Here is a 144,179-nt window from a genome sequence, read left to right on the forward strand (position 1 = left end):
TGGCCGGAAGCATGTGGTATCTCCGGATGTTGTGAGTGTGTGAGCGCGTATGTGCGATATCGTCAATGTGTGTGTGCGTGTATGCGATCGTGTGTGCGCGTGTATGCGATCGGATGTGCGCGTGTCTGCGATCGGGTGTGCGCGTGTATGCGATCGGGTGTGCGCGTGTATGCGATCGGGTGTGCGCGTGTATGCGATCGGATGTGCGCGTGTATGCGATCAGATGTGCGCGTGTATGCGATCGGATGTGCGCGTGTATGCGATCGGATGTGCGCGTGTATGCGATCGGATGTGCGCGTGTATGCGATCGGATGTGTGCGTGTATGCGATCGGTTGTGTGCGTGTCGGCAGAGGAGCACGGCGTGCCGCACAGCTGCTGGGACCGCCCACCGGAGGGCACAGGCAGAAGTGGGGTGTGAGTGTATGCGATCAGATGTGTGCGTGTATACTGTCTGATGTGTGACTGTGGCGCACGATGGGGAGTACGTAGCATGGGGGATGGAGCACGATGGGGAGTGTGCAGCATGGGGGATGGAGCATGATGGGGAGTGCGCAGCAGGAGATGGAGCATGATGGGGGGTGCGCAGCATGGTGGATGAAGCATGATGGGGAGTGCGCAGCATGGGGGATGGAGCACAATGGGGAGTGCGCAGCATGGGGGATGGAGCACGATGGGGAGTGCGCAGCATGGGGGATGGAGCACGATGGGGAGTGCGCAGCATGGGGGATGGAGCGCGATGGGGGGTGCGCAGCATGGGGGATGGAGCACGATGGGGGGTGCGCAGCATGGGGGATGGAGCACGATGGGGAGTGCGCAGCATGGGGGATGGAGCACGATGGGGAGTGCGCAGCATGGGGGATGAAGCACGATGGGGCGTGCGCAGCATGGGGGATGAAGCACGATGGGGAGTGCGTAGCATGGGGGATGGAGCACGATGGGGGGTGTGCAGAATGGGGGATGGAGCACGATGGGAGGTGCGCAGCATGAGGGATGGAGCACGATGTGGATGCGCAGCATGGGGGATGGAGCACGATGGGGGGTGCGCAACATGGGGGATTGAGCACGATGGGGGTGCACACCTCCCCCCAAAACACACACCCACTGCCACACGTGCACCGCACAACACACCACACACACACTGGGAACCACAAACACCGCCCTACACAGACACCCACACACACAGACAACGCCGCACACACACAACACCCAACACACAAACACTGCAACATACACAAATATACGCACATACCGTGTAACACACACACATTGCACAAAACATACCTCCCCCCAAAACACACACACGCACCCCACACCCACACAAACCGCGCAACACACAGCACCACACACAGACAACACTGCAGACACACAGCACTCCACAAACAATGCAACACACGCACAGCACTCCACAGAAACAACACCGCTCTCACACACCCCCACCCAGACAACACCCAGAACATTTACAGCGCCCTACACAAACACTTGGCAACTACACACAATAACATCTATATATATATAACAAAAATCATACATTAACTACACAATAAATTCTAGAATACCCGATGCGTTAGAATCGGGCCACCTTCTAGTAAATATATAAGAGCACTTTCATATCATCATTCAATATTCTACTAATGTGTATATATGTGTTTTTATATATATATATATATATATATATATATATATATATATATATATACATACACAGAGCTGGCCAAAAGTATTGGCACCCCTGCAATTCTGTCAGATAATACTCAGTTTCTTCTTGAAAATGATTGCAATCACAAATTCTTTGGTATTATTATCTTCATTTAATTTGTCTTCAATGAAAAAAAAAAAAAATCAAATTGGATATAATTCCACACCAAACATAAAAAAGGGGGTGGACAAAAGGATTGGCACTCTTTGAAAAATCATGTGATGCTTCTCTAATTTGTGTAATTAACAGCACCTGTAACTTACCTGTGGCACCTAACAGGTGTTGGCAATAACTAAATCACACTTGCAGCTAGTTGACATGGATTAAAGTTGACTCAACCTCTGTCCTGTGTCCTTGTGTGTACCACATTGAGCATGGAGAAAAGAAAGAAGACCAAAGAACTGTCTGAGGACTTGAGAATCCAAATTGTGAGGAAGCATGAGCAATCTCAAGGCTACAAGTCCATCTCCAAAGACCTGAAAGTTCCTGTGTCTACGGTGCGCAGTGCCATCAAGAAGTTTAAAGACCATGGCACTGTCGCTAACCTCCCTAGATGTGGAAGAAAAAGAAAAATTGACGAGAGATTTCAACACAAGATTGTGTGGATGGTGGATAAAGAACCTCGACTAACATACAAACAAGTTCAAGCTGCCCTGAAAAGGGACTGTATGGTAGGATACCCAGGAAGACCCCACTTCTTACCCCGAGACATAAAAAAGCCAGGCTGGAGTTTACCAAAACTTACCTGAGAAAGCCTAAAACGTTTTGGAAGAATGTTCTCTGGTCAGATGAGACAAAAGTAGAGCTTTTTGGGAAAAGCCATCAACATAGAGTTTACAGGAAAAAAAAAAGAGGCATTCAAAGAAAAGAACACGGTCCCTACAGTCAAACATGGCGGAGGTTCCCTGATGTTTTGGGGTTGCTTTGCTGCCTCTGGCACTGGACTATTTGACCGTGTGCATGGCATTATGAAGTTTGAAGACTACCAACAAATTTTACAGCATAATGTAGGGCCCAGTGTGAGAAAGCTGGGTCTCCCTCAGAGGTCATGGGTCTTCCAGCAGGACAATGACCTAAAACACACTGTAAAAAGCACTAGAGACTGGTTTGATTGAAAGCACTGGAGACTACTTAAGTGGCCAGCAATATGAGTCCAGACCTGAATCCCATAGAACACCTGTGGAGAGATCTCAAAATGGCAGTTTGGAGAAGGCACCCTTCAAATCTCAGGAAACTGGAGCAGTTTGCCAAAGAAGAATGGTCTAAAATTCCAGCAGAGCATTGTAAGAAACTCATTGATGGTTACCGGAAGCGGTTGTTCGCAGTTATTTTGGCTAAAGGTTGTGCAACCAAGTATTAAGGGGGCTTTACACGCTACGATATCGTTAATGTTTTATCGTCGGGGTTACGTTGTTAGTGACGCACATCCGACGTCATTAACGATATCGCAGCGTGTGATACTTACCAGCGACCTTAAGCGACCTCAAACATGGTGAAAATCGTTCACGATGGAGAGGTCGTCCCAAAACCAAAAATCGGTAATGGTTGATTATCGATGTGGTTCGTCGTTCCTGTGGCAGCACACATCGCTATGTGTGACACCGCAGGAGTGAGAAACGTCTCCTTACCTGCCGCCGGATGCAATGCGGAAGGAAGGAGGTGGGCGGGATGTTACGTCCCGCTCATCTCCGCTCCTCCACTTTGATTGGCCGGCCGCTTAGTGACGTCGCTGTGATGCCGAACGTCCCTCCCCCTTGAGGGAGAGATTGTTCGGCAGTCACAGCGACGACGCCGACCAGGTAAGTGCGTGTGACGCTGCCGTAGCGATAATGTTCGCTACGGCAGCGAACACACGATATCGCACACACGACGGGGGCAGGTGCTTACACACTCGATATCGCTAGCAATTGCTAGCGATGTCGAAGCATGTAAAGCCCGCTTTAGGCTAAGGGTGCCAATACTTTTGTCTGTCCCATTTTTGAAGTTTTGTGTGAAATGATCAATGATTTTATTTTTGTTTCATTCTCTTTTGTGTTTTTTCATTGCAAGCAAAATAAATGAAGATAATAATACCAAAGAATTTGTGATTGCAATCATTTTCAAGAAGAAACTGAGTATTATCTGACAGAATTGCAGGGGTGCCAATATTTTGTCCAGCACTGTATATAGTTTGATGGGCTATTGAGGGCCCTTATACAGTTTGCAGAGCTATGTTGTGGCATTATGAAGTTTTCAGGGGAATGTAGTGGCTATTATACTGTTTGGAGGGCCATGTGTGGGCTGCAAGGCTATGTGTGGGTCATTACACAGTTTGCAGGGCTAGGTGGAGACAACTTTACTATTCACAAGGCTTTGTTGGGTCCGTTAAAGAGTTTGCAGGGCTATGTGAGGTTCATTATACTGTTTGGAGGACAAGTGGGAGTCATTATACTGTTTGGAAGGTTGTATATGGACATCATAGTGTGTGTGAAAGCCACTATATTGTGGAAGGCTGTGTCAGAGCCATCAAACTTTTCTGGGGTCACTGTAAATTTATCATGCTTTTGGAAGGGGTAGTGTAGGGTCATCAAACCGCGTGTGAGGTTAATGTATACGAATCCACTGTGGGGCGCTATGGCCCTGTGTTTGGAAGGCACTTTTGTTGGCATCATACTGTAAGTTGGCCATAAAATGGTTATTATCTTAATGCATGGAAAAACTAGGGAGCTTCAATAGAATGATTACTTAGTAAAGGCTGCAAAGTTGTGAGAAATGATGTTCTATGACCCAACCAAATATATATATATGAAGAAAATAGAAATGGATCCAGCAATCACTCGCGAAGTCTAGATAGTAAAGATTTTTGGCAAATTTTTTGAAAAAAAGTTAAAAATGTACAGAGCTGGAGACATATAATATACGCAGGACACACAACCACAGACTACGCGTTTCGATGGTGTAAACCTCCTTCCTCAGGTCCAAACCAAATATATATATATATATATATTTTATAGGGGCCAATTATGGCTGCTGCTATAGGGCCCCATGAGTTCTATGTACACCCCTTGTTTAAGAGGTGTGGATATTGAACCAAATAATGAAGCATGAGGAATGCTAGAATTAGTGGTGCTGACTGCTGATGTAAACAGACATTCATGTGAATGAGAGAAATGTAGGATGAGATGGTGAGGTTGTGATGATAGGATGGGAGAATATAGTTTATGACATATTTCAAAACATGAATTGCCTTTTCTTAGAATGGACCATTTAAATCTGATCTGTGGGAGACTAACTTTAAATAACCCTTCCTTTGAGCTGATTAAGACGGTGTTGAACACCTCTTAAACTAATTGCAAGAAAAATTCTCAATCCTAATACAGCTGTATATCTGCTTTTAACTTTTGCTTAAAAAGAAAACAGTATGCCTTCAGAAAATCATGTGGAGCACATCATTATTATTTTGATATAGACAGGAAACATCAAGTTACTCAACCTTGATTGTCTAAGCAAATCTAATTTTCCCAGGTCTATGATTAGTTTGATTGAAGGTTCAATTTTTGTAGTCACCTTCCTTTTTTCCTAAGTGACATGTTTAGATCTCATGAAAAACTTTTCTAACGTTGAGTATTTTTATCTTTTTTACTGGGGGTATGTTCACGCTATCCAAATTAACTTCACCTTGCACTTTGCACATAATATGTGGCTGAAACTTGGACCACGAATTGACTAGTGGGTCCGCGCCATAAAATATCCTATTTGCATGCATTTCTTGTGGAATGGTAGGAAGCTGGGTTCCCAACCGTCCAGAAATTCTAGGACAGTCTATAAAAGTAGGACACTTTTTTGGCCTGCCCTGGTAGGTAGCAGATGTTCTGTCAAGATATAATAGTTTATGTGCACCTTTGGGGCAGGGTTGCCAACTTGACTTTTTTTCTGGACAGCTTACCAAAACAGCCTATAATTCTGATATCAAGCCATTAAGTACAATTACTGTAAAATGATAATTACTTTTAAAATTATCTATATATATTTTATCAGCAGATCATGTACGTCTTAAAACATATTTACGGACAGGCCAAAAAAGGGTTCTATTTTTACGGACTGCCCTAGAATTTCTGCATAGTTGGCTACTCTGTTTTGAGGACAATTTATTTTTTACCTAAATGAATGTGTTTTGGACTAATAATGTTTGCATTTGGGTTTCATTAAAAATGTTGCATTATTTTACTTTTACAGGCTATTTGCTTCTTTGCCTGAATAAAGTAACTTACAATCCATTGGTGAGATATGATGAGAAAATTTGTAATTCTTTATTTTTTTTCTTAGATACTCTCACCTGATTTCTGACCACAATGTTCAGCGTAAAGAGGTTGTCCTCTACTTTTACATGGATGGTCATCAATATCTGATCTGTGAGGGTGCGACACCCAGCATCCCCGCCGATCAACTGTTCTCGGCAGCTGCAAATGCTCAGTTCAGGAGCTGCCAAAGCTGATAGCAGCCGCACATCCATCTCCCATTCAAATCAATAGGAAGGGGAAGTGTAGTACCCCAGAACTGCCACTGTCAGAAGACGGGGCAGCTCCAGATGTGAGTATTTCCAGTGAAATGCTGCCACTGAAAATAACTGATTGTGGGAGTGCTGGGTGTCAGACCCCAGCCAATCAGACATTAATGACCTATCCTAAGCATAGGCTATCAATGTAAAAGTAGAGGACAACCTCTTTAACTTTGTGCAAACTCCAGTTAGAATGAGCTCACTAATGGATTCTTAGGTAACTATTCTAAAGTGAGCAAAAGACAATGCAACACAGAGGCTATAGAAAGCAAGCAGTGCAGAATTTGTAATGGAACCCAGTTGCATAAATAATTTTTAGTAAAAAAAAAAACCAATACATTTAAGTAACAAAAAAAATCTATCTATTATCTATCTATCTATCTATCTATCTATCTCCAAGCACATAAATCCTGATAGAATCTTTTATTTGTGATCATGACCTTATAGCCACAAAGCCAACAGAAAGTAGACCTAGAGTAGAGCAGTGCCAACAATGGAACTTCTACAACACATCAAGTCACAGTGCTTCATGAAATAGCAGAAGTATATCACCATTGTTTCAGGCACATTACACAGCCATATACTGAGCTAGCATTATAGCCTCATAACAGAACCAGACACAGTGCCCTTAGGGAAAAGTTCCAGGCTTAATGTTGCCCCTGGAAGACTAAAGCTGGGTTCACACATAGCGACAGCGACAACGACATCGCTGTTACGTCACCATTTTCTGTGACGTAACAGCGACCTTGTAAGTCGCTGTAATGATTGCTGCTTAGCTGTCAAACACAGCGACGCAGCAGCGATCATAACGTCGCTACATGTGCAGAGAGCAGGGAGCCGCGCACACTGCTTAGCGCTGGCTCCTTGCTCTCCTAGCTACAGTACACATAGGGTTAATTACCCGATGCGTACTGCAGCTACATGTGCACAGAGCAGGAGCCGGCACTAGCAGCAAGAGCGGCGGAGGCTGGTAACGAAGGTAAATATCGGGTAACCAGGGAAAGGTCTTCCCTTGGTTACCCGATGTTTACAGTGGTTACAGCTTTCCGCAGCTGCCAGACGCCGGCTCATGTTCCCTGCTCGCTTCATTTCGTCGCTCTCTCGCTGTCACACACAGCGATGTGTGCTTCACAGCGGGAGAGCAATGACGAAAAAATGAAGCAGGACATTCAGCAACGAGCAACGACCTCACAGCAGGGGCCAGCTCGTTGCTGGATGTCACACACAGCGACGGGACGTCGCTGCAACGTCACAGAAAATGGTGACGTAGCAGCGACGTCGTTGTCGTCGTCGCTGTGTGTGACACCACCTTAACAGCCATCAACAATGCAACCATAATGTAGTCAGAAACCTTAACCCCATACCATCCTGTTAGGCACAAAGGGTGATGCTACCCCTGCTAGTTGTACTCTATCTACTGTGAAATGAATAGACCCACAGTCTCATACTTCTCTAATTCCTTTTCTTTTGCACTAGTGAGCTGAAGTGAGCAGCTATAACCCAGACAATCTGCCTGACAGTTGAGAGGTATATCGTTGATTTTTGGATCTCAGTTTGCTGGTGCCTTCATTACTTCCTGTACCACTTTATTTTTACAATATTTAATAAAAACAGCGTAGAATTTTTGTATGCAGACATATAGAAAAGGAGAAAAAGTTTATCTTCAGCTCACCTGCTGCCCGGACTGCTCAGCCTTGCGGGTGCCTGGGATCCACCGGTAAGCTCTCATGATTTAAACTCTCATGATTGAAATATATACTCGGTCTTCACGATCCTTTTAAATTATTCTAATAAAGCTTATGATGTTTTTACTCTAAGAAGAATCTGTGCCAGATTCCCTCTTTTTCCTTGCTGTTAGACATATAGAAAACTATGGGCAATCTAACACCGGAATAATGGTATTATTCATACACTTGCAACTTTTCATACACAAATTCTTAGAGAAGGAAAATCAATGATAAAAATGAAGCTCTGAGCAATCTTCCAATAATTGGAAGATAAAACTGATGATGATTGTTTTGCTTCTTTCCTAAAGTTGATTACTCTGTTAAGAATTTAATGTTACTGTACATAATGCCATAAAAGTATATGCAAGTATATATTTTCCATTAAAGCTTTAAAAAGATTTTATTTAGCCACATACAGTATATATTAACAATGTCTTTGTGAAAACACGTTGGGGGTGCATCACCATGTTCCATCTACAAAAATAGTTGTGAGTGTTATCAAGAATAGCACCTAAGCATTCTACAAACACAAAAAGAAAGTGACATACAGTGGTGTAAAAAAAAGTGCTTGTCCCCTTCCTGGTTTCTTATTCTTTTGCATGTTTATCACACTTAAATGTTTCAGATCACCAAACAAGTTTAAATATTATACAAAAATAACACAAGTAAATACCAAATGCAGTTTATAAATAAAGGTCTTTATTATTAAGGGAAAAAGAAATCCAAATCTTCAGGGCCCTGTGTGAAAAAGTGATTGCCCCTAAACCTAATAACTGGTTGGGCCAACCTTAGCAGCAACAACTGCAATCAAGCATTTGTGATAACTGGCACTTTTGCCACACTCTTAAGAAATTTTGTCCCACTCATCTTTGCAGAATTGTTGTAATTCAGCCATAATAGAGAGTTTCCGAGCATGAACCACCTTTTTAAGGTCATGCCACAGCATCTCAATCGGATGAAGGCCAAGACTTTGACTAGACCACTCCAGAGTCTTAATTTTTTTTTCGTAAGCTATTAAGAGGTAGACTTGCTGGTGTGTTTTGGATCATTGTCTTGCTGCATAACTCAAATGTGATTCAGCTAGACAGCAAAAGTCATGGTTCCATTTACCACAGCAAGTCTTCAGGTCTTGAAGCAACAAAACAGCACCAGACCATTACATTATCGCCACCACATTTTACTGTTAGTATGATGTTCCTTTTCTGAAATGCTGTGTTACTTCTATGCCAGATGTAATGGAATATACACGTTCCAAAACCTTCTGGCAAAACTGAGACAATCCTTTATGTTCTTTTTGCTCAGCAGTGGTTTTTGTCTTTGAAATCCGCCAGGCAGGCATTTTTTGCCCAGTCTCTTTCTCGTGATGGAGTCATAAACACTGACCTTAACTAGGGCAAGTGAGGCCTTCAGTTCTTTGGATATTGTTGTGGGGTCTTTTGTGACCTCTTTGATGAGTTGTGCTGCTCTCTTGGAGTCATTTTGGTCTGCCGGCCCCTCCTGGTAAGGTTCACCACTGCTCCGTGTGTTCACAATTTGTGAAAAATGGCTCTCACTGTGGTACACTGGAGCCCCAAAGCTTTAGAAATAACTTTATAACCTTTTCTAGACTGATAAATCTTTGTTTCTCAGTTGTTCCTGAATTTCTTTTTATCACTGCATGTTGTCTAGCTTTTGAGGATCTTTTGGTCTACTTCACTTTGTTAGGCAGGTCTTCTTTAAGTGATTTCTTGATTGAGAACAGGTGAAGCAGTATTCAGGCCTGAGTGTGGCTGGTTCAGTTGTTGATATTTAGATAAAGCTCGGTTTGGGACCCAGACTTGAGCTGAACCCTAATGAGTTTGAATGGCTCGCACTGGGGGTAACAACAGCATGAGCGGATGTAGTGTGCACCAAACAAAAAGAATGGCAAAATCCAACCCACCCTCCCTTGATCGTTTAGTGTTTATGGCTGGCTGCATGTAGGTGGAGACCCAAACTGCACAATTAGTGACTTCCATTGGGGTTCAGGTCGAGTCCGGGTTCTAAACAGAACTTCATCTAAAGTCCCTCTGAATCTGCCGAATTGAACGTCCACAGGTTCGCTCATCACGAGACGTAATGTAATATATGCAAGGAATAAATGAATACTCTAAATATTTTAGTATTGTTGTATGATTAATGATAGGTGTATTTGCATCATGTGAAGAAACAATATAACTATAAGAAAAAGTTTAGAGCACCGGCGAAACCCTGTCTGCTCATAGATAGATCAGTAAGCGATAACTCACTATGGAGAAATGTAAAAAATAGTTCAGCCAAGTTCTGTCTTCAAACATATAACATGGAAATTCTTTAGCTCTCACGAGCTGCGCCTATGCTCTGGCACACACTACCAAGAGAAATCCGATTAATTCCCAACATCCACACCTTTAAGCGGGGTCTAAAAACGCATTTCTTTAGACTAGCCTATCACCTCACTGCCCTGATCTAATCTACTCCCTTTCTGCTCTTCAAAAAATTTACTTCCAGTCCCCTGTACCTGTATAAATTCTCACCGACGGGTTCATGCAGCTGCTTTTGAATACCCTATTAAATCGATGGCTGGACCATATATGACAAGCTTTTCTCCCCCCCCATTCACCTTTTATGTCTCCCCTATTTCCTCATAGACTGTAGGCTTACGAGCAGGGCCCTCACTCCTCCTGGTATCTTAATTTTGTTATTTTGTATTGTCTCATATTGTCTGTACATGTCCCCTCTTAATTATAAAGCGCTGTGGAATATGTTGGCGCTATAGAAATAAAACTTATTATTATTATTATTATTTAGAGTCCAAAGGATTTGTATATTTTTGTAAGACAGTAATCTATTCTGTACAGAGGCAAGAAAACTCTGACCTTGACAGCAAGAAATAAAGCTTGTTAATGTAGAGAAGCATTTGATCTGCTTTACTTTTGTCATCTTAGTGTGTTACATGGCATTTTGAAGAACCTATCATCTGTATAGTAATTTGAGTTTTACTTCCCACTAGACCAGTGAGAAAAAAAGGTATTTGGGACCCAAAGCAAATCTTCCATTGACATCCCAATACAATTTGACCAGGTATGCCAATTGTCAAGACATATGCTTAGGAGACGTATCAGCAGTAAAAACAACGGAGTTAGGCTATGTTCACACACTGCGTTTTTTACCTGCGTTTTGGGTCCGTTTTTGCTGCAGAAATTTCTTGAGAAATTCTTGTAACCTTTCTGCAGACATTCCCCAGCAAAACCTATGGCAAAAAAATTAGCTGTGCACACACTGCGTTTTTTTCTTAAGAAAATTCTTTCAGTAGATTTTCTTAAGAAAAAGAATGAGCATGTCACTTCTTTTCTGCAGCTAACTGCGTTTTTTGCCATAGATAATTGGCACAATAACGCAGGGAGCAACCAGCGGTAAAAACGCACCAAAAACGGACCGAAAACGCACCAAAAACGCACCGAAAACGCGGCAAAAACGCAGGTGCGTTTTTGGTGCGTTTTTTAACACAGGTGCACTCTTAAGAAATTTCTTAAGAAATTTCTTAAGAAAAATCATTTTTCTAGTGTGAACATAGCCTTAGAGGTTGATGGCCAGAGGACCTTTTTATTTATGTCTATCATCAAATTAGTTAAGGTTTCTTTTTTTAGCAGGATTCTCTTGAAAGTCTCTATCTATTGTGCTGGAGTGTATGGAGCCTTGCTCTCTTCTTGCCCAGCAAGCATTTTCTTTGTCCTCTCCCAAGTAGTTTGCATGGGCTAAGACTGCTTTTAAATCACTCTGTATTGTGTCTATGGATCACATAAAGTTTTCTTAAGGACACATTTACAGGATCCACATTTCTTTATTTAACTCCCATACCTCTGTAAGCGTACTCGGGGCAGCATTCGTGGGCGAGGGGCACTGTGTCCTCACCACAGCATGCAACAGACATTGATTGAGTATGTATGGAAGTTATATCTTGTCTCACCGATAACTTCCACACTAATTCGAACCTCCCACTCCCGGATCCAAAACTTCTTCTGAGCTGCACTAACCCTCTGGAACGCTCTATCCCAAGAAGTTAGGACAAATCACAACTTACTCAGCTTCAGGCGCACCCTAAAGACGCATTTATTTAGGGCGGCCTATGACACTCCCTAATCAGATTCATTTCACATAGTACCTCTACAACTTCTCACAACATAACTCCACATCAAACTCCATGGCACCCAAATGCATCTCAAGGCTCTGGCCAACTGGTCCAGGAAACCATCCCCCATTTCCGTGAGATGGCTGGATTGTCATTGTAAATAAGCACTTGTGTAATACTATTGTATGTTTTGAGGATTTCGATAGCGTTAGGGCAATGACAGCCAGAGACGAGTTTGTGGTACAAGATGTTTATGATATGTATTCACGGTAGATACACAACGGAAATACACAGTATAACAAACACATAAAAATACCTTTCCGAAACGGAGCGAAGGGGATTCCCGGGGCCACGCACCGGACTCCCCCAGGGAGACCACCAGAGCGAACCCCTATACAGGGACTGTCCGGCAATCAACCCCGGAAGGCCTAAATGCGCCGCAGCCGGGACACAAGGGGCAAGCGGTAAAGTCCAGAAGTGTCCGTACGGGATGAAAGTCCAGAATGGTTATGAACCGGAAGAAACCGGGCAGACGTGCTGACAAAAGACGGCAGACAGAGTCCGGGCACAGTTTGAAGAAACCGGGTGTGGTCCAGAGTCGGTCGGTAGATTTTCAGGAGGATCCAAAGGTAATCAAGTAGCAGCAGCAGCAAAGCAGGAGCACACAGCAAGCAGTATACTCAGGCACTGGACTAGGCTTAGAGGCGGCCTTTTAAGCCGCTGGACAGGAAGTAGGGCAACAGAACATAAAACTCCATGTTAACCGAGGGCAAGCTCTTTCAAAAGAGGACTGGAAAACCCGGAAACCTGACATTACTCCCCCCCCCCCCAGAAACGGCCTCAGGACGGGTCAGGGCCCGGCTTGTCCGGGTACCGTCGATGAAACTGAGCGATCTTCCGGGGTGCTCGAATGTTACCCACCGGTTCCCAGGAATCGTCCTCGGGGCCGTACCCCTGCCAACGTACCAGATACTGAAGCCGACGACGATGGAGCCGGGAGTCAATAATGTCCTCAACCACGAACTGCTCCTCGCCGTCGACCATCACAGGCGGAGGAGGAGGCACGACACGACCATGAAACGTATTGGGAGAGACGGATTTGAGGAGAGAAACATGAAAGACCGGGTGTACCTTTAGATGGTGCGGTAACCGCAGACGACAGGCCACAGGGCTCATGATCCCGGTGATCTTGAACGGACCGATGAATTTTTGTCCCAGCTTCTGCGAAGGGACACCCAATCTCAGGTTCTTGGTGGATAACCATACAGAGTCCCCTACCTTATACATGGGTGCCGGTTTCCGGTGAGCGTCTGCCGACCTCTTGTAACGCTCCTGAGCTGTAGCCACAGTGTCCTTCAGAACCTCCAGATTTTGTCGTAGCTCTGTCAATCTGTCCTCCACCGCAGGCACTGAGACCGCAACCGGTGACCTAGGCAAAATAGTCGGATGGTAACCCAAGTTAGCAAAGAAGGGCGTTACCTTAGTGGAGCTGCTCTGAGTGTTGTTATACGAGAACTCCGCCAACGGAAGCATCTTCAACCAATCGTCCTGCAGATGACTGACATAACAGCGAAGGTATTGTTCCAGGGTTTGATTGGTCCGTTCGGTTTGCCCATTTGTCTGAGGATGGTATGCAGAAGACAAACAGACATCAATCTGGAGTGCCGTACAAAACCCCTTCCAGAACCTAGACGTGAACTGCACGCCCCGGTCAGAGATGATCTCGTCTGGTACCCCATGCAATCGGAATACGTTCTGGATAACCAGATCCACTGTCTCTGCGGCTGAGGGAAGACCGGCACATGGAATAAAGTGAGCAGCTTTAGTCAACCGATCCACCACCACTAAAATGGTACTGTGACCGTCTGAGACGGGCAACTCCACAATAAAATCCATTGAGATAGACCCCTTTCTGAAAACAGACAATAATGCATTGTTTCCCCAGTCGGTGTCTACCACTAACCTCTTAAATTCAGTGGCGTATTCAACGACAGAACGCTTTCCCTGACGTAAGGAAAGGAGAGCCGATTCAGCGGTAGCACGGCGATTCGGATCATCAAACATCTGCGCCATTGCGGTCAGAAAATCATCTAGGTGATTTAAACGGATGTCCCGGTTCTCTATCATAGGATTAGCCCAAGCCAGTGCTCGTGAGGTTAGTAACATGATTATACATAACACTTTGGACCGGTCAGAACGGTAATAATCAGCATGTACATCAAAAAACAGTATACATTGGTTCACAAATCCACGAAACTGACTACGGTCACCATTGAAACGGAATGGGGGTAACCTAGGCATACCGGCAGCTGATACGGACGTAGTGGGGCCGGCTTCCTGAGCCTCCACTCTGACTTGCAAGTCCTGTATAGCCGGACCCAGTACCTGGTGATCATGGCCCAGCTGTGCCTCCACATCTCTAAGTTTAGTCTGCACCACCTCCATCTCCTGCTGCAAGGAGTTAATCATAGAAAAGAGCTGATCTACTCCTCGTGTCTCAGTCATTGCCCCAGCGAAATCCTCTTATGGCCTGAGTATAATGTAATACTATTGTATGTTTTGAGGATTTCGATAGCGTTAGGGCAATGACAGCCAGAGACGAGTTTGTGGTACAAGATGTTTATGATATGTATTCACGGTAGATACACAACGGAAATACACAGTATAACAAACACATAAAAATACCTTTCCGAAACGGAGCGAAGGGGATTCCCGGGGCCACGCACCGGACTCCCCCAGGGAGACCACCAGAGCGAACCCCTATACAGGGACTGTCCGGCAATCAACCCCGGAAGGCCTAAATGCGCCGCAGCCGGGACACAAGGGGCAAGCGGTAAAGTCCAGAAGTGTCCGTACGGGATGAAAGTCCAGAATGGTTATGAACCGGAAGAAACCGGGCAGACGTGCTGACAAAAGACGGCAGACGGAGTCCGGGCACAGTTTGAAGAAACCGGGTGTGGTCCAGAGTCGGTCGGTAGATTTTCAGGAGGATCCAAAGGTAATCAAGTAGCAGCAGCAGCAAAGCAGGAGCACACAGCAAGCAGTATACTCAGGCACTGGACTAGGCTTAGAGGCAGCCTTTTAAGCAGCTGGACAGGAAGTAGGGCAACAGAACATAAAACTCCATGTTAACCGAGGGCAAGCTCTTTCAAAAGAGGACTGGAAAACCCGGAAACCTGACAACTTGTACCTTAAACCCCGCCCCCCGTCATATCTCATTGTAGATTGTAAGCTCTCACGAGCAGGGTTGTTCTTCTTTTCTTTTTTTTTTTCCCTCTAAATATTGTATTTTCTGTAACTGTTACTTGTTTGTATATTATCCTCCTGAATTGTAAAGCGCTGCGGAATATGTTGGCGCTATAGAAATAAAGATTATTATTATTATACTTCTCAGCCACAAGCTGACGTCTCATCGCCTGGTGCACGTTGTGCGGTACCCGCGTTCATAGTCATTAAGGATGAATCCACAATAGTTAAAAAAGTGTGTCTGTGGGATATCATCCCTAAGTCCGTGTACCTAATTCAAAATTGTGTGCTACCTGGAGTTACATTCTCATATTTAACAGTGGGGATGGTGTTTCAAGGATGATATGCAGTGTTAGAATTTTTGAGGCCAAATGCAAACCGCTATGTGTGGTGAAAAACTATTTTGGTCTCATCTGACCAGAACACCTTGTTCCACATGCTGGCTGTCTGCAGCTCCTCGAGTGACCATGGACCTCTTGGCTGCTTTTCTAATTAATGCTCTCCTTGCTTGGGAAGTCAGTTTAGGTGGACAGCCATGTCCTGGTAGGCTTGCAGTTGTTCCATACACCTTCTATTTTTGGATGATGAATTGAACAGTGCTTCTGTGAGATGTTGAGAGCTTGAGTCATTTATTTTTTTTAGAACCAATCTTTGCTTTACTCTTCTCCAAAACGTTATGACTGACCTTTCTGGTGTAGTCCTTGCTTTTCATTAGGCTATTTGTTCCCTAACGTTCTCAAACAAACCTCTGAGGCCTTCACAAAACAGCCATAGTTATACTGAGAAATTACATACAGGTGGACTAAATTTACTAATTTATTTATGGAGGCACTCGTTCACACAGTATTTTATTTGGAGACTACAGGAGTTTGGATTACAAATGCACATCACAATTTTCAGATTTTTATTTTTAAAATATTTAGTAAACCATATGTCATTATGGGTGTGGACCTACTGAGCCACTGGCCGGGCTTATCTTGTAGAGGCATATCTAAGTGACTACCTAGTCTTCACCAGAGGCTCTGATGGAGAGGACATGCTTGGGCCTTTAGGATAGTCACTAGGTGCCACTCCAGGTCAGTCCACAGACCTGCAGCAGCTTACCAATGTATCAAGGCAGAAATATGACCCACTGAGGACTGTTGCGCCCCTGAGCGTTCAGTTGCCACAGAGGTACTGCACTTCAGCCAGATATGTGGCATCCCATTCCCAGGTCAGGAGGAGGCCACAACTCATTGCACACATACACAGACACACACTCTTAATTTAGCGACACTCCATTAGGCCGTGGTTAGAGCGAGTTGCAGCTTAGGGAAAGCACAGTCTGGAAGCTAGTTTGGAGGTGGAGTTTAGTTAGTGGGAGCAGACTGTAGAACGTTAGTCAGGAAGTGGACGCGGAGGAGACAGGTAATGGGGTCTGGAGCTGGAACAGCTCGTCCCAGGATAAAGACAGAAGGAGTCTTAGAGCCACGGGAAGTGCACCATACACCCGTGGGCTCGCATCCACAGCCGGCATACCGGAGGGGAACCGGTCCCTAGACTAGTGGAGGACTACAAGGCTCAGCTAGTACATCGGAGGCCGAGGTTACTTCAAGTACCGAAGCCACCACTGCACATAACCCGCTGAAAAGGTGACCACATAGAACCAAGAGACAAGGCAGGAAAGCCACCCATAAAAGGGATCCGTGGACACCGGCTCAGGGTACTGTGTGAGGTGTGGGGCAGGCAGCAGAGGCCAGCGCAGGAAGACAACTAGGGAAGGAACACAGAAGGGTGTATCGGGTTGGGCCTCCGAACTATCCGGGGATCGGCTGGGGCCCGTCACAGAAGAACTCAGCACCCCAAGGGCAGCCTCTGACTAGTCGTAGTAACCTGGAACTATCCACAGTGAGTAAAGAACTTGTGACTGCATATCTGTGTAGCCCAGTTATTGTCTGCGCCTCCGGCCCTGCACCCCGCCATTACATCTTAACACCATAGACTCTAACTCCCATCGACAGCCCTGGGGCTAGCTCTACCTGTGGAGAACTATTCCAAATCAGCTGCATCAGCACCGGCTCAAGGGAACTGAATTGCAGCTGCGGCACCTATCTTGCGGCATACCACGGGTGGTGTCAGAAATTCATCTCCCCTGGTAAATAACTTTTCCCCATCATCTTAAAACGACATCGCCAGGGTCACAGTGCCTGGCCTTGCCGCCGTGATCTCCCAGGACAGAACTGGTCCAGTAAGAAGTGCCCCACGACACTAGTGGGCGTGTCAAGGACGAAGACAGCAACATGGTTAGGCAGTTCAAGGTTGGAGAGGGCAGCACAGGATTAAAATATGAAGCCGAGGTCAGAAGGGGACAAGTCAGGATAATCTATAAATAAGCCGGGTTGTTAACGGGAAAATCAAACAGAATTGCAGCCAGACAGAGCACAAGACAGGACTGACTCAAACCAAATTTCAGGCAAGGTGTGGTGGGAGGAGCTGCCCAATAAAGCTACTACTGCCAGAGGATAGGCCAGAGAAGCAATATTGCAGTAGACAAATGATTAAACTCCTGGAGTCTGGCTATGCCTCACTATAGCCGGGTCAAAACTCTTCAGCAAGAGAAAGATGAAGTAGTGCTGGAAGTGCTTGAGAGACAATCTGACACTAGGAGAAGCAGAGAGGTGCCCACAGTAAGTAGGACAGCACTTGCCAGTCTTGTAAGTGACCATTGCAACACCATGTATCATTTCCTTTATACTTCACAAATACTTGCTACTTTGTGTTGGTATATCACAATAAATAACAATAATTTATTTAACCCTTTCATAACCTTGGACGTATATATTTCCAAGGTCGCCTCCTTCAGTTACCACAGGCTCCGGCCGCAAGCCCGTGGAAATCCCCGAACGTCTGCTGATCCGATAAGCAGACACATGTGACTAACAGGCGCGGGTGTATCAGAGAGCCACACGCACATGCTAACCACTTAGATTGCGCTTTCAAAATCTGACCGTGATTTGAAAGGCCGCGATGGGGATAGTGCAGTTCCGCGCCGCCATGCAATCACGGGGAATCATGGTGTTGCTGTTGTAGTACAGGGTCAGCTGTTCCCTGACACTACCATGACTCACTTCATGTGAAAGCTGAAGAAGCTTCTGCTCTCACAGGAACTGCACTTCTGCTGATCAGAACGATGCTGTTCTGATTAGCAGAAATGCATCGGTGATCAGACTGTGCAATGATAAAGTCCCCTAGGAGGACTATTAAAATCAATGAAAAAAAGGGTTTTAGAAAATATGAAAAATAAAAAAACATAAAAGTTAAACTAACCCCTACTATCACCCCATTGAAAATAAAACTATAAAAAATACACATATGCCATGTTAAATGCCTGATCTATCAAAAATATAAAATCAATTAATCTGATCGGTACATGGCGTAGTGAGAAAAGAATTCCAAAATTATGTTGTTTTGGCGCTGCAACATTGTATTAAAATACAGTAACAAGCAATCAAAACATCATATCTATGCAAAAAAGTATCATTAAAAACACCAGCTCAAGACGCAAAAAATAAGAAGTAACTTAGCCCAGATCCCAAAAAATGAGAATGCTATGGGTCGTGGAAAATGGCGAGAAAAGCGCTATTTTTTGATGGAGAAACTTCAGAAATTTTTTTTCACCTCTTAGATACCAGACATATATGTATGTAATACTTTTATCTATTAGCTCATACCGACATGAGGCATCATAAGAACATGTCAGATTTACCATATAGTGAACGTGGTAAATAAAAGACCCCAAAAACAATTGTGTATTTGCACTTGGATTTTTTTTCCTGTTTTCCAGTACAATATATGGTAAAACAAATTGTTTCATTCAAAAGTACTCATCCATAAGAAAACAAGCCCTCATATGGCAATATTGACGGACAAATGAATACCGTATTTTTTGGACTATAAGACGCACTTTTTTCCCCAAAATATTCGGGGAAAGTGGGAGGTGCGTCTTACAGTCTGAATGTAGGGCTGCGAGGAATGAGGGTGGAGCAGATCATTGGCGGCATGCGCAGGCTGTATCAGCGCCTGCCATGACCACGTGGGCCCGCTCATTTCATATGCATGCATCCTCCCGCCCATCATCTCTCAGCACTGAAGCCGGCGCTGATAGGTGAGCGGGATGATGGGCGGGGGGGGGTGTGTGCATAGTAAAGAGCCGGCCCGCATGTGATTACCCATGGCAACTACAGCCTGGAGTGATCATGTGTGGCTATATTCACTACCCCCCGCACATCATTATCAGCGCAGGGGGCAGTGAATAAGTACGGTATACTCACCGGTCGTTCCCTGCAGCATTGCGATATTCTCCTGTCTGTGTGGAGCCGTACGCACAGCGATGACGTCATCCCTGTGCTCACCGTTTTCCAGGAGGACATCGCAATGCTGCAGGGAATGGTGACCGGCTCCACACAGGTCAGCGGCGCTGTGGCTCACACAGACAGCAGGACGAGTGATGCTGCTGGAGTGAGGAAAGGTGAGTATAAACATTTATTTTTTTCTGTGCCACAGGATACAGGGCATATACCAGGATGGGGGTATATAGTACGATGGAGGTATATAACAGGATGGGGGTATATAACAAGATGGGGGTATATAGCAGGATGGGGGTATATAGCAGGATGGGGGTATTTATCAGGATAGGGGTATTTTTCAGGATGCAGGTATATAGCAGGATGGGGGTATTTAGCAGGATGGTGGTACATAGCAGGATGGGGGTATATAGCAAGATGGGGTTTATAGCAAGATGGGGGTATATAGCAGTATGGGGGTATATAGCAGGATGGGGGTATTTAGCAGGATATGGGGTATATAGGAGGATGGGGTATTTATCAGGATGGGGGTATTTATCAGGATGGGGGCTATACCAGATTGTGGGACATATATATACAAGGATGGGGATCATATACAAGGCAGGAGGATCATTATCAGGATGGGGTACCTTAGTAGAGAATTTGGGGACATTACCCCCATGCCTTTTGTTAGTCCCCATAAAAATAAATAAGCCTATAATCACCTTCGGTTCAGCCGTGGTTTCAGTGATGTCTGAAGTTGCGTTCCCAGGGCCCACATGACATTATTATGACGTGCGAGCCCCGCAACCAATCAATGCCCAGCGTCTGTCTCCCCGCCTTCAGACATTTCAGCAGGATGTGAGTGCTGTGCTGACTTCCTGCTCAAATGTCCTCCGAAGGTAAGGTGAAGGATGTCGACACTGGTCGCAGAGCTTGAATGTCATAATATCATGTGGGCCCTGGGAATGAGACTTCAGACATTGCTGGAACTGCAAGTATAGGCTTATTTATCTTTACAGGGATGAACAAGGGTAATGAGAAGGGGTTGTCCAAGTATTGAGCAAACCCGTTAATTTTGTGGAAGTAGTGTGAAAAAATGTGGAAAAGTTCATGGGGTATGAATACTTTGCCTGAATTCCTGCCATAAAACTGCCTACCAGCGAACAATGGTTGGCCAGAACTTATTGTTTGGGGTGACTTGTCAAGTAATGTTCAACTTAACAAGGCACTCATTGCATCTTTCCTTCGCCCCCTTCTTTTGACCATGTTGTAAAGAAAGGCAGATGCCAGAATTTTGTACTGACATTCCCCATTGCCTGCATAGCTTAAATTGTTTTGATCACTGCCTTGCTACCCAATTACACTGACTTGTTTTTGCTGTCTTGTATTTTTTTACAAATGGATAACAAAAATGAATTATACAAAATAAAAAAGTGTGTTTGGTGGTAGGCTGCCGGTATACATCCAGTTGTAGAGTATTGTTTACCTTTTGTGAATTCCATTAGCTTTTATGTCTAGACATTCCAATCATTTCTGAAATGGAACTTTTATCTTTTTATACATTGGTTATTTCAGTTATGTTTAAAAGTATTACTCAGGTTTAGAAGAAAAAGACTACTTTCTTTTAGAAATAGCACTACATTTATCCTCGGGTTGGTTGTTGTATTGGAGCTCAGTTAAGTTTAAGTCATTAAATTTGTTACAAATCAGGCATATTTTTTATAATTCTGGACAACCTTTGTAAAAAAATCCAGATATTGCATATCATATCATTCTTTATTGAATCTGAACATACCATGAGCACAAATACTCTATTGTTTTTTCGTCTTCATCACCTTTTCTTTTAAAGTACTTATGTATTTGTCAGACTGAGAAAATAAATGTTTACTAGTAAAAAGATCGTAAAGAAATCCGATCACACCCAGAGGAGCTGAAGGCATAATTCTTCACGAGTTCACAGGCATCCTGTCGTTCACAGACTTACTGCCGGAAGAATACAAAATTACCATTCAGTTATTCTTGTGTTTTTCGGTGGTCAAGAAGCCCAACAGTTATACCCTTTACAGTATTGTAAATTAATGAACACTATATCATTTGAAATAAAAAATTTATTTCCAAGCTGTTTCAGAGACATTTTCCTCTGCCCACCAAATTGCCACAATTTCAACCTATTCAACCTATATGTATGGATGGTAATTTTAATTATATTTTCTGCAGGAATTCAAGCCTATACAGAGCAGCTAGACAAATAAATCCACTACTGTTACTTTGCCCTCAGAAAAAATATTATATTCCTGCAGCTTAGTTGGCATCCTCACCCACTGCGCTGCTACAGTGGTGATTGATAGTTTGTGAACCCTTTAGGATTTTCCATATTTTTGCATAAATTTGACCTAAGACTACATCAGATATAAGTCCTATAAATAGAGCAAGAGAATCATATTAAAGTAATGAGTCAAAAATATTAGTCTTTGTGATTTTTTAATGAGAAAAAAATTGCCAGTCACAGAAATGAGATATTGGATAAGTATTTAAACCTTTGCTATCAGTAACTGGTGTGCCCCCTTTGTGCAGCAACAGATGTGTCTAAACATGGTACCTATTGATTACTCCTGCATCGGCTTTTTGAATATGTTATCAATTTTGCAGTACAAATCAGCTATAACTCTGTTATGTTGGTGGATTTTCTACAATGAACTTCAGGTCCTTTTATAACATTTTTATAGTACTAAGGTCAAGATCTTGACTTGAGGCCATTCCAAAACTTTAACTTTATTCTTCTTTAACCATTTTTTTGTAAAATGGCTTGTCTGCTTTGGGTCATTGTTTGCATGACCCACGTTCTTTTGAAATTCAACTCTTGGATCAATGTCCTGACATTTCCTTTTACAATTTGCTAGTATAATTCAGAACTCCCTGTTCCTTCAAAAATGGCAAGCCATCCAGATGCAGCAAAACAGGACCAAACCATCATACTTCCACCACCACTTTTCATAGTTAATATGAGTCTTTTATGCTATAATGCATTGTTTTTCTTTCTACAAACTTTAATGCTACTCATTTAAATGAAAAAGCTCTATTTTTGTCTCAACCAAAACATTGTTTCAATAGCACTCTGCCTTATCAATGTGATTTTTAACAAACTTCAGAGGGTCAGCAATATTGTTTTTGTTAAGACCAGTGAAGTTCTCCTTGAAATCCTGTCATGTACATTATTGTATTTTGTGTCCTCCAGATGGTGGACTCATGAACATTAACATTAGCTAATATGAGAGAGACCTTTAGTTGCTTAGTTGCACCCTTAGGTTTCTTTGTAGCTTGTGAACTATTATACCCCTTGCTCCTGTAGTGATCTTTGTTGGTCAACCACTCCTGGAGAGGTTAATAATGGTATTGAATTCATCCTTTTGTACACAAACTGTCTGACTGTGAATGGTGGAGTCGAAACGCTTTAGAGATTGTTTTGTAACCTTTTCCAGGCTGATGAGCATCAACAACTTCTTCTGAGGTCCACAGAAAGCTTCTTTGTTCATGAAATAAAAAGTTTCGTAAACTTGTTATGAAGAACTGACTGACTGATAAATACCTGTTCTTTAAATAAAATAGGTCACACACTCACATGAAACTCTAATTACATCTTCAAATTATCGGCTAATCCTAAAGGTTCACAAACTTTTACGAATCAAAGATGTGATAGTGGATCAAATTCTTTATTTAAAAAAAATAATAAAATAAAATAAACAAGGGAAGCTTTTTTTTCCTTATACCTTTACAAAGTTAAAGTACCACTCCAGCATTTTGTTTTTTTGCTGGAGTGGCGCTTTAAATCTTCATGGTTTACCGACACTGCTCTGGTCCCGTGGAGCCATCTTTTGACTGTAACTTCTGACTGGCCAGAGAAGTCAGAAGTAACATCACAAGCTCCCAATGCATATCTCTGAAAGCCAGAACAAGGCTATAGAGTGAGGCTCTCAAAGATTTGAGTTGTGACCTCTGGCGTGCTCTATGAAACACTGGAGCTCACAACAAGTCACAAATTGTTGGAGACAAACCGGAGTGGCGGCAATACAAGGTGAAGCTGCTGGAAAGTGAATATAATGTAGAGGTCAGGGAACTTCCATTTAAAGCTCCAATCTAGTGGTGCTTTAAGAAGTACAATACTACTAGGGTCCATAAGTTTATTGCAAAAAGATAGAAAGGGATAGAAGTTTTTATAAATTTGTATCACAAATCCTGAGTTAAGTAAAAGTAAACTTCAGAAAAACAATGACGCAGTCTTGCACTATAGAGTCTTTTGGGGCATTGTAAACACTATCAAAAATGATCTGACAAATTTGGTGATGTCATCTCCAGTTCCTAAATTCCTACTTCCTATCCACTGAAAGCACAGCAAGCATACAAAGATTTCCTGTCTGCTTTGAAGAGCTCAGCCAGCTGATCGGTGTCTCTAAACAGTGATGTCATCGGTAGCATAGCCTGTGATCCTTGCAGTGTACAGTGACTGAAGATTTGCACTGAAAAGGATGGAGAACAGGAGAGCACATTGCAAGTTCCACTCAGAACAAATAACACTATTCTACATATTTTCAAAAGTCGTTCGGTTCACTTATGAAATGAGCCATTTCTTAATGATTTTGATCTCCTGAATGTAAATTTCATAATGAAAATGTTTAGCTGATTCCTGTTTCTGTGATATCAAAATGTTTTTCTTTTACTGCTACACATGATTAATGCATAAAGGTTTCAGTACTTTGAAACACGATTATATTTGCAAAAGTAAAGATGCAGGTTAGTGAGTTCACTTGAGGTGAGTTCATCTGAAGTCAGAGCTGGGATACCATAGGAACTGCCAGCTGTGACCTCAGCTGAACTCACTGATGTCACCACTCTCACAGCTGCGGCTCCGTCAGTGTGTCATTGCGACCTAAGCATGTAGCAGAGCCGGGATCATTGAGGGACGCTGTGTCTGTAGATTACGTCAAACTTGAAGGGGTGTTTTGGGGGTTAAAAAATTGGGAAAGAGGGTGTCTTTTGTTATTTTTTTTCTCTGTATTTTGTGTTTATTTCTTTTTCCTTACGTGATTAGTAATGGGGTGGGGAATCATGTTATAGACCCCTCCCCATTACTAACCTCGGGGTAGATGACAGCTGTGATTTCTTTGAACATCTCTCTCCAGCACCACATTTTTAATTTGTTGATTCTTCTTCTGTCTTTCTTTATTGTCCAGGTTTTACATACATATGTTAGTACAGAATTCAAACAAGAAACCTCATGGTTAAACCTTATGGTCTTGACTACACCTCTCCTCCCGGAAGAAGCGGTCTTAGGACTGCGAAACGGCCGTCGGAGGTCACCTCTGACTGGTCCCCCTGAACCACCTATATACTGGTAAGCTCTTCTGCTGGCCTTGTTTATTTTGGTCCCTATGGAGCTGATTTTTTTTACTATAAAACTTCACCTCTTTGCACATTGTTCCATATGTGACCATGCATTTATCTAGGACCCTTTGGGTGGGTGTAGATCCATTTACTAAAAATAGGTGGCTATTATAATTCATTATACATTACATTTCTTTATATAGCCTCCCTATCCTCTGTGGACTAGGCCACACTATTTATAGCCGCAGTTAGCTGCCATATCACCTGTATACTGGAATTTCTCTCCTGATCACGTTCATTTTTTATATGTTTGGTGATTCATGGGGATCTGATGTATTTTTCCCAGGTCTATGCTTCTTAAATGTTTCTTACATGTATTTGTAACTGTTCCTATTAAAACTAATATATTTGCATGCAAATACTCCGTTTTTCTTGTTCCTTCATATGTTGGTACAGAAAATACCAGACTATGTACTAGTCATGTTTTCATCACTAGAGATGAGCGATGTTTGAGGTTCAAGGTTCACCAATTTCATGTTCGAGTGATTTTGGGGGGTGTTCGAGTCGTTCGACGAACGCAAACAATTTGCTAAAAGTTCGGCAGTTCGAGTTACGTTCGAGAACGGTTCAAGCACCAAAAGCGTGGCTTTTCACAGTAAGTATGTGCGCACCTTTCATATCTGCATGTGTCCTGCATCCCCAGCACAATCCCTCTCTCTTTCCTACTCACCGATCACGGGCGTCTCACTACACGGCTGTCACAAATCTCCAGCGGCATTTCCTCTTTTGAAAATGGCTGCCGCTTCATTATTCAATTAGTTATTCCGTGCTTTCCCCACCCACCGGCGCCCATGATTGGTTGCAGTAAGACATGCCCCCACGATGAGTGACAGCTGTTTCACTGCAACCAATCACAGCCACCGGCGGGCGGCTCTATATCGTGCAGTAAAATAAATAAATAAATAATAAAAAAAAAATGCGGTTCCCCCCATATTTGATACCAGCCAGGATAAAGCCACATGGCTGGAGGCTGGTATTATCAGGATGGAGAGCGCTGTGTCATGGGAAGCCCACCACCCTAACAATATCACCCAGCAGCCGCCTGGAATTGCCGCATCCATTAGATGCGGCAGTCCCGGGACTCTACCCAGCTCATCCCAAATTGCCCTGGTGCAGTGGCAATCGGGGTAATAAGAAGTTAATCATGGCAGGTGTCTCCCCGAGATACCTTCCATGATTAAACTGTAAGTGAAAGTAAATAAACACACACAACGAAAAATCCTTTATTGACAAAAAAACACCCTCTTTCAGCATTTTATAAAAATCCCCAAATACCCCTCCAGGTCCGAAGTAATCCACACAACACTGTCAGCTCTGCTACATGAAGATGACAGGGAGCCCCGTAGAACACGATCGCTGTGTCCTCTCCACGTAGCACCTGAAGTGAATCGCGCTGTTAGCAGAGACTTCACTCTGCAATGCCAATGTCAAGATTACCAAATCTGCCTATGTTTCTCATTAGAGCCAGTGGCTGAACGGTTAGAGCTCTTGCCTAAGAAGCATTAGTTCACGAGTTCAAGTCCCGACTGTCCTGGGAAAGAATTTAATTTATTTTTAATTTTAAATTATAATTATTATTTATTTATAATTAGAATTTCATTTAATTATGCACTGAGGGGAGGATGATGGGGGTTGTAGTGCCTGCGGTGATGATGTTGGTTGTAGTGCCTGCGTGTGTGCGATGATGAGTGCGGTACTGCCGGTGTTTGCCTGCCCATCTGCCCGCCCATCCATCCATCTGCCCGCCCATCCATCCATCTGCCCGCCCATCCGCCCATCCATCCGCCCATCCATCCGCCCATCCGCCCATCCATCCGCCCATCCATCCATCCATCCGCCCATCCATCCATCCATCCATCCATCCTTGCAGCTGAACAATCTGTTTCTAGATTCTCTACTGTAATATAGAGCTAAAGATTACCAAATCTGCCTATGTTTCTTATTAGAGCCAGTGGCTCAATGGTTAGAGCTCTCGCCTAAGCAAGCATTAGTTTACGAGTTCAAGTCCTGGCCGCCCCGGTAAATCATTTAAATTATTATTTATTTATAATTATAAATTAATTTAATTATGAGGGGAGGAGCCGGACATCAGCTATGAGCCGCGGGACACACCTCTAAAATCGGAGCAGTTCACGGAATGAGGCTGTATTGCTCTCTCCTCTCTCTCTCTTCTCTCTCTATTCTCTCTCTCTCTCCCTCTCTCTTTTTCTCTCTCTCTTTCTCTTTTCCTCTCTCTCTTTTTCTCTCTCTCTTTTTCTCAGTCTCTCTTTTTCTTTTTTTCTCTCTCTCTCTTTTTCTCTCTCTCTCCTCTCTTCTCTCTCTCTTGTCTCTCTCCTCTATCTCTCCTCTCTCTCTCCTCTCTCTCTCCTCTCTCTCTTCTCTCCTCTTCTCTCCCCTCTCTTCTTCTCTCTCTCTTCTCTCTACTCTCTCTCTCCCTCTCCCTCCCTCTCTCTTCTCTATCTCTCCTCTCTCTCTTCTCTCTCCTCTCTCTATTCCTCCCTGTCTCCTCTCTCTCTCTCTCCCTTCTCTCTCTCTCCCTTCTCTCTCTCTCCCCTCTCTCTTCTCTCCTTTTCTCTCCTCTTCTCTCTCTTCTCTCTCCTTTTTCTCTTCTCTCTCTCGCCTCTCTCTTCTCTCTTCTCTCCTCTTCTCTCCTTTTCTCTCTCTCTTCTCTCTCCTCTCTCTATTCTCTCTCTTCTCTCTCTTCTTTCTCTCTCTCTCTTCTCTCCTCCTCTCTCTCCTCTCTCTCTTTTCTCTCTTCTCTCTCTCCTCTCTCTCCTCTCTCTTTCTTCTCTCTCCTCTCTCTCTTCTCTCTCCTCTCTCTCTTCTCTCTCTTCTCTCTCTCCTCTCTCTCTTTTCTCTCTCTCCCTCTCTCTCACATCTCTCTCTTTTCTCTCTCTCCTCTCTCCTCTTCTCTCTCTCTCTCCCCCTCTCTCTCTCTCCCTCCCTCTTCTCTCTCCTTTCTCTCTCTTCTCTCTCCTCTCTCTCTCCCTCTCTCTTTCTTTTCTCTCTTCTTTGTCTCTCTCTCTCTTTCTCAGACCTGGCGATGATCAGACGGAATCAGCTGACACTATAAGTCGAGCGGTGAGGCCGGCTTTTTACCGTCCGGCCGGCTAAACTATCAGCTGATGCTGTCGGACAGAAGTCTGCACTGAAGTGTGTAGTTTTTTGGGGGTTTTTTTGCACTGATGCATCAGCTAATTGTATAAAAGCCGTTTATACAATCAGCTGCTGTGTCATGTGATTCAAGCCCTTGAACCTGACACATCATCTGATTGCTTTGCCTTCCAGCAAACCGATCAGATGATATTGGATCCGGATTGGACGGCGCTGGACCCTTGACCCAGGATTACTGCAGAGGGGTGTTCTTTATTTCAATAAAGATGAAGTCACTAATTGTATTGTGTTTTATTTCTAATAAAAATATTTTTCGGTGTGTTGTGTTTTTTTTTATCTGTACTAGAAATTCATGGTGGCCATGTCTAATATTGGCGTGACACCATGAATTTCGGGCTTAGGGCCAGTTGATAATATACAGCTAGCCCTAACCCCATTATTACCCAGCGAGCCACCCGTCACCAGGTTAGCTGGAAGAGTTGTATACAGCGCCAGAAGATGGCGCTTGTATGAAAGCGCCATTTTCTGGGGCGGCTGCAGACTGCAATTTGCAGCAGGGGTGCCCAGAGAGCTCTGGCACCCTGAGCTGCGAATTCCAATCACCAGCTGCCTAGTTGTACCTGGCTTGACACAAAAATTGGGCGAAGCCCACGTCATTTTTTTTTAATTATTTCATGAAATTCATGAAATAATTAAAAAAAAAAAGGACTTCCCTATATTTTTGGTTCCCAGCCGGGTACAAATAGGCAGCTGGGGGTTGGGGGCAGCCCGTAGCTGCCTGCTGTACTTGGCTAGCATACAAAAACATGGCAAAGCCCACGTAATTTTTTTAGGGGGGCAAAAACCTCCTGCATACAGTCCTGGATGGAGTATGCTGAGCCTTGTAAATCTGCAGCTACTATCTGCTGCCTGTCTGTATGGAGAAGAGCAGACAGCAGCTGCAGAACTACAAGGCTCAGCATGCTCCATTCACTAGTGTATGCAGGAGAGCAGACAGCAGCTGCAGAACTACAAGGCTCAGCATACTCCATCCAGGACTGTATGCAGGACTTTTTTGCCCACAAAAAAAAATGACGTGGGCTTCGCCATACGGCTGCCCCCAACCCCCAGCTGCCTATTTGTACTCGGTTGGGAACTAAAAAAATAGGGAAGCCCTTTTTTTAATTATTTCATGAATTTCATGAAATAATTAGAAAAAAAATCTACATGAGCTTCGCCCCATTTTTGTGTCCAGCCAGGTACAACAAGGCAGCTGGGTTTTGGAATCCGCAGTACAGGTTGGTCCGAGATTTCTGGGCCCCTCTGCTGCGAATTGCAGTCCGCAGCCGCACCAGAAAATGGCGCTTTCATAGAAGCGCCATCATCTGGCGCTGTATCCAACTCTTCGAGCAGCCCTGAAGCCGGGTGGCTTGCTGGGCAATAATGGGTTAATACTACCTTTGTTTTACTAGCTAGTATTAAGCCAGAGATTCTTAATGTCAGGCAAGTCTGACCCGACCATTAAGAATCTCCAATAAAGGGTTAAAAAAAAGACACCACACAGAGAAAAAATACTTTAATAGAAATAAATACACAGACACACTTAGAGACTCCATGTTTAATACTCCCTCTCATCCCTCCACGATCCATGGTCTTCTGTCTTCTTTCTCCTTCAACCCATGCAGCTCTGCTACATCAGACAGCACTGCATGGGAGGAAGAACGCTGCTGCTCCCAGGCAGTCTATTCACTCAGTGAGTGAGCAGAAGCTGCGTGCTGTAAGTGGTGATGTCACTGCTGGCAGGTGGGTTGCTATAGCAACGTTGATCTCCGTTATTCACTGGCTGTGGCATCCAGTCCTTGCATGTGGGCTGACTCTGTAAAGAGCGCGTACATGCAGGAACGGGGAAGCCGACCATGTGCCAGAGCATTTTTACCGGTACACGGAGATGCTGGAACGATCACCACGTACCGGAGAGATGCACTGACAGGACCTAGCATGATGTCTAGCCATGTGAACAGTCTGTAGCCAATGAGATAATAGACACATGACTGGTCACATGCTATTTTGACGTCACGATAGGTCCTATCATCAGTGCTGGTTACCGGGAGGACGCAGTGATTATCGGAAGGAAAAGCGGCGGGAGACAGAGTGCAGGACGCGTCTCGGGGACCTGTCAGTGTTATGGCAATGTTTATTAACTGTATGTGTACATGTATAATTTGTTTGTATGTGTTTGTGTTTGCCTCCCATTGTTTTCAATGGGGTTCGAGTGGTTCGTCGAACGGTTCGTCGAACGTTCGTCGAACGAAGCCTCCGTTCGACAAACCGAACTCGAACGCTAGGGGCGTGGCTCATCTCTATTCATCACCAATTAAATATTCCTTGCTTTGGGGACCTTGTCTGGTGATTTTATTGTTGATTTTCCCATCTCTATTCTCCTATTGACTTCCGGTGTTGTATCTGCATGCTGAGTGATCATTGATCCAAGTAGGTTGAAGTCCTTTACCATTTACCTTTACCAAATTTACCATTGATCTGCAGACTCACAGTGGCAGACTGTCATGGCATCATCTGGATGGGAAATTAGCATGACTTCAGTGGTCAGACACTGTGGGAAGATCGAACTGCAGATATCAGTGCTTTGGCACAGACTCACCCCATGCGCTTTGTACCCTGTAGTAGTTAATACTATTCTCAGTGCCTAAGTGGACCTTAATTGAGTTTTAACGACAAGACAGGGCTTCATTAATTCTGTAATTTGAATCCTTTTTAGATATAAAGTTTACAGTATTATTTATGCAAAGTGCTCCTATAAGTTGGACTCCAGCCCAATTTTTTTTTTACTGATTTATAGTAACCTATGTGTTTATCTGTTTGTTTATATGATTTAATTACTGGTAGATTTTAGGTCAATGTACTATCACTAATTTGTATTTTTTTGCTCATAACAACTTTCAACCAGTGCGGATTCACTTGTAATTTTTAACAATTTCATGACGACACTCGTCAGATGCTCCTAATTCATTAAGAGGTCGCCTCATCAACACCGGTGAGAAAATCACCGGTCTTGATTATTGGTGCCAAAGACTCTTCTGGTTGTGCTAACATTTCTAAATGCTTACCTACAATGCAAGAAAATTGACTTTCTCGTTTGATAAATTAATTTAATAATTTACCGGATCTGGTCCTATCAAACAGACCAGATACAATATCAGATCTGCTGTTGCATGAGCATTTGGGATTTTGGTAGAGAAATAGGGAGAGTTAAAAGATATAGTATGAGGGGCTGCTGATAAGTCTTTGGCTTTATCCAGAAAGAAACAAGATAGGATGATGAAACTTTACATTTATTCTACATACTCTCCACTGATGATAACACACTTCTTACATCAGTATTCCAAGTTCTTTAAGTGTAGCGCCCCTGAACCCCTCAGGGCACTACTAGGTATTGCATCCTGACATAGATGCAGGGCTTACCCCGAGGGACCTGGAAACCCAGTGCCAGTACCACCTAAACACATAACATCCCCAGTGTTACGGTTGCTGCGAGCACTGGAGACTATGTCCAGATTTCTTGCTACTGCACATGTGCGAGCACTGGAGACTAAGTCCAGATTTCTTGCTACTGCACATGTGCGAGCACTGGAGACTAAGTCCAGATTTCTTGCTACTGCACATGTGCGAGCGCCGGAGACTAAGTCCTATTTTGGAGCCATTGCACATGTGCGGGTGACATCATCGCTGACACGAGGTCACATGTCTCTGACACCTTCTATGCCGATTGGTCGCTGGTCATGTGCTTGTGATGCCTTGCTCGGTGATAGGCCAGCATGACGTCACTCCTATCGTTCTGGCAGCGGATTGGCTCTGGTGTCCTCCATCTTGGATGAGGCACAGAGTCTATATAAGACCCTGACACACGCCGCATGGCGCTCAGTCCTCTTGGTTCTTGCATAAGAGTAGACGCTCTGTGCGCGTTCCTCTAGGCATTCCTCTGTCTATGCTAGGTGAGCGCTATCGGCAGGGTAGCGTTCTTATACCTTACAGCTTCGGCTGCTGTCCGTATCCTTACCTCTTAGGGGAGTGGACATAGGCAGGTGCCTGAGGCACATGGTCTGGCTGGGCCTTGTGGTTCGACTCGTAGGTGGACGTTGCCGCTAGGGTAACGTTCCTTATACTGCGTCTGGCAGTTGTTCGTATCCTCGCACACTACGGGAGCGAACAGAGGTAGGAGCTTTGTGCGGCTTACGCTGCTGTTCGTCTCTTTTGCACCACTAGAAGAGCGGACCTAGGCAGGTGCCATATCTAGTGGTTCGTGTCCTCGCACACTAGTGGAGCGAACGCAGGTAGGAGCTTTGTGCGGCTTACGCTGCTGTTCGTCTCTTTTGCACCACTAGAAGAGCGGACCTAGGTAGGTGCCATTTCGCACACATTGCCTTTGTCTCTGTGATTAGTAACAGAGATCATTCCACACACCCTCCAAGTAAGGGAGGAATTGCTTTACTTACTTATTATATCCTTCTGTGAGTTAACAGAGGTATTGCACTCTGCCATAGTCTGCAGCAGAGTCTTTGCACGGTGGACCCTGACTGTCTGATACTCCTTTAAGTTATTATCAGACAGCCCCCCGTAACATTAGGACTGAGCCAAGGGTCTGGCAGTTATGGCAGAATATCAGCAGTTACACCGTTACATACAAGTACTTGAGTCACGGCTCAAGAGTATAGAGGATAAACCTCAGACCATGGTGACATCTGCACATGATCCTCGACTTGCTCTGCCAAACAGATATTCTGGCGATGCCAGATCATGTCGTGGTTTCATTAGTCAGTGTCAGATACACCTAGAGGTCAACTCTTCTCGCTTCTCTACGGAGAGGTCCAGAGTAGGCTTTATCATCTCCTTACTTCAGGACAAAGCCTTAGAATGGGCGACTCCCCTATGGGAGCGCTCTGATGTGGTTACTCTGAGACATCAAGACTTTCTTGATGCTCTTAAGGCGGTATTCATGGGTCCGCAGGTTACCCATGATGCGGCCCTGAGACTGTTAGATCTATCTCAGGGTTCGTTATCCACTAGTTCTTATGCCATTGCTTTTAGAACTCTGGTGGCAGAACTAGATTGGCCAGAGAAGGTGTTGATTCCTATCTTCTGGAGAGGGTTGGCAGGCTATGTCAAGGATGCTCTTGCTACTCGTGAGGTCCCTGCTTCTCTGGAGGACTTGATCACAGTAGCAACGAGGATCGATGTACGCCATAAGGAACGTAGACTCGAGGTCTCTTCCTCACGCCCTAAGCATCGGGCTATTCCAGTTGTTGAGGGTCCACTACCATCTTCCTCAGCATCTGAAACATCTCCCACTCCTATGGAGTTAGGTCATACATCTTCCAGACGCAAGTCTGGTCCTCCTATATGTTACGTATGTCGTCAGGCTGGGCACTATGCCAACAAGTGTCCTAGTCGTCAGGGAAACTCCCTTGCCTAGTAACCATTAGAGGGGGGTTACTAGAGACGTCTTCTGCACCCTCTAAGTGTTGTATCCCAGGTCAGCTCTCATTATCTGAGAATACATGGCCTATTATGGCTTTTGTGGATTCCGGAGCTGACGGGACTTTTGTGTCCTCAGGATTTGTAAAGGGACACAATATTCCCTCTATCATGTTAGAGGCGCCTATTCCTGTCCGTGTTGTTAATGGAACTATGTTGTCTGACTCCATTACATTGAGGACAGTTCCCTTGCGCCTTTCCCTGTCTCAGGGTCACATAGAGGAGATTTCTTTTCTTGTTTTGCCCGAGGGTATAGACGACGTCCTTCTGGGTCTTCCATGGCTTCGGACTCATGCTCCTCACATTGACTGGGAGTCTGACAGCATTATTAGTTGGGGTTCGAAATGTCAGTCCCGATGTCTTCCCTTACCACCTAAGGTCATTGTGGTTGCATCTACTGATCTCTCTCCCATACCTACACCCTATCTGGATTTCGCTGACGTGTTCTCCAAACAGGGTGCTGAGGTTCTTCCACCCAATAGGCCGTATGACTGTGCTATAGACCTTATCCCAGGTTCGGTTCCACCTAAAGGCAGGGTCTACCCCCTGTCGATACCTGAGTCGGAGGCCATGTCGACCTATATAAGAGAGAGTTTAGAGAAGGGGTTCATTCGTAAGTCTGTCTCTCCCGCGGGAGCTGGGTTTTTCTTTGTTCGGAAGAAAGAGGGTGATTTGCGTCCCTGCATAGATTACAGGGGTCTCAACGCAATCACAATAAAGAACAAATACCCATTACCTTTAATTTCGGAGCTCTTTTACAGACTGAGAGGAGCTCAAGTTTTTACGAAGTTGGATCTGCGGGGTGCGTATAACTTGGTACGAATTCGAAAGGGTGACGAATGGAAGACCGCTTTTAACACCCGAGACGGTCACTATGAATACCTCGTCATGCCTTTTGGGTTATGTAATGCACCCGCAGTATTTCAGGACTTCGTAAACGATGTGTTCAGGGATTTACTGTTATCCTCAGTAGTGGTGTATCTGGACGACATCCTGATTTTTTCTCCTGATCTGGAGACTCATCGTCAGGATGTCGTTCGTGTCCTTTCCCGTTTAAGGGAGCACTCATTGTTTGCTAAACTCGAGAAATGTGTATTCGAGCAGTCCTCATTGCCTTTTTTGGGTTACATTATCTCACAAGAGGGCCTGGCTATGGATCCTGCGAAGCTCTCTGCTGTCCTGCAATGGTCCGAACCTCATTCCTTAAAGGCGGTGCAACGCTTCTTAGGATTCATAAATTATTACAGGCAGTTCATACCCCATTTTTCTACTTTGGTGGCCCCTTTGGTGGCCTTGACTAAGAAAGGTGCTAATCCCAAAGCCTGGTCTACTGAGACATCTCAGGCTTTTGAGGCAGTAAAAAGACACTTTTCAACTGCACCCGTTCTTCAAAGACCCGATGAGAGTAAGCCCTTCCTCTTAGAGGTTGATGCCTCTTCAGTGGGTGCTGGTGCGGTCTTGTATCAAAAGAACGGTGCAGGTAGAAAAAGGCCGTGTTTCTTCTTTGCGAAAACCTTTTCACCGGCAGAGAGAAACTATACCATTGGGGATAGGGAACTGCTCGCCTTGAGATTAGCCTTGGAGGAGTGGCGTCACTTGCTGGAAGGAGCTAAACATCCTTTCCAGGTCTATACAGACCATAAGAATCTGACGTACTTACAAACTGCTCAGCGTCTGAATCCTCGCCAAGCCCGCTGGTCCTTGTTTTTCTCCCGCTTTCACTTCTCCATCAACTATCTGTCTGGGAGTAAGAATAACAAGGCAGACGCCCTGTCTCGCTCTATGCTTTCTACCCAGGAAGAGATTGACGAACCTCGTCTTATCCTTCCCTCCAGGGTTTTTCATACGCTCTCCCCTGTGACGTTAGACCAAATCCCACCGGGCAAGACCTTTGTTCCGCCTGATCGACAAAATGATATACTGTCATGGGCCCACACCTCAAAGGTGGGTGGGCATTTTGGTATTAGGCGGACACGAGAGTTACTGGAGAGGTGGTATTGGTGGCCACACTTAGCCAGCCACATCAAGAGATATGTCGGTTCCTGCTACTCGTGTACTCGCAACCGTCCATTACGGCAGAGACCGGCTGGGCTCTTGCATCCTTTACCAGTGCCAGATAGACCATGGGAGGTGGTAGGCATGGACTTTGTGGGTGATCTTCCATGTTCACAGGGACATAGATTTGTGTGGGTCATTACGGACCATTTCTCCCGGATGGTTCATCTCGTACCGTTATCGAGAATCCCATCTTCCAGGGTACTAGCCAAGCTATTCCTCAAGCATGTCTTTAGGCTTCACGGGATGCCAGATCGTATCATTTGTGATAGAGGCCCGCAATTTACATCCCGTTTCTGGCGAGATCTTTGTAGCCTTCTGCAAATTGAGTTGAATCTCTCTTCGGCATACCATCCGGAGACCAATGGTTTGGTTGAACGTACCAATCAATCTATGATTATATACCTTCGACACTTTGTTGCTGAGAACCACGATAACTGGTCCTCCCTCCTACCCTGGGCAGAATTTGCCCTTAACAATTCGCTGGCTGAGGCCACTGGGCAGACACCGTTCGTACTCAATAATGGGCAACACCCTAGGGTACTGGTACCGTTTCCCGCTGCTGCACCTCCTCCTCTTGTGGCCGACTGGGCAACTAATGCCAGAGAGGTTTGGGATCGGACTCAAGAGTCGATCCAAGCAGCTAAGGACCGTATGAAGACGGTGTCCGATCGGTTTCGTCGCCCGGCTCCTGTCTTTTCTCCAGGGGACTTTGTCTGGCTCTCTGCAAATCACGTGAGACTTAGAGTGAGCTCTGTCAAATTTGCTCCTTGCTTCCTGGGTCCTTATGAGGTTCTTCGACAGGTAAATCCTGTAGTCTACCAATTGAAGTTACCCGTCCAACTTAGGATTCATGACAAATTCCATGTCTCACTGCTAAAGCCGGCTATTTTACCTCACGCTCGTGAAGTGCACTCTCCTGCCTCTGATTCCTCTCGCTCTAGCTATGAGGTACGAGCCATAGTTGGTTCTAAGATGGTTAGAGGGCGCACGTTCTTCTTGATAGATTGGGAGGGTTACGGCCCGGAACATCGCTCTTGGGAGCCTGAGGAGGCTGTCCATGCTCCCGACTTAGTTGCCGATTACCTGCGTCGCCGGGAGGGGGGCCCTTGAGGGGGAGGTACTGTTACGGTTGCTGCGAGCACTGGAGACTATGTCCAGATTTCTTGCTACTGCACATGTGCGAGCACTGGAGACTAAGTCCAGATTTCTTGCTACTGCACATGTGCGAGCACTGGAGACTAAGTCCAGATTTCTTGCTACTGCACATGTGCGAGCGCCGGAGACTAAGTCCTATTTTGGAGCCATTGCACATGTGCGGGTGACATCATCGCTGACACGAGGTCACATGTCTCTGACACCTTCTATGCCGATTGGTCGCTGGTCATGTGCTTGTGATGCCTTGCTCGGTGATAGGCCAGCATGACGTCACTCCTATCGTTCTGGCAGCGGATTGGCTCTGGTGTCCTCCATCTTGGATGAGGCACAGAGTCTATATAAGACCCTGACACACGCCGCATGGCGCTCAGTCCTCTTGGTTCTTGCATAAGAGTAGACGCTCTGTGCGCGTTCCTCTAGGCATTCCTCTGTCTATGCTAGGTGAGCGCTACCGGCAGGGTAGCGTTCTTATACCTTACAGCTTCGGCTGCTGTCCGTATCCTTACCTCTTAGGGGAGCGGACATAGGCAGGTGCCTAAGGCACATGGTCTGGCTGGGCCTTGTGGTTCGACTCGTAGGTGGACGTTGCCGCTAGGGTAACGTTCCTTATACTGCGTCTGGCAGTTGTTCGTATCCTCGCACACTACGGGAGCGAACAGAGGTAGGAGCTTTGTGCGGCTTACGCTGCTGTTCGTCTCTTTTGCACCACTAGAAGAGCGGACCTAGGCAGGTGCCATATCTAGTGGTTCATGTCCTCGCACACTAGTGGAGCGAACGCAGGTAGGAGCTTTGTGCGGCTTACGCTGCTGTTCGTCTCTTTTGCACCACTAGAAGAGCGGACCTAGGTAGGTGCCATTTCGCACACATTGCCTTTGTCTCTGTGATTATTAACAGAGATCATTCCACACACCCTCCAAGTAAGGGAGGAATTGCTTTACTTACTTATTATATCCTTCTGTGAGTTAACAGAGGTATTGCACTCTGCCATAGTCTGCAGCAGAGTCTTTGCACGGTGGACCCTGACTGTCTGATACTCCTTTAAGTTATTATCAGACAGCCCCCCGTAACACCCAGTCTCCTACTCCCCATTAGGGATGACTAACTAGTCCGGGACCCAATGGATGGCCACCCAGAGGCGGAGCCAGTCCAGTCCTTTAGAAGGAAACCCGATGGGAGGAGACAAACAGACACAGACAGACACTCAGACAGAGGAGTCCGGTAGTGACAGTTGAAGGGGAAGGATGTGTCTCCAGTCGAGGTCGTGTAATGTTGACCCAGGTGGTAAGGAGAGTGGTTGAGAGGGAGGGTACAGCCAGGTACCTCTGGAACCAGAGCACCGACAGGGCACAGGGCCCTAGGTCAGGTGACAGCTTCAGGCAACCTGACAAATACCTGCACAGTGAGGGGACCTTCACAGACCTCACTGACCCAAGAATCCGGGGTTACCAGCAGTACACATTGAGCCAGGGACCGGAACAAAACACCGACTCTACAGGGCTCGCAATGCCCGCCGTACAGATGAGAGACTGCCGACTGACAGTAAGGGACCCACAAACACTACAGGATACAGAGTCCCATCCACTAGTGAGAGGTGCCGGGGAAAGAGACTGCCAGGTCACCACACCAGCACTGGGACAAAAGGGACTAGGGGTCTGCACCAGGCGTCCTCAAGGCCACAGCTCAACATCACTGTGAGTAAACAGAAGTTGCACTGCATCCCCATTGTGTGGTCTCCCTTCTTTCTGCGAAGAACCCCACCATACACTCCGTGGGGCTCAGCCCCACGTGCGGAGGGTCTACCATCCAGGCTGCCACCACTATCAGCCCCAGTGGTAACAGACTGTGCAGCGGCGGTTCCATCAACATAACCGCAACCCGCAAGTGGCATCACAATTGAAACTCTTTCAATTCCCATGTATATAACCCTTTTAAAAAGCATCCCCAGGGTCACCGAACTGGGCACCGGCTATTATACAACCGTGACACAGAATCCCTGTACATATACGACCCGGGACCGAGTACCCCATAGCCCCGGGCAACACATAAGCCTAGCAAAAAGAAGGATTTTGGCTGTGCCTCAAACCAGGCATCCATAGCAGCCATGGCATCAGAAATGGTGTGAAATTTGGTACCCTTGAGGTGTTTCTTCAGGTTTGGAAACAGATGATAGTCGCAGTGAGCTAGAGCTGGTGAATATGGTGGGTGTTAAACCAGCTGGAAGCCCAGCTCTGCTAGTTTTGCCATGGTCACTTGTGCACTGTGAGCGGAGGCTTTGTCTTGCAGGAACAAGATTTCTTTGAAAAGCTTGCCGCCCCTTTTGGCCTTCAGAGCTGCCTTCAATTGGTCCGAATTTCAAAGTAATACCTTGCATTGATGGTGGAACCCTTTTGAAGGTAGTCCACTAGCAGCATGCCCTTCTTATCCCAGAACACAGACGCCATCACCTTAGTGGCTGATTTTTGCACCCTGAAGTTCTTTGGACGAGGAGAACCATTGTGCCTCCATTCTTTTGACTGCTCCTTGTTTTCAGATTCATACAAATAAATCCAGGTCTCATCCATAGTGACCAGTCAATCCAGGAAGTTCTTATCAGTACGGAAACGCTGACAAATGGACCGGGAAGTGTTCACTCGCATGCTTCTCTGATCTGTTGTCAAACATTTGGGGACCCACTTTGCAGATAGCCTCCTCATGTCCAAATTTCATGGATAATGACACAAACACGTTCACAGGAAATCCACATGATGTCTGCTATTGCTTTAGCTGAAATTCATCAATTCTCCAGTATGAGGTTATGCACAGCATCGACGATCTCCAGAACAGCAACCACTTTTACAATTCAATCGCATGTAGCTGTTACACACTGCAGTGTACCTTACGATGCCGGATGTGCATCACTTACGAAGTGACCCCGCCGACAAATTGTAAGATACATTGCAGCATGTAAAGCGGGCTTAACTGAGACAAAACCGTGTACTAATAAACAATAGTTATTAAACACACTCAAAACTCTACAGTATATATATTGTACTCAGTACCGCAACAAAAAGCAAAATATCCAAATAATACAAAACCCACAATATCCTATGAATTCCCACCCACATCACAAACACGATTGTCCCACCCAATAGCAGAAATCCTGTCACTATCTTTCCCTATGAAGATAAAGGGGTTAATAGCAAGAGAATGGTTAGCAAAGCAGAGGTTAATAATACTTATTCTCCAGGACTGGCATCATGAGCTATTCCTGATGATGGGACACTGTGGATCTGTTGAGAGAATAGAATGACATAGAGGATGACAGAAGAGGGAGCGAGATTACAGTAGCGGGGTAGATAGAGAAGAGCAGGAGAGGCAGAGAAGTGTTAAGGTCCCGTTACACATAGCAACGTAGCAGCGATCCCACCAGCGATCTGACCTGGCAGGGATCGCTGGAACATCGCTACATGGTCGCTGTTGAGCTGTCAATCAGGAAGATCTCCACAACGACCAGCGACCCGTGTAACGACGGCTCCCTGCTTACTCAGAATCGGCGCTCGAGAAAAAAATGGTCCTGATCATTGTGTCACAATCAGCGACCTCGCAGCAGGGGCCCACTTGCTGCTGCTTGTCACACACAGTGATATCGCTGGCGAGGTCGCTGATACATCACAAAACCTGTGACATTTCAGTGATCTCACTAGCGATCTCGCTATGTGTGACGGGGGCTTTAGACAGAGAGGGTAGAGTAGAGACTCAGAGAAAAGTGAAGAGTGAGAGAAACAATGAACAGTCCAGTGAGATAATGAAGTGTCATACAGAGAGGGTAAAGTAGAGACTCAGAGAGAAGTTGAGTGTTATAGTAGAGAGAAAATTAAGAGTTCTTAAGATGTGTCCCTCCCAAATATTTAAACCTAACAGGCCCATCCCTGTGTAATAATTACAGTCAAAATATCTGCATCTGTTTGAAGATGGTTTCATATCTGATGGTCACTATGAAGTGTCTGGGGTTTGGTGCCTCTGTTAATTAAATCAGGCCACCTGCAGGCATTATCTCTTAAGCTGGGTTCACACATAGCGACAGCGACAACGATGTCGCTGTTACATCACCATTTTCTGTGACGTAACAGCGACCTTGTATGTCGCTGTTATGATCGCTGCTTAGCTGTCAAACACAGCGACGCAGCAGCGATCATAACGTCGCTACATGTGCAGAGAGCAGGGAGCCGCGCACACTGCTTAGCGCTGGCTCCCTGCTCTCCTAGCTACAGTACACATCGGGTTAATTACCCGATGTGTACTGCAGCTACATGTGCAGAGAGCAGGGAGCCGCGCACACTGCTTAGCGCTGGCTCCCTGCACTCCTAGCTACAGTACACATCGGGTTAATTAACCCGATGTGTACTGCAGCTACATGTGCAGAGAGCAGGGAGTCGGCACTGGCAGCGTGAGAGCGGCGGAGGCTGGTAACAAAGGTAAATATCGGGTAACCACCTTGGTTATCCGATGTTTACCGTGGTTACAGCTTACCGCAGCTGCCAGATGCCGGCTCCTGCTCTCTGCTCGCTTCATTTCATCGCTCTCTCGCTGTCACACACAGTGATCTGTGCGTCACAGCGGGAGAGCAACAATAAAAAAATGAACCAGGGCTGTGTGTAACGAGCAGCGATCTCACAGCAGGGGCCAGATCGCTGCTCAGTGTCACTCACAGCGAGATCGCTAATGAGGTCACTGCTGCGTCACAAAAACCGTGACTCAGCAGCGATCTCAGCAGCGATCTCACTGTGTGTGAAGCACCCCTTACTATACCTGAGAACCTGATCTTATCTGATGGGTACAGTTGTCCATACATAGAGGTGAGACAATGGGGAATATTTACATTTGTGTGACAGACCTGATATATCTGTGAGGTCTGTGATCAGACTACTGGCCCAGTACTGTCATATCTGATGGACAGTTGGTCATTTGTTTGATTACACTGAGTGAAAGTCCGGCTCACTGAAAAAAGGTGCTCAGGGGAAATAAAGTGTAATAAAAAATAGAAAACCCCGGCACACAATGATGAAACTTGGAATAATAATTTTATTCAGTTTTTTATTTGTTGACGTTTCGGCAAAAATTGCCTTTTTCAAAACTAAATAAAGAGATGAACACATATACAATTATTAGTACCATAAATACATGAGATATTATTAATCATATCCATATAAATCATGGGAACACCATATATACCTAATTAAGTCCTGAAAATAATTTTATCTGGTGATGAATATCTTTGGACTTGACTCGGATTTTTATCTAAAATAAAGGCCCATATATTAGATACAAACAAAAAGAGAAAACAAGCTTTTTCATATATATATAATGGAATTCTCCATGTATATACCAAGATCTCCCCATAAAGAGGATAATATGTTATAGCATAATATGGCATAATATATCTATGGGACAAGGGTAAGATTTATACATGAAATAAGGAATAGCAGAGGAATACATCTGTATATAACAATAAACTTATTAAATTACCTTAAATGGCATAAAAGTAGAGGATCCCAGTGAGGATATAAGAAGCAAGTGCCACTAATAAGGTAAACTGGAAAGTAAAAACATAGCGATCAAAGGTAGGAAATAAGGAAACAAATCCCATAGAGACTCAAAGCGCCAAACCATTACCTGTACCATGGGAGATCAGTGGTGGAGTGGAAAGAACCAGAGTCGCAGTGGGATTTAAGTACCTAGTGAGGGCGGGCCAACTTAATTGAATAATCCAAGGAGGAATGCATGATGAAACGCAAGCTTGCGCATGCGCGATAAAATGCGGAAGTACGCGCATGCGCAATAGCAAAGGGAAACCGTAAGGTGGAACGTATAATGAGATACAAGCGATACGGAAGTGCGCGCATGCGTAGTAACAGGAAAAGAAGCGATGAGACGGGGTGACCCGGATAGAAGCTCCATGGAAACCGAAGTAACCTCATCGTGTCTAAAAAGAAGGAAAAAAGGAATATGAGTAAAATAATACTAAAATTTAACCCTATATAGTTACTTATTTAAGAATAAAAGACTGGAGGATTGGAGTAATATTTGCAAAACTACACATAAACATATAAACCCCCATGTATACTGTATATTAATGTAAAGAAATCCATACCCATATTCAAACAAAACCAAAAATAGGACGGACCCCATATCTCCTGCTCAATAACAATCATACTCCCTATTAAGGCCATTAGGGGAAAGAGTATTGAGCGTATGAATCCAATAGGATTCTCTGTATTTTAATTTCCGAACTCTGTCACCTCCTCGTCTCAATGGAGGAACATGCTCCAAAACTTGAAAACGAAGTTGGGACACTGTGTGTCCACATTGTATAAAGTGATGAGGAATTGGTAACATAGTCATCCTACACCTAATGGTGGATTTTTGCTTCCCTATGCGGTCTCGGACATGCTGGGTGGTCTCCCCAACATATCCGAGACCGCACGGACACTTTATTAAATAGATAACAAATGATGTGTCACAAGTGAAAAAATCTTTTATTTGAAAAACCTTCCCAGTACGGGGATGTGTAAATTGACTACCCTTAGTCATGTTTGAGCAATGGGGACAATGAAGACACGGATAATTACCCTTCTTGGGTGTCGAAAGAAAAGTCTGTCGAGACCGAAGAATCGATGATCCAATGTCCGCCTTGACCAAAAGGTCACGGAGATTCGGGGAACGTTTATAACTGAACAAAGGAGGAATAGAAAATTCAGTAATTCTCGGATAAGATCTCTGCAATACCTGCCAGTGTCTGAGGATAATATTCTTAATAATTGGATGATACGGATGAAATGTATTTACAAAGGAAATTAGAGGACCCTCTCTCCTAGGTTTGCGAGTTGAATGCAAACTCTCCTGAAAAGCAGACTTAACAATTGATGCGGGATAACCGCGCTGGAGGAATTTTTGTGACATCTCTTCATGCCTTCGAGAACGCTGATTCAACATTGTGACATTACGTGATACTCTTTTATGCTGTGAGATTGGCAAGGAATTTTTCAAATGTCGTGGATGGTTACTAGAATAATGTAAAAGACTATTACGATCAGTAGGTTTCACATATATGTCAGAAAGAATACCGCCTTCTTGGTCCAAATAGATAAGTGTGTCAAGAAAATTGATACAAGACGCATCAACATGTTGAGTAAAAGAAAGGCCAGTGACCCTTGTATTTAAGTGCTGAAAAAACTCGTCGAAAAGCGACTGAGACCCAGTGAAAACAATGAAGATGTCATCAATGTATCGTTTATAAAACGCTACATGATTGCGGAACAGCTGATGGGTATACACAAACATAGATTCGAAATGAGTCATATATATGTTTGCGTACGGTGGGGCGACATTAGAACCCATCGCTGTGCCTTTGATCTGAAAATAAAATTGATCCTGAAAAAGGAAATAGTTTTTATAAAGGACAATGGACAAAAGATCAAGGCAAAATTCTTTCTGAACTGAAGAGAAATCACTATATTGGTTCAGAAACCAAGTGACCGCTGAAATACCAAGGGAGTGGTCAATGCTCGTGTAAAGGGAATTAACATCCAAAGTGATAAGGAGCGAGCCAGGTGGGAACGGACTAAGAGCCTGTAGCTGATGTAAAAAATCCCCCGTATCACGTAAGTACGAAGGAGTTTTAGAAACCAAGGGTGATAAGATACGATCCAAGGTTATTGCTAAAGGTGATAACAGAGAGTCAACAGCAGCCACTATAGGTCGTCCAGGCGGATGCCACAAGTCTTTATGTATTTTTGGCAAAGTATACAAGACTGGAGTGACAGGATTGACTTTGTTCAAATAAGTCGCCAATTTAGAATCAATGATTCCTAAACTGGAATAACGTTGGATCATGTCTAAAATATTTTTCTTAATGTTACCAGATGGATCATGTGATAATGGTAAATACGTGGATGTATCAGCCAATTGGGTTTTAATCTCAGAAACATAATAGCTCTTGTCCATCACCACCAAGGACCCGCCCTTATCCGCTGGTTTTATTATAATTGCGGAATTATTCTGAAGAGACCGCAATGCTTGGGTTTCACCAGGAGTTAGATTTTTCTTAATCCGCAACTCCCCATTTTTAACAGTATGAACAAATTGGTCAACATCTGATTTAACAAGAGAAATGAAGGTCTCAGCGGGATGGTAGGTTCTCGGAGGCATGAAACTACTAGACATTGTTAAGTTAAGTTTGCTAAAGGAAAATTGAGTAACAGGCTGAGAGTCTGGCAACACAGGGTTCTGATCTAGAGATTCTTGATTAAAGTGAACCTTGAGTCTTACCGATCTATAAAATTTGTTTAATTCTTGTTCAAGCAAAAAAGAATCAAAATGAGGAGTAGGACAAAAGGTTAAACCTTTTTGTAAAACCTGAGACTCTAGGGGGGACAGGGTGTAGGAGGAGATATTGAAAATGAGGTCCGTCCTACCTGTGATCTCGTTGTCATGCGATCCCCCAACAATTGATCTCCTCTGCCCCCTCCTCGTCTTCTTTGTGAGATTACGCGACGTGGTCCTAAAAAAGGTGCCTGGTGCGATTCCATGTCACTGCCTGAACTTGCAGAAGAGGAAAAGCCAGTCCTGGGCTGAAAACGTCTGCGCTGAGGAGGCTCACCGCACCGCCACCTGTATACTTGACCACGTTTGTAGTCCTCCTCATCACGTGTAAACTTATTCCGCTTCCATTCCTGAAGAATTTTCTTGTAATCCAAAATGGTTGAATCCATTTTGGACTTCATATTTGATAGATCAGTAGGAGAAAATGTATTTGATAGCTGCCCTTCAATGGATGATATTTGACTTGAAATAGTAGCTAATTCTTTATGTAAATAATCAATCGTAAGAGTCATTAAATCATATGAGCATTTGTTCAGGATATGTTCGAATGTCGTACAGAAGTCCTGGTTGTCAGAAAACAATGTGGGTCGCAATGATACACGCAAACCTCGTGGTATCCTCCTGACCTTATAATATTCCGCAAGAGTAGTGAGGTGGAGCTCCAAGGCTACCTGGCGTCTCAGCTCACGTTCATATTCCTTCGTCCGGGATTCTTCACTTGGAGTAAACAAAAATTGACCAGAAGTAGTAACTCAGACAGTTCTTCTTCATTGTAAGAAAAAATATTAGATGCCATAGTAGATATGGTACGTTAGCAAATACACTGAGTGAAAGTCCGGCTCACTGAAAAAAGGTGCTCAGGGGAAATAACGTGTAATAAAAAATAGAAAACCCCGGCACACAATGATGAAACTTGGAATAATAATTTTATTCAGTTTTTTATTTGTTGACGTTTCGGCAAAAAATTGCCTTTTTTAAAACTAAATAAAGAGATGAACACATATACAATTATTAGTACCATGGTACTAATAATTGTATATGTGTTCATCTCTTTATTCAGGAGGATACCACGAGGTTTGCGTGTATCATTGCGACCCACATTGTTTTCTGACAACCAGGACTTCTGTACGACATTCGAACATATCCTGAACAAATGCTCATACGATTTAATGACTCTTACGATTGATTATTTACATAAAGAATTAGCTACTATTTCAAGTCAAATATCATCCATTGAAGGGCAGCTATCAAATACATTTTCTCCTACTGATCTATCAAATATGAAGTCCAAAATGGATTCAACCATTTTGGATTACAAGAAAATTCTTCAGGAATGGAAGCGGAATAAGTTTACACGTGATGAGGAGGACTACAAACGTGGTCAAGTATACAGGTGGCGGTGCGGTGAGCCTCCTCAGCGCAGACGTTTTCAGCCCAGGACTGGCTTTTCCTCTTCTGCAAGTTCAGGCAGTGACATGGAATCGCACCAGGCACCTTTTTTAGGACCACGTCGCTTAATCTCACAAAGAAGACGAGGAGGGGGCAGAGGAGATCAATTGTTGGGGGATCGCATGACAACGAGATCACAGGTAGGACGGACCTCATTTTCAATATCTCCTCCTACACCCTGTCCCCCCTAGAGTCTCAGGTTTTACAAAAAGGTTTAACCTTTTGTCCTACTCCTCATTTTGATTCTTTTTTGCTTGAACAAGAATTAAACAAATTTTATAGATCGGTAAGACTCAAGGTTCACTTTAATCAAGAATCTCTAGATCAGAACCCTGTGTTGCCAGACTCTCAGCCTGTTACTCAATTTTCCTTTAGCAAACTTAACTTAACAATGTCTAGTAGTTTCATGCCTCCGAGAACCTACCATCCTTCTGAGACCTTCATTTCTCTTGTTAAATCAGATGTTGACCAATTTGTTCATACTGTTAAAAATGGGGAGTTGCGGATTAAGAAAAATCTAACTCCTGGTGAAACCCAAGCATTGCGGTCTCTTCAGAATAATTCCGCAATTATAATAAAACCAGCGGATAAGGGCGGGTCCTTGGTGGTGATGGACAAGAGCTATTATGTTTCTGAGATTAAAACCCAATTGGCTGATAAATCCACGTATTTACCATTATCACATGATCCATCTGGTAACATTAAGAAAAATATTTTAGACATGATCCAACGTTATTCCAGTTTAGGAATCATTGATTCTAAATTGGCGACTTATTTGAACAAAGTCAATCCTGTCACTCCAGTCTTGTATACTTTGCCAAAAATACATAAAGACTTGTGGCATCCGCCTGGACGACCTGTAGTGGCTGCTGTTGACTCTCTGTTATCACCTTTAGCAATAACGTTGGATCGTATCTTATCACCCTTGGTTTCTAAAACTCCTTCGTACTTACGTGATACGGGGGATTTTTTACATCAGCTACAGGCTCTTAGTCCGTTCCCACCTGGCTCGCTCCTTATCACTTTGGATGTTAATTCCCTTTACACGAGCATTGACCACTCCCTTGGTATTTCAGCGGTCACTTGGTTTCTGAACCAATATAGTGATTTCTCTTCAGTTCAGAAAGAATTTTGCCTTGATCTTTTGTCCATTGTCCTTCATAAAAACTATTTCCTTTTTCAGGATCAATTTTATTTTCAGATCAAAGGCACAGCGATGGGTTCTAATGTCGCCCCACCGTACGCAAACATATATATGACTCATTTCGAATCTATGTTTGTGTATACCCATCAGCTGTTCCGCAATCATGTAGCGTTTTATAAACGATACATTGATGACATCTTCATTGTTTTCACTGGGTCTCAGTCGCTTTTCGACGAGTTTTTTCAGCACTTAAATATAAGGGTCACTGGCCTTTCTTTTACTCAACATGTTGATGCGTCTTGTATCAATTTTCTTGACACACTTATCTATTTGGACCAAGAAGGCGGTATTCTTTCTGACATATATGTGAAACCTACTGATCGTAATAGTCTTTTACATTATTCTAGTAACCATCCACGACATTTGAAAAATTCCTTGCCAATCTCACAGCATAAAAGAGTATCACGTAATGTCACAATGTTGAATCAGCGTTCTCGAAGGCATGAAGAGATGTCACAAAAATTCCTCCAGCGCGGTTATCCCGCATCAATTGTTAAGTCTGCTTTTCAGGAGAGTTTGCATTCAACTTGCAAACCTAGGAGAGACGGTCCTCTAATTTCCTTTGTAAATACATTTCATCCGTATCATCCAATTATTAAGAATATTATCCTCAGACACTGGCAGGTATTGCAGAGATCTTATCCGAGAATTACTGAATTTTCTATTCCTCCTTTGTTCAGTTATAAACGTTCCCCGAATCTCCGTGACCTTTTGGTCAAGGCGGACATTGGATCATCGATTCTTCGGTCTCGACAGACTTTTCTTTCGACACCCAAGAAGGGTAATTATCCGTGTCTTCATTGTCCCCATTGCTCAAACATGACTAAGGGTAGTCAATTTACACATCCCCGTACTGGGAAGGTTTTTCAAATAAAAGATTTTTTCACTTGTGACACATCATTTGTTATCTATTTAATAAAGTGTCCGTGCGGTCTCGGATATGTTGGGGAGACCACCCAGCATGTCCGAGACCGCATAGGGAAGCAAAAATCCACCATTAGGTGTAGGATGACTATGTTACCAATTCCTCATCACTTTATACAATGTGGACACACAGTGTCCCAACTTCGTTTTCAAGTTTTGGAGCATGTTCCTCCATTGAGACGAGGAGGTGACAGAGTTCGGAAATTAAAATACAGAGAATCCTATTGGATTCATACGCTCAATACTCTTTCCCCTAATGGCCTTAATAGGGAGTATGATTGTTATTGAGCAGGAGATATGGGGTCCGTCCTATTTTTGGTTTTGTTTGAATATGGGTATGGATTTCTTTACATTAATATACAGTATACATGGGGGTTTATATGTTTATGTGTAGTTTTGCAAATATTACTCCAATCCTCCAGTCTTTTATTCTTAAATAAGTAACTATATAGGGTTTAATTTTAGTATTATTTTACTCATATTCCTTTTTTCCTTCTTTTTAGACACGATGAGGTTACTTCGCTTTCCATGGAGCTTCTATCCGGGTCACCCCGTCTCACCGCTTCTTTTCCTGTTACTACGCATGCGCGCACTTCCGTATCGCTTGTATCTCATTATACGTTCCACCTTGCGGTTTCCTTTTGCTATTGCGCATGTGCGTACTTCCGCATTTTATCGCGCATGCGCAAGCTTGCGTTTCATCATGCGTTCCTCCTTGGATTATTCAATTAAGTTGGCCCGCCCTCACTAGGTACTTAAATCCCACTGCGACTCTGGTTCTTTCCACTCCACCACTGATCTCCCATGGTACAGGTAATGGTTTGGCGCTTTGAGTCTCTATGGGATTTGTTTCCTTATTTCCTACCTTTGATCGCTATGTTTTTACTTTCCAGTTTACCTTATTAGTGGCACTTGCTTCTTATATCCTCACTGGGATCCTCTACTTTTATGCCATTTAAGGTAATTTAATAAGTTTATTGTTATATACAGATGTATTCCTCTGCTATTCCTTATTTCATGTATAAATCTTACCCTTGTCCCATAGATATATTATGCCATATTATGCTATAACATATTATCCTCTTTATGGGGAGATCTTGGTGTATACATGGAGAATTCCATTATATATATGAAAAAGCTTGTTTTCTCTTTTTGTTTGTATCTAATATATGGGCCTTTATTTTAGATAAAAATCCGAGTCAAGTCCAAAGATATTCCTCACCAGATAAAATTATTTTCAGGACTTAATTAGGTATATATGGTGTTCCCATGATTTATATGGATATGATTAATAATATCTCATGTATTTATGGTACTAATAATTGTATATGTGTTCATCTCTTTATTTAGTTTTGAAAAAGGCAATTTTTGCCGAAACGTCAACAAATAAAAAACTGAATAAAATTATTATTCCAAGTTTCATCATTGTGTGCCGGGGTCATTTGTTTGAGACACCCTGGTTATCTATGGTAGCAGACAAAAGAGGCTTGCATTTTAATGTGTAAATGTTTGTGGAATTATACTTGCAAAGGTAATTTATTGTGTGAAGGAATGAAGGATGTTTAGGGAATTATTGTGTGACCTGAAAGAATACCATTGAAGTGTCTGAGCCTGCGATAATCAAATTCATCTGCAGACAATGGCTATTGTAAAGGGACATTTTACACTTCACAGAGACGAGCTATTGGGATCTCAGATGAAATCTGTCCCAGCATCTTTTATATATATATCTAGTGGGTACGGAAAGTATTCAGCCAACAGAAAAATGTTGCTTCGTGGTATCAGCTTAGTTGGTTGAGGCCCCACCCCTTCTTGTCACATGGGTATGTGTAATGTCCTGGTGGTGGATTCACTGGTCTGTGCACCGGACTCCCCCAGAGAGGCAACCTGGAGCTAACCCCTATACAGGGACCGTGCGATCACCCCTTCAGAGGGCCTAGATGCACGGTAGCCGGAACACTAGGGGTACGGAGTCTGAGTCCTTCAGAGGTTTGTACAGGAAAAGTCTATTAGTCCACAGGGAACCGTAGACAGAACGGATGTCTGGAACTGGGTTCATGTGCCGAGTAGGAACAGCAGACGGGGTCCGGATCCAGCAAGATGTGCATGCGGCAGTTACCAGGTGGAATCGGGGACCGGTGATGGGATCAGGCTGACGGAAGATGGCGGGATCCACAGCGGACAGTCACCAGGATACTTCCTGGGGAATCAGCAATCTGGACCAGGTCAGGATGGCAGACGGGCTCTGCGGAAGAGATAGTGTTATTCGGGAGACAAGGCACAGAGGGACCTGAACACCTAGCTATGGAAACACGTTGAACAGGCACCGCCCACATGAAAAAGGAAGTCTTATATACCCTGTACCTGAAATCACCCATATCCTGTTCCCGGGACGCTGGCCCGTTAAGAAGAGGTGAGTGAGCGTGCACGCGCCCTAATGCGCATGCGCGAGGCCCGAGTGCCGGAGACCAAAGCAGGAAGCAGAGAGGAGGGTGAAGGAGATGCAGGGGAGCCAGGCAGAGAGTTTCGGGTCGCAGCAGGACGCCGTGACCGGCGGACGGGAGGCACGGAGGACGCACAAGAGGGGGAGCGAGAAGCACAGCCGCGGGCAGGAGGATCGAGGACTGGAGCGGTGAGTGACAGGCGGCACCGGGACCCGGGGATCGTGATAGTATGACCTCACACAGGTCCTGCAAGAGAAATAGTGAATCGTTTGTATAATACTTATGTGATGCCCCTTGGCTATCAGGTCGTCACAGGGTACTGCAAGCTCTTCCCCTTAGTGCAGTATTCAAATCCCTCATGGTACTGGGTCTCCATCTTACAGTGCTTCCTCCAATAGCAAATCAATTCCTATGAACACCCTGCACCACACCAACCAGACACCAGTGGGGGCGTTGAGCGAAATAGGGTTGCCCACCTAGGGGTCAGGATGGGAGGGTCAGGAGAGTGTCAGTAAAGGAGAGGAGTGAAGTGGAGGAAGCAGGGAGCGGTGGCTCTGGAAAGTAGCTGTCTAGGTTTGCTGGCAGTGTCTGGGCCTAGAGGAGTCGGAAACCCCGGTCACAGGGGATTGAGGCGAGCTGCCTAGGATCTGTCAAGAGGACGGTCAGCAGCCTGGTCCTATCTCCGGTCCAGAACCGAAGGCACGGCGGGGTACACGGACCCTAGGTCAGGGAGAAGCTTCAGCAACCCGGCATTTAACCTGCGGAGAGCGGTGCCTTTATGGACTGCTCCCACTAGCTCCAGAATCGGGGCACGAGCGCAACGAGGGGGATAGGGCCTTCCACATAAACAACCCACAAGATCCCAAGTGTGAGCCCTGAGAGCAGGCTCCCACAGTTAGCCACAGTGGAGAGCACAGCCTTGCAAGTTCCAAACTACCGGGCCATTTCAGTAAAATCTCAACTTTGTGCCAGGAGGCAGGTCACAGGACACGAAGCAGCACTGTAGGAGATGGGACTGGTACGAGCTCCCCGAGAGAGGCAGCGGTACCTAGAGACTTGGTTTACCTGGTTGTCAGCGTCTGCTTACTGGCTGAGTGAGTACATGAGTTATCTCCCCATCATAGCACCCAGTATCATCCTCCAGAGCCCCGGGGCATACCCCTTACCGTGTAGGGTAATAACACCTTGCTGCCCCACTCCATCACTCCGGGTACTTGCAACAACGGCAGCGGCGGTACTCCCAATCACCGCACACCATGGGTGGCGTCACAAACTATCATCCTCCTGTAAATATCCCCTTTTACTTTAGAGTGTGGCCCTGAGCCCCCGGGTCCGGAGACCCTCGAGCTACAAACGGACATTGGCCACTAATCCAAGCGGTTCGATCAGCTACTGGGGCGGCACACTTATGCTAATTATAGCTTAGTATAACTGAGTATATTATGCCATAAAAATATTTTAATTTTTAAACAATTTAAAAATAATTTTTAAGACGACATTGTAGTTGTCAAATGACTGTCGATGAAAGCAGGAATTATTCCACAGACAAAAAGTAAAAAATGTCAGTACAGGCCAAATGTATGTACTATAACTACCATTAATTAATAACACTCAATACTCCAATCCATCCTTTTATCCTGTCCACTCAAGAACAAATTATATGGATATTTTTCAAAAAAATGATCATTCAGAAATTAAAAAACTTTGAAAACTGAGAGGAGTATGGAGTCAGATTTATCAGAAATGAAAAAAAAGGCTGTTAAAAAACTACAAGAATATCCTAATATACATTACTAATTAAACAGTCGGACAAAGGGGGCTCCATTATAATATTGGATAAATTACTGTATGAAAGAGAGGTCATCAAATATTATCTGATTCTACTATGTATAGGAAGCTGGATTCTGATCCCACAAAGATATTTATGAAGAAACTAAAATCAATGTTAGAGGAGGCATTATCATTGAATGTCATAAACAAGAAAGAATTTGATTATTTGCTGGTGGAAGACCCCATGACCCCTATATTTCATGTGCTCCCCAAGATTCAAAAGCGGGTTTTCCTCCCTCCATTACGACCTATCATTTCTGAAATTGGATCTCTTCTGGAACATTTATCTGCATGGGTTGACAAACTTTTACAGCCCTTTGTGTCCTTGATGCCCAGCTTTATTAAGGACTCTAAACAATTGTTGCAACAAATGGATAAATTTAATTTTCCTGAAAACGCATGTTGGATAACAAGTGATGTTACTGCATTGTATTCCATGATGCTACATCAGAGGACTGTGAAAGTATTACAACATACGCTTAGAAGAACTAATTTACATCCTAAAGATCTAAATGAAATTTTGGTTATGCCGACAACATTTTTGTTGGAGCACAATTTTTTTATGTTTAATGGTTCTTTTTTCCTACAGGTATCTGGATGCCCTATGGGTGGTAAGGCTTCTCCTTCACTAGCAAACATTTATATGTCCTATTGGGAAAGGGAATATTTATTTACAGATTGTAATCCATTTTCAGATCGCATCCTATGGATGGGTCGTTACATTGATGATCTAATCTTGTATGCGATCGGATCATCAATGTGGACAAATTCCAGCGTTATTTGCAGTATAATGATATGAATCTTTTTTTCATATCTGAATACAAATCTGACATCACCCCATTTTTAGATATATTGTTAAAGAGTAATAGAGAATCAAATTTAGTATCTACGGAATTATATAAAAGACCCATTTCACGCAATACTATATTGCATTCATCAAGTTGCCACCCCAAACATGTAACTAACAATTTACCAGTGGGGGAGTTTATTAGAGCCAGGAGAGCATGTAGTGACCCTGATAATTATATTAAAACCTCAGAATTAATCAAGAGCAGGCTGAAGAAGCGGGGATACAGTACAACAAATTTATGCAGAGCTAATAGTATTTCGACATCTGGTACCCGTAATGATTTTCCTTATAGTACTAAAAATAAAAATATGAATAATGCTTCTGTCAGATATAAAGTAACTTTTTCAACTACTTATTCTCAAGAATATAATAAGATAGTAGCAATAATGAAAAAACACTTACCGGTATTATACCAGGATGATAAGCTTACTTCGATCTTGAATAATGGAGTTAATTTTGTCCCTAAAAGAGCAAATACTTTGGGTAAGTTGTTATCACCAAGCTTATATACGAATAAAATGACTAGCAATGAAATATGGTTACAACAAAAAGGTTTCTATAGATCTGGATTCCCAAGATGCGGGTTATGCAAGTATACTGTATAAGTAAAGGGGCAGTTAATAATTCTTGTACTACGGGAAAACGCTATACATTGAAGGAATTTGTTCATTGCAACACAACACATACTGTATATATAGTTACATGCAAATTGTCATTTACAGTATGTAGGCTCAACAATACGCCATCTAAAGGTTCATATATCAGAACATTTAACTGATTGTAATCCAAATACAGATAAGGTTAAGAAACATATTTCGGGATTATCACGACATTTTTTGGATAAACATGGAGGATGTACAGAGAGCCTTAAACGGTCTTTACACGCTGCGACATCGCTAGCATTTGCTGGCGATGTCGAGCGCGATAGCAACCGCCCCGACGTACGGCTGATATGTGGTGATCGTTGCTGTAGCGAACATTATCGCTATGGCAGCGTCACACGCACATACCTGCTCTGCGACATCGCTCTGGCTGGCGAACAGCCTCCTTTCTAAGGGGGTGGTTCATGCGGCGTCACAGCGACTTTCTCACGGCACGCGTCCAATAGAAGCGGAGGGGCGTAGATGAGCGGGACGTAACATCCTGCCCACCTCTTTCCTTCCGCATTGCCGGTGGAGGCAGGTAAGGAGATGTTTGTCGCTCTTGCAGTGTCACACACAGCGATGTGTGCTGCCGCAGGAACGACGAACAACATCGCTAATAAGCAGAAAACATTTTTTTGTTTCAGGACGACCTCTCTGCGGCAAATGATTTTGACCGCTTTTGCGATCGTTTAAGGTCGCACATAAGTGTCACACACTGCGATATCGTTAATGACGCCGGATGTGCGTCACAAACACCGTGACCCCGGCGATAATTAATTAACGATATTGTAGTGTGTAAAGCCCGCTTTACTGTGTCAGTTCTTGAAAGAGTGCACTGTCCATGGAAGGGAGGTGACTGGGTCTCTCGTCTGAGGACTAGGGAGGCCTTTTGGATCTCCTGTTTGCAGACCAGCTACCCAGAAGGGTTAAATTACAAGACGGATTTATTGTATTATTACTGACACTAAAAAAATGTATATGAGATAATCTGTACTATGTGATTGTATGATGTATTTGCTGGCTGAATAAGTTCTAAGATGAATATAAATGCCGATTTAAATGTTTTGTTTATTATTTTTGCCATGATAGCTTCTGAAGTTCACGCCCTGGTGAGCAACCTGAGGGCATATGATTAATTAACTTGAGGTGGGGTGATCCTCTAGTATAATGGAGTGCATAAAATGTCTATACAGTCTATATGTGTTAAGCTATGAGTAAGAGCTCGGATAGAGCTTGAAACGCGTAAGACGCAATTGTTTTTATATAATGGAATTTTTTATATGCACCAATAAATGTTTTGAATTCTATTAAAACTCCAGAAAAAATAATTGGGACTGGATAATCAAATTCTAAGTGCTGGATTAAACCTCCTTCTATTGTTCAGTTACCTGACCTAAACCCAATTGAGCATCTCTGGAGAGACCTGAAAACGCCTGTCCACCAACTTTCACCATCCAACCTAACAGAACTGGAGAGGATCTACAAGGAAGAATGGCAGCAGATCCCCAAATCCAGGTGTGAAATACTTGTTGCATCATTCCCAAGAAGACTCATGGCTGTACTAGCTCAAAATGGTGCTTCAACTCAATACTAAGCAAAGTGTCCGAATACTTATGACCGCGTGATATTTCAGTTTTGCTTTTTTATAAAATTTGCAAAAATTTCTACATTTCTGGTTTTTTTTTCTGTCAAGATGGGGTGCAGAGTGTACATTAATGAGAAAAAAAATGAACTTTTTTGAATTTGACAAATGGCTGGAATGCAACAAAGATATAAAAATTTAAAGGGGTCTGAATACTTTCATACCCACTATATATCTATATCTATATCTATCTATCTATATACAGTACAGACCAAAAGTTTGGACACACCTTCTCATTCAAAGAATTTTCTTTATTTTCATGACTCTAAAAATTGTAGATTCGCATTGAAGACTTCAAAACTATGAATGAAAACATGTGGAATGAAATACTTAAAAAAGTGTGAAACAACTGAAAATATGTCTTATATGCTAGGTTCTTCAAAGTAGCTACCTTTTGCTTTCATTACTACTTTGCACAGTCTTGGCATTCTCTTGATGAGCTTCAAGAGGTAGTCACCGGAAATGGTTTTCCAACAGTGTTGAAGGAGTTCCCAGAGATGCTTAGCACTTGTTGACCCTTTTGCCTTCACTCTGCGGTCCAGCTCACCCCAAACCATCTCTATTGGGTCCAGGTCTGGTGACTCTGGAGGCCAGGTCATCTGGCGTTTCCTCCCATCACTCTCCTTCTTAGTCAAATAGACCTTACACAGCTTGGAGGTGTGTTTGGGGTCATTGTCCTGTTGAAAAATAAATGATGGTCCAACTAAACGCAAACCAGATGGAATAGCACGCCGCTGCAAGATGCTGTGGTAGCCATGCTGGTTCTGTATGCCTTCAATTTTGAATAAATCCCGAACAGTGTCACCAGCAAAGCACCCCCACACCATCACACCTCCTCCTCCATGCTTCACTGTGGGAACCAGGCATGTAGAGTCGATCCGTTCACCTTTTCTACAAAGACACGGTTGTTGGATCCAAAGATCTCAAATTTAACTTATCAGACCAAAGCACAGATTTCCACTGGTCTAATGTCCATCTCTTGTGTTCTTTAGCCCAAACAAGTATCTTCTGCTTGTTGCCTGTCCTTAGTCGTGGTTTCCTGGCAGCTATTTTACCATGAAGGTGCACAAAGTCTCCTCTTAATAGTTATTCTAGAGATGAGAAGGTGTGTCCAAACTTTTGCATACCTCAGGCAACTCTGTTTGTGGCGTGCTTGCAGAAACGGCTTCTTTCGCATCCCTCTCCCATACACCTTCTCCTTGTGCAACGTGCGCTGTGTTGTTGACCGATGCACATTAACATCTTCTGCAGCAAGATGATGCTGCAGGTCTTTGGAGGTGGTCTGTGAATTGTCCTTGACTGTTCTCACCATTCTTCTCTGCCTTTCTGATATTTTTCTTGGCCTGCCACTTCTGGGCTTAACAAGAACTGAACCTGTGTTCTTCCATTTCCTTACTATGTTCCTCACAGTGGAAACTGACAGTTGAAATCTCTGAGACAACTTTTTGTATCCTTCCCCTGAACAACTATGTTGAATAATCTTTGTTTTCAGATCATTTGAGAGTTGTTTTGAGGAGCCCATGATGCCACTCTTCATAGGAGATTCAAATAGGAGAACAACTTGCAAGTGGCCACCTTAAATACCTTTTCTCATGATTGGATACACCTGCCTATGAAGTTCAAAGCTCAATGAGGTTACAAAACCAATTTAGTGCTTTAGTAAGTTAGTAAAAAGTAGTTAGGAGTGTTCAAATCAAGAAATTGATAAGGGTGCCCATACTTTTGCATCGGTCAAATTTTGTTTAAATGCGGATTGCACATTTTCTGTTAGTACAATAAACCTCATTTCAATCCAGAAATATTACTCAGTCCATCAGTTATTAGATACATGAAACTGAAATAGCTGTTGCAAAAACCCACATTTTTATAAGGAAAAAAGGTTAACATTAATAGGGGTGCCAAACTTTTTCATATGACTGTATATATACATTGATATTATTTGGTGACACTTTCCTCTACAGGGTTTTTTTCAGAGTTATCCCCTCCCCCCGTTAGAATTAGCATGAGTATTATACAAACGATTAATTTTTTCTCTTGCAGGACCTGTGTGAGGTCATACCCTTGTGACTAGAAGGGGCGGGGCCTCAGCCAACAGAAAAATGTTGCTTCGTGGTTTCAGCTTAGTTGGCTGAGGCACCACCCCTTCTGGTCACAAGGGTATGACCTCACACAGGCCCTGCAAGAGATATAGTGAATCGTTTGTATAATACTTATACAAATTATAACTTAGTATATCTGAATATATTATGCCATAAAAAATATTTTTATTTTTAAACAATTTAAAAATAATTTTTAAGAAGACATTGTAGTTGTCAAATGACTGCCGATGAAAGCAGGAATTATTCCACAGCCAAAAATTAAAAAACATCAGTACAGGCCAAATATATGTAGTATAACTATCGTTAATTAATAACACTCAATAATACAGAGAAAATGATGTTACATAAATATTCTAGTACAAATACTAATATAAATATTCACAGGCAGTGAACAACTTTTTTTTTTACCTTAAGTTCATCCATATCAATAAAAAGTGCAAATGGAAAAAGAAAAAAAAATTGTTATACAATAGTTATTGAGGTACTACGAGTCCCAGAATATAGTGCCTGATAGTGCAGCTTTTTTGAAAAATGGGATAAAAAGAACGTCAAGGCATGTAAGTATAAAGTGCCATAAGTAAAGAGTGCCAATTTTATGGAAAAAAAGATCGTCACTGCTACTAAAACTAACAGTAGATACATACAGACAGATGTAAAGTGACTGCGTTCCAAGGTTAGATCAAGATCATAAACATCAGTGCATAAGTATGGATAGTAACATGGTCTCTACTTACTAATCTAAAATGTACTGCTCAGTGGAACTGCCGCTACCTCAACGTACGTTTCAGCATCTTCTTCAGGAATCATACATTGCTCTGTATTATTCAGCGTAATTAATTATATTACATACATTTGGCCTGTCCTGATATTTTTTACTTTTTGTGTGTGGAATAATTCCTGCTTTCATCAGCAGTCATTTGATGTAACTACAATGTCTTCTTAAAAAATATTGTTTTTAAATTGTTTAATAATAATAAAAAATATTTTTTAAGGCATAATATACTTAGTTGTTTGTCTGCTTATCAATCTATTAGATGTACAACAAATGTCATGTTGCAAATAATAACATTATTTAATCAAAAATGTTCTATTATTGTAGGTAGACTCAAAATTCTTAGAGTTAGGCCTCGGTTCCACTAGTGTATAGCTTCTGATGCGAGAGTATTGGAAGTAATATGCTAATGATCCTCTGCTGAGGGTGTGAGCCGAGGTGCATGCGACTGTGATCCAATCTTGTGATCAGGTAACAGCTGCGGAGAAGAGGAAGCACTTTCTCTCCATCTCCTCCCCGGCCTGTCTCTGTGTACATCACACTGGGTCGGATGACATGCAAGTGCAGTGCTATGTTTCACATGCACCCATAGACTTGTATAGGTGCGTGTGAGCTGAGACTCGCTGCCAAATGCAGCATGCTGCGATTCATTTCTCATGCCGACATGGCATGAGAACTCAATCGCAGATGGACAATACCCCAAACTTTTGTACTGGTGCAAGTGCAATCTGATGTTTTATTGGATTGCACTCGGCTATGTTAACTGCAAGTGGAACCGAGCCCCTATGTAGAAAATTGCAACTGGTGCACCTAGTAGCCCCACTCTTAAAAAAAACTTTTTAGCTTAATTCAGGTATTATGACGTTGTAAATTAGAGTCGCATCTATCAGAAAATCTTTGATTTCAGTGGAATAATTTGAATAGGTATCCAGTTAGTAAGTGAGACACTCCAATGCCAATGAGTGTGGTATACTTGGATATAGTGTGATAACATAGCATGTTATCCATGAGTAATTATCCTCCCATACAAAATCGTTTAACATGCTAACCACTGCTTTATTGACCCATTGGGAATATTGCTAACTAGAGGTTATAAGTAGTGCTCCACTCATTCCCCCAGTCTCTCTCCCAAGGATCCAATGCCCGCCACTATGGGGCATAGTGGAGTGGAAAAAATATTATGTACCTTGGGTAGAGAGTGCAAGATGGGGACCAATGGATGTTCTACATAAAGTCAGATAGCTTTTTGTTGATAGCTCCTGCATGAATACCTTCTTGCAGTAGATTATGAAGCTGTTCTTTAGGGTGCACTGACACGAACGCATGACTTACATGATTATCGGATCTCACCACCCGGCATGGCCGCACACTCTCCTAACAGGAGCAGGTGGGCTGCATGTAATTCTATGAAGCGGAGACGCTCTTGTTCAAAGAGTGTGCGGCCATGCCGGGTGGTGCGATCCGATAATCGTGCAAGTCATACATTCGTGTGAGCGCACTCTTATGAGAAGCAGTGGAGTCTGTTTTTAACCCCTTCACCCCCGGGGGATTTTCCATTATTTAATTTTTATTTTTTTCCTCCCATTCTTAAAAGATCCATGACTTTTTAATTTTTCAGTGAATATTGCTATATAAGAGCTTACTTTTTGTGGGACAAGATGTACTTTTGAATGAAATCATTAGTTTTACCACGTAGTGTACTGGAAAAAAAAAGTGTGGTGAAATTGCAAAAAAGTAAAATTGCATGATTGTTTTGGGGGTCTTTAATTCAGTGTTCACTATATGGTAAACCCGATGTATCCATATGATGCATCACATCGGTATGAGTTCATAGTTACCAAACATATATACTTTTACTTTTAAGGGGTAAAAAAAAAAAATCATAAGTAGAGTTGAGCGCGGTTCGTGGTTCGAGGTTCTCCAGTTCTAGGCTCGAGTGATTTTGGGCCCTGTTCTAGATCGAACTAGAACTCGAGCTTTTTGCAAAAGCTCGATAGTTCTAGAAACGTTCGAGAACGGTTCTAGCAGCAAAAAACCAGCTAAATCCTAGCTTGGTTTCCGCTGTAATAGTGTAAGTCACTCTGTGAATCACACTATTCTGACATTTCAGTGTATAGTGTGCGTGAACAGCGCCTTCAGATCACTGCTGTTTCTGATCGCCATTTTTTTTTTTTTTCCTTGTCTTCCTTCCCTAAGCGCGCGCGTGTAGTGGGGCGGGCCAGCATGTCAGCCAATCCCAGACACACACAAAGCTAAGTGGACTTTTAGCCAGAGAAGCAACGGCATGTGTGATAGGATGTCCATGTCACATGTCCCTGCATTATAAAACCGGACATTTTCCTCCAGGACGCCATTATCTCTTCTGCGTCTTTGGTGTCAGACATCACTGTCGCAGCTCCGTCCTTTGTCCTATCGCTGATACAGCTGTATGCGCTCCATACACAGCGCTGGACAGCTTAGGGAGAGCACTTTCTAGCAGTCCTTTTAAGGGCTCAAACCGGCAGGGTCAGAGTTAAGGTGACAGGTCCTGAAAACAGCGACAGCGTCTGTGTAGCCAAGGTCAGGGATTTCCTCCCTGCATTTCCCTATTAGGAGGGAATAGAAAGGCAGGCTTCCATTCCTCTACCCAGAGCCCCACAATCCTGGCACTGTACCCTCCTGTCCTCTGCACACTCCAACTCATTATAACTAAGCCATTATACTAGCAAACACTCAGTGTACCTAGTGGCATCCTAAACGTGGCTATTGGACTTTGCTATAGTCCCACTAGTGCAAAGACATTTGCAGAGCGCCTCTGCCTGCATTGCACACTCCAACTCATTATAACTAAGCCATTATACTAGCAAACACTCAGTGTACCTAGTGGCATCCTAAACGTGGCTATTGGACTTTGCTATAGTCCCACTAGTGCAAAGACATTTGCAGAGCGCGTCTGCCTGCATTGCACACTCCAACTCATTATAACTAAGCCATTATACTAGCAAACACTCAGTGTACCTAGTGGCATCCTAAACGTGGCTATTGGACTTTGCTATAGTCACACTAGTGCAAAGACATTTGCAGAGCGCGTCTGCCTGCATTGCACACTCCAACTCATTATAACTAATCCATTATACTAGCAATTTATGCTGCCAGTTTAAGGGCCGTAGTTGCATTGTCAGGGATATTTATTCTTTATTATTCTGCTGTTAATAAAGCTAGACCACCACTGCAATCTACACCACCTCTCAATTTTTACTACCACATTTTCAGTCCACAATCTTGTCGCAATCAACATGAGTGGCAAAATGACAGATGCTGGTGGAAAGGGGAAGAGGCGTGGTGGAAAAGGCAAAAAAGGTTTTGTCCGTGGGGAAGGTGGCAAAGCTCCATTATCATCTGCTGAAGATAGACCATCTACCAGCAAAAGTAAGATGTCTACTACTTACCGTGGACAATCCGATGTGCTCCCTTTTTTACGGACACGAACAACAGGAACAAAGGTAGATGATGGCCAAAAAAGGAAAATGCTTGAATGGATCTCAAGTGGTCCAACAAGTGCCCTCTCAGCCACTTCAAGTACCGCATCCAAAAAACACCAGTCCTCTGAGTTGTCATCCCAATCAAACTTGATTTCTCCCAGCTCTGAAGTCTCCATCAGCCCTGCACAGTATGGTGGAACGGAGATGGCTGAGTCTGCAGAGCTGTTCAGTCACACTATAGCCTGGGAATCAGAGGTCTGCTCCCAAGCTACAGTGAGTACAGAACAGGAAATGGTCTGCAGTGATGCCCAGAACCTTTGTGACTCTGATTCAGGCCGTGAGGACCAAGTTTCGGAGCATAATGTTGACCCTTTGTCACAAACTGTAACACCTGTGGTTATAGACAATGAGGAACATACTGATGAAGATGAGACTCAGATACCCGATTGGGATGACAACTTAAATATTCGGTCAGGGCAAGAAGAGGCTCGGTCTGAGGGGGAGGGGAGTGCAAACACAACAATTGATGATGAAGTTCTAGATCCCACCTACTGTCAACCCACAGTCAGGCACTCGAGGAGGTCAACAGAGGTGGTGGAGGAGGATGCAACTGATGACGAAGTTACCTTGCGCCTTCCTGGACAGAGTCGGAGTACTGGTAGCACGTCTACAACTGCATCCTCAGCCACCACTCTGCCTCTGAGCATTATTCGGGGTGGATCAACAGGTCGCATGGCCTCTAAGCCTTGCCTAGCCTGGTCCTTTTTTGACATAGAAAAAGATCGCCCAAATTATGTGATCTGTCAAATTTGTCATGGTTCTCTTAGTAGAGGTCAAAACCTCAGCAGTTTGACAACTTCTTCCATGAATCGTCACATGAATAAATATCATATGGCCCGGTGGGAAGCTCACCGTGCTGCAATGCCGCCTAGCGGAGCGAACCATCCACCGCCTGCCCCTTCCAGTGCATCCGCGCGCTCGTCATCTTCTAGGACTGTGGGGACAGCTGTCACACCTGTTTTTCCACCCACAACTTCCACCACTGTAACCGCAACAGGCAGTTTGCTTGGTAGGTCGTCAGTTGTTTTGGAAGGGGAAACAAGTGAGTGTGTACAGCTCTCTCAGACATCGATAGCACCAACTTTGGATGAAGGCAACATCATGTCTCCGCCTGCACTTTCCTCACAAACCTGCATTTTTCCAGGGACACCCTACTCAACACCGTCTACACACAGCAGCCAGATCTCTGTCCCTCAGATGTGGTCAAATAAAAGGCCACTTCCTGCGACCCATGACAAAGCTAAGAGGTTGACTCTATCCCTCTGTAAGCTGTTGGCTACCGAAATGCTGCCTTTCCGCCTAGTGGACACACAGGATTTTAGAGACCTTATGTCTGTCGCTGTGCCCCAGTACCAGATGCCTAGTCGCCACTACTTCTCTAAGAAAGGTGTGCCCGCGCTACACCAGCATGTCGCACACAACATCACCGCTTCCTTGAGAAACTCTGTGTGTGAACGGGTGCATTTCACCACCGATACTTGGACCAGTAAGCATGGACAGGGACGTTACATGTCGCTGACTGGGCACTGGGTAACTATGGTGATAGATGGTGAAGGGTCTGCTGCACAAGTCTTGCCGTCCCCACGACTTGTGTGTCAATCCTCTGTCTGTCCAAGTTCCGCCACTGCTTGTGCATCCTCCACCTCATCTGGGTCCTCCACCTCCGCCCCAAGCCTGCCTGGTCAGGCCACCAGCGTTCTCACTGCGCAGAAGGAATCACGCACCCCTCATTACTATGCTGGCAGCAAAGCGAAACGGCATCAGGCGGTCTTTAGCTTGACATGTCTTGGGAATAAGAGTCACACAGCTGAGGAGTTGTGGTCAGCTTTGCGGTCCGAGTTTAATAAATGGTTGTCTCCACTCAACCTGCAGCCTGGTAAGGCCGTGTGCGACAATGCTGCAAATCTGGGTGCGGCCCTTCGCCTGGGCAAGGTGACACACGTACCTTGTATGGCTCACGTGTTGAACCTTGTCGTCCAGCAATTTTTAACACACTATCCCGGCCTAGATGGCCTTCTGAACAGGGCACGAAAACTGTCTGCTCACTTCCGCCGTTCAAGCGCCGCAGCTGAGCGACTTGCATCGCTCCAGAAGTCTTTCGGCCTGCCGGTTCATCACCTGAAATGCGATGTGGCGACTCGCTGGAATTCAACTCTCCACATGTTACAGCGACTGTGGCAGCACCGCCGTGCCCTGGTGCAATACGTCATGACGTATAGCCTGGGCCAACGAGATGCAGAGGTGGGGCAGATCACCCTGATGGAGTGGTCTCAGATCAAGGACCTATGCACCCTTCTGCACAGTTTCGACATGGCGACGAATATGTTTAGCGCTGACAATGCCATTATCAGCATGACGATTCCAGTCATTTACATGCTGGAACACACGCTAAACACTATTCGGAGTCAGGGGGTGGGACAACAGGAAGGGGATGAACTACAGGAGGATTCATATGCGCAAGACACAACAACATCACCAAGGTCCAGACGTTCATCATCACCAAGGCGCCAGGTATGGGAGCATGGGGGACAGGGATCAACAAGGGCGCATGGTAGCAGGCGAGATGTTGAGGAAGGTGCAGGAGGACATGAAGAAATGGAGGACGAACTGTCCATGGACATGGAAGACTCAGCAGATGAGGGAGACCTTGGTCAAATTTCAGTTGAAAGAGGTTGGGGGGAGATGTCAGAGGAAGAAAGAACGGTTAGCACCTCTATGCCAAAAACACAGCGTGGACTTGGTCCGCATGGCTGCGCAAGACACATGAGTGCCTTCTTTGAACAAAAGAACCACCGGAGTAGTTGCGCATTACAAAATTACAAATTTTATTACACATAAATTAGACAATATAAAAACCATACATAGAGATAAAAATGAAGTGTTTCACAGTGTACAAAACACACACAGATGCAAAGGACAAGATTACAAGCTGAATCTCTGCTGCCTACAACGATTAGTGTAACACACCAGGAGGGCCTACGTCGGTCTATTCCTCCTACCCATACTAAGCAGCAGAGATATGATTCACCCAGATGCTATGGTTAAAGTGCTAAGCAATGAAGGGTTGCTGTATTATCCATAGAATAATAGCCCCCTGAGGAAGCGTCTTTATCTGCGAAATGTACATTGGGGTAGAGGACTTGCAGTGCTGATTCACCACTCTACAATGGGTAATACTATGCTGCTATGTTTAACTGTGTGAATTGGATTAAATGTGCTTAGTGTTGATTCACCCCTTTAATGGGTAACACTTGCATTGTTGTGTTATACTGCGTGGCTTGGACCACATGTGTGATAAGTCCATTGTATTTAATGATTGTGGATTCAATGTGGATACATGCTTTACCCAGTGATTTGTCCAATCTGGACACTGGTTTTTACACATGGTGATTGCATTTTACACAGTCCTTTATCTTGATTAGATATTATGGATATATTATTCTATGGATAATTTTGTGACATAATTCCAGCCATAGAAAGGGACGCACGTATGCAGGAGTATCAGCAGAAGCTGTTACTCGATCTTAGATCCACTTTTCCACCAAACAACCGTGCAGGTGCAGGGAGTGAATCTCCCAGTTGTAACTTGACAAACATGGGACGGTCTCGTCATCTTCAACAGTCTACACGTACCAGTAGGACCGTATCTGGTGCTGGTAACAGCAATTTTATGGAATCTTTTCATAATTTTTTTAGACCCTCCTTTACAAGGCCACCAGAGACAACAAGTCTGACACATAGTCAACGGCTGGAGAGGATGATACAGGAGTATCTCCAAATGAACATCGATGCCATGACTTTGCAAATGGAGCCTTGCTCCTTTTGGGCTTCAAACCTAGAAAAATGGCCAGAGCTCTCAACTTACGCCTTGGAGATTTTGTCGTGTCCAGCTGCCAGCGTTGTCTCTGAACGTGTCTTCAGTGCTGCTGGGTGTGTGCTGACAGATAAGCGCACGCGTCTGTCCAGTGACAATGTGGACAGACTGACGTTCATCAAAATGAACAAGTCATGGATCCAGAAGGAATTTACAACCCCTGTGTCATCCTGGGGAGAGTAAATGCTTGTGGATTTGGAATGTGCGTGATGCAAATCTAGCTGTGAAGTGTACAACTAGGGCACAAGTGCTGCCACTGAATGGGTGGGTGTGTGTGGGGCACAATTTTTGGAAAAAAAGGGAGACTCCGCTTGGAGTAACCCTTGTTTACATTGTTTTTAAAAGAAGCCAAGATGAACAAGTCATGGTTCAGCAAAGACTTTATCTACCTACCCCGGTGTCATCCTGGGGACGGTTAATTATGGCATATTTTTGAATGTGCTTGATGCAAATCAAAACATCCTGTTTGCAACTAGGGCCCAAGTGCTGCCACTGATGGGGTGGGTGTCTGTGTGGCCCAATTTTTGGAAAAAAGGGAGACTCCGCTTGGAGTAACCCTTGCTTGCTGTGTTTTTAAAAGAAGCCAAGATGAACAGAGCTGGGATCAGGAAAGACTTTGCTACCTACCCTGGTGTCATCCTGGGGACGGTTAATTATGGCGTATTTTTGAATGTGCTTGATGCAAATCTAGCTGTGAAGTGTACAACTAGGGCACAAGTGCTGCCACTGAATGGGTTGGTGTGTGTGGGGCACAATTTTTGGAAAAAAAGGGAGACTCCGCTTGGAGTAACCCTTGCTTACATTGTTTTTAAAAGAAGCCAAGATGAACAAGTCATGGTTCAGCAAAGACTTTATCTACCTACCCCGGTGTTATGCTGGGGACGGTTAATTATGGCGTATTTTTGAATGTGCTTGATGCAAATCAAAACATCCTGTTTGCAACTAGGGCCCAAGTGCTGCCACTGATGGGGTGGGTGTCTGTGTGGCCCAATTTTTGGAAAAAAGGGAGACTCCGCTTGGAGTAACCCTTGCTTGCTGTGTTTTTAAAAGAAGCCAAGATGAACAGAGCTGGGATCAGCAAAGACTTTGCTACCTACCCTGGTGTCATCCTGGGGACGGTTAATTATGGCGTATTTTTGAATGTGCTTGATGCAAATCTAGCTGTGAAGTGTACAACTGGGGCACAAGTGCTGCCACTGAATGGGTGGGTGTGTGTGGGGCCCAATTTTTGGAAAAAAGGGAGACTCCGCTTGGAGTCACCTTGCGGTGTTTTACATGACTTTAGAAGGGCATGCCATGCCTATATCTGTGTCTCCTCCTCTTTTTCCTTGTCCAGCTCTTTTGTTTTTGCATAAGTATATGTCCTTGTCACTTTCCCATGTGTTTGTGTTGTGTTGTGAGTTGTTTGTGACCTTTTGGACACCTTTGAGGGTGTTTTCTAGGTGTTTTTATGTGTTTGTGATTGCCTGCCATTGTTTCCTATGCAGTTCGAGTTCGGTTCGTCGAACGTTCGACGAGCCGAACTCGAACGGGACCTCCGTTCGGCGAACCGACCTCGAGCCGAACCGGGACCGGTTCGCTCATCTCTAATCATAAGTTTGTCCAAAAAAAGTTGTGCTTTTGGTGCCATTTTCCAAGACCTGTAGCGTTCTCATTTTTGGGATCTGGGGCTCATTGATGGCTTATTTTTTGCATCTTAAGCTGATGTTTTTAATCAACAAATTTTTCTGCAGATGCTGTGTTTTGATCACCTGTTATTGCTTTTTTAAAAAATTTGTGGCAACAAAAAAACATAATTTTAGTGTTTGGAATTTTTCTCTCACCACGCCGTGTACTGATCAGTTTAGTTGATTTCATATTTTGATAGACCAGGCATTTCTGAATGCGGCAATACCAAACGTGTATATTTTTTATTTCTTAAACTTTTATTTTCAATGGGGCAAAAAGGGGGTGATTTTTTTTTCATATTAATAAACCCCCTATATATATATTATTTTTTTTTACTTTTACTTATTTTACTAATCCCCTTAGGGGACTTTATCGTATGTGCATTTCTACTGATCAGAGCAGCATTGCTCTGATCAGGAGAAATCCTGCTTTCCTGTGAGTGCCGGTGCTCTGTCGGCACTCAAAGGAAGTGAATCATGGTAGTGTCAGAGGTCATCTGCTGACCGCACACTACCTTGGCAATACTGAAGGCAGCGGGGAACAGCACAATCTTTGCTGCGGTTATTTAAATCTCGCTGTCAGTATTTGACAGCACAATCTAAAGGGTTAGCAGGCATGGTTGGATCTCCAATCCACCTGCGAACATTAGCTGCACATCGCTGCTGATCTGGTAACCGCAGGGAGGCGACCAAGGACATACCAGTAGGTTCTTGTTCTCGTAAAGAGATTAATTCTTTATATTTGGTCTCATTTTCAAGATCTTATAGAATTATTGTTTTTTATAATCCAGCATTGAGGACAAGTATACCTCCCCCTTAGGCTAGTTTCACACATCCGGCTTTTCGCCAGATTGTCAGATTCGGCGCACTCCAGTACAGTGTGATACAGTACAATGGCATTGCGACAACTTACGGGTCACATGCTCCGGTCACATGACAGCATGTGACCGGAGCTTGTCGTGCTGCCATTGTACTGTGTACACTGTACTCGAGTGTGCCGAATCCGGCAATCCGACGAAAAGCCGGATGCGTGAAATGGCCCTTGTCTGCCTCTTGTATAAGGAGGTCTTTGTTATCTGCTAGTTGTTTAATAGCTAATCTCTCTGCCTTTGTAAGATTATCATATATATGTGTTTTGGCACTTCTCATTTCCCTATCTAAAATCTATAAATTCTTTCTTTTTAAAGTCCTTGAAAGTATCTAGGACCATAGGGTGAGACTGGAAGTGATAAAAAGTAGGATTAATGATATTAAATCTGGTATTCATATTCACATCATCATTCAAACCCTCTTTCTCCATTTTCCTCAGATTCATGAACACCTGTTGTTCCCGAAAGGTAAGGAAATTAGTTTTATTTTGTACAATGTCCTAGTCCTGTTTGGCAGTGTTCTTTTGTTCATCGGAGAAATGGCATTGTAATGTGATGTTACCAGCTAGTTTGTTAAAATCTTACAGGACAGAAAATACATCAAATTTGTTAGAAGGGCAATATCCTAAATCTCTAGACAGTAAGGGGTACTTTGCCCACTACGACATCGCAGCTGCGATGTCGGTGGGGTCAAATCAAAAGTGACGCACATCCGGCGTCGCTGTCGACATCGGAGTCTGTGAATCCTTTATCCTTTTTACTACGATTAACGAGCGCAAAAGCGGCGAAATCGTATGATCGGTGTAGCGTCGGTCATTTCCATAATTTCGGAAGGACCGATGTTACGATGTTGTTCCTCGTTCCTGCAGCAGCACACATCGCTGTGTATGAAGCCGGAGGAGCGAAGAACATCGCCTTACCTGCGTCCCGGCTGTAATGAGGAAGGAAGGAGGTGGGCGGGATGTTTACGTCCCGCTCATCTCTGCCCCCCTGCTTCTATTGGCCGCCTGCCGTGTGACATCGCTGTGACGCCGCACGACCCACCCCCTTAGGAAGGAGGCGGTTCACCGGCCAGAGCGATGTCACAGGGCAGGTAAGTGCATGTGAAGCTGCCGTAGCGATAATGTTCACTACGGCAGCTATCATAAGATATCGCAGCTGTGACGGGGGTGGGGACTATCGCGCTCGGCATCGCTACCATCAGCTTGCGATGTCGTAGTGTGAAAAGTACCCCTAAGGCCCTGTGAACATGCTGCGGGTTTTTTATGCGTTTTTTTTTTTTTTTAAATCCACAGCAAAATCTGCATGTCTCTCCTGGACCCAGCAAAGTATATGTGATTTGCGATTTAATGTTCACACGATGCGTTTTTTTCCTTGCGGTTTCGTTGCGGTTTTTGATGCAGAAAAAAATCTGCAGCATGTCAATTATTGCTCAGGTTTACCAGCGTTTGTCACCCATTGACTGCAATGTTATTTTGAAAAGACGCTGCAAAATTGGATGTGTATTCACGCTATCCTGTTTTTAGGTCTGTTTGGAAATGGTTTTCCTAATGTTCCAGTACAGGAAAATCAGTCAGTCTTTCTTTCAAGCTTTATTGACAACATTTTCTATCTTGATGGCCTAAAAAAAGCACAAAAGCACTCACCGAACCTAGATAAAAACTGCAACAAAACCGCATCAGATTTTGATGTGTTTTTTTTTGTCACAGCATGCAGATCTGGTACAGAAAATTTCTGCATCAAATCTGCAGCGAATAGCCTAAATATTTTTGTGTATCTGACAGGAGATAACTAGACAAATTCCAAATTCGTATCTCTAATATTTGTGTTGATGTTCTTTCTTTATGGGCATAAATTCTGCTTGTTCTGGACGTGATGTTTCCTGCCCCCTCTTCTCTGTGTTTTTGGAATATTATCACAACGTTGATATTGTTTATTGGGAGATCTGGGTTTATTTCATGAAGAGTAGCTCGTAGCAGTTGAGGCTGAGGAATTCGACAACTCTTCTGAAGTATCATATATATTAGATTCAGATACATGATGTCTGTCTTTAAGGCCTAAAACACACTTCCACATAAAAAACGTCCGTGTGCCACGGTCCGTTTTTCGGGACCGTGTTCCGTTTTTTTGGGGCGTTTCTCCGGTACGTATGGCATCCGTGTGATGGCATATGCGAGCCGTGTGTACGTGTAAAATGTCCTTGTTTGTGTGTAAAATGCCCGTGTATATGTACGTGGAATGTCCGTGTGGAATGTCCGTTTGTGTGTTGCACAATGTCGTTGATACATGTCGGCTGACAGCAGACAGAGTTGCGCGATGAGAATGAACTTCACCCGACTTCATTGTCATGCCGCGGCTCTGTCTTTGTGCCGCGTACTGATTAGCGGTCACCTGTGAAGGATTCACCAGTGACCGCTAATCCCCCGAATGACTGAAGTGAGCAGCCCTCTCTCATACTTACCGCTCCCTGATCACCAGCGCGGAGAGGAACAGCTGTGCAGAGAATACGCGGCAACAATTACTTTGAATATGCCGGCCGCTCATTAATCAATCTCGTATTCCCTGCTTTCCCCGCCCACCGGCGCCTATGATTAGTTGCAGTCAGACACGCCCCCCACGCTGAGTGACAGCTGTCTCACTGCACCCAATCACAGCAGCCGGTGGGCGTGTCTATACTGTGCAGTAAAATAAATAAATAAATAGTTAGAAAAACCGGCGTGCGGTCCCCCCCCAATTTTAATACCAGCCAGATAAAGTCACACGGCTGAAGGCTGGTATTCTCAGGATGGGGAGCCCCACATTATGGGGAGCCCCCGAGCCTAACAATATCAGTCAGCAGCCGCCCAGAATTGCCGCATACATTATATGCGACAGTTCTGGGACTGTACCCGGCTCTTCCCGATTTGCCCTGGTTCATTGGCATTCGGGGTAATAAAGAGTTTTTGGCAGCCCATAGCTGCCAATAAGTCCTAGATTAATCATGTCAGGCGTCTCCCCGAGATACCTTCCATGATTAATCTGTAAATTACAGTAAATAAACACACACACCCGAACAATCCTTTATTAGAAAAAAAAAACACTAACAAATTGCCTTGTTCACCAATTTTATAAGCCTGAAAAAGCCCTCCATGTCCGGCGTAATCCAGGATGGTCCAGCGTCACTTCCAGCTCTGCTGCATGAAGGTGACCGGAGCTGCAGAAGACACCGCCGCTCCTGTCAGCTCCACGCAGCTAATAAAGGGAATAGCGCGATCAGCAAGCTGTCACTGAGGTTACTCGCGGTCAACGCTGAATACAGCTGATCGCGCTATTCCCTTTATTAGCTGCGTGGAGCTGACAGGAGCGGCGGTGTCTTCTGCAGCTCCGGTCACCTTCATGAAAAAAAGGTAAGTATACTGAATTTAATTAAGAAAAAATAAAAATAAGATCGCTAGTGTAAAAACGCACACGCACGAAACGTGCTGAACATGGACATACTCCGTGTGTGGTCCGTGCAGGCACAGACCCATAGACTTTAGCGGGTCCGTGCCTGCGTGCTGCTGGCCAAAAACGGACATGTCGTCCGTGCAGAAAAGTGCACACACGTACTTATCACATGGACACACGTCCGTGTAATTTTACGTGTGTGTGCCATCTACCATTGAATAACATGTCTCCGTGTGTACGTGTCTCCGGTATGTGCAAATACGTACCGCACACGTACAAAAAAAACAGATCTAAAGCTCACCCTATTGTTCCTATGATGGAAATTATGCCATTTTTTTGAGTATAGGTTAAGGTTTGTGTTCTGATTATAGACTTTGTTCTGTTTATATTCATATAAGTCTCTTTGAAACTTTTTTTTTTTTGTTTGTTTTTTTCGGTAATCATAGTCTCTAATTTCTTATCAGTCATATTTTCTTATAGTTTGTCCACCTCTTGATGTGTTGAAAATTTGCATATATTATTTTAAAGAGTTTTAATGTCTGTCTTAAGATCTAATTCTTTTTCTACAAGATCTAATTCTTTCTCTTTTTTTTTACAGGTTACTACTGGTTAAGGTAACCGGCCAATAGAAAAAATTAGTTCAGAAAACTTACAGTGCAAATAAGCAGCGACTGAGGATTTAGTATAGTCTGATCAGATCTTGTCTGCTATTTAACACAGGGAACCTCAAGACCACATCAATTCTCTATAAAAGAAGCTTCCGTCTATGGTCCCCTAACACGGGTCGGTTTAAAAACTTTTTCAATACCTTTATAGCGAAAGCCTGTCAGTTTTCCTTCATGTTTCTTCAGGAAATGCCTAGACTAGATACTGCAGACATTGAAACCGCAGCGGGATTGACCGCGTATGATAGGTGCTTACAAATTTTCCTTGAGTGATCCCATAGTACAACCCACATATTGCAGTCTACATAATGTACAATCTATTAGATAAAAGTGATGTTGCAATTAATAAATGTATAAAACATATTCTATTATTGTATGTAGACTCAAAATTCTTACATTTATGTGCAAAATTGTAACTGATGCACCATGTGGCCCCACACTTAAAAATACCTTTTCTTAGGTTAAGCCAGGTATTACGAGTTTGTACATTAGAGTCTTGGAACAGACAAGGAGAAAGCATATTTTGTAGGGTAGGGGCATTACGTGCTGCACATTGTAATTTTCATTTTTGACCATGATTTTTTTTTACATTTTTGTCTTGATTTAAGACTGGGAGATATTTTCTGATAATTTCTACTATTTTATTGTATTGCAGACTGTAAGGGGTGGAAAAAGAAATAATATCCTGGAGCCATTTATTTTTCTCTCTCTTTTTTCTTAAGAGTGAGTTGCGATCACTTTCATCTACTCTATTAGTGGCTCTATCTAAAGTCCACTTATGATAACCTCTTTTACTTAAGGCCCAGTCACACACAACGACTTACCAGCAATCCCGAAAATGATGCGAAATGATAGGGATCGCTGGTAAGTCGCTGGGAGGTTGCTGGTGAGATGTCACACAGTCAGACCTTACCAGCGATGCAGGAACGATACAGGTCGCAGTAGCGACCTGTATAATGATCTCAGCAGTCACTGTGACCTTGTCACACAGTGTCAAACACAGCGATGTGTCCTGCCAAGCAGGACATTGCCTTTGAAGAAAATGGCCTGGACCATTCTGCAAGGACAGGTGACCTCACAGCAGGGGCCTCATCACTGGTAGATGTCACACATAACAAGATCACTAATGGGATCGCTACTGCGTCACAGAAACCGTGACTCAGCAGCAATCTCGCTAGCGATCTCTTTATGTGTGACAGTACCTTTAGTCTGTTCTATATATCCTGTTTATTTCCAACATATGTGGAGATTTTTTGAACAGTTACGCTTAATTCTAATAAGTTCACCCACTGGAATGTTTTTAGTAACATGGGAGGAAGACAAGAGTGAGATGTAACTGTGGAACTAGATGAGGATGGTTTATGATATAGAGTGAACAAAATACTTTGTCAAGTTGTCTACAATTAAGGTGACATTGAAAAAAATTGATCTTAGTTTTATTGTAACCATTTTGTAAACAGCAGATTAAAGATGTTATTGATGCAATCCACAAAATTGATCATTTCTCCTTCTCTACCCCCCAAATTAGAAGGAGGTCATTAATGTACCTCCCAAGCCAAATGATGTTTCTCAAATATGGATTTTGTTGATCATATAGAAATAACTCTTCCCACCTGGCCATCACTATTTGCCATCGAGGGTTAACATTTTGCACCCATGCTGACTCCTTTCTGTAGAAAGAATCTATTATTAAAGGAGAAATAATTGTGATGTAGTATAAATGCAGGTCAGCATCTAATAGATGTGACAATCCTGGGCAGCTGCAAGCTGCTATTTTTAGGCTGTGGCAAGCCCAATAAGCATGGGTCTCCTGATCCCGAGAATACCAGCATAGCATCCAGCTGTCAGCTTTAACATGGCTGGGTATCAAAATTTGGGGGAGGTGGGGGACCGCACGCAAACTTTTTAAATTTATTGAAATAATTAAAAATAAAAAAAGCCGCATGCTGTTTCTCTTTTTTGATACACAGCCAAGATAAGCACATGGCTGGGGGCTGTAGCTGTGGCTATATGCTTTATCTGTGCTGGGTGTCATATCATGGGGGGACCGTATGGCAACTTTTTTTTTACACTATAGACTCGCAGACAGCGTCTGTGATTGAAAGCAGTCAGATATGCTGTCACACAGGTTGGGGCGCATCTGACTGCAACCGGAGACACTAGGACTGTCTTTGGGTGGGGAAGCAGTGCATATGAATGAGGGATAATGAGCGGCCCCGGAAGTAGCGTTACAGCCGAGCAGGACACTGGTAAGTATATTGCCCCTGCTCATCCCCTTTACTTTTCCTTTATTTATTTATTTTTATTTACCCAGAAGGCCGGATCCAGATTGGTACCCAGAGTTCCCTGAGCACTCCTTGGTCGGTGCATGGGTACTATTGAACTTGCGCAGATCTCGACTTTTACAGTCCGTGTCCGCCCATCACTATTTGGGACGTAACTTCTGACTTCTATCCAGTCAGAAGTTACGTCACAAGATGGCGCCATGAGACCCGAGTGGCGTTGGTAAAAAGGTGTAGGTGCTGGAAGGTGGGTACATGACAAAGGTCTGGGAACTTACATTTAAAGTGCCACTCCGGCGCTGAAAAAGAAATCCCAAAACACTCAATTGATGCGTTAAAACAAAAGAAAATAATGAACTGTTTCAAAACCAAAATATTACTGTACAGGTGCAGTCCTTTAATAATACTACATGTTGTTATTTTTCCTATAATTAGTACCTTCAGTTCCTTAATAAAGTGACATCCCAATTAAAAATGTATTGTGTTGGTATGTATGTAATGTACAGTATCACGTACTCACTTTCCCAGCATGTAACATGGGTGCGGTTGCAACCAGTTTATGAATTCCCACTTAACTCCCACTCAGGTTTCAAATAAGCATAACTTATACTGCTTGAACTATAATTGAAGCTCCAGAAGCACAACTTACTGCCACTAACCTCTAAAAAATATACACACACACATACACACACACACACACCACACACACACACACACACACAGTATATCACACAAGAGATTACACCGCTCACACTCTTTAAATTTTATTTCTTTTCCTAGGTCAACACTGGAGATATGACACTTTCATACAATGTAAAGTAGTCAGTGTCCATCTTTCACAATGACTTTGGGATACTGGGAAACCTGGGCTCATAAGCTGTCCCTCAAGCTAGGGGACCATACGCTATTTCTGACTTCAGGGATATTCCTAATGGTGGAGAGGCCTGAGTCTCCTTCCTAGCCATGCCCCTGACCAGTCCTGATCCAATTACCCCTCCTCCCAGAGAGGGATTGGGCCACAGATAAAGACAAGGGAAAAACTAAAGCTGTGACACAGCACATGATAAGACAATAAGAGAGTCAGGAGAAAAACAAGAGAAGGAAGGAAGTACAAAACAACTGGGGAACACTCCACAACCACACCAAGAAAAAAACCCAACTTTCACCACACCTCACAGATAGGGATGAGCAAACCCGAACTGTAAAGTTCGGTGTCTGTACCAAACAGCTTGTGTCAAGTGCTAGACACCAAACACAGACTTTTGCCTATACGTCGGCTTCCTGTTCAGGTTTGTCATCTGAATTAAGCTTGTTGAAAGATTGTAGAGCAGCCAATCAGCAAGCTTTTAGGCTGTGGACACTTCCAGAGCCATCATAGTCATGCCAAGTATTGGCATGGCTGTGATTGGCCGGCACACCCCGTGACTCGACTTCTATAAGGTTTGGGTCACGGGCAGCAGCACCATTTTGCCTTTACTAGAGTAGGGATAGTATGCTGTGGGAGTGAGGGACTGGGATAGGTGCCTTTAATTGTAAATCAAATACAGCGCTGCACCCCACAGCTTTGTGATGTGGTACAAAACAGCAGGCAGTGTAATCCATTAGCTCTATCTAGCCAAAAACTTTTTCACAGTGTGCCTTGCTGTGGCAATAGCTCTGCAACCATATACTATGTTATATCCCGCAGCTTTGCTTAACAGTGCTAAACAGCTGCATACAGGCTTTGTTATAATCGTTCTCTTTAAATAGGCCTTGTATTAATCTGAACTAGTTTGTGTGCCAAACAATGGGAACCTGTAATAGGGGCAGTGGCAATGCTATGAGGATGTAATAGATGTGTGCATGCTATGCTCCAAACTGAAACACCTTCCTTCCTGTACACAGACTGGTCTTCGTCATTTCTTAGGGCCAAGTATTTCTGCACACATGGTAAGGCTAAAACATGTTGAGGCGGTTTTAGATTATATGGTTACCACAGCCTCCAGTTCCTTTGCATTGACTTACATCCAGTCCACATCTGAAAGCCCTGTCATCTCCTAAGTGACATGATCATCCTCCTTCCATCTCAACTCAATATCAACCAAGCAGTTTGGGGTTTTTGATTTAATATGTTGGCTGGGGTCCCGTGGCCCATCCATCTGGCCCTTTCCCAAAGGTGGAAGAGGCCGAGTGCACGGACGCCCAACCACTTGTGTGGGAGGATGAGTCCGTGGGAGGGCTGGTAGACATGGCATGTAGATAACTACACTGCGGTGGCTTTTGTAAGTGTGTAGACTGGGAAGGAGGGCAGTCCTGAGGAGTGGGTGGAAGACAATGCAAGGGATGACAAAAAGGTCCTGATGAAGGAGGTATTCATCCAGACGAACCAGTACCACCACAAAAGAGGTAGCATGGGGCAAAAGCCCTGTGCATGGACCAGAACCAGTAAGTTGGCTGCTACTGGCTGTTGCTCCAGTGAAAACCTTCCAGCAAAGCCAGCTCAAAAGACTTTCCTGGCATAGCATTTCTTATTGGAGCATGAAGTGAGGGGAAAAAAAAATCTTCTCAACCTGAGCACCACCTGCATGATGTCTCATCTGACTTCCAAGCACGTGGTGCAGTGGACTAGTTTCCTGAGAAATCAGGAAAGAGCTCTGGCTCCTCCTGCTCCCTCTTCTGATGCGGTGTCGGCCACTTCAGCTGCGGTGTCGGCATTGTAGCACCAGCAGCCCTGCACTTCTCGCTCTGCCCCCTGCAGGGACGCCAACTCACTCACTGCCACAGCCAGCCTGCACCACGCTGCATGGTATCCCCGCGGTGCTCCATGTGAGCGCTCTCGGATTCCCCCTCCCGGGGCTTGTCTTCTGAGAGGGCTCCTAGGGTGTGCGTGCACCACTGTCCTTCTCTTAAAGAGTCAGAGTGCTATTTCTTGTCGCTGAGAGGTACTGGGTACTTAATGTACTCTCCCACTAAGGGAGGTGCATGAGTAACGTTATTAGTGGTTTGTTCCCTAGCCAGCTAGTTGTGAAGCTCCAGTTGTTCACGGTCTGTTCCCTAGCCGGTGTACATTGCTGTTTTCTTACCCTGCTAGTGCTTTGTGCCTGTCCGGCCTGGCCTTGCTTCCTGACTCAGCTGTGCTAGTGGTTCCTGTCTATACAACTGCCTGTGCCTGTCTGCCCTGGCCGTGCTAATTAGCCTTAGCTGTCCTGGTGGTCCCAGTCTACACTAGAGACTTTGCCGGTTTGTATTTGTGTTCGTCCTTGCCTTGGGAGTCAGCTGCCAAAGGCCAGGTCACTGACCTGGGAGTGATACCTGGTGCCTGCCTCGCGGTGGGTGCAGGATGGTGCAGAGGTCCTTCATCTGTGCTCACTCCGCAATCGTGATTTGCCCCACATCCGGACTGCAGTGGCCCAGGCTATGCTTCATGACATAGTGCAGCAGGGCTCGTTGCTGCTGCCAAAGTCGCTGCAACATGTGCAGATTGGAATATGGCATATCGCTTATCAATCGGTTAACTGGTAGGCTGAAAGCCCTTTCTAGCGATGCAAGTCGTTTAGCCCCAGAGTGTGAGCTGCGGAAGCACACAGAGACTGTGCCTTCTGCAGTAGCACATCCAGGCTGGGATAGTGGCATAGAAATTGCTGTACAACCAGGTTGGGAATGCGAACCATGGAAGGCACATGTGTGATTTCATCCAGGCATAGGGCCGCCACCAGGTTTGCACCATTATCACACACAGCCTTCCCTGGCTCCAGGTTCAGTGGAGACAGCCATTGATGAAACTCGGCCTGGAGAGTGGTCCACAACTCTGCAACTGTGTGACTGCGTTCTCCAATGCATATTAATTCAGCACTGCCTGATTGCATTGAGCCATGACTGTGCAGTACAGAGGTGGGGTGAATTCTTTCTGCATTGTTGGAATACGTGTTACATTAAGGGAGAGGTTGAAAGCACAGATAGAGGAAGCAGTAGATCTAGAGGTTTGTCCCACAAGCCTTGAGGACTTCAAGACTTGGGAAGCAGCCCCTTCCCTGCTTGCTCCCACAGTCACCAGAGTAACTCAGTGCTCAGTCAGCAAGATGCAACGCCCCTAGCCATACGTGCCCGTCCATGTGTTAGTGGTGAAATGAATCCTGGGAGATAGAGTTTTTCAAGGAAAAGGTAATGTCTGTGACATGGTGTAGCTCAGGCACAGTTTTATTAGAGAAATAATGGCAACTTGGCAACTACTACTGGAGGACTGCCATGGCCATCAGCTTTCAGAAACCCTTAGTATCCACCAGGCGGAAAGGTAGCATTTCCGTGGCCCAACCGATTGGATATGGTGAAGTTCAAGCTCTTAGCTTTGGCATGTGTGGTTAATAATCATTTCGGTGACCAGGTCTGCGGGACCAAGGGCTGGCTGGTGTGCAGAGAGAGGGCGGAGTAGGTTGTACTTGACAAACTTGTGGACTGTGAGGGACAAATGGCACATTTCCTGTGGGCTAGTGCAATATATATTGTTCACTGTGACATATGTTATATTTAATCACGGCACTTTACTGCACGGGAGCACTTTATTGTCAAAGATAGTGCATTATGGTATATATGACATTAGTCTGTTACTGAGATATTTCACAGTATGAAAAGGTCATTGTTAGGGCGGATTCTTTACAGAACTACCCCTATGGGTTAAGCCAATTGCCTATATGATATCTTCTGTTTATTTCACCAGCATGTATCTAACATCATAGCACTTTCATGCATCATAGCATTTTAGTGGGCTTTTTGACCATATATTTTGGTAAAATCTAACATAGATGTGTGGTGCCCTGGCCTAGCCAGGTCGTCACAAATAACATACAAACACACCCCAACCCCATTAGACAGGGACACCAGCCAAACAAAAACCCTTGTTGCCTCCCTCCAGTGTCTGATGTCCACACCAGGTGGGGCGGAGCTAAGCGGTTGGCTCCATCCGCCGAGGAGTTCCCAGGCCTGGAGGCGGGGAAAGTGTCAGTGAGAAGTTGGAGTTTGAAGTGAGAGGAGCAAACACTGGAGTGTCTGGGTTTTTGGCCCAGGCACTGACAGCAAGGTTGGCAGACGGTGGTGGCCGTCTGCAGGAGTGGTGGAGCAACGTGGAACCATAGGACCGGGGACGGGCGACGGCCCGCCGGTACCGACCGGGGAGCGAAGTGAAGCCAGCACACACAGGCAGGGCCATTGGACCCCGACCAGTCTTGGAGCCGCCGACAATAGTCAGATCCGAATGTGACTGGAACCCCAGGGGTTTCACAACAGCAAAAGTCCCGATTGAAGGCAACAGCCCACACTGTGAGGGTATACAGCTACCGCCTAAGGCTAGAGACCCAAGGGCCAGCGTCTGCGGGCAAACGGGCTCCTCCGGTACCCATACACCGGGGAGCGGACTACCGTTGGGAATCCATAGTAGTCAGAAAGAGAACATTAAGGTGCAGGGAAAGACAGTCGCCATTACCTGTCCGGGGAGAAGCACTGCAGCCGGCTGCGGGACCCGTCCATCCAGCCGTTTGGTTTACCGAGGACTTTGTACCTTTCTTGCTGAGTGAGTACACCCGTGCCATCCGGCACCGCGCCGCGCTGTCCCTGCAACCCTGCACCTCAGCGACCCTGCCACCTCCCCACAACATCACCGGGCCCCGGGACCACCAACTCCTACCCACGGAGGGGGAAAACAACATGCCAGCTGCTCCTTACCATTGCTCCCGGGATCCCCGTCATCAACAGCGGTGGTGCCTATCTTCACCACGACCCATGGGTGGCGTCACGGACTAAATCCCCCAAACCAACCACCCCTTTCACTCACGGGCGAGGAGCGCCGCTCGAGTCCCTGGATCCAGCCCACCGCTCGAGCCACCGAGCAGCAGCAGCAGCCGCAGCAGCGCCGGACCCGAGCGTTAGCGAGAGCGCAGCAGCGATGGCGTCCTCCCCGCCCGCGACAGATGTGTGCTCCTGATGAACCTATTCTAGGGGAAACGCATTGAGCATAAATATGCCTGAGTATAGAGCACGAGCATAATCATGCCTGAACATTGAGCATAAACATGCCTATAAACATGCCCAGGTATTAATTGTGAACGCGGTCTGAGCTTTAACATAACTGCAATTATGAGCATGGATTAACATGTCTGCAGTTTATGATAAGCACAGGTTTATCTGTAAATTGCTGGCATGACTATCTAACCATGTATACAACTATTTAATTATATTTTCTATTCGTGCATGAGTACTTAACCCCTTCAGCCCCGTGGCACTTTCCGTTTTTGCGTTTTTGTTTTTTGCTCCCCTTCTTCCGAGAGCCGTAACTTTTTTATTTTTCCATCAATCTTGCCATATGAGGGCTTGTTTTTTGTGGGACAAGTTGTACTTTTAAATGAAACCATAAGTTTTACCATATGGTGTACTGGAAAACAGCAAAAAAATTCCAAATGCGGAAAAATTGCAAAAAAAGTGTGATGGCACAATAGTTTTTGGGATGTTTTATTCACGGTGTTTACTATATGGTAAAACTGATATGTGGGAATGATGCCTGAGGTCAGTGCAAGTTTGTAGACACCAAACATGTATAGGTTTACTTGTATCTAAGGGGTTACAAAAAATTCACAAACTTGTCCAAAAAAAGTGGCGCACGTTTTGCGCCATTTTCCGAAACACGTAGCGTTCTTATTTTTTGGGGATCTGATGTTTCTAATGGTACCAATTTTGCGCAGATGCTATGTTTTGATCGCCTGTTATTGCATTTTTGCGTAAAACTTGCGGCGACCAAAAAACGTAATTTTGGCATTTGGAATTTTTTTTGACACTATGCCATTTACCAATCAGATTAATTGATTTTATATTTTGATAGATTGGGCATTTCTGAACGCGGCGATACCAAATATGTGTATATTTATTTATTTTTTAACCCTTTAATTTTCAATGGGGGGAAAGGGGGGTGATTTGAACTTTTAGGTTTTTGTTTTTTTTTTTATTTTTTGAACTTTTTTTTAACTTTTTTTTTATTATACTAGTCCCCCTAGGGGGCTATAGCGATCAGCAATCCGATCGCTCTTATCTATCTGCTGATCACAGCTATACAGCTGTAAATAGCAGATTCAGTCACTTTCTGTTTCTCTCTGCTCGCGGCCGAGGGAAAACGAAAGTGAAACTTCATAGCTGCAGGCGTCATCACATGACCCTGTGCTACGATGGCAACCACCGATAGTCACGTGATCACTCACGTGACTTCCGGTGGGGGCGGCGGTAAGTAAAAAACATGGGCGCGCGCATATAGATCTTGCTGCCAGACTTTGGCAGCAAGATTTAAGGGGTTAATGGCCACGGGTGGAAGCGATTGCAGCCGCGGCTAGCAAGCACACACGTCAGCTGTTGAAAACAGCTGATATGTGTGCCGACCGCTGCCGCCTGCCTGCGGCAGGGGGCGGGGCTTATCGGGACACGCTCCATGACGGATATAACCGTCAATGGTCGTGAAGGGGTTAATATTATATATAAGGCTATCTAAAGTGTGCTTATTTTGTGAGCGTAGAGCCTAGTTAGTATTAGCTTGCCCTCAACCACTCACTATACTGACAAATATTTAGCAGAGATATATTTGCAAGAATATACATGCAGTATATTTGATATTTGCATGGGGCATAAATACACCTGTATATATCAAGTGTCTTTTGAACAGAATAATCATTTCTATTTGGACGCTGATTATAACAGGAAATTTATTTGCAAATAAGCGCTCTTTCCTAAGGCTATGTCCGCACTTTGCGTCGAGGTAGTTGCAGTTCTAAACGCTTCCTCTGGCAGAAATTGCTTTTGCCAAAGTTGCTTTTGACCATCAAAACGCTACAAATACACGTGCGTATTTACCATGTTTTAGCCGCGTTTTTAGCGCTTTTTACATGCTTTTTCATTGCATAAAGACAGATGCGTTTTGATTACAAAGACACTACTAAATAAAGTTTTAACATACAAACAATATGAAAAAATGTACAAAAAAGGAAATCAAATATAATTATTTAAATCATAACGAAAATAGTTATATTTAATATAAATATAGTGGTTTTATACTATTTATGGCTAAAATAACAATAAATTAATATGTTTCATTAATTTAATTGTCGGACTATGTGTGTGTGTGTGTAAAGGGACATATTCCATTATTTTGATGTCATAAACGCATGCGTTTATGTAGTCCAAAACGCATGTTTTCTGCCGCTAAAAAGCATGTGAAACGCTGGAATTTTGATGTTTCTTGCTTTTTGCAACTTCTCATTGACTTCAATGTTAGGAAAACTCAGCCCAAATGGCAAAAACAATTGACATGCTGCTTCTTTGAACGCTGAGTTTTTGCCTAAAAATATGCAAATTAAACGGAGCGTTTTGAACTGCAAAGTGTGGACAAGAAATTCCCATTTCCCATAGACTTTGCTTGAAAATCAAAACGCATGCATTTTGGCATGAAAACGCTTGTTACGGGGGGACCGGCAGATTAGGACCAGGGGGTATATATCCTAATCGCCAGTCGGGGCCCACCGTGCTCCAGATGACAAAGGAGCTGCTGGCACCTGAGGGTTAGGCGGAGACTATAGAGCTGGATGGCTCTGAGATAACCCAGGAACTCTGGGAACCGGTCACGTGTGTTGGGACACGTCAGACTGGACGACAACCCGATTAGCGTTTTGGTGCACCTAGCGCTACACCAACCACGGGTGCAGGAAACACGTCAGGCCGGGTGGTAACCAGGTAGCGTTGACCGGAAGACCGCCATGAAAGCGCCCTGTCGGCCACGTGTGTAGGATACGTCAGGCCGAGCGGTCCTCTGATTAGCGTTTCTGGCCACCTCTCGACTGGCCACGTGTGTGTAGGACACGTCAAGCCAGATGGGTACACCAGTAGCGTTGACCGGGAAGCCGAGGAGGATAAGGAACACCCTGTTAACTCCACAGGGGTCCTGGGGTACGCTGTCCGTGCACGTAGGGGGCACAACCGGACAGGTGGCGCAGCAGGTGCATTGTCCGTGTGCGTAGGGGGCAAAATCGGACAGGTAGCACAGCAGCCGCAGCCCAGTTAACGCCACTGGGCTGCTATAGCAAGACTGAAACGGCAGGAGGGAAGCACGGTGCCTGACCCTGATGTGCCGAGCCACGAATCTTGGCGTGACAGGCACCGTTCGCCTAACCCTACCTACTGCTTCCCAACATAGGCTTATGCCGCAATGAGACTCTAACATGGAGGTGTGCTCTGACTGAGCAAAAGTGAAGACTGCGCACCTCCATGTGGTCTCCAGCCCCTTTTATAACCTGGGTCCGCCCCAAACCCAGGGTGGAACCACCAAGGTCCAATAGCAGAGTGCCATGTCATCAGTGACGTCACATGCGACCTATCCGGAACCGCCACGTCATTGATGACCTCATGGCAGCCACGCCCCAAACACTTCACCAGTCATCGTCTGACGACCAATACTGAGGTGCCAGATCATAGGGGCGGGCCTCTGCGAGCCAGTCCGGAGTTGCCACGTCATCAGGACACCTGACACCCTCTGCCCTATCAGGGCCTGCCACCTCACGGACATGCTCAGTGAGGTCCTTACCGGACCTAGCCTCTGGTGCACTAAGTGCCTGAGCATGCCCAGTAGCCTGAGCAACAGGCTCAGAAAGCAGACTATCAGTTTGAGCATGCTCAGTAGGCACATCCCAGCACTTAGACACAGCACGAAGTCCAAGTACCTGTGCAAAGAGGCTGTTAGGGTTAATTGTGGGAGCATGCTCAGTAGCCTGAACTGAGGACTTAGTCTCAGACATAACACAATCAGGCTGAGCATGCTCACTAGGCAAAACACCGGGCTTAAACTCTGGCTGGGGTAAATCGGCGCACGCATGCGCACTAGCCGCCTCTCCACACTTAGACGTGGTGGAAGGAACAGCCAACTGGACGACCCGAGGCACGGCCAAGAACGGCAGCCGGCGCCTGGGCGCAACAGGAACCGCAGCAGGCTGCTTGCGGCTATGGCGGCGCCGGTTCGTAACAACACTGCAGTTTAAAACGCAGCTGAAACGCAGGTAAAAACGCAAAGTGCGCACATAGCCAAAAAGTGTCTGTATATTGTATGTGTTTTTTTGTTGAGGTTTTGTTCTGGGAAATTTGTGGTTGTGCTACTGATATTATCACAATTTTTCTTGGTTTTGCTTCTTAGGGGTCATACTAGTAAACCCCTTTTTACAGGTCCAAATTCTTGGATGGAGGGTGTTTGGTTTGGTTGCTATAGGGCACAACAGGGCCTGCATAGAGCTATTCTACATTGAGCGGGTGCGCCAAATTACGTCCAAAGGGTGCCAACCTATGTAGCTAGATAAGAGCCAGACTAGAAGCAAGTAAGGACTGTGGATTTGTGGCAACACTTTGGTTTATGTTGTTAGTTTTACAATATTTCAATGAATTATTAAATAAACTTAGATCTTTTAATTTGTGTTTATTCTGTGAACAAACACCTGGTTGAGAACAATTTCGATGGTGACTGAGAAGGAAGCATCAGATAGGGTTGATGTGACATTGAATGGTTGGCAATGCCCGCTAGGCCACATTTTGGTGCAGTAAGATTCCCAAACTAATGCACGTTGGTCACTTTTTTTTTTTATAAAGTTGGCAGAGAACGAGAGTTGGGTCATCCATTCCGTTTGCAAAAATAGCCCAGGCTAGGCAACGCTTGCCTCCCGTGCGAAATGTAGACCTGCCACCTCTGCTGGACACAGCCAGAGTTGTGGCTGAGGATGCAGTGGTTGTCCTGGTTGCATCACTCAGTGTGTGTGGGAAGCACCTAGTCTTCCTCCTCCATCTCCTCTGCTGAGCTCCCCAGCTGGGTGCCTCTAAGTTCACACCAAGTAGGATCTACAACTTCATCGTCATCCTCTCTATTGTCCTATTCCTCACCCTGAAAATCACCCTTCCCCTCTTCCTGACATCACAGTACAGTATGCATGCACCTCAGATATCTGAGTCTCATCATCACCTCCACCCCCGGGAGTTAACATCTCTTGAAGAGGATAGGGATCCTGCTCAGACCCTATGTGGTCTGGGCCCGGATCCAACCAATAAAGATTTTGGGCATCGATGCAGATGATTTCCTTCTCTTCAGTCTGTGAATCTTTGGAGCAGATCTCTGATTGCTTGTGCTATACAGAGCAATGCATCAACACTGCTATGTATAGTGATGGTCTCCTATAAACACCGGCTGAAGGCTTCGCTCACACTGGCGTTTAACTCATACAGGTGTAATACGAGAAGCAAAGTTATTCAATGAGGCAGTACAGAACTGCACTTTTTCTCTCAGCTGTATTCTGCCTGAGGAAAAAATCTCAGCATAATGAGAGTGGACACATAAATCAGAAGAGACTCACCAATGCAAGTCAATGGGTGCATGAAAAAAATCAAATCTGATGCCACATTGACCAGCCTAGTGACATCTGTTTTTAAAGGATACATTACCATTGTGTAGTATAGGACACTGTAAATGTTTCTGAAATGATTTTAGGGGCATTGCAGCTATAAGTCCCCTTACCTGGCAGCCAGACTGGCTTGCAAAGTCTCCTTAAGGAGAATAGTGTTCCCCCGTGGTCCCCACATAGCTTTCTCATGAGCCAGATCAGACACCCCCATACTTTGCACTGACGAGGGGCAAGCACCCCGAAACACCGTGTCTGCAAATTGGGATTCTGATCTGGCTTATATATCCTGAGTCATATTGCAAAGGATTGTCAAAAATCCACTTGTGACTTTTAGGATCGCTACTTCCAATAGGTGGCGCTGTGCTAGAGTTTGTCTCCTTTACTGGAGAGACAATTTGAATATTTCCCAGAGGGGCATTGCAGCTATAAGTCCCCTTACCTGGCAGCCAGACTGGCTTGCAAAGTCTCCTTAAGGAGAATAGTGTTCCCCCGTGGAATTTTAGGGGCATTGCAGCTATAAGTCCCCTTACCTGGCAGCCAGACTGGCTTGCAAAGTCTCCTTAAGGAGAATAGTGTTCCCCCGTGGTCCCCACATAGCTTTCTCATGAGCCAGATCAGACACCCCCATACTTTGCACTGACGAGGGGCAAGCACCCCGAAACACCGTGTCTGCAAATTGGGATTCTGATCTGGCTTATATATCCTGAGTCATATTGCAAAGGATTGTCAAAAATCCACTTGTGACTTTTAGGATCGCTACTTCCAATAGGTGGCGCTGTGCTAGAGTTTGTCTCCTTTACTGGAGAGACAATTTGAATATTTCCCAGAGGGGCATTGCAGCTATAAGTCCCCTTACCTGGCAGCCAGACTGGCTTGCAAAGTCTCCTTAAGGAGAATAGTGTTCCCCCGTGGAATTTTAGGGGCATTGCAGCTATAAGTCCCCTTACCTGGCAGCCAGACTGGCTTGCAAAGTCTCCTTAAGGAGAATAGTGTTCCCCCGTGGTCCCCACATAGCTTTCTCATGAGCCAGATCAGACACCCCCATACTTTGCACTGACGAGGGGCAAGCACCCCGAAACACCGTGTCTGCAAATTGGGATTCTGATCTGGCTTATATATCCTGAGTCATATTGCAAAGGATTGTCAAAAATCCACTTGTGACTTTTAGGATCGCTACTTCCAATAGGTGGCGCTGTGCTAGAGTTTGTCTCCTTTACTGGAGAGACAATTTGAATATTTCCCAGAGGGGCATTGCAGCTATAAGTCCCCTTACCTGGCAGCCAGACTGGCTTGCAAAGTCTCCTTAAGGAGAATAGTGTTCCCCCGTGGAATTTTAGGGGCATTGCAGCTATAAGTCCCCTTACCTGGCAGCCAGACTGGCTTGCAAAGTCTCCTTAAGGAGAATAGTGTTCCCCCGTGGTCCCCACATAGCTTTCTCATGAGCCAGATCAGACACCCCCATACTTTGCACTGACGAGGGGCAAGCACCCCGAAACACCGTGTCTGCAAATTGGGATTCTGATCTGGCTTATATATCCTGAGTCATATTGCAAAGGATTGTCAAAAATCCACTTGTGACTTTTAGGATCGCTACTTCCAATAGGTGGCGCTGTGCTAGAGTTTGTCTCCTTTACTGGAGAGACAATTTGAATATTTCCCAGAGGGGCATTGCAGCTATAAGTCCCCTTACCTGGCAGCCAGACTGGCTTGCAAAGTCTCCTTAAGGAGAATAGTGTTCCCCCGTGGAATTTTAGGGGCATTGCAGCTATAAGTCCCCTTACCTGGCAGCCAGACTGGCTTGCAAAGTCTCCTTAAGGAGAATAGTGTTCCCCCGTGGTCCCCACATAGCTTTCTCATGAGCCAGATCAGACACCCCCATACTTTGCACTGACGAGGGGCAAGCACCCCGAAACACCGTGTCTGCAAATTGGGATTCTGATCTGGCTTATATATCCTGAGTCATATTGCAAAGGATTGTCAAAAATCCACTTGTGACTTTTAGGATCGCTACTTCCAATAGGTGGCGCTGTGCTAGAGTTTGTCTCCTTTACTGGAGAGACAATTTGAATATTTCCCAGAGGGGCATTGCAGCTATAAGTCCCCTTACCTGGCAGCCAGACTGGCTTGCAAAGTCTCCTTAAGGAGAATAGTGTTCCCCCGTGGAATTTTAGGGGCATTGCAGCTATAAGTCCCCTTACCTGGCAGCCAGACTGGCTTGCAAAGTCTCCTTAAGGAGAATAGTGTTCCCCCGTGGTCCCCACATAGCTTTCTCATGAGCCAGATCAGACACCCCCATACTTTGCACTGACGAGGGGCAAGCACCCCGAAACACCGTGTCTGCAAATTGGGATTCTGATCTGGCTTATATATCCTGAGTCATATTGCAAAGGATTGTCAAAAATCCACTTGTGACTTTTAGGATCGCTACTTCCAATAGGTGGCGCTGTGCTAGAGTTTGTCTCCTTTACTGGAGAGACAATTTGTGTAATAATAGTCACTGAGAAAAAAACACGTCATTTGGACAGCATACACTCGTCATACAGATGCTAGGTGATAAAAATAAAAGAAATCCCACACTTGCATGACAGACGGAATACCAAAAGGACATAGTGCGCATATGAAAGAAGGTGCTTTGTCAGTGGAGACCAAAATAGAACCTTTTGGACATAGGTGAATTGTCTATATTGTATACAATGTGTTCACCCATATCCTGTCCACCACCATTAACTTGAGAACAGCGGCAGCTATAGGCTTAAGGTACTGTCACACATAACGAGATCGCTAGCGAGATCGCAGCTGAGTCACCGTTTGGTGACGCAGTAGCGATCCCGTTAGCGCTCTTGTTATGTGTGACACCTACCAGCGATCAGGCCCCTGCTGTGAGATCGCTAATCGTTACAGAATGGTCCAGGCCATTTTCTTCAAAGGCGATGTCCTGCTGTGCAGGACACATCGCTGTGTTTGACACTGTGTGACAGGGTCACAGTGACTGCTGAGATCGTTATACAGGTCGCTACTGCGACCTGTATTGTTCCTGCATCGCTGATAAGATCTGACTGTGTGACATCTCACCTGCGACCTCCCAGCGACTTACCTGCGATCCCTATCAGGTCGCATCGTTTTCGGGATCGCTGGTAAGTCGTTGTGTGTGACTGGGCCTATAGAAGTGGTCAAAAAAAACTGAGCTATAACAAAAAAAAACAATAAACATGCAACATTACAAGCATGTAAATGGCAGCTTCTAGAAAGGAAAAAAAACAAAGATAAAAATTGTATGAAAATTACCATGAATAATAATGAATACAATGCAAGTGCTTAATAACAGGGTACTTAGTATATACCGTACATTTTTGCAAAAACATAAGAAGCCATCCCACCTCGTCACAGTGTACCCATCTGGGACGGTCCCTAACCAATTAAAGTTAAAACCATTATATATACTTCACTTGTGTCTATCAAAAACTCCAATGTGAATGGTAACAAGTGGTCAGCTGGGTCCCAGATTAAATACACAGCAAAGTGGGAAGTAATTGGTTGTTCAGCCTCAGTATAAGGAGGGCTGCGCCCCCAACTTGCAATAAAGCAAGATAGCAGACAAAAAACACCAAAAAACTGAGCTGTAACAAAAAAAAAGTAAACATGGAACATTACAAGCATGTAAATGGCAGCCTCTAGACAGGAAATAAACAAGTAGAAAAATTGTATGAAAAATACCCTGAATAATAATGAATAAAATGCAAGTTCTAAGAGCACTTGCATTTTATTCATTATTATTTAGGGCATTTTTCATACAATTTTTCTCTTTATTTTTTTCCAGGCACTGAAGTGATGTCTAGGTAAAGTAAAGTAGCCATGCGCTACACAATGAAACCACCTATAGCGACACCTGGTGGAAAACAACGGAGTTAGCATTTTTATCCCGAAAACGGAACGAGATAGAGAAAAAAAGTGAATTACAAAGTTGCAGGGCATCATCAATTCAATATGAATCAACACCTTGCATACAGAAATGCTATGATATGAAACCCATGACCTCCCCAAAACATTGACTGCTGATCACTCATATGGCGCTAATTTAACTTTGATGCTCAAAGTGGCCACCGTCAGCTGCAATGCACATCTGGACTCTGGACAGCATACTGTATCCTGCTGCACGTTGTGCAATATGGTAGGTGACACGTTTGCACAAGCATCTGTGATACAGCGTCGTAGGTCCTGCAATGTTGGTGGAGGGGTCTCATACACCTGCTGTTTGATGTGACCTCACAGAAAGAAGTCCAATGGGGTCAGGTCAGGTGAGCGTGGAGGCCACTCCACGCAGCCCCCATACCCAATGACTTGTAGGAAGGTCTCCATGAGGTATCGCTTCACGTCCGCAGCCTTGTGAGTCTTACACGTTCTAATCATAGCATTTCTGTATGAAAGGTGTCGATTCGTATTGAATTGATGATGCCCTGCAACTTTGTAATTCACTTTTTCCAGGACGCCACATGACAGCACATCAGGAGTTGCACCTTTGACCTCTACAAGAAATGGGGGGGAGCCAGCACTGCTTATGAGTGGCATGCAACAATGAAAAAATAAAAAGTGTAATATTCACAAATTCATTCCTACTGTAACAATTCAATGAGATTTTTGGCAAATAATTGATCAATGATTTGAGCCCCCCTGCCCCGTCACGGCAAATCTCGCAGTTGTCAGCCCTTGCAGCATGGGAGCGGTTCTGACACTTCTCAGGTAGGTGATATTCCTATATGGTCCTGCACATTACACGAGACCTTGAATGAATTTGTGAATATTACACTTTTTATTTTTTCATTGTTGCATGCCACTCATAAGCAGTGCTGGCTCCCCCCCATTTCTTGTTTACTGGTCAGGTGGTTGACCGCCACCATGCCGTGCACGCCCAGTGTGGTTTGCAAATTCCTTCTGTTGCCATCAAAATTTATGTTGGTGCCTGTTCACATACAGCCACCGCCTCCTGTTCCATAGGCATTATTACTTAAGCACCACCTGCCTGGGGCTGTTCCGCCCTTCATCCATGTCTGCAGGTCTGACACTGTGGGGGCTAGTTCTGACATTGTGCTGGTGCGTGTGGTTCCGCCACACACGCTGGCACCTGGACTGCCCTTCTACTCGCAGTTGTCAGCCCTTGCAGCATGGGAGCGGTTCTGACACTTCTCAGGTAGGTGATGTTCTATATGGTCCTGCACATTACACGAGACCTTATGGTACGTATGTATATTATAATTGTAGTGTAGGGACCCCCCTTATAGAGATTTGCCGTGACGGGGCAGGGGGGCTCAAATCATTGATCAATTATTTGCCAAAAATCTCATTGAATTGTTACAGTAGGAATGAATTTGTGAATATTACACTTTATTTTTTCATTGTTGCATGCCACTCATAAGCAGTGCTGGCTCCCCCCCATTTTTTGACCTCTACAGGGACAGGAACGCAAGAGGTTAAAAGCTCCTCCCCTCCCCATCTCCTCAGTGTTTTTCCTGTCCCTGTACAGGACGGACGCAATCTTACCGTCGGGATGTACGGGGTCCAGGCAGATCGGGGAGGCTCGCTCTCTCCTTCCGTCCTGTCAAGCAGCCCCTGGCCGACACCTCTCAAGGAGAGGTCCCTCAGCCGGCCGGTGGAGCAGGAGTTCCCGGCACCAGCCGCTTCCCTCAGGTGAGGGCTCTCGGCGTCCCGCTGTCTGCCGCTTGCAGGAGGCACTTCCGGGTTTGCGAATGGCGTGCGTTCCAGGCTGGCACACACGCTGACGCATGCACAGTTAGACGAACTTCCGCATTTCTGGGTAAGGAACATGGCGGCTCCCCAGGAGGCGGCGTGCGCTTCAGAACGGAGCTCAGGAGGCGGGAATGGGACCTGGCGTCACCCACACAGGTAAATAAAACCTTTGGGTTCTCTACATAATGATTGTATCACAAATTTTGCTGCGGTGTTTTCATAATGGACGAGGGTGACAAGTCAGAAGCCAATTCCCCTGAGAGGTCCCAGGATCATGTGAGTGCCGGTGCAGAGGGTTTCCCCAATAGTGGTGTTAAGGACAAGATTATGAACTATTAGGAGTATATATGAAGATATCCAAAAAAACAGGATTTAAGATGCTATTTCAGACTGTGTACCGCACCTAGTTCTGCATTCAGACATAAGACTCAGACAGTCTGGGCTATTCATGTGATGAGTGAATCATGCTGACATTGCTTAATATAAATGAGGAAGCAAGCACATTACAGTATATTGTATATCACAGAATAAGCTGTTCTATTTTATCCAATAGGAGACGTGTTACGTATTCTTGGCACCTAGCCAATAAGTCCGTTTAAATGTAATTTCACTTCCGGATTAAATCAGTCTTGCTTTCTATTCATATCCGAGTACGTCTCTGGTGTGTGTGAAAGAGAGTGGTATGCATGCTACCACAAGTGACTCATAATCTGCAGACAGTTTAAGAGGGATGCATGACTAGATTGCATCAAAGTAAATTTATGGCCAACATTAACAGTGGAAGTAGTGGGGTCAGCTCTTGTCTGTGCCTTCTGTATTTCAGGACTCTTCCACTGCACGCCCTGGCAACATCCCTCTAAGAACTGTTCGGAAATCAATCAAAATTAAAAAGTGCGCAGTTTGCAATTAAAGGCTTTCAGACTCCTGCACTAAACAACTCTGCGACTCCTGTATTGCTAGGTTGGTTTTGGATGAGCAAAAATCCCTCCTGACTGATATGAGGGCGATGATCCGAGAAGAAGTGCAGTATGTTATTGCCGGTACATCGTCCCAACTGGCCTGTAGGGACGCACCTCGTAAGAGACAGAGACCTGACATGGAGGTCTCTTCAGAGGAGGATGAGCTTTCCTATGACTCTGACTCACAGATGGAAGATGAGGCGATAGGCCCGGCTCCGGAGGAGGGACAGCGTTACCTCTTTTCCTCCGGTGATACAGATGACCTCCTTAGGGCGGTCAGACAAACTATGATGGTAGAAGAGCAGGAACAACCTCGATCGGTCCAGGATGAGATGTTCGGGGGGCTCCGGTCACAATGCAATAGAGTGTTCCCGGTAAATCAGCATGTCCGGGCGATGATCATGGAGGAATGGCAGGAGTCTGAAAGGAAGTTGGTGATTCCCAGAGACTTCCGTAATCGCCTTCCCTTCGAACCGGATGATATTAAGGAATGGGAGGACGTCCCGAAAATTGATGTCCCGGTGGCTAAAGTGGCTAGGAAAACTGCTATCCCCTTTGAGGACTCTTCTGGGTTTAAGGACCCTATGGACAGAAACGCTGACGGCCTCCTAAAGAAGGCGTGGGAAGCTTCAAGACTAACATTGCGGCAACCTCAGTGTCCAGATCCTTGTCCAGGTGGCTGGATGACCTGGACACTCTGGTTCAGGAGATGGCACCCAGGGATACTATCCTGGAATCCATAGCCCTCCTGAAACTGGCCACAGGATTCATGGCAGATGCCTCGGCAGAGTCTATTCGGTTTTCTGCCCGTAATGAGGCATTGACTAATTCTGCTCGTCGCGCCATCTGGTTAAAAACTTGGACAGGGGATAGCGCCTCTAAAAACAAATTGTGCTCCATCCCATTCTCTGGCATTAGAGTTTTGATGACATCCTTGAGAAGGCGTCGGATAAAAAAGGGGGATTTCCTGAGGATAGACCTCGTCGGGGGCCCCCCTCCCATCGCTTTCGGTCCTTTCGGGGCTGTGACTACAAAGGTAAGGGTAAATCAGGTGGATGGAGCTATTACAAGGGAGGTAAAGATAGGAAACCCCCCTTTGACTCCAGAAAAAAACTGGATCGATCTTGACGCCAGAACAGTTGGCGGCCGTCTGGAAAGGTTCCAGGAGGAGTGGAAAAACATCACGTCCAATCCTTGGGTCCTCCAGGTGGTGTCACAGGGGCTCCAGATAGAATTCGCTCGGGTCCCTCCCGACCGCTTTCTTCTCACGAAATTTCGGTCTCCCACTTTGTCCAACCGTCTTTGGTCCGAGGTCAACGCCTTGTCACTCACTCAGGCCATATGTCCTGTTCCTCTCCAGGAACAGTTTCGGGGTCACTATTCCAGTCTCTTTACGGTCCTAAAACCGTTCGGCGCGGTTCACACTATTATCAATCTAAAGCCTCTAAACCGCTTTGTCCGCTACAAGAGATTCCGTATGGAATCCATCAAATCGACCATTCCTCTCATAAATCACCACTCCGTTATGGCCATGATAGATTTAACAAACGCTTACTATCACGTAGCCATGCATCGCAACTGCCAGAAATTTCTACGGTTTGCCGTAGAGGGACAGGGGAAAATCTATCATTACCAGTTCCGGTGCCTTCCCTTTGGCCTTTCCTCCGCTCCCAGAGCCTTTACAAAAATAATGACGGAAGTAGTCGCACACCTCAGGACGCAAGACGTCAGCATTGTTCCCTACTTGGACGACCTGCTCTTGATTGCGGACACGCCGGCGGAGTTGTCTCGGAAGGTGACGGTCGTTCTTGCCCATCTTCAACAACTAGGCTGGTTGGTGAATGCTCCCAAGTCCAACTTGCTGGCGGAATCCAAAAAAGTTTTCCTCGGGATCCTTCTGGACTCGGATGCAAGGATGTCTTTCTTGCCAGCTCAGAAGGTGGAATCTCTTCAGGCTAGAATGAGGTCCTTCATCCATCAGTGGACATGCACGGTTCGAGAGTCAATGAGGGTGTTAGGATTGATGACATCGTGTGTTCCGTGCGTCCGATGGAGCCAGTTTCATTCCAGGCACCTTCAGAGTCTGGTACTTTCCACTCCGGTAGGACGTCGCTGTTCCATAACCAACAGGTCCACTTTAAACAGCAAGTTATCCCTGCCACTTCGCCTCCGGCGTTCTCTGACATGGTGGACGGACCTCGAACACCTCTCGCAGGGTGTTCATTGGGACTCCTCACCCTCTGTTACGCTCATCACAGACGCCAGCCAAACCGGTTGGGCGGCGCACGTGGGCTCCCATTACTTCCAGGGCGCTTGGCGGGGCCAAATGGCAACACAGTCCTCCAACTTCAGGGAGTTGAGCGCGGTCTGGCAGGTCCTCTGCCAACAGCAGCACTTGTTCCTGCATCGTCACCTCCGCGTGCTCTCGGACAACGTCACGATGGTGGCCTTCCTCAGACACCAAGGGGGGCCCAGGCATCCGCAGCTACAGGCGTTGTCACAGCCTATCTTCCACTGGGCTGAAGTCTCAGTGCTATCGGTCTCGGCAATCCATCTGAAGGGCTCGGAAAACACCCTAGCGGATTATCTCAGCAGACACAAGGTGGATCCGGCAGGTTGGGTTTTGAACCACGCAGTGTTCCGGTCTCTGGTCGCCAGGTGGGGGACTCCTCGGTGGGATCTGTTCGCCTCCAGGAGCAACGCGAAGGCCGAGAAATTCTTCTCCCTCGACACAAGGGACCGCCCGACCGCGGTGGATGCAATGTCCCAAACCTGACATGGATCTGGCATATGCGTTTCCTCCTCTTCCCTTGCTTCCCAGGGTTCTCCGGAAGATCCAGCAGGACGGAACTAGAGTCATCTTGGTTGTCCCGTACTGGCCAAGGAGGAGCTGGTTTTCTCTCCTTCAGACTCTGGCAGTGGACGCACCCATGTTCCTTCCACTACGGGAGGATCTCCTCAGCCAGGGCCCAGTGTTCCACCACGATCTCTTCCATCTTCATCTGTCGGCTTGGATCCTGATGGGAGGTTCCTGAAGAAGGGTTTATCCATGGCTGTTATGTCTACTCTTCAAGCCAGCAGGAAACCTATGACCCAGTCCATCTACCGGCGAATCTGGACGAGGTTTTTTAGTTTCCTTGGGGAAGAACCGGTGGATAGTGCTCATCCTGATATCCCTCTCATCCTTGAATTTTTGCAGTCGGGGTTTCGCCAGGGTCTGAAGCCCAGTATGCTCCAGGTCCAAATCTCGGCGCTCAGTGTTTTTTCTACACCTCCCTTGCCTCCAATGCTTGGATCATACGTTTTGTCAAGGGCGTCCAGAGGCTCCGATCCACCATTCGCTCCATGGTACCACCTTGGGATCTGGCACTGGTTCTCAATGCTCTCTGTGATGCGCCTTTTGAACCGCTGGCGGCGTTGCCTGTTCCACTGTTATCCTTCAAGACGGCCTTCCTGGTGGCCATTACTACGGCTAAGCGGATTGGCGAAATGCAAGCATTGTCCATTCGCCCTCCGTATCGCCAGGTCCTGAATGACAGAATCATTTTGAAGCTCGATCCCACGTTCCAGCCCAAGGTAGTCTCGTCAACCAATTTGGCCCAGGAGGTGGTGCTACCATCGTTCTGTTCCAACCATTCCAACCGGACCGAAGAACGCCTTCACTCCTTGGATGTCCAATGAGCTGTCTTGGCTTATCTGGAGGCTACCTGAAGCTGGCAGATAGATTCTACCCTGTTTGTGCAGTTTGCGGGCCGGAACCGGGGAAAGGCGGTGTGTAAGGCAACGCTGTCTCGGTGGGTTAGGTCTGCTATCACCTCTGCTTACCAGTCAGCCGGTAGGGATCCTCCCACTCACATTCAGGCTCACTCCACCAGGGCGTTGTCCACTTCCTGGGCTGAAAGGGCGGGGGCTTCCCTGGAGCAAATATGCCGTACTGCGACTTGGTCTGGTCCCCATACGTTTTGTAGACACTAAAAGCTTGAAATCCTCGACGATCAGCAAACTTTGTTTGGTCGGAGGGTTTTGCAAGCTGTTGTCCCCCCCTAATATGGATTACTTTGGCATTCTCCTGATGTGCTGTCATGTGGCGTCCTGGAAAATAGGAATTACTACTTACCGGTAATGATGTTTCCAGGAGCCATCATGACAGCACTATTATTTCACTCCCTTCCATGCTTGTTGTTCCACTTTTTTGTATGCCTTGCAGTCTAAATAAATATGTTGTTGTTCCCATCCTGGTGTGGTACTTGAAAAAGTCACTGAGCAGATGGGGAGGGGAGGAGTTTTTAACCTCTTGCGTTCCTGTCCCTGTAGAGGTCAAAGGTGCAACTCCTGATGTGCTGTCATGATGGCTCCTGGAAACATCATTACCGGTAAGTAGTAATTCCTATTTTGTCTCTATCTCGTTCTGTTTTCGAGATAAAAATGCTAACGCCATTGTTTTCCACCAGGTGGCGCTATAGGTGGTTTCATTGCGTAGCGCATGGCTAATTTACTATACCTAGACACCACTTCTATGCCTATAGCTGCCACTATTCTCAAGTTAATGGCGGTGGACAGGATATGGGTGGACACACTGTATAAAGTACTAATAGTTAGGCCCTATTTAGTACAAATTTTTTGATTCCTGATCCTAGATGCTTCATTGTACCATATGTATACTTAAGTTTGGCTGGAGGGTTATAGATTATTTACATCACCCTCTAATTATATTTGTTAATCTTTTCTTCCAGTGGGAATAATTTAAGTTTGTGCCCTCCCTCATTCAGCTGTTGGGGGAGTGTGTTGCTCATTGTCCTTATACGAGCAGACGAGCTCCTTTCACATGGCTAGCTCTGCTTCCACTCTACAATAACAGTCTCTAGGCTGTTTCCTGGGCCTCTTTGTGTCTTTCAAGCTTTTCTTTTTCCTTTTTTTATCCTTTGTCTTTCTTTCTTCTACATTTTCTAGGCCCTCAGTCTACTTCTCCTTCTTATATTTTTAATCCTTCTATTATTTCCCCTTTCCAGGGGGCCCTTCTTCTCCCTTCCTTCCTCTCGTCCTAGGGAACTCTTTGTTTTTACCTTTCTCTCACTGCACCCTCCTTCTACCCCCATCCTCACCTATTTTTTTTCTTCTCTCCTTCCAGGTGACTGTTTGGATCATGACTAGAGATGAGCGAACCGGTCGCGGTTCGGCTCGAGGGCAGTTCGCCGAACGGAGCTCCCGTTCGAGTTCGGTTCGTCGAACGTTCGACGAACCGAACTCGAACCAATAGGCTATAATGGGAGGCAATCACAAACACATAAAAATGCATTATAAATGTACACATACAGTAAATAAACATTGCCATAACACTTACCGGTCCCCGCGATCCCTCCTGCACTCTGTCTCCTGCCGCTATTCCATCCGATGATCGCTGAATCCTCCCGGTGACCGGCACTGCCAGCAGAGAAGCAGGACCTATCGTGACGTCAAAATAGCCATGTGACCAGTCACGTGGCTATTATCTCATTGGCTACAGACTGGTCACATGACTATGACGCGTCATGTAGGACCTGCGAGTGCATCTCTCCGGTACACGGTGCACATTTGTGTATCGCCATGTACCGGCGATATGCTCTAGCACACGGTCGACTCCCTGTTCCGTTAGGGACCGGCTGACACAGCCGGTCATTAACGGAGATCACCGTTGCCATAGCAACGCAGTTAGCGGTGACGTCACCGCTAACCGCGGCACCGGGAGCACCGTTGCTATGGTAACGCGTCTGTCAGCGTTACCGCTGTTACCGCTAGCAGCACTGATCACTCACGGAGTGAAGGCTGCACGCTGCTTCCCGATTGTAGTGAGGATTGTAGTGAGGATGAGGTGCCCCAGCTCATCAAGTAATGGGCTGGGGCACCTCATCCTCACTACAATCCTCACTACAATCCTGAAGTGCAGTTTCTTCAAATTCATTTAAAGGCACTTGGAACGCTGAAATTGCTGCTTATAATTTAAGCCTCTATTAAAAACCTCTTATCAGCGCTGGTTTATTGGGGATTTATTGGGCTGACAGGGGGTAATAAAGATGGAGTCTCTAACGTGTCTGTGTATTTATTTCTATTAAAGAATTTTTTCTCTGTGTGGTGTCTTTTTTTTAACCCTTTATTGGAGATTCTTAATGGCCGGGTCAAACGTGCCTGACATTAAGAATCTCTGGCTTAATACTGGCTAGTAAAACAAAGCCAGTATTAACTCATGATTACCCAACAAGCCACCCGGCTCCAGGGCTGTTGGAAGAGTTGGATACAGCGCCAGATGGTGGCGCTTCTATGAGAGCGCCATTTTCTGGGATGGCTGCGGACTGAAATTCTCAGCAGAGGCGCCCAGAAACCTCGGGCTAACCTGTGCTGCGGATTCCAATCCCCAGCTGCCTAGTTGTACCTGGCTGGACACAAAAATGGGGCGAAGCCCACGTCATTTGTTTTTTAATTATTTCATGAAATAAGTGAAATAATTAAAAAAAACGGGCTTCCCTATATTTTTGGTTCCCAGCCGGGTACAAATAGGCAACTGGGGGTTGGAGGCAGCCCGTGGCTGCCTGCTGTACCTGGCTAGCATACAAAAATATGGCGAAGCCCACGTCATTTTTTTGGTGGGCAAAAAACTTCTGCATACAGTCCTGGATGGAGTATGCTGAGCCTTGTAGTTCTGCAGCTGCTGTCTGCTCTTCTCCATACAGACAGACAGCAGCTGCAGAACTACAAGGCTGAGCATACTCCATCCAGGACTGTATGCAGAAGTTTTTTGCCCCCTGAAAAAATTATGTGGGCTTCGCCATATTTTTGTATGCTAGCTAGGTACAGCAGGCAGGTACGGCTGCCCCCAACCCCCAGTTGCCTATTTGTACCCGGCTGGGAACCAAAAATAAAGGGAAGCCCTTTTTTTATTATTTCATGAATTTCATGAAATAATTAGAAAACAAATGACGTAGGCTTCGCCCCATTTTTGTGTCCAGCCAGGTACAACTAGGCAGCTGGGGATTGGAATCCGCAGCACAGGTTGGCCTGAGCTTTCTGGGCCCCACTGCTGCGAATTGCAGTCTGCAGCCGCCTCAGAAAATGGCATTTTCATAGAAGCGCCATCTTCTGGCGCTGTATCCAACTCTTCCAGCACCTGCCTGCTATACCTGGCTAGCATACAAAAATATGGCGAAGCTCACGTCCTTTTTTTGTAGTTTTTTGGCAAAAAAAAATAAAAAATGCTTCCCTGGATTTTCCATTGCCAGTGAAGGTAACACCAAGCAGTGGGGGTTAGCAGCCAGTAGCTGCTTGGATTACCCTTAGCTAGCAATACAAAAAATGCAGCGGCAGCCCATATATATTTTTTTAAATTATTTATTTAAATAACTAAAAACAAAATGGGCTTCCCTGTATTTTGATTGCTGGACATCACAGTGCTGTAAAAATAAATCTTTAAAAAAAATGACGTAGCGCTCCGCGGTATTTTTGATTCTCAGCGCAGATAAAGCAGACAGCTATGGGTTGCCACCCCCCATCTGCCTGCCGTTACCTTGGTTGGCAATCAAAATACAGGGAAGCCCATTAATTTTTTCTATTTAAAAAATAGTTAAAAAAAAAATGACGTTGGGTCCCCCCATTTTTGATAGCCAGCTAGGGTAAAGCAGACGGCTGTAGCCTGAAAACCACAGCTGGCAGCTTTACCGTGGTTGGTGATCCAATGTGGAGGTCCCCCCAGGCTCTTTTTTTATAATTATTTTATAAATATTAATAATTACACAAAAAAAGTAGGGTCCCCCCCCAAATTGGATCACCAGCCAAGGTAAAGCGGACAGCTGTGGTCTGGTATTCTCAGGGTGGGAAGGTCCATAGTTATTGGGCCTTCACAGCCTAAAAATAGCAGGCCGCAGGCACCCCAGACGTGGCGCATCCACTAGATGCGCCAATCCTGGCGCTTCACCCCAGCTCATCCTGTGCCCTGGTGCAGCGGCAAACGGGGTAATAAATCGGGTTGATACTAGCTGTAAAGTCACTTGAGATCAAGCCCAGCAGTTTGTGATGTCATGGCGTCTATTAGATACCCAACATCATAAACTGTCAGTACTAACAAAAAAAAAAAAAAATCGACAAAGAAATTTGAAAAAATAGTCCCCAAAACATTTCCTCTTTCACCAATTTATTGTAAGAAAAAAAATAAAGGGGTCCCACGACGACTCTGGACCGTCTAGAATATGGGGGGGAGACACTCAGGGAACGTATCCCCCATTTTCTAGGAGTGCGGACCCTTCATGTGAGGAGTGTGGGTGCAATGAATCTGCACTCACTCTCCCCGGGTCCACAGCAGCAGAGTCCATGTCGTAATGGTTGCTACCAAAGCTGCAATGCCCTGCTTATGAGGTAAGGGCATGCCTAATCAGGAGAACTACTGTAGAGGAAGCTCTGCTCACTGGTATATAGGTGCTCAGAGGTAATAATAGATAAAATTAGTGAGTAACCTCGGCACTCTAAATCTCCCAGACTAAGTCAGTAAGTCACAACGGATAGTAATGCAAAATCACTCTTTATTGGTCCGTATTAAGAAAAAAAAATTTTTCATAAGCATATATGTTTTTGTCCAAAACAAGTTACAAATGACGTTTCGGCCTGAGCCTTCGTCAGATTCGACTTATCTGCATGTAATCCTGAAAAATGACAATAATCAGTATCACATAAGAGTGAGAGAACAATAACATAAACTCGAACAATGTAGAGGTACAATTGGGATGCAGCAAAAAAATTGCAACACAGCAAGAAATGAAACACATGATACAAATGTCCTAATACAGTACAAGGACAATATAGTAATGACAAATATGGGGTCAGAGTAGGCTTAGACAGCTCTGGTACGAAAGAGATGTCAATCATAAAGTAACATGTGCAGTAGGTGTAGAGCTACACTATGCATGGCAGAGCTAATGGGTAGACCGACCATAGAAAAACAACGGAGAAAAAGTGGAGAAAAAGTGGAGAAAAAGTGGAGAAAAAAATGGAGAAAAAGTGGAGAAAAAGTGGAGAAAAAATGTAGAAGAAGTGGAGAAAAAATGGAGAAAAAGTGGAGAAAAAGTGGAGAAAAAATGTAGAAAAAGTGGAGAAAAAATGGAGAAAAAATGGAGAAGTGGAGAAGAAGTGGAGAAAAAAATGGAGAAAAAGTGGAGAAGAAGTGGAGAAGAAGTGGAGAAGAAGTGGAGAAAAAAATGGAGAAAAAATGGAGAAAAAGTGGAGAAAAAGTGGAGAAAAAATGTAGAAAAAGTGGAGAAAAAGTGGAGAAGAAGTGGAGAAAAAGTGGAGAAAAAGTGGAGAAAAAGTGGAGAAAAAGTGGAGAAAAAGTGGAGAAAAAGTGGAGAAAAAGTGGAGAAAAAGTGGAGAAGAAGTGGAGAAGAAGTGTTTGTTCATGCCAGATGGGAGATAAATAATTTTTTACCGGCGCTGTCATTTACTGTAACGTGATCATCGGTGTACGGTGTATACCAGTGATCACGTGAGCGGGGACCGGAAAAACCGTCCTGAATCATGATCTCCAGGGTCTCAGCTAGCCCTGAAACCCCGGAGATTTTCTGACGCCGGGGGGCGTTATTCACTTATTTCTGCCTGCTGTTTATAAACGGCAGATCAGAATAAGGCTACATTAACACGACCGATCCATTTTTGCGGTCTGCAAAAAACAGTCCGTTTTTTTTCACGGGTGCATCCGTGTGGCATCCGTTTCCGTTCCGTAGACGGTCCGTATGTCATCTGTTTGTCATCCGTGTGCCTTCCGTTTTTTTTGTGTACTGCAAAAAAACTGAAGGAGGGTAAATGCATAAATTTACCCAGGATCCATAGCTTCATCCTACATGAGGCGGTCACATGTTCACTCCAGTGCCATTTTCTACTGCTTTTCACAGCGTAGAGCGCTCTGGTGATTGTCTTGTGCTTGTGCACTTCATATCAGTCTTTTCTGTCATTAGAATGGCAGAAAGACACATAATGTCCCACTCTCCTGCATTTTGTAATTTTGCACCCTTTGGTGCCTTTCATGTGGCACTAAGGGGTGCTTAGCTTTGTATTTAGCCAAAAAAATGAAAAAAAAAAAAAAATGACGTAGGGTTCCCCCTAGTTTTGTAGCCAGCTAGGGTAAAGCAGACTGCCCCGTGACGAAGGTTTTCGAAACGGCCGTCGGGCTGTCTCCTGCAGCAATCCTGCCACGTGTCTAGTCAGCTGCTTTGGTATGTTCATCGCTATATCATATTTTGAATTTCCACCATATCAGTAAGGATGTAGTAGTGGGTGAGTCCTGATTGTGCTCCCCATTACTATTCAGCTGCGGGCTGTTTCCTGCAGCAATCCTGCTACGTGTCTAGTCAGCTGCTCTGATATGTTCATTGCTATGTCATATTCTGGATTTTCCACCATATCAGTGAGGATGTATTAGTGGGTGAGTCCTGGTTGTGCTCCCCATTATTATTCAGCTCTTTTGCTGTTCTAGTTTATGAAGGATATGAGGGATATATGTGCACTTTATATTCTGTGTAACGCTATATATGCAATTTCTATTGTCAGTCCATGTTCTATTTCTTACGGATTAGTCCCTACTGGGCTTTTCACCACTGGTTAGCTGTCTAGCACACGAGGCTTATATATATGTGTGTTTCCCATTGTGAGTTGTATTATATGCCACGTATATGTATGGTTGCCATAATTAATATTGTTGGTACTTGGCCTATTTTTTGGTGAGTCCTTATTTGGCTCCCTATTATTGCTCAGTGGCTTAAAATACATGGGGGTGTTGTATGCAGCTTCCAACTGGGATAACATCAGATTACGCATGGGTGCTACTCGTTTGACTACCTATCATATTAGTAAGGACTAACTAGAGTGTGAGTCCTGAGTGGGCTCCCTTCTACTATTTAGCTGTATGGCTGCTTAGTTTATGAAGGATTTGATTTTTCCAATGGAAGTTGCACTGCATGCCGTGTATGTGTGTGGTTGCGGGTATTTGCCCACTTTTTGGGTGAGTCCTTATTGGGTTCCCTGTTATTTTTCAGCGGCTTAAGTGCATGGGGGATGCATATGTAACTTCTAATTGGGATAACATTATATTTCACATGTGAGTGGCCACTGTCAATTGTTTTGGTATATGGCTTATCTCTATGTGTAATGCTACATGACACTGTCACTATAGCTATATATGTGTATAGTAGTCCCTTTGCTATATCCCTCCTTCTATTCATAATGATAGGTGTGATTTCTGCAGGTTTTTTGACATTTGTTCACCACTTAATTCTATTTTGTGCCTTTATTCGCTGCTCTAGAATGAACTTTTGTTCGGATTAAATTGTTATAAATAAATATTTTTTATACATATATTGGACCTTGTTCGCCTCTTTTCTTCTCTTTTTCTCGTGCTTTTCACAGCGTAGAGCGCTCTGGTGATTGTCTTGTGCTTGTGCACTTCATATCAGTCTTTTCTGTCATTAGAATGGCAGAAAGACACATAATGTCCCACTCTCCTGCATTTTGTAATTTTGCACCCTTTGGTGCCTTTCATGTGGCACTAAGGGGTGCTTAGCTTTGTATTTAGCCAAAAAAATGAAAAAAAAAAAAAAATGACGTAGGGTTCCCCCTAGTTTTGTAGCCAGCTAGGGTAAAGCAGATGGCTGCAGCCTGCAGACCACAGCTGGCAACCTCACCTTGGCTGGTAATCCAAAACTGAGGGCACCCCACGCTGTTATTTTAAATTAAATAAATAATTAAAAAAAAAACAAAAAACACGTAGGGGTCCCCCCAAAATTGGATCACCAGCCAAGGTAAAGCAGACAGCTGGGGTCTGATATTCTCAGACTAGGGAGGTCCATGGTTATTGGACTCTCCCCAGCCTAAAAATAGCAGGCCGCAGCCGCCCCAGAAGTGGCGCATCCATTAGATGCGCCAATCCTGGTGCTTCGCCCCAGGCTCATCCCGCGCCCTGGTGCGGTGGCAAACGGGGTAATATATGGGGTTAATACCAGATGTGTAATGTCACCTGGCATCAAGCCCTGGGGTTGGTGAGGTCAGGCGTCTATCAGATACCCGACATCACCAACCCAGTCAGTAATAAAAAAAAATAGACGACAAACACATTTTTTTTTGAAAAAACACTCCCCAAAACATTCCCTCTTTAACCAATTTATTACAAAGAAAAACAAATCCAGGTCTGGTGTAATCCAAGGGGTTGCCATGACGATCCACACTGTCCCAGTCAATGAAGAGCAGAATGTTCCCCATTGGCTGGGAGAGCAATGCAGTGACCTGAGCTAACATCAATGGGTCAGCCCAAGTCACTGCAGGGCATGACAAGTGCTGCTGTCAGCGAGGTACATTACCTGCGCTGATCTCCAGCACTGCTGACAGCACCTGTCACTGAGTTCAATGACCGCCGCCTTCACAGCCAAGCATCGCGAGAGGCCCGTGACGTCACCGCTAGTCAGTCTCGGGTCGGAAGCGAGAGAAGGTGGTGTGACAAGCGGCGGCCATGGAGGACAGTGACAGCGCTGAGGTCGGGATGGCGGGACTTCATCACCGCAGGTAAGCCGAGCGGGACCATGTGTGCAGAGTGTGTGTGTGTGTGTGTGTGTGTATGTATGTATGTGTACATGCCGCGGGCAGGAGGGGGCGGAGCGAGCTGACCGGGGAAGTGTGGGCTTCCTGCACGTAACTAGGATAGATATCGGGTTACTAACCAAAGCGCTTTGCTTGGATACCCGATGTTTATCTTGGTTACCAGCTTCTGGCAGGCTGCCAGCGATGGCTCCTGCACACTGTAGCTGTAAAAAGCCCTGCTTTTTGCTGCTAGAACCGTTCTCGAACGTATCTAGAACTATCGAGCTTTTGCAAAAAGCTTGAGTTCTAGTTCGATCTAGAACAGCCCCCAAAATCACTCGAACCGCGAACTGGAGAACCACGAACCTAGAACCGCGCTCAACTCTAATCATGACTAAGCAGGTAAAGTCTGAGATTTAAGCAGGCTCTTTAACTCCTTCACCCTAGATGATTTTCAAGTTTTCGTTTTCTCCTCCCCTTCTTCCAAGAGCCATAATCTTTTTAAATTTTAGTCAATATAGCCATATGAGGGCTTGTTTTTGGCGAGACGACGAGTTGTTCTTTTGAACAACACCTTTCATTCTGCCTCATATTGTACTGGAAAAAGTGTCCACTCACGCCTGTTAGCTGCACATACCTGCTGATTATATTTATATATATATATATATATATATATATATATATATATATATATTTATATTTATTTCTATACATACTTGGTCGTGAAGGGGTTAAATGTAAAGGGTTATTATAGCCCTGAAATAAGCTCTACTCTTTTGAATATACTATGGAGAAACAGACTACAGGTGGTCTTCCTACAGGAGACATAACTGTACAGGTAAATCTTCTAAGCCTTCGGACAGGAGATTTTCAATAGTTTACAAATCTCCCTCGCCTAACTCGAAATCCAGGAGGCCATGTATTCTGCTAACAAATTCACTTCCTTGGGAGTTTATGGAGTGTCACATTGATGATAAGGGTAATTTTTTTACTAATCAAAGGTCATATTGCCTCTCACATTTTTCCTTTTGCATCAATATATTTACCTAACGCTGGTCAATGCTCTTCGCTTTTTCATTACTTAGACTTAGTAGAAGAGTTTATAGAGGGCAGATTAGTTCTGGGGGCGATTTTAAAGTTTCTCTTGAACCGTCAGTGGACATATCAAAGGTAACTTTGTATATGTCACAAGTTACATTGCGACATATTTGAAGAGGCCTCCATGAGCATCAACTGATTGTCTCCTGGCGACTCTTAGGGGTACTTTGCACACTACGACATCGCAAGCCGTTTGTAGCGATGCCGAGCGCGATAGTCCCCGCCCCCGTCGCACATGCGATATCTTGTGATAGCTGCCGTAACGAAAATTATCGCTACGGCAGCTTCACATGCACTTACCTGCCCTGCGACATCGCTCTGGCCGGCGAACCGCCTCCTTCCTAAGGGGGCGGGTCGTGCGGCGTCACAGCGACGTCACACAGCAGACGGCCAATAGAAGCAGAGGAGCGGAGATGAGCGGGTTGTAAACATCCCGCCCACCTCCTTCCTTCCTCATTGCAGGCGGGACGCAGGTAAGGAGATGTTCCTCGCTCCTGCGGCTTCATACACAGCGATGTGTGCTGCCGCAGGAACGAGGAACAACATCGTACCTGTCGCTGCAGCGACATTATGGAAATGCCCGAAACTACGCCGATCATACAATTTTGACACTTTTACGCTCGTTAATTGTAGTAAAAAGGATTCACATACTCCGATGTCGACAACGACGCCGGATGTGCGTCACTTTCGATTTGACCCCACCGAAATCGCATTGATGTCGTAGTGTGCAAAGTACCCCTTACACCCGTCAGACAAAGATTACACATACTAGGAGAGGAAGCACAGCATTGTTGCAAAATACATTTTTATTTTTACATTCATTTTATGTTTTTCATTTATAATGCTCTTATGTATGCTTTTTTCGTGTTAGTAGAAAGTACTCCTCCTCTGCAGTTTTCACGTGTTTATGAGTCACTCCGTTACCATGAGAGCATTGACGTCATAGATGTCAACGTGGCGGTATGGACTCCTTTATAAGTAACCGGTCTGCATACTGTGTGTCTATTTTCTCTTTTCCCTGAAGAAGGAGACGGTCCATGTCTCTGAAACGCATTGGAATGCTGTAATAAAGAGATTTTTAATTAACACCCTGACAACAGTGTTGTTTTAGCGTGGCTAAAACCCGTTTCTCATATACAGTTAGGTCCAGAAATATTTGGACAGTGACACAAGTTCTGTTATTTTAGCTGTTTACAAAAACATGTTCAGAAATACAATTATATATATAATATGGGCTGAAAGTGCACACTCCCAGCTGCAATATGAGAATTTTCACATCCAAATCGGAGAAAGGGTTTAGGAATCATAGCTCTGTAATGCATAGCCTCCTCTTTTTCAAGGGACCAAAAGTAATTGGACAAGGGACTCTAAGGGCTGCAATTAACTCTGAAGGCATCTCCCTTGTTAACCTGTAATCAATGAAGTAGTTAAAAGGTCTGGGGTTGATTACAGGTGTGTGGTTTTGCATTTGGAAGCTGTTGCTGTGACCAGACAACATGCGGTCTAAGGAACTCTCAATTGAGGTGAAGCAGAACATCCTGAGGCTGAAAAAAAAGAAAAAATCCATCAGAGAGATAGCAGACATGCTTGGAGTAGCAAAATCAACAGTCGGGTACATTCTGAGAAAAAAGGAATTGACTGGTGAGCTTGGGAACTCAAAAAGGCCTGGGCGTCCACGGATGACAACAGTGGTGGATGATCGCCGCATACTTTCTTTGGTGAAGAAGAACCCGTTCACAACATCAACTGAAGTCCAGAACACTCTCAGTGAAGTAGGTGTATCTGTCTCTAAGTCAACTGTAAAGAGAAGACTCCATGAAAGTAAATACAAAGGGTTCACATCTAGGTGCAAACCATTCATCAATTCCAAAAATAGACAGGCCAGAGTTAAATTTGCTGAAAAACACCTCATGAAGCAAGTTCAGTTCTGGAAAAGTATTCTATGGACAGATGAGACAAAGATCAACCTGTACCAGAATGATGGGAAGAAAAAAGTTTGGAGAAGAAAGGGAACGGCACATGATCCAAGGCACACCACAACCTCTGTAAAACATGGTGGAGGCAACGTGATGGCATGGGCATGCATGGCTTTCAATGGCACTGGGTCACTTGTGTTTATTGATGACATAACAGCAGACAAGAGTAGCCGGATGAATTCTGAAGTGTACCGGGATATACTTTCAGCCCAGATTCAGCCAAATGCCGCAAAGTTGATCGGACGGCGCTTCATAGTACAGATGGACAAAGACCCCAAGCATACAGACAAAGCTACCCAGGAGTTCATGAGTGCAAAAAAGTGGAACATTCTGCAATGGCCAAGTCAATCACCAGATCTTAACCCAATTGAGCATGCATTTCACTTGCTCAAATCCAGACTTAAGACTGAAAGACCCACAAACAAGCAAGACCTGAAGGCTGCGGCTGTAAAGGCCTGGCAAAGCATTAAGAAGGAGGAAACCCAGCGTTTGGTGATGTCCATGGGTTCCAGACTTAAGGCAGTGATTGCCTCCAAAGGATTCGCAACAAAATATTGAAAATAAAAATATTTTGTTTGGGTTTGGTTTATTTGTCCAATTACTTTTGACCTCCTAAAATGTGGAGTGTTTGTAAAGAAATGTGTACAATTCCTACAATTTCTATCAGATATTTTTGTTCAAACCTTCAAATTAAACGTTACAATCTGCACTTGAATTCTGTTGTAGAGGTTTCATTTCAAATCCAATGTGGTGGCATGCAGAGCCCAACTCGCGAAAATTGTGTCACTGTCCAAATATTTCTGGACCTAACTGTATGTATATATATTTTTTCACTACATCTCCACGGGGCCGCTGCTTGAACCACGCGGACACTCACATGCTCAATAAGGGGTTGTGATTGGCACAACCTCACCAGGTGAGTGTACCTATTTATATCTTCACACGGTTATTACCGGTAAGACCCTATTGCGCCTTTGTTTCCCCCTCTCCAGCAAATCCTTAGGGCTAGGAGACTGTGCAGGTGAATGGAAAGCACTATATAAATGACCAAAAGGGACTCATACAATACCTGATGGTGTGGTGGGAGGCTGGTTCTAGTGGTAAGATAACCACCTGACAGCTGTTTCGCAGCATGCTTTCTCAAAATGAATACTCTATGCTCTTGCATAGATTACTTTTTCATTAATGATAGTGACTAGAGATGAGCGAACCGGTCCCGGTTCGGCTCGAGGTCGGTTCGCCGAACGGAGGTCCCGTTCGAGTTCGGTTCATCGAACGTTCGACAAACCGAACTCGAACTGCATAGGAAACAATGGCAGGCATTCACAAACACATAAAAACACCTAGAAAACACCCTCAAAGGTGTCCAAAAGGTGACAAACAACTCACAACACAACACAAACACATGGGAAAGTGACAAGGACATATACTCATGCGAAAACAAAACAGCTGGACAAGGAAAAAGAGGAGGAGACACAGATATATGAGTATATGCAAGGAAACATCGATGCCATTACTGTGCAACTTGAGCCCTGCTCATTTTAGGCTTCCAATCTGGATAAATTGCCTGAGCTCGCCACGTACGCCTTGGGGATCTTGTCGTGTCCTGCAGCCAGCGTTCTCTCGGAACCTGTCTTCAGTGCTGCTGGGGGTCTGCTGGCAGATAAGCACACGTGTCTGTCCACTGACAATGTGGACATGGCTCTCAGAGGACTTTTCTTCCCCTGGGTCAGCCAGGGGACGGGAAAGGCACGCGTATTTTTGAGAGTGCTTCATGCAAAGCATCTTTTTCATCTTGAAAATTGGGTCAACTGATCCAGTCAAGTGGGGTGTGTGTGGCCCAATTAGTGGAAACGAAGGAGACTGTGGTTGGAGTCCCCTCGCTGTGTTTCTAAAAGAACCAAAATGAACAAATCATGGCTCTCAGAGGACTTTTCTTCCCCTGAGTCAGCCAGGGGACGGGAAAGGCACGCGTATTTTTGAGAGTGCTTCATGCAAAGCATCTTTTTCATTTTGAAAATGGGGTCAACTGATGCCAGTCAAGTGGGGTGTGTGGCCCAATTAGTGGCAACGAGGGAGACTGTGGTTGGAGTCCCCTCGCTGTGTTTCTAAAAGAACCAAGATGAACAAGTCATGGCTCTCAGAGGACTTTTCTTCCCCTGGGTCAGCCGGCGGGGGACGGGAAAGGCACGCGTATTTTTGAGAGTGCTTCATGCAAAGCATCTTTTTCTTTTTCAAAAGGGGGGGTCAACCGATGCCAGTCAAGTGGGGTGTGTGTGGCCCAATTAGTGGCAACGAGGGAGACTGTGGTTGGAGTCCCCTCGCTGTGTTTCTAAAAGAACCAAGCTGAACAAGTCATGGCTCTCAGAGGACTTTATTCCCCTGGGTCAGCCAGGGGAGGCGAAAGGCACGCGTATTTTTGAGAGTGCTTCATGCAAAGCATCTTTGTAAGCTTGAAAATGGGGGTCAACTGATGCCAGTCAAGTGGGGTGTGTGTGGCCCAGTTAGTGGAAACGAGGGAGACTGTGGTTGGAGTCCCCTCGCTTTTGAAAAAAGAACCAAGATGAACAAGTCATGGCTCTCAGAGGACTTTTCTTCCCCTGGGTCATCCAGGGGAGGCGAAAGGCACGCGTATTTTTGAGAGTGCTTCATGCAAAGCATCTTTGTAAGCTTGAAAATGGGGGTCAACTGATGCCAGTCAAGTGGCGTGTGTGTGGCCCAATTAGTGGAAACGAGGGAGACTGTGGTTGGAGTCCCCTCGCTGTGTTTCTAAAAGAACCAAGATGAACAAGTCATGGCTCTCAGAGGACTTTTCTTCCCCTGGGTCAGCCAGGGGACGGGAAAGGCACGCGTATTTTTGAGAGTGCTTCATGCAAAGCATCTTTTTCTTTTTCAAAAGGGGGCTCAACCGATGCCAGTCAAGTGGGGTGTGTGTGGCCCAGTTAGTGGAAACGAGGGAGACTGTGGTTGGAGTCCCCTTGCTGTGTTTTACATGCTTTTAGAAGGGCATGACATGGCTTAGAGGTTGACTTTCAGCATCTGGAAACTGTTGGCTACCAAAATGCTGCCTTTCCAACCTTTTTAACCGAGGGTTTTCGAGACCTTATGCTCATCGCAGTGCCCCAAGAGCCGATGCCCAGGCGCCACTCCTTCTCCAACAAAGGCGTGCACGCGCTACACCAGCATGTCGCACTAAACATCACTGATTCCTTGAGAAACTCTGTGTGACAGGGTGCATTTCACCACAGATAATTGGCCCAGTAAGCATGGACAGGGGCGTTACATGTCGCTGACTGGGCAATGGGTTACTGTGGGGAGAGATGGAGAAGGGTCTGCTGTACAAGTCTTGCCGTCCCCACGAGTTGTGTCAATCCTTCTGTATGTAGAAGTTAATACACTGCTTCTGCCTCTTCAACCTCGTGTGGGTCCTCCAACTTGGCCCAAACCCTGTGTGGTCAGGCCACCCTTCCTTGTAACTGCGCACAAGGAATACCACACACCTCCTTACTATGCTGGCAGCAGAGCTCAATGCCATCAGGCGGTCAAAGGTTTACTTTGAAATGTATGGGAAATGTGAGTCACACCGCTGAGAAGTTGTGGACGGTTAGCTCTGGAGACCGAGTTTCATCAATGGTTGTCTCCACTTAACCAGCAGCCAGGGAAGGTCGGGTGCGACAATGATGCAAACATGGGTGCGGCCCTTCGCTGTGACAATGTGACACACGTGCCTTGTGTGGCTCATGTGTTGAACCTGGTTGTCCAGCAATTTTTAAAGCACTATCCTGGCCCACATGGCCTTCTGCAGAGAGCACGGTGTAACGCCTTCCTTGATCCACACACTCAGATGGGCTGTAAATGATAGGCTAGAGGGAAGCCACTCACCAAGCAGGACCCCTAGAACCCTGAAACCCTTTAACCCCTATACAGGGATTAGGAATTACACAGGGCCCAAGGTAATCAATACCTGTGTAAGGCTGCAGTTCCAGAGAATAGTAGTCAGGCAGGGTCAAAACATTAATTGAGTAGCAGGAACAGAATGGGATGGCCAGGACTTAATCAGAAAACAAGCAGAGGTGAAATGCGGATCGGCCAACAAGGTACATAAACAGCAAGCAGGAAAAGTAGTCAGGTAACAAGCACACAAACTCATAAAACTGAACTGGGGGTAAAAGTAACCAGAGGTTCATAGCTATGTCTGGCAGTGGTCTGCAGACAGGATGGGCATAAAAAACGGTGTGGTGTCTTCCCATTGGTTGTAGCTGAATGATGGTACTTCATCTGTGAGATACCCACCAGCTACATTCAGCCAGAGATTCTGCATCTGTCAAGCTAATGCAGCCCAGTGGGTGAGCATAACCTGCGTCCACCTGCGCCGCTGGCATCGACTCCTCTCCCATCATCAGCACTATGCATGAAAGGAACACGTTGTCACCTGGCGACCGGAGTACAAATTGACGGAGCGGACTCCGTTGGTGACTTAACAGTAGAGTTGACTCACACTATTATGACATTTCAGTGTATAGTGTGTGGGAACAGCGCCTTCAGATCACTGCTGTTTGTATAATGGCCATTTTTTTTTTTTTTCTTGTCTTCCTTCCCTAAGCGCGCGCGTCTTGTGGGGCGGGCCAGCATGTCAGCCAATCCCAGACACACACACAGCTAAGTGGACTTTTAGCCAGAGAAGCAACGGCATGTGTGATAGGATGTCCATGTCACATATCCCTGCATTATAAAAACGAGTATCTGCCCGTCCGGACGCTATTATCTCTTCTGCGTCCTTGGTGTCAGACATCACTGGCGCAGCTCCGTCCTTTGTCCTATCGCCGATACTGCTGTATGCGCTCCATACACAGCGCTAGACAGCTTAGGGAGAGCACTTTCTATCAGTCCTTTTAAGGGCTTGTACCGGCAGGGTCAGAGCCATAGGTGTCAGGTCCTGAAAACAGAGACAGCGTCTGTGTAGCCAAGGTCAGGGATTTCGTCGCTGCATTTCCCCATTAGGAGGGAATAGAAAGGCAGGCTTCCATTCCTCTACCCAGAGCCCCACAATCCTGGCACTGTACCCTCCTGTCCTCTGCACACTCCAACTCATTATAACTAGGCCATTATACTAGCAAACACTCAGTGTACCTAGTGTCATCCTAAACGTGGCTATTGGACTTTTGTCTAGTCCCACTAGTGCAAAGATATTTGCAGCACGTCTGCCTGCATTGCACACTCAAACTCTTTTTAAATAAGCCATTATACTAGCAAACACTCAGTGTACCTAGTGGCATCCTAAACGTGGCTATTGTACTTTTGTCTAGTCACACTAGTGGAAAGATATTTGCAGCACGTCTGCCTGCATTGCACACTCAAACTCTTTTTTAACTAAGTCATTATACTAGCAAACAGTCAGTGTACCTAGTGGCATCCTAAACGTGGCTATTGGACTTTTGTCTAGTCACACTAGTGGAAAGATATTTGCAGCACGTCTGCCTGCATTGCACACTCAAACTCTTTTTAACTAAGCCATTATACTAGCAAACAGTCAGTGTACCTAGTGGCATCCTAAACGTGGCTATTGTACTTTTGTGTAGTCACACTAGTGGAGAGATATTTGCAGCACGTCTGCCTGCATTGCACACTCAAACTCTTTTTAACTAAGCCATTATACTAGCAAACAGTCAGTGTACCTAGTGGCATCCTAAACGTGGCTATTGGACTTTTGTCTAGTCACACTAGTGGAAAGATATTTGCAGCACGTCTGCCTGCATTGCACACTCAAACTCTTTTTAACTAAGCCATTATACTAGCAAACAGTCAGTGTACCTAGTGGCATCCTAAACGTGGCTATTGGACTTTTGTGTAGTCACACTAGTGGAAAGATATTTGCAGCACGTCTGCCTGCATTGCACACTCAAACTCTTTTTAACTAAGCCATTATACTAGCAAACAGTCAGTGTACCTAGTGGCATCCTAAACGTGGCTATTGGACTTCTGTATAGTCCCACTAGTGCACAGATATTTGCAGCACCTCTGCCTGCATTGCACACTCAAACTCATTGTTACTAAGCCATTATACTAGCAAACACTCAGTGTACCTAGTGGCATACAAGAAGTGGCTGTTGTACTCCATTAGTGCCCCACTGGTGCAAATCTATGTGCAGCACCTCTGCATGACACCCTCCTGCTCTGTTTTTAATGAGCTATAATGATAGCAAAAAATACTGCCATTTAGTGGCATCATAGAACTGGCTGTTGTATTCCATTAGTGCCCCACTGGTGCCAAGCTATTTCTAGCACCTCTGCATGACACCCTCCTGCTCTGTTTTTAATAAGCTATAATGATAGCAAAAAATACTGCCATTTAGTGGCATCATAGAACTGGCTGTTGTATTCCATTAGTGCCCCACTGGTGCCAAGCTATTTCTAACACCTGTGCATGACACCCTCCTGCTCTGTTTTTAATAAGCTATAATGATAGCAAAAAATACTGCCATTTAGTGGCATCATAGAACTGGCTGTTGTATTCCATTAGTGCCCCACTGGTGCCAAGCTATTTCTAGCACCTGTGCATGACACCCTCTTCCTCTGTTTTTAATAAGCTATAATGATAGCAAAAAATACTGCCATTTAGTGGCATCATAGAACTGGCTGTTGTATTCCATTAGTGCCCCACTGGTGCCAAGCTATTTCTAGCACCTCTACATGACACCCTCCTGCTCTGTTTTTAATAAGCTATAATGATAGCAAAAAATACTGCCATTTAGTGGCATCATAGAACTGGCTGTTGTATTCCATTAGTGCCCCACTGGTGCCAAGCTATTTCTAGCACCTGTGCATGACACCCTCCTGCTCTGTTTTTAATAAGCTATAATGATAGCAAAAAATACTGCCATTTAGTGGCATCATAGAACTGGCTGTTGTATTCCATTAGTGCCCCACTGGTGCCAAGCTATTTCTAGCACCTGTGCATGACACCCTCCTGCTCTGTTTTTAATAAGCTATAATGATAGCAAAAAATACTGCCATTTAGTGGCATCATAGAACTGGCTGTTGTATTCCATTAGTGCCCCACTGGTGCCAAGCTATTTCTAGCACCTGTGCATGACACCCTCCTGCTCTGTTTTTAATAAGCTATAATGATAGCAAAAAATACTGCCATTTAGTGGCATCATAGAACTGGTTGTTGTATTCCATTAGTGCCCCACTGGTGCCAAGCTATTTCTAGCACCTGTGCATGACACCCTCCTGCTCTGTTTTTAATAAGCTATAATGATAGCAAAAAATACTGCCATTTAGTGGCATCATAGAACTGGCTGTTGTATTCCATTAGTGCCCCACTGGTGCCAAGCTATTTCTAGCACCTCTACATGACACCCTCATGCACATTTTGCTACGCTAATGTTATAGCAAACTCAGGGAATTCATTGCTGCATTTGATAATTTGGAGGGATAGAAAGTGAGGCTTCCTTTAGCTTTTCCTTCTGTTCATAGACAGCATCTCCAAGTTCACACCCGAAGAGCAATTTCTCCTCCACGTCTAAGTGTGGAGAGGCAGCTAGTGCGCATGCGTGTGCCGATTTACCCCAGCTGCAGCCTAACTACAGTGTTTCGCCTAGTGAGTATGCTCAGCCTGACTGTGCCATTCCTGACGCTAAGTCTTCATTTCGGGATACAGCGCATGCTCCCACACTAAGTGTGAAAAGCCTCTTTGCACAGGTACTTGCATTCCGTGCCGGGTCTAAGTCCTGTTTTGTGCCTAGACACCATGCTAAAGCTGATAGTCTTTTTTCAGAGACTGTATTTCATGCTACTGAGCATGCTCAGGCACTTACTGCATCAGAGACTAGGTCCGGTAATGAACTCTTTGGCCCTGCCCCTGATGTGGGGGTCCCATATAGACCACAGGGCATCAGGTGTCCTCCCAAATGGCTTGCAGAGGCCCACCCCTATGACTTGTCACCGCATTATTGATGGTCAGACGATGACTGGTGAGGTGTTTGGGTCATGGCAGCCATGAGGTCATCATTGAAGTTGCGGTTCCAAATAGGATGCTAGTTATGCCACTCATGACGTGTCACTCTACTTTTGTCTCCAGGAGGTGCATTGTGGTTCACCCTGGTTTGGGGCGGACCCAGGTTATAAAAGGGGCTGGAGCCAACAAGGAGGTGCGCAGTCTTCTATTATGCTCCGAAAGAGCACACCTCCATGTGTTGAACCCATTGCGGCTTTAGGCCAGAGGTAGGCAGGGATAGGGTGTCGATGCAGGCCACCACCACAGTTGGTAACGCAGAACGGTTAAGACCAGCTCCTGTCCTACCAGTCCTGCTTGTGCAGCCCAGTTGCATTAACAGGCCTGCTGCTGCTTATGTGCCTGCTGTCCACAGGTGTGGCCCCTACACACACGGTCAGCGTACTCAATGGCCCCTGTGTTGTTAACAGGGAGTTCCTGGGCTGGGTGGGCATGTGGACCCTGTGACGCTAACAGGGCTCCCAGTCTCCAGATCCGAATGGCGTCTAACTCGGTTCAGGCTACTATTAGTTTCATAGCCACACAGCTTTGTTTCCTCCACCAAACCTTCCAGTTGCCAACCTCTCCTTTTCCAACTGGGAGCACGGTGGACACTGACTGCTGATGGGGATATATACCTTTCTCTTTCTTTTCTTATTAATTTTCGTTATATAGCGGTAACATAGTATATACCACCTTATCCAAATCTGCCAGTCCCACTGTAACAGATGGTGTTTCTTCAGCAAATGTTACTGTTGCTTAACCACCAAATCCACGGACCAAAACTTTTTTCCCCTTTCCAACACACCTGTTCCCCTTTCCACCAGCATCTGTCCTTTTTCAACTCATTTTGGTATATGACCAAAAGTGCAACTCTGCAGGGACACCGTACTCAACGCCATCTCAGCACAGCAGCCAGCCCTCGGTCCCTCAGATGTGGACAAGTAAAAGACCATTTCCTCCTATCCATGACAAAGCGTTGAGATTCACTCTGTGCAGCACTGGTGTTTAGTGGAAAAGCAGATCTAAGATTGCGTACCACATTCTGCAGATACTCCTGTATACGTGCGTCCATTTCTATGGCAGGAATTATTTCGCCAAATTTTGTCTTGTACCGGGGATCTAACAGTGTGGCAACCCAGTATTCAGGATTACTTTGAATTCGTACAATCCGAGGGTCATGTTGTAGGTAGTGCAGCAAGAAGGCGCTCATGTGTCTTGTGCATCCAGGAGGACCAAGTCCTTGGTGTGTTGGTGGCAGAGAGGTGAGAATCGTGCCTCCTTCCTCTGCCCTCTCCCCACAACCTCGCACAACCGAAATGTGAGCAAGCTCTCACTCATCTGCTGAGTCTTCCATGCCCATCGCCAGTTCGTCCTCCATTTCTTCATGGGCTCCTGCACCTTCCTCAACACTTTTTGCTGATACTATGCGCCCTTGTTAATCCCTCTCCCTCACCATGACTGCCGCATAGGTGCCGCTGACCATCTGGACCTCGTAGATCTTGTTATCCCTTCCGCATATGACTCCTCCTGTACTTCCTCCCCTTCCTCTTGTCCCAACACCTGACTCCGAATAATAATTACAGTGTGCTCCATCATGTAGATGACCAGAATTGTCACGCTGAGAATGACATTGCCAGTGCTAAACATCTTCGTCGACATTTGTAAACTGTGTAGCAGGGTGCATAGGTCCTTGATCTGACACCACTCCAGCAGCATGATCTGCACCACCTCTGGATCAAGTTATCCCAGGCTATATGTCATAACGTATTGCAGCAGGGTTCGGCGGTGCTGCCACAAACGCTGCAACATGTGCAGATTCAAATTCCTGCGTGTCGGCACATCGCATTTCAGGCGTTTAACCACCAGACCTAAAGACTTCTGTAGCGACGAAAGTTGTTGAGCTGCTGTGTGCGCACGATGGAAGTGAGCACATAGCGAGCGTGCCCGCTGCACAAGGCCATGTAGGCCGGGATGGTGTTTTAAAAATTGCTGGAGAATTACGTTCAAATACGTGAGCCATACAAGGCACGTGTGTCACGTTGCCCTGACGATGGCCCGCAGCCAGGTTTGCATCATTGCCGCACACGGCTGTTAAGTCACCAACGGAGTACGCTCCGTCAATTTGTACTCTGGTCGCCAGGTGACAACGTGTTCCTTTCATGCATAGTGCTGATGATGGGAGAGGAGTCGATGCCAGCGGCGCAGGTGGACGCAGGTTATGCTCACCCACTGGGCTGCATTACCTTGACAGATGCAGAATCTCTGGCTGAATGTAGCTGGTGGGTATCTCACAGATGAAATACCATCATTCAGCTACAACCAATGGGAAGACACCACACCTTTTTTTATGCCCATCCTGTCTGCAGACCACTGCCAGACATAGCTATGAACCTCTGGTTAATTTTACCCCCAGTTCAGTTTTATGATTTTGTGTGCTTGTTACCTGACTACTTTTCCTGCTTGCTGTTTATGTACCTTGTTGGCCGATCCGCATTTCACCTCTGCTTGTTTTCTGATTAAGTCCTGGCCGTCCCATTCTGTTCCTGTTCCTCAATTAATGTTTTGACCCTGCCTGACTACTATCCTCTGGAACTGCAGCCTTCCATAGGTATTAATCACCTTGGGCCCTGTGTAATTCGTAACCCCTGTATAGGGGTTAAAGGGTTTCAGGGTTCTAGGGGTCCTGCTTGGTGAGTGGCTTCCCTCTAGCCTATCATTTACAGCCCATCTGAGTGTATGGATCAAGGAAGGCGTTACACCGTGCTCTCTGCAGAAGGCCATGTGGGCCAGGATAGTGCTTTAAAAATTGCTGGACAACCAGGTTCAACACGTGAACCACACAAGGCACGTGTGTCACATTGTCACAGCGAAGGGCCGCACCCATGTTTGCATCATTGTCGCACCCGGCCTTCCCTGGCTGCTGGTTGAGTGGAGACAACCATTGATGAAACTCGGTCTCCAGAGCTAACCGTCCACAACTTCTCAGCGGTGTGACTCACATTTCCCATACATTTCAAAGTAAACCTTTGACCGCCTGATGTCATTGAGCTCTGCTGCCAGCATAGTAAGGAGGTGTGTGGTATTCCTTGTGCGCAGTTACAAGGAAGGGTGGCCTGACCACACAGGGTTTGCGCCAAGGTGGAGGACCCACACGAGGTTGAAGAGGCAGAAGCAGTGTATTAACTTCTACATACAGAAGAAGGATTGAAACAACTCGTGGGGACGGCAAGACTTGTACAGCAGACCCTTCTCCATCTCTCCCCACAGTAACCCATTGCCCAGTCAGCGACATGTAACGCGCCTGTCCATGCTTAGTGGGCCAATTATCTGTGGTGAAATGCACCCTGTCACACAGAGTTTCTCAAGGAATCAGTGATGTTTAGTGTGACATGCTGGTGTAGCGCGTGCACGCCTTTGTTGGAGAAGTAGTGGCGCCTGGGCATCGGCTCTTGGGGCACTGCGATGGGCATAAGGTCTCGAAAATCCTCGGTTAAAACGGTTGGAAAGGCAGCATTTTGGTAGCCAACAGTTTCCAGATGCTGAAAGTCAACCTCTAAGCCATGTCATGCCCTTCTAAAAGCATGTAAAACACAGTAAGGGGACTCCAACCACAGTCTCCCTCGTTTCCACTAACTGGGCCACACACACCCCACTTGACTGGCATCGGTTGAGCCCCCTTTTGAAAAAGAAAAAGATGCTTTGCATGAAGCACTCTCAAAATTACGCGTGCCTTTTCCGTCCCCAGGCTGACCCAGGGGAAGAAAAGTCCTCTGAGAGCCATGACTTGTTCATCTTGGTTCTCTTAGAAACACAGCGAGGGGACTCCAACCACAGTCTCCCTCGTTTCCACTAACTGGGCCACACACACCCCACTTGACTGGCATCGGTTGAGCCCCCTTTTGAAAAAGAAAAAGATGCTTTGCATGAAGCACTCTCAAAAATACGCGTGCCTTTCTCGTCCCCTGGCTGACCCAGGGGAAGAAAAGTCCTCTGAGAGCCATGACTTGTTCATCTTGGTTCTTTTAGAAACACAGCGAGGGGACTCCAACCACAGTCTCCCTCGTTTCCACTAACTGGGCCACACACACCCCACTTAACTGGCATCGGTTGAGCCCCCTTTTGAAAAAGAAAAAGATGCTTTGCATGAAGCACTCTCAAAAATACGCGTGCCTTTCCCGTCCCCTGGCTGACCCAGGGGAAGAAAAGTCCTCTGAGAGCCATGACTTGTTCATCTTGGTTCTTTTAGAAACACAGCGAGGGGACTCCAACCACAGTCTCCCTCGTTTCCACTAACTGGGCCACACACACCCCACTTGACTGGCATCGGTTGAGCCCCCTTTTGAAAAAGAAAAAGATGCTTTGCATGAAGCACTCTCAAAAATACGCGTGCCTTTCCCGTCCCCTGGCTGACCCAGGGGAAGAAAAGTCCTCTGAGAGCCATGACTTGTTCATCTTGGTTCTTTTAGAAACACAGCGAGGGGACTCCAACCACAGTCTCCCTCGTTTCCACTAACTGGGCCACACACACCCCTCTTGACTGGCATCGGTTGAGCCCCCTTTTGAAAAAGAAAAAGATGCTTTGCATGAAGCACTCTCAAAAATACGCATGCCTTTCCCGTCCCCTGGCTGACCCAGGGGAAGAAAAGTCCTCTGAGAGCCATGACTTGTTCATCTTGGTTCTTTTAGAAACACAGCGAGGGGACTCCAACCACAGTCTCCCTCGTTTCCACTAACTGGGCCACACACACCCCACTTGACTGGCATCGGTTGAGCCCCCTTTTGAAAAAGAAAAAGATGCTTTGCATGAAGCACTCTCAAAAATACGCGTGCCTTTCCCGTCCCCTGGCTGACCCAGGGGAAGAAAAGTCCTCTGAGAGCCATGACTTGTTCATCTTGGTTCTTTTAGAAACACAGCGAGGGGACTCCAACCACAGTCTCCCTCGTTGCCACTAATTGGGCCACACACACCCCACTTGACTGACATCAGTTGGTTCCCCTTTTCAAAATGAAAAAGATGCTTTGCATGAAGCACTCTCAAAAATACGCGTGCCTTTCCCGTCCCCTGGCTCAACCAGGGGAAGAAAAGTCCTCTGAGAGCCATGATTTGTTTATTTTGGTTCTTTTAGAAACACAGCGAGGGAACTCCAACCACAGTCTCCCTCGTTGCCACTAATTGGGCCACACACACTTCACTTGACTGACATCAGTTGATGCCCCTTTTCAAAATGAAAAAGATGCTTTGCATGAAGCACTCTCAAAAATACGCGTGCCTTTCGCCTCCCCTGGCTGACCCAGGGGAAGAAAAGTCCTCTGAGAGCCATGTCCATATTGTCAGTGGACAGACACGTGTGCTTATCTGCCAGCAGACCCCCAGCAGCACTGAAGATAGGTTCCGAGAGAATGCTGGCTGCAGGACACGACAAGATCCCCAAGGCGTACATGGCGAGCTCAGGCAATTTATCCAGATTGGAAGCCTAAAATGAGCAGGGCTCAAGTTGCACAATAATGGAATCGATGTTTCCTTGCATATACTCATATATCTGTGTGTCCTCCTCTTTTTCCTTGTCCAGCTCTTTTGTTTTCGCATGAGTATATGTCCTTGTCACTTTCCCATGTGTTTGTGTTGTGTTGTGAGTTGTTTGTCACATTTTGGACACCTTTGAGGGTGTTTTCTAGGTGTTTTTATGTGTTTGTGATTGCCTGCCATTGTTTCCTATGCAGTTCGAGTTAGGTTCGTCGAACGTTCGACGAGCCGAACTCGAACGGGACCTCCGTTCGGCGAACCGACCTCGAGCCGAACCGGGACCGGTTCGCTCATCTCTACTTAACAGCCGTGTGGCAATGATGCAAACCTGGCTGCGGGCCATCGTCAGGGCAATGTGAGACACGTGCCTTGTATGGCTCACGTGTTGAACCTAATTCTCCAGCAATTTTTAAAACACCATCCCAGCCTACATGGCCTTGTGCAGCGGGCACGCTCGCTATGTGCTCACTTCCATCGTGCACACACAGCAGCTCAACAACTTTCGTCGCTACAGAAGTCTTTAGGTCTGGTGGTTAAACGCCTGAAATGCGATGTGCCGACACGCAGGAATTTTAATCTGCACATGTTGCAGCGTTTGTGGCAGCACCGCCGAATCCTGCTGCAATATGTTATGACATATAGCCTGGGATAACTTGATCCAGAGGTGGTGCAGATCACGCTGCTGGAGTGGTGTCAGATCAAGGACCTATGCACCCTTCTACACAGTTTACAAATGTCGACGAAGATGTTTAGCCCTGCGATGCCATTCTCAGCGTGACAATTCTGGTCATTTACATGATGGAGCACACTGTAATTATTATTCGGAGTCAGGTGTTGGGACAAGAGGAAGGGGAGGAAGTACAGGAGGAGTCATATGCGGAAGTGATAACAAGATCTACGAGGTCCAGATGGTCAGCGGCACCTAGGCGGCAGTCATGGTGAGGGAGAGGGATTAACAAGGGCGCATAGTATCAGCAAAAAGTGTTGAGGAAGGTGCAGGAGCCCATGAAGACATGGAGGACGAACTGGCGATGGGCATGGAAGACTCAGCAGATGAGTGAGAGATTGCTCACATTTCGGTTGTGCGAGGTTGTGGGGAGAGGGCAGAGGAAGGAGGCACGATTCTCACCTCTCTGCCACCAACACACCAAGGACTTGGTCCTCCTGGATGCACAAGACACATGAGCGCCTTCTTGCTGCACTACCTACAACATGACCCTCGGATTGTACGAATTGAAAGTAATCCTGACTACTGGGTTGCCACACTGTTAGATCCCCGGTACAAGACAAAATTTGGCAAAATAATTCCTGCCATAGAAATGGACGCACGTATACAGGAGTATCTGCAGAAGGTGGTACGCAATCTTAGATCTGCTTTTCCACTAAACACCAGTGCTGCACAGAGTGAATCTCAACGCTTTGTCATGGATAGGAGGAAATGGTCTTTTACTTGTCCACATCTGAGGGACCGAGGGCTGGCTGCTGTGCTGAGATGGCGTTGAGTACGGTGTCCCTGCAGAGTTGCACTTTTGGTCATATACAAAATGAGTTGAAAAAGGACAGATGCTGGTGGAAAGGGGAACAGGTGTGTTGGAAAGGGGAAAAAAGTTTTTGTCCGTGGATTTGGTGGTTAAGCAACAGTAACATTTGCTGAAGAAACACCATCTGTTACAGTGGGACTGGCAGATTTGGATAAGGTGGTATATACTATGTTACCGCTATATACCGAAAATTATTAAGAAAAGAAAGAGAAAGGTATATATCCCCATCAGCAGTCAGTGTCCACCGTGCTCCCAGATGGAAAAGGAGAGGTTGGCAACTGGAAGGTTTGGTGGAGGATACAGAGCTGTGTGGCTATGAAACTAATAGTAGCCTGAACCGAGTTAGACGCCATTCGGATCTGGAGACTGGGAGCCCTGTTAGCGTCACAGGGTCCACATGCCCACCCAGCCCAGGAACTCCCTGTTAACAACACAGGGGCCATTGAGTACGCTGACCGTGTGCGTAGGGGCCACACCTGTGGACAGCAGGTGCATCAGCAGCAGCAGGCCTGTTAATGCCACTGGGCTGCACAAGCAGGACTGGTAGGACAGGAGCTGGTCTTAATCGTTCTGCGTTACCAACTGTGGTGGTGGCCTGCATCGACACCCTATCCCTGCCTACCTCTGGCCTAAAGCCGCAATGGGTTCAACACATGGAAGTGTGCTCTTTCAGAGCATAATAAAAGACTGCGCACCTCCTTGTTGGCTCCAGCCCCTTTTAAAACCTGGGTCCGCCCCAAACCAGGGTGAACCACAATGCACCTCCTGGAGACAAAAGCAGAGTGACACGTCATGAGTGGCATAACTAGCGTCCTATTTGGAACCGCAACTTCAATGATGACCTCATGGCTGCCATGACCCAAACACCTCACCAGTCATCGTCTGACCATCAATAATGCGGTGACAAGTCATAGGGGCGGGCCTCTGCAAGCCATTTGGGAGTGGCCTGGCCACATTGTCAGGACACCTGATGCCCTGTGGTCTATATGGGACCCCCACATCAGGGGGTCCCATATAGACTTAGTCTCTGATGCAGTAAGTGCCTGAGCATGCTCAGTAGCATGAAATACAGTGTCTGAAAAAAGACTATCAGCTTTATGGTGTCTAGGCACAACACAGGACCTAGACCCGGCACGGAGTGCAAGTACCTGTGCAAAGAGGCTTTTTGCACTAAGTGTGGGAGCATGCGCTGTATCCCGAAATGAAGACTTAGCCTCAGCAATGGCACAGTCAGGCTGAGCATACTCACTAGGCGAAACACTGTAGTTAGGCTGCGGCTGGGGTAAATCGGCACACGCATGCGCACTAGCTGCCTCTCCACACTTAGACGTGGAGGAGAAAGCAGCCAGCTGGACAACCCAAGGCCCAGCCCTAAATGGCAGCTGACGCCTGGGCGCAAATGAAACCGCAGCAGGCTTCAGGTTACAGGTTTTGTAACAACAAATACCATCCAAAAGAACAGGTGTACTTCTTCCCATGGATAATCTGATATGATCCTTTTTTTCACGGACACAACCATCGCTAACAAATGTAGATGAGGCCAAAATAGCAGCTGCTTCAATGGATCTGAAGTGCTCCATAAAGTGGCCTCTCCTCCACCCCAATTTCAAGATCCCAAATACTCCATTCCTCTGTGGTGTCAATCCAATCGCACTTGCTTCCTAACAGCTCTCAAGTTTCCACCAGCCCTGCTGAGTATGGGGTAACAGAGATGGTTGAGTTTGCATAGCTGTTCAGTCGCACTATAGCCTGGGAATCAGAGGTCTGCTCCAAAGCTGCAATGAGTACAGACAAGGAAGTTATTATTATTTTTATTATTATTGATTTATAGAGCACCATTGATTCCATGGTGCTGTACATGAGAAGGGGGTACATACATACATACAGAATACATATACAAGTAACTATAGACAGACTGGTACAGAGGGAAGAGGGACCTGCCCTTGAGGGATTACATTCTAAAGGATTTTTGGGAGGAGACAGTAGGAGTGGTGTAGGTTGAGCGTCAAGTACGTATGGTGGTGGTGTCATTGAAGGTTATAGTCATTTCTGAACAGATGAGTTTTCAGATTCAGTTTGAAGCTTGCGGGTGTAGCAGATAATCTGACGTGTTGAGGTAGCGAGTTCCATGAGACAGGGGAAATGATCTGCGCAGATGGCCAGAAGCTTTGTGAGTGGGATCCAGGCCCCGATGAAGAAGGTGCTGAGCCTAATCTACACCCTCATTTCCAAAAAGTCAATCCTCCTGGTGGAGACAATGGGGAACATGATGAGGAGCACAGATACCTGATTGGAATGACAACTTTACTATTCGGTCAGGGCAGGAAGAGGTTTTCTCGGAGGACTCAGGACGAGGGGAATGAAAACACACAGGGTTATTGATGAGGTTGGAGACCACACTTACTGTCAAACCAAAGTCAGCCAGTCGATGAGGTCAGCAGAGGAGGTGGAGGAGGATGCTACTGACGACGAGGTTACGTTGCGTCTTCCTGGCCAGAGACAAAGTACTGGAAGCAAGTCAACAACTGAATCCTGGACCACAACTTTGACTCTGAGCAGAAGTCGTGTTGGCTATGCAGGTCGCATGGGCTGTAAGCCTTGCCTAGCCTGTGAATTTTTGGACATCGTAAAGGATCACCCAAGTCATGGAATCTGTAAGATTTGTCAACAATCTGTAAGTAGAAGGCAAAAACTCACACCTTTGAGTAGTTCCTCCTTGAAGTGTCACATGGATATGAATTCATAGCGTGAAGGTGTATTGCTCAGCTTTAGCCACTGTCAATGCAACATGCTTATTTGCCATTGCATGCATTGTTGCAGACTACACACAAGGGGCTGCTGTTTTTTTGGATCTGCCTTGGTTTGGTCACTATAGCAATATCAAATTGCTCTTCGGATGTGGACTTGGAGATGCTGTCTATGAACAGAAGGAAAAGCTAAAGGTGTGTGTTACAGCAAGGAGCCACCGCGGAAACACTTCGTTCAATTGTGAGGGGAGTCATGTTGTACTTTGATGATGAGCCCCATAATGCCAGTGAGCAACATCCTGTGCCACAGACCAACATTCTTACAGTGCTGTCTATACTGTTTACCGTGAGAGGAGCGTAAAGTCTGTATTTCTGGAAACTGGACATCACAGTACCCGGGTACGGTAGGCTGTGCCCAGACAATAATGCGGGCACGCAACACTTTGTTTTATTAGCAAAACACATATCTGTTCTGGGTAGGCCAACTATATAGACAATAAGACTTGCTGCCTCTGCACTGTCAAATTGTCACGTACAGTTTAAATCATAGAGGGACAGCAACACATGTTTGCATTGACTGTTGCTTTTCAAGATTTCCATGACTGTGTTGCAGAGCTGTGTGGTTTCCATTCACACTGTTATCATCTGCATTATCTGTGAGGCTTCAGCTAACAAGGGTATTCAGGGGGGGTAATGTGTTTTGACTATGTTTAGGTAGATAACTTGGAAGCTGTTGTGATGCGCCACTGGTAAGGGCTGGTTCACACTTAGCGATGCAGCAGCGATCCGACCAGCGATCTGACCTGGTCAGGATCGCTGCTGCATCGCTACATGGTCGCTGGTGAGCTGTCAAACAGGCAGATCTCACCAGCGACCAGTGAACAGCCCCCAGCCAGCAGCGACGTGCAAGCGACGCTGCGCTTGCACGGAGCCGCTGTCTGGAAGCTGCGGAGACTGGTAACTAAGGTAAACATCGGGTATGGTTACCCGATGTTTACATTAGTTACCAGTGTGAGCAGGGAGCAGGGAGCCGCGCACACTGAGCGCTGGCTCCTTGCTCTCCTAGCTACAGTACACATCGGGTTAATTAACCCGATGTGTAATGCAGCTACATGTGCAGAGAGCAGGGAGCCGCGCACACTGAGCGCTGGCTCCTTGCTCTCCTAGCTGCTGTACACATCGGGTTAATTAACCCGATGTGTACAGCAGCTACATGTGCAGAGAGCCGGAGCCGGCAGCAGAGGCAGCGTGAGAGCTGCAGAGGCTGGTAACTAAGGTAAATATCGGGTAACCACCTTGGTTACCCGATGTTTATCTTGGATACAGCTTACCTCAGCTGTCAGACGCCGGCTCCTGCTCCCTGCTCGCTTCATTTGTCGCTCTCTTGCTGTCACACACAGCGATCTGTGTGTCACAGCAGGAGAGCGGCTTTGAAGAAAACGAACCAGGGCTGTGTGTAACGAGCAGCGATCTCGCAGCAGGGGCCAGATCGCTGCTCATTGTCACACACAGCGAGATCGCTAATGAGGTCACTGCTGCGTCACAAAAAGCGTGACTCAGCAGCGATCTCGGCAGCGAGCTCGCTGTGTGTGAAGCACCCCTAAGTCGTGTTCACGCACACAATCACACACACACACGCACAAACACACAATTACTGCTGCGCAGAGGGATTAGCAGGTAGTAGGCAACAGAATAGATTGTTCAATTATTTAAATTGTATGCATGGTTCTTATTGTTTGTTTTGGTAAAGTTAAACAATGATTTATCAACCCAACTGCCTAGAGTCCTTTTCCTGTTGCCTGGTTTTGCTGCATACTGGGGAGCCCACCCTGTACACAACTTAAAATGAAGCATAAGTCGCAATGTGAATTTCACTGTGCTACAATGCGGCCTAGCGTGCCTGTGCAACCACCGCCTGCCCCATCAAGTGCATCTGCGTGCTCTTCATCCTCTGTGACTGTGGGGACAGCAGTCACACATGGTTTTTCACACTGAACTTCCACTCCTTTACCCGCAACAGGGAGTGTAATTGGCAGGTCATCACTTGTTTTGGAAGTGGTAACAGAAGGTATTGTTGAACTGTCAGACATCGAGAGAACCATCATTGGATGCAGGCTACATTATATCCACGCCTGCACCTTCGTCACAGATTGGCTGGACTACCTGCAGTTAACAATTGCATTCCAGAAATGGAAAGGAGTGTAGAATGCACATGTGTTGTACCTTGCTTGGCAGCAAAGGAACACTAACTTAGTATTCCAGACAATTTTAGGATGGCAGAAAAAGAGTCAGCTCTTTGGGCAAATTAAATAGCGTGGCAAAAGTGGACAGATGGGTACAGTGGCCGTGTTCTGTGGGTACCAGGACAGTAAAAGAAGCCTCACTTTCTATCGCTCCTAATGATCAAATGCAGCAAGGAATTCCCTGACTTTGCTATAAAATTAGCATAGCTAAATGTGCATGAGGGTAGAATGCAGAGGTGCTTGAGATTGCTTGGCACAAGTGGCACAATAAAGGAGTCCAACAGCCACTTTTTGTATGCCACTAAATGGCAGTATTTTTTGCTATCATTATAGCTTATTAAAAACAGAGCAGGAGGGTGTCCTGCACAGGTGCTAGAAATAGCTTGCCACCAGTGGGGCACTAATGGAATACAACAGCCAGTTCTATGATGCCACTAAGTTTACTCAATTTTTGGTATTATAACGTCTTAGTAAGTAACAATGAGTTTGAGTGTGCAATGCAGGCAGACGTGCTGCAAATATCTTTGCACTAGTGGGACTATACAGAAGTCCAATAGCCACGTTTAGGATGCCACTAGGTTCACTCAGTGTTTGCTAGTATAATGGCTTAGTAACAATAAGTTTGAGTGTGCAATGCAGGCAGACGTGCTGCAAATATCTTTGCACTAGTGGGACTATACAAAAGTCCAATAGCCACGTTTAGGATGCCACTAGGTACACTCAGTGTTTGCTAGTATAATGGCTTAGTTATAATGAGTTTGAGTGTGCAATGCAGGCAGACGTGCTGCAAATATCTTTGCACTAGTGGGACTATACAGAAGTCCAATAGCCACGTTTAGGATGCCACTAGGTACACTCAGTGTTTGCTAGTATAATGGCTTAGTAACAATGAGTTTGAGTGTGCAATGCAGGCAGACGTGCTAAAAATATCTGTGCACTACTGGGGCTATACAGAAGTCCAGCAGCCACGTTTAGGATGCCACTAGGTTCAATCAGTGTTTGCTAGTATAATGGCTTAGTTACAATGAGTTTGAGTGTGCAATGCAGGCAGACGTGCTGCAAATATCTTTGCACTAGTGGGACTATACAAAAGTCCAATAGCCACGTTTAGGATGCCACTAGGTTCAATCAGTGTTTGCTAGTATAATGGCTTAGTTACAATGAGTTTGAGTGTGCAATGCAGGCAGACGTGCTGCAAATATCTTTGCACTAGTGGGACTATACAAAAGTCCAATAGCCACGTTTAGGATGACACTAGGTACACTCAGTGTTTGCTAGTATAATGGCTTAGTTATAATGAGTTGGAGTGTGCAGAGGACAGGAGGGTACAGTGCCAGGATTGTGGGGCTCTGGGTAGAGGAATGGAAGCCTGCCTTTCTATTCCCTCCTAATGGGGAAATGCAGCGAGGAAATCCCTGACCTTAGCTACACAGACGCTGTCTCTGTTTTAAGGACCTGTCACCTATGGCTCTCTGACCCTGCCGGTACGAGCCCTTAAAAGGACTGATAGAAAGTGCTCTCCCTAAGCTGTCCAGCGCTGTGTATGGAGCGCATACAGCAGTATCGGCGATAGGACTCAGGACGGAGCTGCGCCAGTGATGTCTGACACCAAGGACGCAGAAGGCAGATAATGGCGTGCTGGAGGAAAATGTCCGTTTTTATAATGCAGGGACATGTGACATGGACATCCTATCACACATGCCGTTGCTTCTCTGGCTAAAAGTCCACTTAGCTGTGTGTGTGTCTGGGATTGGCTGCCATAATGGCCCTCCCCACTACACGCGCGCGCTTAGGGAAGGAAGACAAGGAAAAAAAAAAAAAAATGGCGATCGCCATTATACAAACAGCAGTGATCTGAAGGCGCTGTTCCCGCACACTATACACTGAAATGTCATAATAGTGTGAGTCACAGAGTGACTTACACTATTACAGCGGAAAGCCAGCTAGGAATTAGCTGTTTTTTTGCTGCTAGAACCGTTCTCGAACGTTTCTAGAACTATCGAGCTTTTGCAAAAAGCTTGAGTTCTAGTTCGATCTAGAACAGGCCCCAAAATCACTCGACCCTAGAACTGGAGAACCTCGAACTGCGAACCGCGCTCAACTCTAATAGTGACTAAAGGCCCTGTCACACAGAGAGATAAATCTGCAGCAGATCTGTGGTTGCAGTTAAATTGTGAACAATCAGTGCCAGGTGTGTGGCTATGTACAAATGGAACAATATGTCCATGATTTCACTGCAACCACAGATCTGCCAAAGATTTATCTCTGTGTGTAAAGTGGCTTTTACACTCTCTTGGTAATGTGACGCCCTTGCCTATTAGGTCGTGACAGGGTACTGTGCAACTTGCCCTTCTGTACAGTATTCACTCCTCCTTGGTTACAGATCCTGGTCCTTTGGTGTTGCTAACAGCTTAGTCAATCAAAATTTTAGAAACACTTTACACCGAACCCACCAGACACACATTGGGGGGGCCTGAAGGGAATAGGGCTTCCCATATGGGGGAGTTGGTAGGGGAAGGTGAGAGAAGTGAAACAGGAGTGGAAGGGGAAGGAGGTGTAAAGTGACTCTCCGGGAGAGAGAGGACACTGGTCCGGAGCAGGGCTCCTGGAGTCTACTTGGTGGCAGACGTTGGTCTGGGCCTGGTAGGAGCTGGAACCCTGGTCGCAGGAGATCGCGTCAAGGGGCACGGTCTGCTGAGGAGGGCAGCCGGCGGCCTTGAGCTATCACCGGGCAAGGGCCAGGGCACGATGGGGTACGTGGACCCTAGGCCGGAAAGTAGCTTCACGCGTCCTGGTAATTTACCCGACGGGGGTGAATACTTCAAGATTCATCCCCATCCGCTCCAAAATCAGGGTACTAGTGCACCAATTGGATAGGACTTTCCCAAATACAGTCCAAAGAAATCCTACGCATGAACCCTGAGAGCAAGCTCACTCCGTTAGCCATACGGGTGAGCGGGACCCGAAAAGTTTCAAGCTTGAGGGTCCAACTAGTGAGAAGGTGCCACGGAAAAGGCCACAGGCTAACAGCAACACCAACGGCACGGACCCCAGTGTACTCCCTCTAAGCTGCAGTGGTGCTCAGAATTCTGGTTTACAAGCTGTTGGTGTTATTATTCCTGGACTGAGTGAGTACACTGAAAAACCCCTTTTCCTCTACCCAATAGCACGCCCATCACCAACATCCCAACGGGCCCCAGGGCATAAACCACCTACCCACAGAGGGGTTCAACACCTTGCTGCTATACCACCGCCACCGGGCTCCCCCACCAACAGCAGCGGTGGTATACCATCTTACCACGCACTGTGGGTGGCGTCACGAAGAACTTTCCAAATCCCCTGTACTTACTTTCCCCCCCGCTCTTCTTTTAATTCGAGTGTCCACGCGGACCACCCGGATCCGGAGACCCCTTGAGCCACAGCAGCTCCGGATCCGAGCGGCTCAGCCGCTGACGTGGGGGCGGTACAGTAACACCTCAATTAATAGCATTTCTTTCTCAGATCATGCATTGACAACTCTCACTCTCTCATTGTCTCACTTTATTCCCAGGCATGGGCAAAGAATGCAAAATACATATTTACTACATGATCTGATTACTATCCAAGAGATTCAAAACCCTTTACAGGATAGGCAGGTAGGCTCATAAATGTGTGGTCAGGTGTATCTTTATTAAACATGGATCCCATATAAAATGAGAGCTTGCAGTAGCAATCAATGATTTGTTGTCTGACATCAGGCTACTTGAAACTAGTCGTAAGGGCCTCCCTGATCACAACACAAAAGCCCTTCTCACTCAATAAAGAGAGGAGCTAATATCTCTATTAGCTCATAAAGCTAAGTGTACCCTGGCCAAATGTAGAAGACACTTTAATGAATCTATATATATAATTGCCTTATTCTGTCTGTCTGTCTGTCTGTCTGTCTGTCATGCTCCGAAATTGTGTCCTTACGGTGACACAAAGCTGATTGGCCGCTGGGCTCGCCATGGCCCCGCCCCCCCCCCACGGATTGGCCTCTCGCCCCGGCTCTCTGCAGGCCCCGCCCCCTCACGCAATCCACGCTCGCTCTGGCCCAACTGACACGGAGCCCCGATTCCCAGGTGAGTACACACACACACATCAGATCACACTCACTCTCACACTCACTCTCACACACACCTCACACATCACAACATGCTGGGATATCGCTTGCTTCTACACCGGCTCCGTCAGGATCCCGGCAGCGCCACACATAACCTTGCGATGCTGGGATCTTCACGGAGGCCGTGAAAGCTGGTAACCATTATACACATCGGGTAACTAAGGTCCCTTAGTTACCCGATGTGTATCATAGTTACCAGTGTACACCGGCTCACACTCACTCTCACACACACCTCACACACACATCACATCGCATCCACACATCAAGGTCCTGCAGCTGCGGAAAATACAGACACATAACAGCACACACACACACACACATACACACACACAAATCAGATCACACACACCTCACACATCACATCGCATCCACATACTCACAACATCCTGGGATATCGCTTGCTTCTCGGCCTCGATACTGTGCTGTGATCTTCCAGGACCTGCGGGAGGATCACATGGCCAGAAGCATGTGGTATCCCCGGATGTTGTGAGTATAAGCGCGTATGTGCGATATCGTCAGTGTCTGTGTGTATGAGTGGATGCGATTGGGTGTGTGTGAGTGGATGCGATCGGGTGTGTGTGAGTGGATGCGATCGGGTGTGTGTGAGTGGATGCGATCGGGTGTGTGTGAGTGGATGCGATCGGGTGTGTGTGAGTGGATGCGATCGGGTGTGTGTGAGTGGATGCGATCGGGTGTGTGAGTGTCGGCAGAGGAGCACGGCATGCTGGAGGAGGCTGGGAGCAGAGAGGCTGATCATGGGGAAGGCTGGGAGGAGAGAGGCTGATGCTGGGGGAGGCTGGGAGGGGGAGGCTGGGACGAGGGAGGCTGATGCTGGTGGAGGCTGATGCTGGGGGAGGCTGATGCTGGGGGAGGCTGGAAGGAGAGAGGCTAATGCTGGTGGAGGCTGATGCTTGGGGAGGCTGATGCTGGGGGAGACTGGGAGGGGAAGGCTGATGCTGAGGGAGGCTGGGAGGAAGGAGGCTGGGAGGAGAGAGGCTGATCCTGGGGAAGGCTGGGAACGGGAGGCTGATGCTGAGGGAGGCTGGGAGGGGAAAGCTGATGCTGGGGAAGGCTGGGAGGACGGAGGCTGGGAGGAGAGAGGCTGATCCTGGGGAAGGCTGGGAACGGGAGGCTGATGCTGGGGAAGGCTGATGCTGAGGGAGGCTGGGAGGGGAAAGCTGATGCTGGGGAAGGCTGGGAGGACGGAGGCTGGGAGGAGAGAGGCTGATCCTGGGGAAGGCTGGGAGAGGGAGGCTGATGCTGGAGGAGGCTGGAAGGAGAGAGGCTAATGCTGGTGGAGGCTGATGCTTGGGGAGGCTGATGCTGGGGGAGACTGGGAGGGGAAGGCTGATGCTGAGGGAGGCTGGGAGGAAGGAGGCTGGGAGGAGAGAGGCTGATCCTGGGGAAGGCTGGGAACGGGAGGCTGATGCTGAGGGAGGCTGATGCTGAGGGAGGCTGGGAGGGGAAAGCTGATGCTGGGGAAGGCTGGGAGGAAGGAGGCTGGGAGGAGAGAGGCTGATCCTGGGGAAGGCTGGGAACGGGAGGCTGATGCTGGGGAAGGCTGATGCTGAGGGAGACTGGGAGGGGAAAGCTGATGCTGGGGAAGGCTGGGAGGACGGAGGCTGGGAGGAGAGAGGCTGATCCTGGGGAAGGCTGGGAGAGGGAGGCTGATGCTGGAGGAGGCTGGAAGGAGAGAGGCTGATGCTGGCGGAGGCTGATGCTGGGGAGGCTGGGAGAGGGAGGCTGATGCTGAAGGAGGCTGGGAGGAGGGAGGCTGGGAGAGGTAGGCTGAGAGAAGAGAGGCTGATGCACACACACACACACACACACACACACACACACGCGCGCGCGCGCGCACTGCACAACACACCACACACACACACACACACTGGGAACCACAAACAACTGCCCTAAACAGACACCCACACACACAGACAACGCTGCACACACACAACACCCAACACACAAACACCGCGGCACACACAAATATACGCACATACCGCACAACACACACATTGCACAAAACATACCTCCCCCCAAAACACACCACACACACAAACCGCGCAACACACACACAACGCTACAGACACACAGCGCTCCACAAACAACGCAACACACGCAACACACATACAACACCGCTCTCACCCCCCGTCACACCCAGACAACACCCAGAACATGTACAGCGCCTACACAAACACTTGGTAACTACAGACAACAACATCTCTCTCTCTCTATATATATATATATATATATATATATATATATATATATAACAAAAATCATACATGAACTACACAATACGTAAATTCTAGAATACCCGATGCGTAGAATCGGGCCACCTTCTAGTTTCAAATAAAAGCAGTAGAACACTTGCCAGAGCCTTGAGGGCTCAATGTGCAAAGGGTTACATTCCATTAATCCAAACTCCCTTGGGTGGGAAAGCCATTTTGCCTTGAGACATTGTCTCTTCCTTTAAGGAGTTTATATTCTATTGATAGACCTTCCTCAGAAGTGGCTACAGCAGATTTCTGGAACCGTATTCAAAGTATATTGCAAAATCTGATCTCCTTTTGAAGAGTGAGGACATACAGTATCTGTTCTTGAAAACACAATCTCTGACCTGGAACTAAATACTGCTATCAAGAACTCTCTAAAGGTCCAGTCACACTAAGCAACTTACCAGCGATCCCAACAACGATAGGGATCGCTGGTAAGTTGCTAGGAGGTTGCTGGTGAGATGTCACACTGCGACGCTCCAGCGATCCCACCAGCAACCTGACCTGGCAGGGATCGCTGGAGCGTCGCTACACGAGTTGCTGGTGAGCTCACCAGCAACCAGTGACAAGCCCCCAGCGCCGCGTGGAAGATGCTGCGCTTGGTAACTAAGGTAAATATCGGGTAACCAACCCGATATTTACCTTGGTTACCACCGCACGGAGCTACACGTGCAGAGAGCAGGGAGCAGCGCACACTGAGCGCTGGCTCCTTGCTCTCCTAGCTACAGCACACATCGGGTTAATTACCCGATGTGTGCTGCAGCTAAATGTGCACAGAGCAGGGAGCAGCGCACACTGCTTAGCGCTGGCTCCCTGCTCTCCTAGCTACAGCACACATCGGGTTAATTACCTGATGTGTGCTGCAGCTACATGTGCACAGAGCAGGGAGCAGCGCACAATGCTTAGCGCTGGCTCCCTGCTCTCCTAGTTACAGCACACATCGGGTTAATTACCCGATGTGTGCTGCAGCTACATGTGCACAGAGCAGGGAGCAGCGCACACTGCTTAGCGCTGGCTCCCTGCTCTCCTAGCTACAGCACACATCGGGTTAATTAACCCGATGTGTCCTGCAGCTACATGTGCACAGAGCAGGAGCCGGCACTGACAGTGAGAGCGGCGGAGGCTGGTAACAAAGGTAAATATCGGGTAACCAAGGACAGGGCTTCTTGGTTACCCGATGTTTACTGTGGTTACCAGCCTCCGTAGAAGCCGTCTCCTGCTGCCTGCACATTTAGTTGTTGCTGTCTCGCTGTCACACACAGCGATGTGCGCTTCACAGCGGGAGAGCAACAACTAAAAAATGGCCCAGGACATTCAGCAACAACCAACGACCTCACAGCAGGGGCCAGGTTGTTGCTGGATGTCACACACAGCAACATCGCTAGCAACGTCACAAAAGTTGTTAGTTAGCAGCGATGTTGCTAGCGATGTTGCTTAGTGTGACGGGGCCTTAACAGGTAAAGCTCCTGACCCTGATGGCCTTTCTTTGCTTTATTTAAAAAAAAATGTGATCACATCTAGTCTCACCCTTCTTATCTGCTATTTGTAATATACCAAATATTCCAGCATGTTCGGCCTATACGCTGCCAAAAGAAGCTTTGACATGTAATATGGCGGTTATACACAAAAACGGTAAAGACTCCTCTCTGCTCTAGTTATCACCTAATGTCCATGCTTAATGGGGATATGAAACTCTTTACAACAATTTTGGCAACCAAACTGGTGCCATTACTTGGAGATGTTATAGACCTGGATCAGGAGGGAAATATGGCAGAGAGGCAAGACATGATACCACTAAGTCTTTGAATCTCATCTACAGAGTCTGCCGATGCCAAAAAGGCTTTTGGCAGGGTCAACTGGGTGTTTATGGAAGAGGTATTGAGATCTATAGGGTTCCAAAGATCTTTAATAAAGTGGATTGGCTCTTTTTACAGTACTCCCTCCCTCTGTGTTCGAGTAAATGGCGTTCTTTCCTAAAGATTTCACAATACAAATGGCACTTGACAGGACTTCCCCCTTTCTCCCCTAATTTTTATTCCTACCCTTGAGCCTTTCCATATTAGATGCACCCCTGATATAACAGGTATGAAGTTCTCCTATAAAATTGTAGCCTATGCAGACAATCTGTTATTTTTTATCACTAATCCAATAGTTTTTCTACCCAATTTGATGTTTATAATTTAAAAAATACTCTCCCTTATCCAATTTTTACAATGGAAGAATAGGTGCGAACATGCACCACTTGATTACCTGGTCCAATGCTGCAGATGGCTAGGGGAACAAATGCAAACTCCTGACTGATGCTGGAGCGTCAGCAGTGCTCATTGGTGCGAACAGGCAGATTCAAAGGTAAGCCAAAAAAAAGAGAGAAAAAAGCCTCACTCGCGGTAAAATAACATCCAGATTTTAGTGAAGATGGTACAGTACATAAAAATCATGGAGGTCTGGGGCCGGGCGCTGTAACCCAAAAGAATGTTGACCGTTTTCCTCAGATGTGCTTCTACGGGTCCTTGCTTATGATTTTTATGCACCGTTTTCAAAAAAAATCTGGATGATATTTTCCGGCGGGTGCAAATTTTTCCCTCTTTTTGTTCGCTTATCTAATTTTAAGATTAACTTATCAAAGTCAGAGGCATTGTGTAACACCTTTTCCGGCATACCACACTGTCCTGCTCTCCTGCCCTGGGAGGACGCCGGTACTGTCAGCTTCCTGACTGCTCAGCGGTGGATGCTCTGCCCCCAGTCCTGGGACCTCTGCGCGCAGCATAGGTCTCCTGGGAGTGCTCTTAGGGTGTGCGTGTGCACACTGTATCTTATAGGACCAGTACGCCATAACCTTGAAGTGCCTCTCAGACTATGGCTGAGAGGCAACAGGTATTTAAGGCACCTTCCCCTTAAGGGAGTTGCTTGGGTGGTCTATACATTATTAGATCTCAGGTCCCTAAATGCTGCTGCGGTTTAGTGCTGTGTTCCACATTGCTAATACCGTTCTGTGTTCCAGTACCTGATGTATCTGATGCTGCTGCATTGTACCCTGTCAGCGAAGACTGCTATACCGGCCACTGCTGCATCGTACACAATCGGACAAGTCTGCTATACAGGCCGCTGCTGCATTGTATCCTACCGATCAAACCTACTGTACTGGACACTGTTGCATCATTTCATATTTGCTAAGCTTGCCATATCAGCCATCTCCACTGCACCCAACATATCAATGACTATACGTGTCCAAACCTCTGGGGCCAGCTGTCATGGCACCAGTCTTAATAAGTGGCACCTGGTTTATACCTCAGCAACACAGGCTCTGAGAAACTATAATCAAGCCCTTCTAGTTTTTCTGTGTGCTGTGGCCAGTGGGTCCACTCTTCTCTTGCACCCGCAAGCATTATACCTTGAATATAAATGTCCCATAAAAACGGTCCCCCTTTTGCAAAAGCCATTCAACTTTTGCTGGTCATCTCAGTCTCTAAAATACCTGGGTATTCTCCTTATTCCTGGCTTAAATTCCATCTTTAAATTGAATTTCCTGCCCTTACTCAAGGCCATTAAAGGTGATTGTGCAAGACTGTCCAAAAATTTATTTACCTGGTTTGGTAAATGAGAAATTCTTAAAATGAATGTTCTTTCCCGTACTCTATATCTCCTTCAAACCTTGTGTGTTTACAGCTGGCTGCAGACTTCCTAAAGACCCACTGGCAAGGAGGCCAGGAATCATCAGGCCTTCTGAGGGTCTGGACTGACAGAAATCAGTGTCTGGAGCAAGTCATAGATCCTGGTTGGTGATTCCAGTAAGGCAGTCTTCCTAAGTGTCAGTTGGAGCCTGGCTAAAGCTCCAGAAAAGGTAACCTCACAAATAGGGGTTGTATACTAAATCAGTGAGTGGACAGTGCGATATTTCCACTTGGATACTACTGCTGGGTATAGCATTTTCAATGTGCCATAACAAAAGTTCTTGGACTGTTTAAATAGAAAACCATTCTTGTGTGGCTAGATCTAGCAGCCAAGCAAGTGACCCCATTTCATTCAGTGAGCCCAGCCTCACAGTACATACCTTTTACATACCTCCCAACCGTCCCGGATACAGCGGGACTGTACCGGATTTCAGCGGGTGTCCCGGTGTCACGATCGGGAGGCTTTTATCCTGTGGCTCCGCCCACCCGCTCTCTCCCCGTCTGACTTTGGCTTTGTGTGCTGCCGCTGTTATGGGTGGACGGCAGCAGCACTTTCCTGGAAGCTGGCGCTTTAAATCGGCACCTGCAGCTCAGCCCAGTGCACTCACTGCTCACTGTGGACTGCTTGTGTACGGAAGAAAATCTGTGGGCGGAGCTACCGAGCAACATGCTGAGCTCTGTCCACAGATGCAGAGACTGGAGGAAGAGGAGCTGCAGCACCAACGCTGTATGTGACCCCTCCACCTACCCAACCCCCTCCTCACCAGAGCTATATGCCTCCAGTCACCCCCCTGACCACATCTGTATGCCCCCCTCACCAAATTTGTATGCCCCCCAGCTCCCCCACCAGATCTATATGCCCCCCAGATCTGTATGCCCCCAGCCCCCTCCCACCAGATATGTATCCCCAGCCCCCCTCACCAGATCTGTATGCCCCAGCAGCCCTCTCCTCACCAGAGCTATATGCCTCCAGCCACACACCCCCTCACCAGATCTGTATGCCCCCCAGCCCCCACACCAGATTTGTATGCCCCTTAGCCCCCACACCAGATTTGTATGCCCCCCAGCTCCCCCACCAGATCTATATGCCCCCCAGCACTCCCCATCTCTGTATGCCTCCTGCCCCCTCCCACCAGATATGTATCCCAGCCCCCCTCACCAGATCTGTATGCCCCAGCAGCTCTCTCCTCACCAGAGCTATATGCCTCCAGCCACTCCCACCCCACCAGATCTGTATGCCCCCAGCCCCCTCACCAGATTTGTATGCCCCCCAGCACCCCACAGCTCTGTATGCCTCCAGCCCCCTCCCACCAGATATGTATCCCAGCCCCCCCTCACCAGATCTGTATGCCCCCCAGCCCCCCCACCAGATCTATATGCCCCCCAGCACTCCCCAGCTCTGTATGCCTCCAGCCCCCTCCCACCAGATATGTATCCCAGCCCCCCCCTCACCAGATCTGTATGCCCCAGCCCTCTCCTCACCAGAGCTATATGCCTCCAGCCCCCTCCCACCAGATATGTATCCCCCCCAGCCCTCCCACCAGATCTATATGCCCCCCAGCACCTCCCAGCTCTGTATGCCTCCAGCCCCCCCTCACCAGATATGTATCCCAGCCCCCCCCTCACCAGATCTGTATGCCTCAGCCCTCTCCTTACCAGAGCTATATGCCTCCAGCCACCCCCCCTCACCAGATCTGTATGCCCCAGCCCCCACACCAGATTTGTATGCCCCCATCCCCCCATCGGAGCTGTATGTGCCCCCAGAGCTGTATAAGCCCCAACATCAGTGCTATATGCCCCTTAGTAATATCTATGCTACCAGTAATTTGTATGCCCCACAGTAAAGTTTATTTCCCCCAGTAATGTGTATGCCCCTCAGTGAAAAACACAGACTTTCTTCACTGATGTGTTCAACACACATATGTCCCTTCATACTCTGTGATTCACGGCACACAGTGGTTGTCCATGTGCAATCCGTGATACGTGATCCGTACTCCGTGATTGCACATGGACATATACTCACCTGCCCCCGCTCCTGCTCTCCGTGGTGCTGAAGAGTCCCGCGATTCAGCATCCAGCCACCGCTCTCTCAGCTCTGCAGCTACTTCCGGGTTGGCTCTGGCTGCATAAATTAATATGCATGCCATAATGAGCCGGGCAGGAAGAAGCAGAGAGCAGCTGCCGAACTCAGCATCGCTGGAGAAGGTGAGTTGAAAAAGCTTTTTATTTTAAATGTCCGTGTTTTTCTGGTACATGTTTCATGGATCACACCATAGTGTGGCCTGTGGGACATCAGTGATGCCAGAAAAAAACGGACATGTTTCTGTGCGGCAATCACAGATACGCATGTACGCCGCACGGAGACACGGTCAGTGAAAAATCACTGATGTGTGTGCAGACCCATTGATTATAATGGGTCTGCATAGGTCAGTAATTCTGGTACGCATAAAAACTAGCACATACATACCAGAATCACTGACATCTGAAACAGGCCTAATATGTATGCCCCTCAAGTACTGTCTATGCCCCCAGCCCCTCTTGTGCTGTATGTACTGTAGCCCCCAGCCCCTCCTGTGCTGTATGTACTGTAGCCCCCAGCCCCTCTTGTGCTGTATATACTGTAGCCCCCAGCCCCTCCTGTGCTGTATATACTGTAGCCCCCAGCCCCTCCTGTGCCCCAAGACCCTCCTGTAATGTATATACTATAACCCCAGCCCATCCTGTGCTGTATATACTGTAGCCCCCAGCACCTCCTGTGCTGTATATACTGTAGCCCCCAGCCCCTCCTGTGCTGTATATACTGTAGCCCCAGCCCCTCCTGTGCTGTATATACTGTAGCCCCCAGCCCCTCCTGTGCTGTATATACTGTAGCCCCCAGCCACTCCTGTGCTGTATATACTGTAGCCCCCAGCCACTCCTGTGCTGTATATACTGTATATATACAGTGTATATATATATATATATACATATATATATATATATATATATATATAGTATCTAAAACCCCCATCCTCCCTTGTGATACATACACAGCGGTGTCAGTGTGCACTGTGCGTGGCTAGGTCTGTTAAAGTTATGCCAAGTGATCACATGCTCGAGGAGGAGCTCGACAGAGACAAGCGGGGTAGGTGAGTGCGGCTGCTGCCGGCTTCCCCATATTATTACCTCCAATGTTTGTATATGTATGATGTATATATCTATGTATGTCAGTGTAGATGACTGTGTATAGATTTGTCTGTTTATATGTATTTTAGGGAATTTGTGTTCAAATATGTACCGTATATGTGCGTATGCCTGTGCCCACGATCAGGACTCAGTGTGTCCTGGAGGCAGCGCGTCCTGAACTGCGGGGCTGCACGTCTCCTCCGCAGGTGACCACAGCTGCCTGTGCCCATGATCAGGACTCGTGTCCTGGAGGCAGCGGGTCCTGACCTGCGGGGCTGCACGTCTCCTCCGCAGGAGACCGCAGCTGCCTGTGTCCATGATCAGGACTCGCTGTGTCCTGGAGGCAGCGGGTCCTGACCTGCGGGGCTGCACGTCTCCTCTGCAGGAGACCGCAGCTGCCTGTGCCCATGATCAGGACTCGCTGTGTCCTGGAGGCAGCGGGTCCTGACCTGCGGGGCTGCACGTCTCCTCCGCAGGAGACCGCAGCTGCCTGTGCCCATGATCAGGACTCGCTGTGTCCTGGAGGCAGCGGGTCCTGACCTGCGGGGCTGCACGTCTCCTCCGCAGGAGACCACAGCTGCCTGTGCCCACGATCAGGACTCGTTGTGTCCTGGAGGCAGTGGGTCCTGACCTGCGGGGCTGCACGTCTCCTCCGCAGGAGACCGCAGCTGCCTGTGCCCATGATCAGGACTCGCTGTGTCCTGGAGGCAGCGGGTCCTGACCTGCGGGGCTGCTTGTCTCCTCTACAGGAGACCACAGCTGCCTGTGCCCACGATCAGGACTCGCTATGTCCTGGAGGCAGCGGGTCCTGACCTGTGGGGCTGCAAGTCTCCTCTAAAGGAGCAAATAAATAACGCCACACTGAAGGAAAACAACATAACACCTGGAACATGACCAAGAAAAAAACAGGAAGCGTCATACCTAAAAGCACCATAAGAACCATACAACATGTGTTTGAGCTATCTCATGGTTATCATATTATAATGGGTCAGCAAGCAGAAGATTGGAGGTAAGTGGCTGAGACAGGGACAGGTGAGGAGTGAGCAGAGTGTGATATATTTTTTTAACCTTTCCTGGCTTATATAAATCCAGTAAAATAGCAGCTACCATTTTGCTGGATTCTTATGAATCTAATCCCCTTTAAAATCGGTTTCAGTAGAATCGACAAATTATGTGAAATTGTAAATCAAACTTAATTTGTTTACAATTAATTTTCTAATAAATATACAGCATTGTCGAAATGTTTTAGGCAGGTGAGGAAAATATGCCGAAGAATAAAGAGGAATAAAACAGAAGCAGCCTATAACATGCAAGAAGCTGGTGAAACACAAGGAATGTCGTGCGGCTGAATGAAATCACAGCATCACACCTCCTGCACCGTCTCACTGTTTATGCAAACCTAGAAGAGGAGACAGAGGCTTCTATTATGGGGCATGGAAGTCAGGGGGCTGTGATGACTATCATACTGTGTGAAGAGCTTTGGGGGTATTTTATTTTGTAGGGGGCTGTGTGGTCTATCATACTGTGTGGGGATCTATGGTTGCATCATATGAGGTGTCTGGGGGGCCTGTGGGGATATCATACTCTGTTTGGGCCATCATACT

Source organism: Anomaloglossus baeobatrachus, chromosome 6 (assembly GCF_048569485.1).
Source record: "Anomaloglossus baeobatrachus isolate aAnoBae1 chromosome 6, aAnoBae1.hap1, whole genome shotgun sequence".
Taxonomy (NCBI): Eukaryota; Metazoa; Chordata; class Amphibia; order Anura; family Aromobatidae; genus Anomaloglossus; species Anomaloglossus baeobatrachus.